The sequence below is a fragment of the Microcaecilia unicolor genome, chromosome 4 (assembly GCF_901765095.1).
Source record: "Microcaecilia unicolor chromosome 4, aMicUni1.1, whole genome shotgun sequence".
In the NCBI taxonomy this organism is placed as follows: Eukaryota; Metazoa; Chordata; class Amphibia; order Gymnophiona; family Siphonopidae; genus Microcaecilia; species Microcaecilia unicolor.
The window spans coordinates 322364223-322482734 of NC_044034.1; the positions used below are offsets into that span (position 1 = coordinate 322364223).

At 44.7% G+C, this 118512-nt stretch overlaps 1 protein-coding gene across 4 annotated transcripts; it reads right to left on the reverse strand.

The window, feature by feature from the left end:
• Window positions 1-2930: 2930 nt before the first annotated feature.
• DDHD2 (DDHD domain containing 2) lies at window positions 2931-82455 on the reverse strand. 4 transcript variants are annotated; one of them, XM_030201941.1, is made up of 18 exons: window positions 82404-82455; window positions 79971-80172; window positions 76713-76894; window positions 72860-72949; window positions 67194-67314; window positions 65232-65321; window positions 51866-52007; window positions 50511-50719; window positions 48607-48677; window positions 36772-36888; window positions 36215-36310; window positions 32137-32265; window positions 29818-29973; window positions 27603-27705; window positions 25310-25459; window positions 24394-24556; window positions 12792-12891; window positions 2931-4975 (listed from the first exon to the last, which is right to left on the reverse strand). In XM_030201941.1, exons 2-17 carry the CDS (start codon window positions 80161-80163, stop codon window positions 12810-12812), a joined length of 2094 nt encoding a protein of 697 aa, XP_030057801.1. In that variant the 5' UTR covers window positions 80164-80172; window positions 82404-82455; the 3' UTR covers window positions 2931-4975; window positions 12792-12809. The 4 variants fall into 4 exon arrangements, with proteins under 4 accessions (XP_030057801.1, XP_030057800.1, XP_030057799.1 ...); XM_030201940.1 differs by lacking the exon at window positions 82404-82455 and adding an exon at window positions 82163-82265; XM_030201939.1 differs by lacking the exon at window positions 82404-82455 and adding an exon at window positions 81997-82112.
• Window positions 82456-118512: the final 36057 nt, after the last annotated feature.

Sequence of the window (118512 nt, forward strand, 5' to 3'; positions counted from 1 at the left end):
CCTCTCCACTTACCAAGTCGGGGTTACAGCAGCGGTAAAAGGCGTGCAGGCTAGGCCCTTCTCTGCCTCTCAGCTCTGGTCCCGCCCTCATTTCCTGTTTCCGCAAGGGCAGAACCAGAGCTGAGAGGCAGAGAAGGGCCGAGCCTGCATGCCTTTTACCACTGCTGCCGGCCACCGTAAACCCGACTTCGTAAGTGAAAATGACTTTTAAAATTTGGAGGTAGGGGGCCTGGAACTGGGAGGGAGGGATGACGACACCCTCATGCGTATGACGTCGCGTTCCATTGCCTGGCAACTGCAGCGTTCCCTTCCAGTGATTGGTCTTTACGAACACGGAAGTTTGTGACGTCATTTCAGGAGATGGATACAGCAGGCGCACGAATGCTTCAAGGCTTCACTTTCATGGAGTCAGCTTCAGAACGTTGGAGGTGCTTTTTATTATATAGGATAGTTGTAAGTACCATTTTATTTATATATGTTATCCTATATAATAATTCTCACCTCCAACGTTCTAAAGTAGCTGCCTGTGTCCGTGGCTCCTGGAGTTGCTAAGCTAGCTCCGTAGTCAGGCAGACGTCACTCACAGCCGATTCCCAGGCAGGGGGAGGAGTAGGGAAACACGCGGAGCAACTTGCTCCGCATGTTTCCCTACTCCTCCCCCTGCCTGGGAATCAGCTGTGAGTGCGCCACTCAAACACCCCCTCGGCGCATCACCCAAGCCCCCCCTCTGGCACATCAAACCCCCCCCCCCCCCCCGAAGCACAAACTACCTCGCCAATATCTCCCTCCCTCCAAGTGTCACAGTATCCCTCACTCCCAGATCCCCGAGTCTCCCTTGCTCACAGTTCCAGGGTCGTCATGCCTCCCTTCCTCCCTCCCGTCCACTGCCAGCCCCCCTCATGAATTTTTGAAGTCTCAGTTACCCAGTCGGGGTTACGGCAGACGACGGTGACGGCAGCAGCATCGGTAAACGGCATACAGGCTCGGCCCATCTGTCTCAGCTCTGGTCCCACCCTTGCGGAAACAGGAAATGAGGGCGGGACCAGAGCTAAGAGACAGAGATGGCCCGAGCCTGTACGCCGTTTAACGCTGCTGCTGCTGCTGCTGCTGCCACCGTCGTCGTCCACCGTAACCCCGACTGGGTGAGACTTCAAAAATTCGTAAGCAGGGGGGCTGGCAGTGGACGGGAGGGAGGGAGGAACGACGACCCTGGAACTGTGAGCAAAACAATCCTCAAACTTCAGCATCCATTGCCTCAGAACCAAAGAGGGAAACAGGAAGCGAATGTAGTTTCTTCCAAGTAATGGATGTGCAATAACCTTTTTTTTCTTCTTTGATTTAATTCAACTAAATTTCTGCAGGATGGGGTATGGGGAGCAAGTTTTGCATTTTGTGCCCTGATCTATCAGTGTAATTTAATTCTGTTGTGGTATGAGATTCCAGCCCAAAGAAGGTCAAAACATCTGTTGTATCTAATTATTATGGCATGATATGGTACCAGTAACAGTACTATGAATGCTTAGGATTAAACAGCTGTTTCACCTCCAAAAAAAAAATATTTTGTTTTTAAACTGCTGCACACCAGATACAGGATGCTTGGAAATGTATTTGACTGAACATTGTGTATACCTTTTCTTAGAAAACTAAGGCATATTTTTAATCAAACAAATACACTCAACAGGGAGGCGGAAAAAGAATAGGTCATGAAATGTTTAATATTTCCCTGAATTTTTTCATGGGTTGGTATGTCACACACACAGCAAATCACTCTCTCTCACACACAGCCTCGCTGTGTCTCTCTGTGTGTGACACACACACACACAATCGACATTCTGTCTATCTCTCTCTCACTCACACACACACAGACTCGCACATTCACACACACTCTCTCTCTCACACACAGTTACTGTCAAATACACTCTGTCAAACATACACACTCAAAGGAAAACCTTGCTAGCACCCGTTTCATTTCTTACAGAAAAGGGCCTTTTTTACTAGTATATATAGTAACATAGTAGATGACGGCAGAAAAAGACCTGCACGGTCCATCCAGTCTGCCCAACAAGATAAACTCACATGTGCCATTTTATGTGTATACCTTACCTTGATTTGTACCTGTCTTTCAGGGCACAGACCGTATAAGTCTGCCCAGCACTATCCCCGCCCCCAACCACCCACCCCGCCTCCCACCACCGGCTCTGGCACAGACCGTATAAGTATATATTCCTGTGTTGTCCTTCAGGTATGAATCTAGGCCTTGCTGTCAATACTACAGTAAATTGCTCATTGAGCAGGGACTGTCTTTCTTCTATGTTTGTGCAGCACTGCGTACGCTTTGTAGTGCTATAGAAATGCTAAATAGTAGTAGTAAATTGCTCCTGGCTGATGCTGTTTTACGAAGATATACTAAACCTGAATGACTTAAAACATAACCCAAGACCTAGGGACCTTAATCTTACTTAGTGCACTAGTTCTTTGAACAGGGTAATATATCTTGTAATGGTAGGTAAAGTCTCTGTCCAGTTGTATGGATAATTTCTATTAGTACTTTGGTTTTATAAACACGGTCTTGCATTTGTGTTCTGCTCCTCTGAAATGTGCAATAAGGGTGCAAGGCTAAAAGGGTTTGGTACTGCTGGACAGAGAGAGTATGAGCTTGGCTGGCTGAATGCTAAGCATCTCCTGGGAGAAACTGCTTCTTGCTACTGTTCAAGGCAGGACACTGGCTGCTCTGAACTGGTGGACAGAGCTGAGTTTGACAGTTCTTGTAACACAACATGCATGCCTATTGTTCTACAGTGAGTTGGATAAATACCCAGCTCACTGTCCCCAACCCTTCCTTATACAGTCTTCTACACAGGCATCAATATACCTGGTCAACTCACATTCAAAACCAATAATCACACACATTTATTGATTAATAAGTTTATTTCTTTAACACAATACTGAAATACATGGGTTTGTCTCTGGCCAAAAATATAATTTTTTCTATAAAGTGCACAGCAGAAAGAGCTTGAGTTGGTCTGTCCTTTGCTGCTATTGTATGGAGTTATGCTAAAGTTGCACAGGAATAACAAATGTAAAGTGCTAAATCAAATAAGCTTGCAAGATTAATGGAAACGAGTGGGGGGGAAAAAAGACCAGAGAGCTAGCTCAAATTCAAAGAGCTCAAACTGCTAGAACCATTCACATCAATTTTCATGAATAGGGTAATTCTTCCTTTTCATTCTTTGAATAATTTGGCATCAAACATAATTAAGTATAACATTGTTATATGCAAGTTCATCCAATCTTAAACCCACTTCACTGAACTAGACCAATTTAATTTCTCTTGCAAACAATCCATACGTTTGTTCAATCACTACAAAAGCTGAGAAATTACTAAATCTATTAGCTTAGCAGTCAACCTCATTTTTCAGACTCTCTAGTTTTAGTAAAGTGGATTTCAAATTGGATGAACTTTACACAGATATTTGAATAATTTGGCAACAAGCACAATAAATTATAAGAATGAGAGGAAAGAATTACCCTATTCCTATGTGGAAATTTTTCGAAAGACCATTGATACACATAGTATTAACAGCTTGCATTCTGTAAATCTGAGCTGTTATCTTAATTTCAATGAGGTCTTTCTTCTCCATTCAATGTATTTCGCAAGCTTCTTTCAATGTTTATTTAACATTTAGGAGAGCTGCATAAGAGCCAGGTGTTATTGAAGTCACTGCTGTGCAAGGTATAATCTGCTTGCGTGTATCTACCTCTCTTCAATCAGCTCAACATGGGTCTAATTTCAGAGAGTCTCCTTTCAATACAAAATTTATTCCACTTGTAATATGCCACGTAGTAAAGGCTTTTATCAGCCATGGGACTATGCCCTGTTCATCTCCCCCACAAACAAGGAGTACAACTCAGCAAAGCATACAAACAAGGTAAAGTCATATGTGAAAAACCCTCAAGATAACATTTTAGTTTAAAAAAAAAAAATCAGACACACAGTTTCCTAGACCTGATGCAAGGACATGGCATTAGTCCACAAGCTCTATAACCCTGGCTGCCTCAGCCAGTAAAAGCACTGGAGTACCTTCCATAGTACTTTGGTTAAAACATGTGCAACCATTACTGGTTTCTGCCCAATGCCCCTGTGGAGACTAGAGCCTAAATGTCCTTTTCCTTGTTTTGAGAGCTTGTTTAGCTTAGCGCCTTATATATTGCTGGTATGCAGAGCCTTGCAAAAGTGCAGTAAAACCCTAGATGTACTTGTGCTAACTCTATAAAGATAGAGTAAATACATTCACAGCCAACCTCAGTATAACCCCATCTGAGAGGGGCAATGACAAACACTAGAGGGAGGTGGCAATGAGATGAGGCCTGTCTTCGTGATAATATACTGCTGTCCTTCCTTCAACCAAGCTGTTATAAAATGCCCTTTTGCATCAAGTCCCTTACCCAGTCATGAATTATTTTACATAAGCCCTTTCAGTATAAGAGAGAGTAATTTAAGGGAAAGGGCTACTCCTTGCTTTCCTGTTCCCCACCCTCCAACCAGAAACTTATTTTCACCTGTACTGGTTGCCACACCCACATCCATCCATCTCTGTACCCACTGCCCTTCTCTGCTTGAATTTTTCAACACTAAGCTCTGCTTCTTACAAACAGGATTCACACATTCCCTTTACAACAACTGTACAAAGCCCAACAACATACCAGCAACATAACACTTTTGATACTGGGCCCAGCTTAAACTTGACTCCCCCCCCCCCCCCCACCCCGGAAACAAAAATGGGAGAGACTCCCACTCTTCACCATTGTTAGACGCAGTAGGGCAAGATCTTGCTTATCAGTCCACAGAGCTCATGAAAAAAGTTACTGCCCCAAACTCCAGCTGGAATGGACACTCTGGGCTGGAAGGCGTTTGGAATGGTGACAAGAAATGAAGGCAGGACCTTTCTGGCAGAGGTTGCAGGAACTTATGCATCTACACAGAAGAAAATGAAAGAGAGGGCGGGGAGTTTGATATACAGACCACTGAATCAGGGCTTGAAGCCTGTGCAGTTATGAGTGGAATTTTCTGGAGATCCACAACAAATACAGCAGCTGTATTTACATACCCTTAATATATAAAATGTCTAGTTATCCTGAAAAGCAGACCTGATTGCATCCCTTAAGGCCAGAGTAGGAAACCCCGTGTGTACGTGCTTGGATTTAGTTCACATCTTTTACAGTAGTAGCTTAAGGTGAGCTATACACTAGGTTTTTTCCTGTCCCAGATGGCTTACAATGTAAGTCTGTACCAGAGGGAATGGAGTCAAGTGTCTTGCCAAAGATCACAAGGAACAACAGCAGGGTTTTCTTTCTCTCTCTACATATAGCTAGAGAGCTGAGAAAGTTTGTGAATGCCTTAGGATAATCTGTATTTTAGCACAATTTATTTACTTACCCTTTGATTAATCTTGATCTAAATCCTGATAAGAGAAAAAAAATAACCCCATTGAGCAAATAACTCATACAAAAAAAAGGATGTAGGTTGAATTTAAAATCTGTGACTGTTTTCCTTTAGTGCTGCTAGACCAATTCGTACAAATGAGTTGTGCACCCCTGATAGAAGGGACGGAAGGGAAAAAAAAAAGAGAAAATTATGTCTTACCTGATAATTTTCTTTCCATTAATCGCAACAGATGAGTCCCTGAAGAGTGGGTTATGCTCATTTACCAGCAGGCGGAGAAAGTCTGAGCTATGCCCATCTATAGGGCAGACCTTGCTTCAGCCAGCCAGTACTGAAATAACAAAGCAGCACAACAGCCCCAGAACGACATACTTCTTCCTCATAACACGGAAAACAGGTAATTCATCCCCCAACCAGAAAACTGTAGAACAAACCTACAAATGAGAAAACCACTCTTGGGTACTGGAACTGCTTCCAGGTCCACCAGGTTCTGCAATGTGGCTAGCACCGCATGGTGCTTGCATGAAGCCTTGCAAGGGGACTCCCAAGAAAGAATCTATACTTGAAGCAGAGAATTCCTACTTGTACCCGTCACTGATAAGATCTAAGACCCACTGATCTGATTGTAGTCCACTCCTTGAAATAATCATCAAGATGCCTGCCAATCATCCTCTGCAAAGAGTGGACCGGTGCCCCATCGTTGTAAAGGATGGGTGGCAGGAGAGGCTCTGGCTGACTTGGAGGAGTCCCTATTATCAGCTCAAAAGGCTGTCTCTGCTGCTACTTGGGCCTCTGAAAGGCTGGAGCCCTCTCAGGCCTGTTCCGTTGCACCTCCTTAAGGTGCTGCCGAAACTGCCCCACTCTAGCCAAAGAGGGAGGATTATCCTCTGGCAATTACTGGGGCTTCAGTCCCCCAAATCCTTAACCAACCTCTCCAGATCCTTGCCAAACAGAAGCCTGCCCTGAAACGGGAGCTTGATAAGGCACTGTCAAAACTATCTATTTGGCCAAGACCTGGAGAACATCGTAGAGTCAGCCAGGTATGCCAGGCCCATCTCCAAGGAGGGCACTGGAAGCGCCATGGCCACTCCAGAGTCCACCAGGGCATCTTCCGCCTGCTGAACCCAGCTCAGGCTTGCCCTAGCCGCATAGGAGCTGCGTACTGAAGTCTGCAGCGATAAGGCCACCACCTCAAGACTCCAGCTTCCTATCCTGTATGTCCTTAAGGGCAATGCCACCCTCCACTAGCAGTGTTGTCTTTTCAGTGACCTTTGGGAGCTGAAGCTTATTCAGTTCATCTTGTGATAAGGGATACAAGCAAAACATGGTCCAAGCGACCTTCAAACCTGCATCCAGAGTGGACCACTGTGCAGTAACGAGTTTCTGCGCAGCCCCATGGACAGGGAAGGACCTAGGAGGCCTCTTAGTACTGGCCATCATAGGGTTCGCAAAGGCTGCTGCCTGTGCCTGAAAAGAAGCCACGGCAGTTTCCCCTGCACGGGAAGCTGATGGTGCCGAATTCTCCAGAAAGCGGGGATGACCGGCGCACTGAACAGCACAAGCAGCTCTTCATTCTTTCTGTCACCATAAACAAACAGCTAGGGAAAGCCGCTGCATTGCAGGGGGGTCCAACAGCAATAAAAAAATTTAAAGCGGTACTCACCACAATGCCAGTCTTACCATCCCTGTGCTGTGATTTTCCCGGTGTGTGTGTGTGTGTGTGTCTCTGACTGTCTGTCTGCTGGTAGACAGACATAACCCACTCTTCAGGGACTCACCTGTTGCTAGATGTAATGGAAAAAAGGATCTGAGCTGATTTAATTCCTCTTATAAGGAGCTGTGCTGCCTTCAGCTCCTCCGTAGCCTATTTCAAAGCTAAGAAAATGAAATATTTTTTTTTCAGTTATCAATTCACCACCACAACCAAACCTGATACAGTTAGTCAAGAACATCAATCCAGTGATCCGGCTGATATTGTGTGTCTGGATTTTCAGAAGGCGTTTGACAAAGTACCTCATGAAAGACTACAGAGGAAATTGGAGAGTCATGGGATAGGAGGTAGTGTTCTATTGTGGATTAAAAACTGGTTAAAAGATAGAAAACAGAGAGTAGGGTTAAATGGTCAGTATTCTCAATGGCGAAGGGTAGTTAGTGGGGTTCCCCAAGGCTCTGTGCTGGGACCGCTGTTTTTTAACATATTTATAAATGACCTAGAGATGGGAGTAACTAGTGAGGTAATTAAATTTGCTTATGACAGAAAGTTATTCAAAGTCGTTAAATCGCAAGAGGATTGTGAAAAATTACAAGACAAATTTACGAGACGGGAAGACTGGGCGTCTAAATGGCTGATGATGTTTAATGTGAGCAACTGCAAAGTGATGCATGTGGGAAGGAGGAACCCGAATTATAGCTACGTCATGCAAGGTTCCACGTTAGGAGTCACACACCAAGAAAGGGATCTAGGTGTCGTCGTTGATGATACATTGAAACCTTCTTCTCAGTGTGCTGCTGCGGCTAAGAAAGCAAATAGAATGTTAGGTATTATTAGGAAAGGAATGGAAAACAAAAATGAGGATGTTATAATGCCTTTGTATCATACCACGGTGCGACTGCACAGCGAATACTGTGTTCAATTCTGGTCGCTGTATCTCAAAAAAGATATAGTGGAATTAGAAAAGGTGCAGAGAAGGGCAACGAAAATGATAAAGGGGATGGGAAGACTTCCCTATGAGGAAAGGCTAAAGCGGCTAGGGCTCTTCAGCTTGGAGAAAAGGCAGCTGAGGGGAGATATGATAGAGGTCTATAAAATAATGAGTGGAGTGGAACGGGTAGTGTGAAGCGTCTGTTTACACTTTCCACTAGGGGGCATGCAACGAAGCTACAAGGAAGTAAATTTAAAACGAATTGGAGAAACTTTTTCTTCACTCAACGTGTAATTAAACTCTGTAATTCGTTGCCAGAGAATGTGGAAAAGGCGGTTAGCTTAGCGGAGTTTTAAAAAGGTTTGGAAGGCTTCCTAAAGAAAAAATCCATAGACCATTATTAAATGGACTTGGGGAAATCCACTATTTCTTGGATAAGCCGTATAGAATGTTTTGTACTTTTTTGGGATCTTGCCGGGTATTTGTGACCTGGATTGGCCACTGTTGGAAACAGGATGCTGGGCATGATGGACCTTTGGTCTTTCCCAGTATGAAAATACTTATGTACTTATGCACAGACACTAACCATGAATGCGAATACCTTATACCAAGGTTATAACTAGTCCAAATACCTTTAGAATCAGGAGCCTTGTACTGCTGTTAGTTTTCAGAATGTTTCAGAGACCTGGGTGGTTTCTATATTGGTCTGACAGGATGAAAAGGAAAGGGAATTAACAGGTAAATTCTTTAAATGTAACTTATCATCCATGTCAGACCAGTATGGACAAAACAAGATGTACCCAAGCTGCAGCCAGACCATTCAAGTGAAAGCCATATTAGCTTTCAGAACTCCTGATTCCAATGCATAGTTCCTCCTGGCCTGCACACTTCCATTGCAAAGCTCAATGCAAGGAAGCAATAGAGGCAAGTGTGCTAGCATATCTTCTGGAAAGTGATTCTGACTTCTATATACTTATCAACTGTGCTTGTTGAGATGTACAAACTTTTGCTGTTGTGAATGAAAGTGATCTTGTCCTTGACTCCTGAAATTGATGATCAGGACACATCAGTAGACCAAAAACCTATGCAAAATTTAGAAGGAACTGAACACCTACAAACATATGAAAGGAGACCTACCAACAGGCTTCAGAATGGTCAGCCCTGCCCCACCTATGTCACCTTACGTTTTCCCCTCAGGAGTCAAAGGCTGATACCAACAGCAGTGAAACTGCCCTCAGGAGGAGAAGAGGACTAGGCATAGAAATACCTTTCCTTTAAAATTAATGAAGACCACTAATGAGAGAGACTTCAACAAGACTTTGAAATGCTATCCCTATGAGGCTAAAGAGGAAGGGAGGACAGAGCCTTTGGGACTAAACTCCAGTTCCAAGTAGTGTACATCTCCTGCAGCGGAGGTCTTACATGCGCTTGACTCCCCAGAGGGGGAAAAAAATCCCATTTAGAATAGCTTTGATGATTACAGTCCTTGTAGCAAGCCACAGCCAGTTGTGTTTGCCTTCACCTCAATCTCCTCTAGAAAAGGAACAAGATTGAAGGAATACATCCCTCAGAAAACCAGCATCTCCTATGTAAACTGAGCTTGAAGAGCATAGCTTTTAGGCTTCCAGGAAGTTTATAATAAACTAAATATATAAACACAAATCCCCTCAGTGGTTCCCCTTGTGCCACAAAAGCTTACTACATTCTCAAAAAAGGCGAGAAAGTTGCCTGAGCAACATTGCTTGTAGCTACTGGAAAGGTCCTTACTAGGACTAGTATATGGGGAGGAAGGGTAGGAGTCTTCCAGATGACCTTGGAATTTTGGTTCCTCAAGTTCCAGGACTTCTCCAAAAGTCAGTTAACTCTTAGAGAAGAGTAAACTGCACAACAAGGCTGAAAGCACAATGATCACTACTTGAGGGGAGCTCCCAAGTAGCTTAGATATAAACATTGTGACTCTGTTTTGAACCAGACCATATGGGGGATCTAATCAAAAGAGCTCCTGGGGTTGCCGAGGCATAGTCCCTAGTACTCTTGGCTCTTTTGAGAGCGGAGTCCACCACCATAGAATTGTGAGGTAGCTGAGACTTCATCAATCCAGGCTCCCCGTGGATCTGATAGTGGGATTCAGTCCTTTTCAGGATCACAGGATTAGACAGAGGGAACGACCAGTATCGCATAAGGACTTCCTTCAGTACATTATGCAAAGGAATCGTTGCAGCCTCTCTAGGCGGAGAAGGATAATCCAGGACCTCGAGCATCTCAGCCCTGGGCTCATCCTCAACCTTCATAGGGAAGGGAATAGCCGCAGCCATTTCCCAGACAAAGGAGGTAAAGGATAGACTCTCCGGTGGAGAAAGTCTCCTTTCTGGTGGAGGGGAAGGTTCAGAAGGAATCCCATAGGACTCATCAGAAGAAAAGTACCTGGGATCCTCCTCTTCCTCCAACAAGCGCTCATCTTCAGTATCGGACAAGACATCTCTCAGAGTAGTCCGAAATTGAGCCTGCCTCGACGCTGAGGACTCTGGTGAAGCTGCCTCCACCGACGTCGAAGGGGAGTCGACCTGGGTGGCACCAGACATCGATGCCTCAGGCGGCACTGAGGTTGGGGACCTCACCACAGGCGAAGGGCCAGATACCGCTGCAGCAGATGGTACGGAAGGCGCAAGCACCCCCGACACCGAAGCAGACTGGCGCAGCAACCCTTCCAGAAGCTCTAGAAGCAGGGCTCTGATGCGCTCGTCGAGAGCCGCCGTCGGACAAGGCTGCGGGGTCGGTAAAGGAGCCAGTGGCAGAATCTGTCGAGGCTCAGGAGCAGGTACTGGGGCTGCTAGACCGACGCATCAGCACCTCCTGAATAGAGGGAGAGCAATCCTCTCTGCGCCAACACTTCTCAGGTGCCGAATCCTTCAACGCCCTGGAGCTCCTAGCACAGTGTGTCGAAGGAGAACGATGACGGTGATTCTTCGCCTTCGCTCGACGCCCGTCATCGAGACTCCTCGGTACCGATGAGGAAGACGTGGAATCCTCACATCTCCTCGGAGCTGGGTCCGAAGGTCGGTCCCAGGGGGCCTGCATAACAGGAGGCCTCAAGTCAGGTGGAGACCCACTCGATGCCTCACTGCTCCCAGCACGAGTTGATAGTTCCGCAGCCATTACCTTTGCTCCCAACATCGATGCATCCCTCGATGTCGATGCTGCCGACCTCGGTACCAATGTCGAAGGACCGGACTGAGCCCCACAAAGCTTCTCTCGTTGGGCTTCTCGAGACGTTTGAGTCCATTTCTTCATGCAAAGACACAGACTACAAGCGGCTGGGCTATGGTCGGGCCCAAGGCACTGGATACACCAGGCGTGGGTATCGGTACCTAAGATGGTCCAGTTACACCGAGTACAACGTTTGAAGCCACTGGGTGTCTTCGATGACATGGAAGGAAAAACGGCTTCGGCAAAATTAAAAGACACGATCGTGCCTGTTAAAAGAAAAAAGGGCACGAAAAGAAGGGAAGAAGCTGGCCGCGTCGAAAAACAAAAGAAACTTTAAAAGGCAAAAATTAAAGAAAACTACTGGCAGTTTGTTGTTTTTTTAAAGTGTAAATTTCTATTAAAAAAAGAAAAGATATAAGGCAAAAGCCACAAAATGGATGAGACTCTTTCCTGGGCCTGAGAGGAGCGGAAAAAAAAACTCGACCGCACCTCAACGCGGAGAAAAAAATAACTGAGGAACGCGTTCACGCAATGGGTGGGGAATCGGTGCAGAAGACTCTGGCAAGACTTTTTAAAATATTTTGCTTGCAAAATGCCGGTTCCCAGGCCGACGCGGACGTCGACCCACATGTGAGAACAGGCAGCCTGCTTGTCCTCGGAGAATATAGATTATTTATTAAACAAAAAGATTCAATAATAAGTATCTGTGTGAAAAAGTAGGTGAACCCTTCATTTAGTAACTGGTGGCAGGAAGGACCTCTTTGAGCAATAACTTCAACTACCATAAGCACTGGTCTCCCACATCACCCTTGAGGAATTTTGGCCCATTCTTTCTTGCAAAACTATGCTCTGTGGCACTGGAAGTTTCCTTGCATAAATATCTCACTTTAAGATGGTGCAGGTCACACCTTAAAATGGCCAGTCCAAAATACAAAATCTCCTCCTTTGGCCACTCTATGTTAGTTATTTATTCACGGGGTTATTTCTCTCTCTTATCAGGTATTATGATCTTATTAGAGATGTGCACTCATCACTACACCTTAAATATAGTGTCAAAAAAATTAACAAGCGCACCACTGATTTGGGTGTATTAAAAAGTACTTAATGGATGTTAAAATTAAACTATGTGCAAAATGAAACAAAAAAAGAAAATTTGGGATGGGGGGGGGGGGGAACTATCAAAAGTATTTTGCCTGTACACATCCCTATTGCCTTGGGCAAGTCTTTAGAGATTACAGGGAAATACCCACTGTACCTGAATGTAACGTACCTTGAGCTACCAATGGAAAAGAGTGCGCTAAATACTACTACTGTCTATGTATGTGCAGTTTTGTTAGTTCTGTGCACTTAAAGGTTACATGGTAAAAGCTGCATTACTACAGGTCAATCAGTTTTAGTGTTTACTGATCCATCATTGTGGGATGCTGTCCAACCAATTACAATGTTTAGATTTTACTTTTTAACATCTGCTTAAGTGAATTGAGCAAGGTAACACTTACCAGATGAAGGGTAAAAATTCATGACAAGGATTGATGAAGGGCAGTTCTCAGGCTCTGATAGATCTCTTTAAGAACCAGCAGTGCTGTGTCCTCTGACTGCCTGCGTAAGAGAATACAGGAAAGCAATGAACACTATCCTACCAGAAGTAAAAGCAAAGACCCTCTGCAGCACTCAATATCATTTGCCATAAATTTTTGATTCCTTAGTGCAGCTCCGAATCATAAATTAACCCTGCTTAGCGGCTGCATACTCTAAACATGTTTGTGTATTTCTAATCATTCTGATTTCACAATCAAGAAAACTCCTCCTATATTTGGGTATGTGGCGCCTCATTTATAGTTTACTATGGCCCCGATGAACAGTGTGTCAAAGGAAGTCCCTAATGTTCAACACTAATGACATGGAAATTTAGGCGTACTCATAGCACTGAGTATTAGGGACTTCTGTGGGAGGGTTGTGACTGGTGCATGTGCTGAAGAGTTGTGTGTTAAGGAGAGCTCTTGAGCGCATGCTAAGAATGCCAGAGGGGGGAGGAGGGAAAGGAGGAGGAAGTTGTTCCTTTAACCCAAAGTTGTACTCTGCTGTGGCCCCAGAAGTGGGTGCAGGGACCAGAGCACAACTGGAAATGCGTAAGAAAGAAGTGAAAAGGAGTCAGGAGCGCCAGCACCTATCTGTGTGCTGGAATTGTCCAGCACCTCCATCTGGATCTCTCTGACTGTAGAAAAATGCTGTCACTTACGCTCAGTGAAATACAGGCCAAGGGCTCAGGCTTAGAGCTAAGAGCTAGGCCTCTAAAAATCATAAGACATTTCACTGTAATGAAAGCTGAATGAGGTAATTGAGAGCAGATAGAGGGAGGGGGAATCTGCTCTATAAACAACAGCTGGACTGGCACTAGCAAGAAGTAACAGGCAAGGATGTTTTGGCTAAAAGCAGATAGAAGTGGGTTTTGGACATGGTGCTGTGGATCATTTGATAGGGTAAAGAGAAATTTTGTTTTTTTTCAAGTCGGCCCAAAACAAAAAAGAATCTTGCTACACATCTCCCTATTCCTCTGAAAGGCTCAGCACAACCCTAACGCCAGTTTGACACACTGCCCACTGAGAATATGGGATGACATTGCGCTCAGAGCCAGTGAGTTTGTTCTTTTACGTGCTCATCGCCTCTGAGCATTCGGTGCTAATGGCCTCTATCGACCGCATTTGCTTCTGAGCATCGGGGCCTATTTAGTTTTGTAAGTCTACATGCTTTGAAAATGAGCACAATAGTAACACAAGATAAGAGGTGTTCAAGTTTTTTCAACAGTGGGCTGCATGATCAGACATTTACATGTATGCAGGCCACATGAATATTAGGCTCTTACAGAATGATTTATACTCAACGAAATCTGTGACTCTCTGACATTATGACTTCATATCCACCAATACTTCTGCAATGCTTCAAAATCATTTGTGCTAATTAGGTGAAAATTAATTTTGCTAGAAATCTCAAGTGGGCCATGTACAGCCCCTGGGCCACAGGTTGGATGCCCCATAGATGATGGTAGAAAAAGACCAAGTCACCCATCCAGCCTAGCCAATTATCATCTCTTCTGATACAAAGCTATACACACAAATGCTCTTAAAGTCTGTACCTCTTTCCTTGTCACTGTAACAAACAGCCAGTCCTACCTGGCTTTAATTCCCAAACAGGATAATTCTATAAAGTATGTGGTATTTCATTAGAATGGTATATATGTGCATATATGTGTGCACATAAGCATGTAAATAATAAATTCCACCTAAGCGCTATTCTATAAATACATGCTTATATTACATAACATTATATTACAGAAATGCACACAAGTGCATGCACTCTCTCAGGCAGTGTCGCATCTCCACACCATTACTGCATTTACTGCCAGTTCTTTTCCTCAGCCTGCAGAAGACCCTTCATACTTTCTTTTTCTTCTTAAATTCCTGCTTCCTTTCAACAATCTTGTTCCTCCGCAATACTCTCACGTTCCATAATGGTTCTACATGCGCAGCCTCCACCTACTCCAGACCTTGAAACTCAGTCCCTCCCTTCCTGTGACTAGAAGCCTCCCCATTGGCTGCATCCTACCACAGTCTCTGCACTGGAAGGGGTAAAGATTGGAGAGCCACAGAGGGCATATTTCACAGGTAGGCATTAAAGGGCCAGAGTCAGGATGCAGCATGGATAGGCCTCGCACATGCCTAACATAGTATTCTATAAAGTTGTTTGTGTATCTCTAGCATTTAGGCACAAACATTTACACCAGCTCTATAGCAGGAGCACCACATAAAAGACACATACTTTGATGGTTATAATCTTATTCTATCAAGGAAAGCAGGTGCTTGCATTCTTTTACAGAACAAGCCCCTAACCCTAATGGATAATTCTATAGGAAGCTGCCTAGTTTTAGGAAGCAGGAAGGCATGTAAATGAAGGTATTTTGGTTACGTATCATACTTCATAGTCATTATAAAATCTTAGTTCTTACCTACAAGATACACTATTCTGGTAGCCCTTCCTATCTTTCCTCTCCGCTTATCCATTACACTCCTATTTATTTATTTTAAAAACATATACATCGCCTACAACCTAGGTGATTTACAAATCAAACATTCACAATAAAATAAAGATTAAAAACAATAACATAAGTACATAAGTACATAAGTACATAAGTACATAAGTAGTGCCATACTGGGAAAGACCAAAGGTCCATCTAGCCCAGCATCCTGTCACCGACAGTGGCCAATCCAGGTCAAGGGCACCTGGCACGCTCCCCAAACGTAAAAACATTCCAGACAAGTTATACCTAAAAATGAGGAATTTTTCCAGTCCATTTAATAGCGGTCTATGGACTTGTCCTTTAGGAATCTATCTAACCCCTTTTTAAACTCCGTCAAGCTAACCGCCCGTACCACGTTCTCCGGCAATGAATTCCAGAGTCTAATTACACGTTGGGTGAAGAAAAATTTTCTCCGATTCGTTTTAAATTTACCACACTGTAGCTTCAACTCATGCCCTCTAGTCCTAGTATTTTTGGATAGCGTGAACAGTCGCTTCACATCCACCCGATCCATTCCACTCATTATTTTATACACTTCTATCATATCTCCCCTCAGCCGTCTCTTCTCCAAGCTGAAAAGCCCTAGCCTTCTCAGCCTCTCTTCATAGGAAAGTCGTCCCATCCCCACTATCATTTTCGTCGCCCTTCGCTGTACCTTTTCCAATTCTACTATATCTTTTTTGAGATACGGAGACCAGTACTGAACACAATACTCCAGGTGCGGTCGCACCATGGAGCGATACAACGGCATTATAACATCCGCACACCTGGACTCCATACCCTTCTTAATAACACCCAACATTCTATTCGCTTTCCTAGCCGCAGCAGCACACTGAGCAGAAGGTTTCAGCGTATCATCGACGACGACACCCAGATCCCTTTCTTGATCCGTAACTCCTAACGCGGAACCTTGCAAGACGTAGCTATAATTCGGGTTCCTCTTACCCACATGCATCACTTTGCACTTGTCAACATTGAACTTCATCTGCCACTTGCACGCCCATTCTCCCAGTCTCGCAAGGTCCTCCTGTAATCGTTCACATTCCTCCTGCGACTTGACGACCCTGAATAATTTTGTGTCATCGGCGAATTTAATTACCTCACTAGTTATTCCCATCTCTAGGTCATTTATAAATACATTAAAAAGCAACGGACCCAGCACAGACCCCTGCGGGACCCCACTAACTACCCTCCTCCACTGAGAATACTGGCCACGCAATCCTACTCTCTGCTTCCTATCTTTCAACCAGTTCTTAATCCATAATAATACCCTACCTCCGATTCCATGACTCTGCAATTTCTTCAGGAGTCTTTCGTGCGGCACTTTGTCAAACGCCTTCTGAAAATCCAGATATACAATATCAACCGGCTCCCCATTGTCCACATGTTTGCTTACCCCCTCAAAAAAATGCATTAGATTGGTGAGGCAAGACTTCCCTTCACTAAATCCGTGCTGGCTTTGTCTCATCAGTCCATGTTTTTGTATATGCTCTGCAATTTTATTCTTAATAATAGCCTCCACCATCTTGCCCGGCACCGACGTCAGACTCACCGGTCTATAATTTCCCGGATCTCCTCTGGAACCTTTCTTAAAAATCGGAGTAACATTGGCTACCCTCCAGTCTTCCGGTATTACACTCGATTTTAGGGACAGATTGCATATTTCTAACAGTAGCTCCGCAAGTTCATTTTTTAGTTCTATTAATACTCTGGGATGAATACCATCAGGTCCCGGTGATTTACTACTCTTCAGCTTGCTGAACTGACCCATTACATCCTCCAAGGTTACAGAGAATTTGTTTAGTTTCTCCGACTCCCCCGCTTCAAATATTCTTTCCGGCACCGGTGTCCCCCCCAAATCCTCCTCGGTGAAGACCGAAGCAAAGAATTCATTTAATTTCTCCGCTACGGCTTTGTCCTCCTTGATCGCCCCTTTAACACCATTTTCGTCCAGCGGCCCAACCGACTCTTTGGCCGGTTTCCTGCTTTTAATGTATCTAAAAAAGTTTTTACTATGTATTTTTGCTTCCAACGCTAATTTCTTCTCAAAGTCCTTTTTTGCCCTCCTTATCTCCGCTTTGCATTTGGCTTGGCATTCCTTATGATCTATCCTGTTACTTTCAGTTGGTTCTCTTCTCCACTTTCTGAAGGATTGTTTTTTGGCTCTAATGATTTCCTTTATCTTACTGTTTAGCCACGCCGGCTGACGTTTAGTCTTTTTTCCCTTTTTTCTAATACGTGGAATATATTTGTCCTGAACCTCCAGGATGGTGTTTTTAAACAGCATCCACGCCTGATGCAAGTTTTTTACTCTGCGAGCTGCTCCTTTCAGTCTTTTTTTCACCATTTTTCTCATTTTGTCGTAATCACCCTTTCTATAGTTAAACGCTAGCGTACTTGATTTCCTAGTTTCACTTCCTTCAATGCCAATATCAAAACCGATCATATTATGATCACTGTTATCAAGCGGCCCTCGTATCGTTACCCCCTGCACTAGATCATGAGCACCACTAAGGACTAAGTCTAGTATTTTTCCTTCTCTTGTCGGCTCCTGAACTAGCTGTTCCATGAAGCTGTCCTTGATTTCATCAAGAAATCTTATGTCCCTTGCGTGTACAGATGTTACATTACCCCAGTCTATATGCGGGTAATTGAAATCCCCCATTATTATTGTGTTGCCCAGTTTGTTTGCGTCCCTGATTTCCTTTAACATTTCCGCATCCGTCTGTTCGTCCTGGCCAGGCGGACGGTAGTACACTCCTATCACTATCCTTTTCCCCTTTGCACATGGAATTTCAATCCACAGTGATTCCAAGGAGTGTTTTGCTTCCTGCAGAATTTTCAATCTATTTGATTCAAGGCTCTCGTTAATATACAATGCTACCCCTCCACCAATCCGATTCACCCTATCACTACGATATAATTTGTACCCCGGTATGACAGTGTCCCACTGGTTATCCTCCTTCCACCAGGTCTCAGAGATGCCTATTATATCTAATTTTTCATTTAGTGCAATATATTCTAACTCCCCCATCTTATTTCTTAGGCTCCTGGCATTCGCATATAGACATTTCAAACTATGTTTGTTGTTCCTAAGTACATCATGCTTAGTACTTGACAGTATTAATTGGCAATCTTTTGTCTGATTTTTATTGTTATTTAAAGATACCCGATCTACTACAATCTCTTTTGCAACCTCACTATCAGGATACTCTATCTTCCCTGTTATGGTGATATCTTTGAAAGATACCTTATCCCGAACCATGCTCTTTTGAGCGACTGTCGGCAGTACAAACTAGCTACCAGCTACAAATACTGCTCTTCAATATTAAAAGTAAACACAGATCACACCTACATTAAAAGCCTCAACAAACAGCTGTATTTTTAGCAGGTTTTTTTTTACCACACTCCTGCATAAGCGAATTTAGCCAGGGAGGGTGTTCCACAGATGTACCCCAGCAATGGAAAAAGGAGAAAGGCTCATATCAGCAGCATAGTGAACTCTTGCTACTGTGAGTTTCTCTCAATGATAATCAACCTCAAATTCCCTCTTTGAAAGAAGCTCACTATGAATTCACTCAAACCCCTGCTTTTTTCTGGTTTCCCCATTGCTTTGGAACTCCCTTCTTTCCACTATTTGCTTATTTTTTTAATTTTATTTATTTATTGGGATTTATTAACCGCCTTTATGACGAGATTCTCAGAAGGCAGCGTAGAGCAGGTACAGTTTAACAAACTTACAATTTTGTAACAGCATAACAATAGTAAAATATCCAAGAATAATCATAAATACAATAAATGAGGTAAACTTGAAAACAGTAAATTGAAACGTAATAACTACCATGAAACAATATAAAAAAATGGAAGACACCTGGGAAATCAGTTCCTGCAGCTCCTCCCGATGGTATATGCAGACAACTCAGGCGTCTACCCCAGAGGCAGCTCCTCCTTCCAGGAGTCATCCCTCCCAGCTACTCCTGGTCCCTGAGGTCCTCCTCCTCAGACCAGCCAGGTAAAGCCTCCAACCCCTGAGAAGCACAGTCCAGGAGTACCTCCTCCTCCACCTATTCCAAACCAAACCAAAGGTATGCACAGCAGGGTCCAAGTGGGGGGAGAGGGAAGGGACCCAGGCACCCGGGTTTAACACCACTGGGGCAAAAGAGGCCCCCACGGGTCTCAACCCCTATTCAGCAGACAGACAAGAGGTAAGCAAAACCCAAAACCACCTCTGGTGTATTTATTTATTATTGGGATTTATTTTTATTTTTTAATAAAGAGAGAGTGTTTTCTCTTTTTTTTTGTTTTGTTACATTTGTACCCCGCGCTTTCCCACTCATGGCAGGCTCAATGCAGCTTACATATTGTATACAGGTACTTATTTGTACCTGGGGCAATGGAGGGTTAAGTGACTTGCCCAGAGTCACAAGGAGCTGCCTGTGCCTGAAGTGGGAATTGAACTCAGTTCCTCAGTTCCCCAGGACCAAAGTCCACCACCCTAACCACTCCTCCACTCTTACTTAGTAGCCCCAGGAAAAAAATTCAATACAAAAAAAGAAATCCCAGGGCCCACAAGTAACCGACTGCACAGGCTTACCACTCCTCCATCTGCTGAGTTTGAGAACAGACTGGTTTCCTGAGGGCTGCACAGCCCACTTATAGGTTCACTTGAAGCTCAGTTTGTTCTCAGTCTCTATCTGCTGGTCGGAGTGAATAACCCATCTGTGCCGGTCTAGAGAGACGCTATGGAAACAACAGGTTAGGAAAAATGTACAAGTAGAATCTGTGATATCTGAAAAATGTAAGCAAAATAAAATGTATCAACCAGGGAGAGATTCTGGACTAGTCTAATAGGACTAAAAGAAAGAAAGTTATCAGGTAAGACACAATTTTTCCTGCCACAGCATCCTATCAGACCAACCCAGACCAATGGAATGTAGCAAAGCTGTGTCCCCAACACAGGGCAGGACTAAAATATATAAACACTCTAAAGAGAGAAAGAATTTAGCAAATAAACGCATCATTTAATCTCCCCAGTCTAATAAACTGACAGAGATACAGATAAACTGGAACAGCATATAGATAAACTGGAATAGCTTTAGAGGTCCTTTAGAGCAGTACCTAGTAGACAGAACCAAGAACAATCAGAAGGGCTCTGGAAAGACAAAAGGTATGGAAGAGGAGAAGAATGTGATTCCCATGATAAGAAGGAGTAACAGAGAAAAGCATTGAAGAGATGTGCAGACCAAGAGACAAACCCAACTGATGTTTTCCTTGAAAAGGTTTTGAAGGCATCAGCCTAAGACCAAGATGCATCTATGAATGGAATACTGCATTACAATGGAAGTCCTGGAGAAGTTGAATATCTAGAGAAGGAAATATAGGAAGAAAGCTATCAGGGGCTAAACCCCTCCCCCCCCACCCCACACACACTGTGCTTCCCTACCTACATCTTTGACTACCAAGGAAAATTAAGAAGCACACTTCACTGAGAGTAAAAAAAGGGAGACCGATGAGAATAGTTATTGACTAACCTGGTGTCAAAGAATGCTCTGTTCAGACATGAAAACCCCAGTTGTCGTAAGAGCAAGAAGAAGGCATGAGGGCCTTGAGACATGAGACACTCAAACAGGACAACCCATGATGGAAGCCTATTAGTCTAAGAAAAAAACCCACAATATTAGAGACTTCTTGCAGTCGTATAACAGTGGTGGCTAATACCAGTGCTATCAAGTTAGCTGCACAAAACAGCTAGACTGTAGCATTACACAAATAATAGGAACACATGCCTAGTAAGGGGTACATTTTTTTTTACTCGAGGAGAGCTAATAAATATCTGGATTTGCTTACAAACAACCAGGGAAACTTGAAAAAACAAAACCAGATGATAGAAATGGAAAAAGAATTTTGGCGGGAAAAATTATAACAATCTGGAACAATGAGAACAATTTAATGTCACACAGAAACAGGAGTAGTTAATCTTCCACATAAGAGAGTCAAAGAAGTAGTCACTGCTTATAGATAAGTCACTGTGACAAAACAGTGGGTTTTAAGCCTGTAAACGATTATTTCTTGAAGTATATTTCTCTAGTTTGGCCTGCAGGTGGTGAATGTTTACGTTTAAAGTTGTTACAGAGAAACGACTGTTCCTTCTTTAGTTTAAGACAGAGAAGAAGTTAACCTGCAGTGATGTGGCCAGCTACTTTTAAAATCTGTTGTTCTGGGCTCTCGTTGGCCCAAGAGATCAAATTCAGATAGGATGTATTGGCTTTTTCTCCAGTCTTAGCCAGGGAGAAGAGAGAGAGAGAGAAAGATCTCTTTGCTGAGGCCCTTGAACAGTTATATTTAATAACCTGTGAGCAGCTATATGTTCTGAACTCCCAAGGTACTATTTAGAGATAAAACTATCTACATACTTGTTTACTAGGCAATCATACCTGTTACCTGTTATTTGTTAGCTGATTGCATCCTGGTGGTTTGTGTGTTGGGTCTGAGTGCTTTCTAGGAACTGTGGGACCACTGGAAGTGTGGCCCCAGAAACCTTGGAATCACTGGAACTAATTTGGGAGCAGGAGACTCGCCCAGAGGAAGTTGGGACCCAGTCGGTGGGAGGAGGGTGCTAGTGTAGAGCAGAAGCGGCAGGTGCAGGCGGACCGGACCTAAGCTGTGCTGGGGATAGACCCTCTAAAGTGGCCGTGGGGTAGACTCAGGCGAGTGGCTAGGCTTTTTGTGACAGTCACATAGAACATTTCACTGCTTATAGAAACCGGAAGAACAAAGTTTCCTGTCAGTGATCCCTACTGTGAGAAAAAGTCCAGTCACATACCAGTGAGAGTTAATAAGGAACAGAGGAACAAACACCAGAGCACTGAAATAAATCAGAACAGGCTCACCCAATGCAGGCTCACTTCTACAGGAGATATTAGTGATCCAATGGTCTAGGAGGGGGGCGGGGGGAAGAGAGGGGTAGTAGGGATCTCAGACTTCTGAGATATACCTCAGTTCCGTAGAACAGCTGCCTTTTTTTTTAACAGGAGCTTATGCCAAAGAAGGTACCCCAACTCAACTGAACCCCAAGCATTAAACTGGGTCAGGAGAACAAGCACAAGAGAGCATCCCCAACTCAACTAGAACACAGCTAAGAAGCTGATTCAGGGGAACAAGCTAAATAAACACCCCCAAACTCAGTCGAGTCACAGTATAAAACTGGCTCAGGAGCAGTAAACCCCAAAAGTGTAGTTATAGCTCAGAAGTTATAAACCAGGTCATAAGCGGGGCTGTTAGCCCGTCATCCACCTGCTTAGGAGACAGGAAATACTGAACATTCTATGCTGAGTCAGAAGAACTATGCCTCTGTCTCCATCCACTGGTCTGATACAACAATATGGAAGGTACTCTAGATGAGTGATCTAGCATTGGTAGACAATGAACCCTATACTCAGTTTAATCTTAAAGTTTTTCTCCGAACCAACCCTAAATTCTTACCGAAGGTGGAGTCAACTTTCCACATAAATGAGGAAATCACTAAAAACCAACCTATTCAACAAAGCATACCACAATGATCCAGAACTGGACATAACTGAACTCTCTATACCTGATTGCCTCATCAACTTGTCACGAATGAACTTTAACGCAACACCACTCTATTTCTTATCCCGATAATGAATTCTCTATACTTGACTGTTAATCTACTTGGTCACTTATGAACTTTTAATGCAATAACAATTGTATTTCCTCATGCAGGAAATGGCAATCGCCATTACGGAATAATGTAAGCCACGTTGATCCTGCAAATAGGTGGGAAAATGTGGGATACAAATGCAACAAATCAATAAATAAAATAAATAAAAATAGTTTTTCCAACCTTTTTTCCCCAAACCACATAAAACCCACACAAGGCAGCCCTCTCCTTTGATCCCAACAGGACCGGTGTACCAGACGCAAATGAGCTCGGCTCCTGTATCCAATTTTGTTGTGAACACGCACATGCCCCTTTCAATTCTGAAGTGAAGCCTAATCAGACTAGGACTATTGCATTGCTAGATACCATCTGAAAAAGCAGTGACACGGTCATCATGCCACACCTTTACTTCGCATGACTACCTGGACCAAGCTTTAGTAGTAGAGATAGCCCAGTGAAGATGCTCTGGCTAATCTGTCCCTTTGAGCAAGCAACTCTCACATTATGTCAATGTGAGCTGCTCTTGAAATTCTAAACGTATTAAGAGTTTGGGCAACCTGAAACTTGGGATTCACCTGCTTGTGTCCGACTCAATCCTACTTGTTGACAGAAAAAGCAATGTTGCTTTGTCTAAACAGGTGTTTTCTGTAGATAGCAGGGTTGATCAGGCACACAGTCCATTCCATTTCCTCAACAGTTGCCCAATTCCTCAAGCTTTGAAACTGACTGAGGAACCAAGGAGACCACTGCATGTGGGAAGAGCCATACATACTCTGAACTGAAGATCAGAGCTATGGGAGAACAGTTCTGTCCCTGCAAAATTGGATGATGTCAACCAAGTGTGTGCCTGATTAATCCTGCAGTCTATGGAAAACACCTGTTACAAGCGAGTAACATTGCTTCATCCTGTCATATCCCCCCACCCCCAAATAAAAACAAGCAATGTTCTCCCATAGAGCCTACAATTTGAAGGAAAGAGACCATTAGTCAGAAACACAGCTGCATAGTGTGTGTCTTGTATATATACTATGAAAAGAGGGTTGCTGCCATACTATGAAAAGAGGGTTCCTGCCTTACCAGTAAGAGATGACGAGACTGGGTTCTTACCAAAAGAGGTAGTCATGTTAGTCTACAAAGAGGCTGATGACACTTTACAGATGAAGCAATTTATGAAGGTATGAGCTTTTGAAGAGAAGAGTCCATCTTATTCTTGAAAGCTCATGATTCAATAAAATCAGTCTATAAAAAGGTGCCACTGACCTTTGTCATTTTTTTGGCACTGAACAGTGTTTGAACAATGACAGAGAGGGCACCACTATAGGAGAAGGGGGAGTGCTAAGGGTCTTACCAGTAACAGAGGTGGCTCTGTAGTGCAAATAGATACTCATTAAAGCTTTCGATGGGCTTCTCTTGCAGCACATAGTCGAACCTCTGACCTCCATTTAACATCCCAACATTAAGTGGAGATTCCTCCTTCTCTTCTGAATGTGAGACTTCCTCTAGCTTCACATCTGAACTTAAGCAAGACAAAACAGGGTTGCAACACAATGGTACTACATTGGCAAATGACAGCACTGCATTCCACACACCAGGGATGGGCATAAAGAGCACTGGACATGCATGGGATATATATGAGCAGTGGTAGCATTACATATTAAATTATATTAAAGAAAAAGATATAAAACTGCAAATTTTGAACACACCCATTTAACTGTATTTTAGGAAAAGTGAAAAAAACTTAAAGGTGTTTCATTTTTGAGGTCCGTGGGAAAAGGATATTAATTTGCATGAATACAAACCAAAAAAATCAAAATAAATTATCATCAATTAATATAAGGAACCTAAATTCTGTCATCTATCAACAAACCTAGAGACCCAGGGGACAGGAGACCTGCCATTGAGAGAAGGAAGGAGAGCGAAGGGGTACTACATGGAGAAAGAGGGGGATGGGATGAGAACACTGTACTAGAGAAACAGAATGAGCGATGGAGTGAAGGAGAAAATAAAAATAAAACATTATCAGTCTCATTCCTCAGACTTGATGAAAGTCACAATTGACCAAAAATGTGTTGGAGGTAGGGAAGGAAAAAAAGTGGAGAGAAACAGGTTTGATTCAGGTATTCCTTCCTGTACATCTGCATACTAGAGCAGGTCTGAGCATAGCTCTAAGCAGAGTGTATATTCAAAGACACTCGTACATCATTGTCAGCGAAGGGGGGAAACCCTTAATATGTGATACAGATTTGTAGGCCTGCCCAACTCACCACTTTCTTTGCCTGGGCTTGACTGGCACTCCGGTGCCGTCTCAATGGCTTGTAATGCCTCTGATACAGGAGGTCTGGTGAAGGACTCCCAAGCAGTCCTCAGGGATCCAAGCAAATTTTTCTTGATATCTGTTAGACCTTCTCTCAGCTCTTTAAGAACAAAACAAAATGAAGTTATTTAACAGCTAGAGATAAAGTGCCCTCTGAAGTTAGCAACTCCAGAGGGTCTGTATGTGGATTCACAGGAGGGTGAGCAGAGAATATACCAAATGAAGCAGCCCAGTAGCTAATCAGCTGTCAGTTTTAAAGGATAAAAAAGCAGTGAAATCTATCTAACACTAACTGATATAACCACCCAAAACAGCAGCAACCTGGATCTCAAAACTTATTTCAGGTTGAAGTGTCATGAAATGTAGCTTTGTGAAGATGCTGCTTAGCCACTGCAAGATGGAATTACACATCAGGAGAGCTATGGACTACCAGCCCAGAACCCCAATGTCACAAAACGCCTAGTCACCCACCTGGGGTTAACCTTGTTGCCACCTGGAGGGTCTTGTCCCCCCCAGCACAGTTCAGGTCCACCTGCACCTGCCGCTTGTGCTCTACACTAGCACCCTCCTCCCACCGACTGGGTCACAACTGTCTCTGGACGAGTCTTCTGCTTTCAAATTATCCCCAGTGATTTCTAGGTTACTGGAGGCCACACTCCCAGAGGTCTCACAGTTCCCAGAAAGCACTCACAGACCCAACACACAAACCACCGGGATTTTTAGTCAGTCCAGACAAGCAGAGCGAACAATTACATTTATTCTCATAAAATACTGAACAGTGAACTATAAAACAGATGCGAAAAAATAGCACACAATAACAGGTAACTGAAATAGAGATTAATTATAAACTACTTAAACATTTTATCACTACTTGAATGGTGCCTGGAAAGTACGGGAAATATAGCTGCTCACCAGTTACAGAATATAACTGATCACAGGATCTGAGCAGAGAGGTCTTTCCCCCTCTACTTCCAAACTGAGACTGATTAATTACCTCACAGTTAAGCAGGAAAAAGAAAAAAAAAAAACCTGTCACTTCTGGTACAGCTTTAAAGAAAACAATTGCCATCTGGTGGCCAACCAGGAGAAACACATTATCAGCAAAACAATATAGTTCATAGGCACAGAAACCCACTGTTTCGCCACACCCAACTTCACTGCTGATTGAGAAACTACCCCGTGTCACGCAGTCTCTCCAGTTTATCCATGTATAGATCACAATGGCAACCTGGTCCAAGAAGAGGTGCCATGCGAATCCAAAGTACTCCTTGGGAAATTGCTTAAGATATCTAGAACTGGCACAACATTATGCTGACGCAATTGTGTGTGGGGTGGGGGTGGGGATGGGGGGGGCAAGATTCCTTCTTTCATGTGTGGTGAACTTGTCCAGCAGTGCAAACATTTTGGAAACCATTTCTTTCTCACCTAAATACCCTTCTACCAGTAACCTATCCACTAAGGGATGATGGCTGTTTATTACATCATAAGCTGGTGGGCATTCCAAAAGTGCACAAGTTAGTAACATCTGTTTTTACAGCTGCTAAGACTGTTCTAGCCAAACTTTGGAAACAATCTGCTCTATCACCACTTGAAACTGTCTTCAAAAAGGTGGATTATTATTGCTTGATGTCCCAACTGACGGCCTAGAAATATGGCAGAATTGTATCATATCACAAGATATGAACCATCTACACTACATGGAGAAAAGTTACTCTGAATGGATGAGCTGGACTTATCTGGTAGAACTTGATAAACCTGACCTAACCAACTACTATATTGATTGCTGGGAGATGGGCGGGGGGAGAGGTAAATCCTGTAAAACATAGTAAGCTGTAAAGAATAATATGTTGCAATATTGTTATTGGTTTGCTATATGATTGCTTACTGTTCTATAAAGGATTTTTTAAAAAACCAGTATTCCTTGAGCATAGCTATGGGTGAGCTGGGTGGGCCATGACCACTCCAATGTGCTCTCAGGCCCATCTTATTAGCAGCAATGACTCAGACCAAAAACAGAACTGGAGGCAGTGTCAACATCCCTTCTTCCTACTGCTCACCCATGTTAACCTCAGGCCCTCATCAAAACATTACTTATGTTTATGCCACTGAATGAAAACTCCTCTGATGTTCATGCATTCCCTGATGGCCAATGCAGATGCTCTACCTCAGCGTACAGGACAAGAAACACGAGGCAGGTCCACTGAACTCTTCCATGAAAGGAAGAGTAACTGCCAGGAACTTACCTAGATGCAGTCGCTTCCTGCCCTTATGGTGAGGTATGAGCATGGGCTCAAATTCCATATCTGTAGCCACCATGGGCTCAATCCTATAAGCCACCGGATCAAACTGTAAGAGATACGTGCAGAAAAGCGGGTGAGTAGAACCCAACTACAGTCAATGCAATCACTAGCTAGCTCCTGAACCACAAAATAAGAAAAACACCCAGTCGAGTCAGCAGATGAAGGTCCATCAAGCCCCCAGTCCAGGTAACAAATATCCAGCTGATCACAAACAAATTTTTCACAGCTCATTTCCAAGGATGAGCAATGGCTTTCTCAACACTTCCCGGCTAATTATTTTTTTCCTCCAGGAACTTGTCTAAACCCTTAGTTGCCTTAATCACATCCTCTAGCAACAGATTCTCTAAGTTAATTATCCACTATGTGAAAAAATAAGCTTTAAGATTTGTTTCAGTCTGTTGGTTGTTAGTTTAAATGGCATGTTCCTTTGTATTAGTATTGTTTGAAAGATTAAACACTCATCCCCTATGTAAACCTTGCATCTCACTCACAATTGTGTAACTTCTATCATATCTACTCTTAGATACCTCTTTTATAAGCTGTAGAGCCATTACCTGTTTTAAGCCTTTCCTCGTAAGAGATGTTCAATCTCCTATATTGGTTTTTTTTTTTTGCCCTTTGAATCTTTTCTAGTCCTGCTACATCGTTTTTTGAGATGGGGAGATCAGAATTGTGCCATCACACTAGGGACCTATAACAGAGGCATAATGCTGTTCTTAGTTTCTTTCTCTATTCCTTTTCTGATAATCCCTAATATTCTATTTGCTTCTTAGGCAGCCACAGGGCTGAAAATGTCAACATATTGTCTATAATGACCAAGATATTTTTCTTGAAAGGAGACTAATCCCACATCCAGCACTTGTACCTGTAATTGGTATTACTTTTCCCCATGAGTTATAAGAGCATAAGCGTTGCCATACTGGGACAGACCAAAGGTCCATCAAGCCCAGTAACCTGGCAAGATCCCAGAACAGTAAAACAGATTTTATGCTGCTTATAAAGTTACATAGTCCTCTATGTAACTTTATAAGTCTATGTTCTTTGAAAATGAGCCTCCACATCAACCAATTCACTTTTATTCACATTTGTTTACACCTTTAAAAAATGTGCAAAAAGTCTAATGAATTAAGGCAAGACTTGCCTTTGCTAAACGCATGCTGACACATTTCTATTAAGCTCTGTTTATTTATATGGTCAGAATTTTTTTTTTTTTTTTAAGAATAGCTTCTACTATTTGCATCTCTCCCATCCCTTCTAATTCATTCTGCCATTGCATTTGTTTCGTTAAACCTTATTTACCTTTCTCCTGTATACGTCTTCTATTACTTTCATTAGTCATATCTCATCTAGATTACTGTAACTCTCTCTTTGCTAATCTCCCTCTCATCTAATACAATCAACTACAGTAAAACTCCGCCATGGCATGCAAAACTTTGAACATATCACACCTCTGCTCAAGAACATTGGTTGCCTGTCTCTACATGAATTCAGTTTAAACCTCTCTCTTGTTTATAAAGGATTATAACCAGGTGCACCAGTCTATATTGCAAATCTCCTAATCCCATATATCCCAACCTGTAACCTACACTCCTCTCAACACCACTTCCTACAACTCCCTCCTTTTATATGACTGGACATCACACGTGAAACTGCTTGTTCATATGCTGCTCCTAAACACTGGAACACTCTACTTGTCATTATTAAGTTACAAACCTTCCCTCTTTAAAAACAAAACCCCAAAACCTGGCTATTCGGACAAACCTTCTCTCCTTAGCTCTTTTTTCTTCTTCCTTCCTTTATTTTTTATCTTGTAAACTGCTTTGATGCAATATTGCGAATAGCAGTATATCAAGTGTTTGTAAATAAACAAACCTTAATCTAACCTGTAGATATCACTCCCGTGCAAAGCCAGGACTCCCTCATGATCCCACCCATCCCAAGGAGTTATTCACACCACTTTTGTGGGAACTCCAGCCCTAGTTGATCCCAGGAGCAGAAGTCCAGACCTTGGAATCAAATCTGTGTCTCATGCACAAGAGTACACCACTGTCACTGAGCCATCAAGCCAGATCCCTTCTGTAGTTGCCCATATGATAGGTGAGAATGGCTTGGTCTCTCACACTCCCAGCACTCCCCCTTTGGCACAGATCTCACATACAGGATGGTAAATATTGAGAAAGCGTCCACATGTGGGAAATTGGTAGCGTGGGTCAATCCTCTTCAGACCTCTGACAGTGAGGAACATTCCAATGGGAGATCCCCAGGCAAAGAAGATCAATGGTTTGAAGATCAGCTGTGGGTAGGTAATAGGAACCTGGAAGTACCAAAAATAAGAGAAAAGTTTTCTTCATAGCACTAGCAGCGTCTCTTAAATTTAAACTGGAAAGTTTAGGGTCATTGTATCATCCCGGTCGTATGGTTACCAATCAGTGAGGTTACTTACCTGTAATATGGGTTCTCTGTGGACAGCAGGATAAATCTGTCACACACTGATTACATCATCAGATAGAGCCATGGATAGATTAGCTCTCCTGCAACTCAGATATGCCTCATAGGCCTTCTTCAGTAGTGCTTGCACCCCCGACCACTGTGCTCACCCGTTTTTGCCTTAGTGCGTTCTCCAACTATCAGCATATTCACTGTAGTGGCAAGGTGGGTAGGTTTGTGTGGCTAACTTAACCTGCTGTCCAAGGAGAACTCCGTCATAGGTAAGTAACATAATTTTCTCCACAGACAAACAGGGACAATCACACACACTGGTGACTCCCAAGCCGACTCCCGACTTGGCGAGACGGGTGTCTGAGCTCCAGGCGCTGTCCTGTTGAGACCCATTTCTGCAATTCTCAGAGTCCGAAGTTACGGTACGTACTGTGCCTTCCTTCCTGCCTAAGGTGCGTTCAGCGTTTCACCTAAACCAGCCTATTTTTCTGCCCTCCTTTACTAGGGAGTAGTTTCCGGAATCTTTTGGGCAGTTGCACCTTCTGGATGTGTGCAGGGCTCTGTTGCAGTATCTGCAGATGTCAAATGCTTTCAGGACCTCTGATCACCTTTTTGTATTGTTGTCAGGTCCTCGCAGAGGGTCTCCAGCGTCTAAAGTCACTATAACCCGTTGTCTTAAGGAAGCCATTTTTTCTGCATATCTGCTATCTGGCCGGCCTCCGCCTGACGCCTTTAGGGCACATTCCACAAAAGCAATTTCCTCCTCTTGGGCTGAGACGGGAGCACTCTCTCTTCGAGATATGTAGTGCAGCTACTTGGGCTTCTAAGCTCTTTTTTGCCCGTCATTACAGGCTGGATGTGGCTGCCAGGAGGGACGCGCTTTTTGGAGCGCAAGTGCTTGCGCGTGGTGTGGCTTGTTCCCGCCCTATCTAGGGATTGCTTTGATACATCCCATTCGTAATGGATTCATCTGCTGCTGATGACAAGGAAGGGAAAATTAGGTTCTTACCTTGGTAATTTTCTTTCCTTTAGTCACAGCAAATGGATCCATGATCCCTCCCTGATTGACTCTGTTTTGTGTTCAGTTTTTCCTGCAGACATGTTCCCTCATTGGGAGAAGTTGGGAAACAGTCTTCAGGATTTCTGTTCTACTACAGGAGGTAGAGTTAGTCCCTCCTTTGTGTTATTGCTCCTGTTCTGGGGCGTTCGTTCGCTGTGAAGAAAGTTCATGTTATGCTACTTTGCAGTTTAACACTGCTTTGGAAGCTTCAAAATATTGAGAGGCAGATGGAACTAGCTGTCCTAGAGGCACTATGGTTTCAGTGTTCTCTATCTCCCCCTGCTGGTAGGTGGACACAACCCATTCGTAATGGATTCATCTGCTGTTGATGACAAGGAAAGGAGAGCTAATCTGTCCATGGCACTGTCAAATGATGTCACCAGTGAATGTGGTTGACTTATCCTGCTTGTCCACAGAGAATTCCCATGTCATGGCAAAGGAAGAGATTTTAAGAGATACCAAGTACAATCTTGCTTAATACTCTCCTTCCTTTATCCTTGTAGGTTTAATCTAATCTAAATTCTCTAAATAACTCAGACCTTTGTATTTCTCTCTTCTTCCACCTTTTATATTTTCTTGCCCTTTCACCAGTTCTGTACTGCCAGCCCTGGATGAGGAAGAAGTAGTTATCTGCTTACTACTACTACTACTACTACTTATCATTTCTACTAGTACTTAAAAAAAACCTTTATTCTTAGAAAGCTATGAAAATTAAGTCAGTTATTTAAAATATTTATTTTTCTACCTTTTTAAAACTAGATGTTGCTGCTGTGAGGTGCAGGGCATGCTTTTCAGTGACAGAGGACAAATGCAGGATCCTTGTCCTGAGTCACTGGCAGCTTCATTGTTCTCTCAAGGTTACTTAATTTGTAATAAAGACATTTATTAAACATAGTGTGTTGAAGTCACATTTGCTAGCTTCAAATACCTCTTTTCATGCAGAATATCTAGCTACGCAACAGATCTTATTCACATCACCTGTCCAATTCTTATGTCAAAGTACTCATAGTCCAGTCCATCATGCAAGCCGACTTCAGTGAGAGGCAGCTGGGAGGGTTTGCTTGAGCCATCTCCACTGGGGACTGAATGACCCAGTCTGCCACTATCCTGTGGGAGGACAACAGAAAAGTTACTACTACTACTTATCATTTCTATAGCGCTACTAGACGTACGCAGCGCTGTACACTTGAACATGAGGAGACAGTCCTTGCTCGACAGAGCTTACAATCTAATTAGAACAGACAAACAGGAAAAAGTTAGGCGAGAACTGCTGACAGAAGTTGTGCACTGCCTCAGGAATGGATGCAGGTCCTATAAGTTATTCCATTCACCTTTTAGGAGTCTGGAAGGTCTTTTATATGGGGTTCTATTTCCTCAAGACAATGTTGTATCCACAGCAGCTACTACTGTCCCCCCTCCCATGGCACATCAAGAGATGTGCCCACTCTGCTGGGCAGCTGATCAGCACAGAACAGAGGCTAGCTCACCAAACCGTTTAGCTTAAATAGTATCAACCTGCATGGATCACCACAAATACATAGTAGCCCCAATCTGGGAATGTTATAGATATTTCTATTTCTCTGCTACACCTTCTGTTGGCATGCACGCTGTGGGGCAAGACATTACCCAGACAGGTATATTTCTATGTATGTTGCCACCAACTACACAGTACTCTACACTTATCCATAAACAAATTTATTACTGCTGTTATTCTATTACCTATCAGTCTTGAATGATGTATCTGAAGCTGAACGGCATTCACTAGTGCCACCTTTCACTGAACTTTATTGATACTGATTTCAAGGAGTAAGAAAACATTGAATCAGCTAATGATTCATTTCTGGCATTACAATACAAAGTTATTTTACCCCTGACACAGGCGTATATGTATGCCGAAACACAGCCGTGTCGAGCCTGCCTTCATTTGCTGAATATAAGAATAACAACGAATCATCAAGTTCCATATATGTTGTCTGGCTCCACTATTTGACTTGACTTTGGACTACCAGTCTTGAGAATATCAGAGCACTTAAAATGAAAACCAGGGTCTGTTTTCTGTGGGTACTATACCAACAATTTTTCCCTGGCAGAACAAGGTGCAGCATTTATCAGAAGGAATTTTTTTCTTCTTTTTCTAACACATTTTGCTCCTGCCAGGTCCCAACTGTCACTGCTGCAACCTCAAACAGCCAACCAGAACAATACTGTTGCTTTCCTGTAGATAGGGAAACAGTTGACTTTTTAAAACCGCTAGGATGGCCACCAGTGCTATTAATCCTATTCTTTCATCACTATTCAGCGTGGAAAAGTCAATGAAAAGGCAAGTCTTTCCTCTCCTACCATCTCCTGTGCCAACTTGACATTTAAAAACAAGGAGCGAGAGAGAGAAAGAGAGAGAATGTATCTCTTCCCTGCACCTAATTCCTGCCCATATTAACCTTGGGCCCTGCCTGAGAACTGGTACTACTACTACTACTATTTAGCATTTCTATAGCGCTACAAGGCATACGCAGCGCTGCACAAACATAGAAGAAAGACAGTCCCTGCTCAAAGAGCTTACAATCTAATAGACAAAAAATAAAGTAAGCAAATCAAATCAATTAATGTGTACAGGAAGGAGGAGAGGAGGGTAGGTGGAGGTGAGTGGTTACAAGTGGTTACGAGTCAAAAGCAATGTTAAAGAGGTGGGCTTTCAGTCTAGATTTAAAGGTGGCCAAGGATGGGGCAAGACGTAGGGGCTCAGGAAGTTTATTCCAGGCGTAGGGTGCAGCGAGACAGAAGGCGCGAAGTCTGGAGTTGGCAGTAGTGGAGAAGGGAACAGATAAGAAGGATTTATCCATGGAGCGGAGTGCACGGGAAGGGGTGTAGGGAAGGACGAGTGTGGAGAGATACTGGGGAGCAGCAGAGTGAGTACATTTATAGGTTAGTAGAAGAAGTTTGAACAGGATGCGAAAACAGATAGGGAGCCAGTGAAGGGTCTTGAGGAGAGGGGTAGTATGAGTAAAGCGACCCTGGCAGAAGACGAGACGGGCAGCACAGTTTTGAACCGATTGGAGAGGGGAGAGGTGACTAAGTGGAGGCCAGCAAGAAGCAGATTGCAGTAGTCTAAACGAGAGGTGACAAGGGTGTGGATGAGGGTTTTGGAAGAGTGCTCGGAAAGAAAGGGGCGGATTTTACGGATGTTGTAAAGAAAGAAATGACAAGTCTTGGCGATCTGCTGGATATGAGCAGAGAAGGAGAGAGAAGAGTCAAAGATGACCCCAAGGTTTCAAGCTGAGGAGACAAGGAGAATGAGAGAGCCATCAACAGAAATAGAAAACGGGGGGAGTGGGGAGGTGGGTTTGGGGGGAAAAATAAGAAGCTCGGTTTTGGTCATGTTTAATTTCAGGTGGTGTTGAGACATCCAGACAGCAATGACAGACAAGCACGCTGAAACTTTGGTTTGGATGCAAGGTGAGATATCAGGGGTAGAAACGTAGATTTGGGAGTCATCAGCATAGAGATGGTAGGAAAAGCCATGGGATGAGATTAATGAATCAAGTGAAGAAGTGTAGATAGAAAAGAGGAGGGGACCAAGAACAGAACCCTGAGGTACGCCGACAGGCAGAGGGATAGAAGTAGAAGAGGATCCACCAGAGTGAACACTAAAGGTGCGGAGGGAGAGGTAGGAAGAGAACCAGGAAAGGACAGAGCCCTGGAATCCAAGTGAGGACAGGGTATCGAGAAGTATGCTGTGATCGACAGTGTCAAAAGCAGCGGAAAGATCAAGAAGAATGAGGATGGAATATTGACCTCTGGATTTAGCCAGTAATAGGTCATTGGAGACTTTAGTAAGCGCAGTTTCGGTTGAGTGGAGAGGGCGAAAACCAGATTGTAGTGGGTCAAGAATAGCATGTGAGGAGAGAAAAATCAAGGCAGCGGTGGTGAACAGCACGCTCAAGTAATTTGGAGAGAAAAGGAAGGAGGGACATGGGTCGGTAATTAGAGGGACAAGTAGGGTCGAGTGAAGGCTTCTTAAGGAGAGGTGTGACCACAGCATGTTTAAAGGCAGCAGGGACAGTCGCAGTGGAAAGTGAGAGGTTGAGAATGTGACAGATAAAAGGTATAAGAGCAGGTGAGATGGCATTAAGAAGGTGGGTGGGAATGGGATCAGAGGAACAGGTGGTACATTTTGAGGAAGAAAGCAGAAGTGTAGTTTCCTCTATAGTAACTTCAGGAAAAGAGGAAAAGGAATGAGGAGAAGGAGAAAGAGGGGAACGGACTAGTGGAGGGAGAGGTGGCGAGGCAGAGAATTCAAGGTTTATCTTTTGAACCTTGTCGTGAAAGAATTCAGCAAGGGTCTGAGGAGATAATGAAGGGGGAGTTGGGGGAGGGGCATAAGTATTGCCACACTGGGACAGATCAAAGGTTCCTCAAGCCCAGCATTCTGTTTCCAACAGTGGCCAATCCAGGTCACAAATACCTGGCAAGATCCCGAAAACATTCAATACATTTTATGCTGCTTATCCCAGAAATAGCAGTGGATTTTCCCCAAGTCAATTTAATAATGGTCTATGGACTTTTCCTTTAGGAAGAAGTCCAGACCTTTTTTAAACCCTACTAAGCTAACCACCTTTACCACATTCTCTGGCAACAAATGCCAGAGTTTAATTACACTAGAAAAGAAAGCACAGATGAAAAGAACTGTAAGGGTAAAGTCAAATGTTTAGGAACCCAGTACCTTCTGACAAGCAAAAGAGGAGTTACCCTTTAGTGTCCAATGTTCCCATCAATCTGTTCCCATATGGCTTATTACGGGAACATTGGGCACTAAAGGGTTAAACAAGGGGAAGAAATAAAGGATGATATGTGTATCTTTTGGAGTGTTCACTTGTTCTTTGAACACGAGGCACCACCAGTGGAGTGGGTAATCTACACTGCTTTTCCCACTCTCCTGACAAGCATCAATAACAGCAACATGAATGTTAGGAAATGGAACTGCAGAACAAAACTAATGTTTTGCTCCATGCATGCAATAGGAAATTAAGGGTCTCTTTCCCTTCCTGCCATGCATTACCTGCCTGATCTTCTGGGTCTTTAGGTAGCTCAATATTTTCTTTCTTGGTCCCATAGGAATTCCCAATTCTTTCAGGTCATTTTCTGAACAAAGAACCTGGATTTTGTTTTGTGGGGGGGGGGGGGGGGGGGGGGGAGAGAAGATAGTTTATATTATACATACATTGAGAAGTTAAACTCCTCTATAACAGGTGGTGCCAGCAGAAAAGAAGAAAATTACTTATGTTCTGCTCTTTGGTGTCACCTCCTATTTCATTAAAACTACTTTAATTTTCAGATTTTTTTTTCAGTTCATTTTTTTTAAACATTAGCAGTTCAACATTGCTTCCCTTTCCTATATGTACACCCTCTGTTTTTCTATGATTGGGGCACATGCTTTCCTTTATACAATAAAACATTTCAGACATCATTACTTTTTCCTTGCAGGGATTTCACTACACAGCTTGGAAGAACCTGGACCCTAATATAAAGAACAGCTCTTGTAAGTGATAAAGAAAGATATGAAGTAAATAGTACATTTAACAGCAGTGAAGTGACATGTCCACATGAGTGTCTTACCAGGGTTTCATGATCAATCTTCTCTTTCTCTAAAACAGCACAATATTCTGAGAGTTCCAGCTTCTGGAGGACACCCAGCAGAGTCTCAGCATCTCCCCCAGCACCTTCCTTCAGCTCCTGAAAACAAAATCACAGAAGGAAAAACAGTTTATGTTTATCTGTGTTCCCTCACTATCAACGGTTTTTATCAGGTTGTCTTATGCTAACCCTGCACTCATTGATCTATGGTTTAAGAAAGACCCACAGTAAGGACCCACAGCTGAGTAATAACTCAGTAGATATTTCAGCCATTCCAGTTCTCACTCTTGGTTCAGTTATGGTTCAAACACAGATGCAAACAGAGCCAGCTTAACAGGCAAGTCAGCAAGGCACTGGTTTAGGTCGCCAAAAGGGAGCCAAAAATTTGGCTCTGTTTTTCACAACAGTGGAAGCTCCTTCCATTGCTCACTGTGCAGCGCTCATCTTCAGCTTGTCCTTGAATTTGGCTGCCGGCAGGTTTTAAAACATGATTAGCAGTAAGGAGAAACTCAGAATAAACAACCTTCTTAAACAATTCACTAACCTAACACTAACCAGATGAGCAAGCATGTGTGGACCTCTCTCATCTCTGGACAACTTGTAAAGAACAAGACATTTGCAGGAAGCAACATGCAAAGTGACAGTTGTTATTTGACCCATTACTTCGCAATGACTAAACATCTCAGAATCCTCAAGCGGGCAGGCCTCTGGATTAATGGGAAGGACTAATGGAAAGAAAGTGATCAGGTAAGACCTAATTTCTTCTTCCATTATGTAGCTTCCCACTATTCCAGAACCTGTGGGATGCTATAAAGGAATACCTAGAGTGGGTGGGATCCTGGTGCCTCAAAAATCTGCCGGAGACAGTAAGGTAGTCTATGCCCGGTATATCACTGTATGCCCTGTAGTATAAGCCCACAGGTCCTGAGGAGCCTGCTTCCTCGCAAGCAAATAAGATGAAGCAATAGTCTCCTTCAGCCATCTAGCTTGGAAGCCATGAGGCCAAGCCTCTGTCTACGAAAAAGCACAAACAGTTTGTCCAATTTGCGAAACTCATTTGTGACTTCCAGATATCTAAGGACGACTCTATACACATCAAGAAGCTTAAAAGAAGAACTTCTTCATCCTCTCTGGAAAAGGATGGAAACTCCATAGATTGGTTGAGGTGAAATGCTGATACCATTTTCGGAAGAAAACTAATCATGCACAGGGAGACCATCGCCTCAGAAAAGCAAAGAAAGGGATCCCAACCAGAGAGAGTCAAACTCCTCGGAGAAAGCGAAGATACTTACCCGTAGCAGGTATTCTCCGAGGACAGCAGGCTGAATATTCTCACAATCCCACCCACCTCCCCTTGGAGTTGTTTGTTTTTACTTAATTTGTTTATGCTTTAGACTTAACTGAGGTACGCGCTCGCGCTGCGGGCATAAAGTCAATCCGCGCATGTAGTGTGCACTGCACACTCGCCAGAAGGCTCTAGCAAAGTTTTTCTTTTTTGCTATGGCAAAATGCCGGTTCCCGGGCCGACGCGGACGTCAACCCGCTTGTGAGAATATTCAGCCTGCTGTCCTTGGAGAATACCTGCTACAGCTAAGTATCTTCGCTTTACAATCTTATGGAGATGTAGCTGGCTTTACGATTAATGTGCAGAAGTCAGAAATCCTTAATACTGACAAAGAGAAAGCTCAACAATTACAACACTCTTCCTTTTAAATGGGTGACCCGCTCTAGTCGATATTTGGGTGTGGGTTCAATTAAATTCTACGCAAGATTTGTATAAGCTAAATTTCCTCCCTAAATTAAGAGAGCTGCTTTTAGAATTGGAACATTGGGAAAGACTGCAAATATTTTGGGTGGGTCACATTCGTGCCCTTAAACTGACAGTCTTGTCAAAATTATTGTACTTGTTTTTGATCACTCTGGTGGATATACCAAAGAATTTCTTTCAGACATTAACTAGAAAGGTATTTGCATAAATATATGGAAAGAAAGGCCCCAGAGAGTATGTAGAAAGATGCTATACCAACTTAAACAAGGGGGAATGTGTACCCCACTTTGAGTTGTATTATAACTGGTTGCGGAAGGAGACTAAACTTTGGCTACAAACTAAGCAACATTTAGCTGGGTGGGCACTCCAATGGCTTCCTGCTAACCAGTTGAGGCATATTAGCACTCAGCTTAATTGTATCATGTAGACCCCCCTAGAGGCATGGGTAAATATAGGACTAAGATGTTCCCAGAGCAGAACTACTTTCTACTAACTCCCATCATATATGCCCCTCAGTTCCCACCAGGAATGAACGATCAAATTTATGTTAGATGGGCAGCAGCCTCATTACGTACTCTGGGTCAAATCTGGGAAGACGGCGAGCTTACTTCCTTTAAAGACTTGCAGGAAGAGGTTGGGATAGAGAATTAAGACGCCTTTCAATATAGGCAATTGAGAGATTTTACCCTTTGCAAGGCTCAGAGTGAATTCAGCCTTCCTGAAACATCACCAGAATGAGCAGGGATGGGACGACTTTCCTATGAGGAAAGGCTGAAACGGCTTGGACTCTTCAGCATGGAGAAAAGACGGCTGAGGGGAGATATGATAGAGGTATATAAAATACTGAGTGGAGTGGAACAAGTAGACATTAATCGCTTGTTTACTCTTTCCAAAAATACTAGGACTAGGGGGCATGCAATGAAGCTACAAAGTAGTAAATTTAAAATGAATCGGAGAAAATATTTCTTTACTCTGGAATTTGTTGACAGAGAATGTGGTAAAAGCAGTTAGCTTAGCGGGGTTTAAAAAAGGTTTGGATGGCTTCCTAAAAGAAAAGTCCATAAGCCATTATTAAAATGGACTTGGGAAAATCCACTGCTTATTTCTAGGATAAGCAGCATAAAATGTATTGTGGATTGGCCACTGCTGGAAACAGGATACTGGGCTTGATGGACCTTTGGTCTGTCCCAGTATGGCAACACTTATGTTCTTATATGTACTTATAAGCATTATATGTTCAGGCACTGGCAAAAGGGTGTCTCCCAGATCTATAAAGCTTTGCTAGTGAGCGATACACCAGGGACACAACATACTGCTAAATGGGAGAGGTCCTAGCATCAATATATGAGACTAAGCAATGGGGTAAAATGTTTCAATTTTTGTTCAAGATCTCAGTGGCTACCCTAATGATAGAGAATGGATTATTATATTACAAAACAGTAGGTATCCCCAAAGAAATGCACAGGCTGGTGACACACATATTTGCAGCAGCAAAGATTACCCTAACCCAGCATTACCCAGAAGTAGGGTGGTCGCGACCACCCTGCCTCTGGAGACTGTTTTTAAGAAAGTGGACTACTATTGTTTAATGTTACATCTCACAGCTTGGAAATTTGTCAGGATCGTATCATACTACAAGTTTTGGGATGTCTATATGGCCTGTAAAGACCGATCGTTGGGTGTTAAGACTTCTTAATACCAACTTTAGAGGATCAGTTTGGACTGCATAACCAAGACATGGGCATCCTGCATAAAGAGGCGAACAACGGATAAAGTGTCTATTGTATTTCTGTTGAAGAAAGGTTATTTTGTTGGTATATACTGCTTTACATGACAAAAAGTGACACGGAAAAAAAAGATGGGTTATTTTACCATTAACTTGTGATAATTTAGCACTGGTCCAATTTTATGTAATGAGACTTAGTTACTAATAATTTGGATTATCAGTAGAAGAATATGTCTTAATGGTAGCCCATGTTGATAACTTCCCCACTTTAGTGTGGAAAGATAGGGAGGAGAGAGGATTTAAAGTGGGGCTGGCAAGCAGCAGAAAAGGCCAGAGGGGTTTGGAAGGATGAGAGACAAAGAAAGGGGAACAGGTCTTTGAAGGAGATGAAATAGGGAAGAATGGAAGCAGTAAAATGGGGAATGGAAGCCTGGATAGGGGTAAAGCATAAAAAAGGGATTGGAGGTGGCAAAGGTGATGAGTGATGGGGAAACAACTGGGACTGGAGTGAGAATTCAAACTAGAAGAGAGGTGATTACAGAGGGTAGAAATGGTTAACTGGGGGAATAGGAGGCTGAGGAAGGAATGAGACAGAGGTGGGGAAAGCGAATGCTACATACCTGTAGAAGGTATTCTCCGAGGACAGCAGGCTGATTGTTCTCACTGATGGGTTGACGTCCTCGGCAGCCCCCTCCATCGGAAAGTTTACTAGCAAAGGCCTTTGCTAGTCCTCGCGCGCCCATGCGCACTGCGCATGCGCAGCCGTCTTCCCCGCCCGAAACCGGCTCGAGCCGGCCAGTCCAGTATGTAGCAAGACAATACAGTTCAAGGGAAGACTCAACTCCAAAGGGGAGGCGGGCGGGTTTGTGAGAACAATCAGCCTGCTGTCCTCGGAGAATACCTTCTACAGGTATGTAGCATTCGCTTTCTCCGAGGACAAGCAGGCTGCTTGTTCTCACTGATGGGGTATCCCTAGCCCCCAGGCTCACTCAAAACAACAACCATGGTCAATTGGGCCTCGCAACGGCGAGGACATAACTGAGATTGACCTAAAAAATTTACCAACTAACTGAGAGTGCAGCCTGGAACAGAACAAACAGGGCCCTCGGGGGGTGGAGTTGGATCCTAAAGCCCAAACAGGTTCTGAAGAACTGACCTGCCCGAACCGACTGTCGCGTCGGGTATCCTGCTGCAGGCAGTAATGAGATGTGAATGTGTGGACAGATGACCACGTCGCAGCTTTGCAAATTTCTTCAATGGAGGCTGACTTCAAGTGGGCTACCGACGCAGCCATGGCTCTAACATTATGAGCCGTGACATGACCCTCAAGAGCCAGCCCCGCCTGGGCGTAAGTGAAGGAAATGCAATCTGCTAGCCAATTGGATATGGTGCGTTTCCCTACAGCCACTCCCCTCCTATTGGGATCAAAAGAAACAAACAATTGGGCGGACTGTCTGTGGGGCTGTGTCCGCTCCAGGTAGAAGGCCAATGCTCTCTTGCAGTCCAATGTGTGCAGCTGACGTTCAGCAGGGCAGGAATGAGGACGGGGAAAGAATGTTGGCAAGACAATTGACTGGTTCAGATGGAACTCCGACACGACCTTTGGCAGGAACTTAGGGTGAGTGCGGAGGACTACTCTGTTATGATGAAATTTGGTATAAGGAGCCTGGGCTACCAGGGCCTGAAGCTCACTGACTCTACGAGCTGAAGTAACTGCCACCAAGAAAATGACCTTCCAGGTCAAGTACTTCAGATGGCAGGAATTCAGTGGCTCAAAAGGAGGTTTCATCAGCTGGGTGAGAACGACATTGAGATCCCATGACACTGTAGGAGGCTTGACAGGGGGCTTTGACAAAAGCAAACCTCTCATGAAGCGAACAACTAAAGGCTGTCCTGAGATCGGCTTACCTTCCACACGGTAATGGTATGCACTGATTGCACTAAGATGAACCCTTACAGAGTTAGTCTTGAGACCAGACTCAGACAAGTGCAGAAGGTATTCAAGCAGGGTCTGTGTAGGACAAGAGCGAGGATCTAGGGCCTTGCTGTCACACCAGACGGCAAACCTCCTCCAATGAAAGAAGTAACTTCTCTTAGTGGAGTCTTTCCTGGAAGCAAGCAAGATGCGGGAGACACCCTCTGACAGACCCAAAGAGGCAAAGTCTACGCCCTCAACATCCAGGCCGTGAGAGCCAGAGACTGGAGGTTGGGATGCAGAAGAGCCCCTTCGTCCTGCGTGATGAGGGTCGGAAAACACTCCAATCTCCACGGTTCTGCGGAGGATAACTCCAGAAGAAGAGGGAACCAGATCTGACGCGGCCAAAAGGAGCAATCAGAATCATGGTGCCTCGGTCTTGCTTGAGTTTCAACAAAGTCTTCCCCACCAGAGGGATGGGAGGATAAGCATACAGCAGGCCCTCCCCCCAATCCAGGAGGAAGGCATCCGATGCCAGTCTGCCGTGGGCCTGAAGCCTGGAACAGAACTGAGGGACTTGTGGTTTGCTCGAGATGCAAAGAGATCCACCAAGGGGGTGCCCCACTCTTGGAAGATCTGACGCACCACTCGGGAATTGAGCGACCACTCGTGAGGTTGCATAATCCTGCTCAACCTGTCGGCCAGACTGTTGTTTACGCCTGCCAGATATGTGGCTTGGAGCACCATGCCGTTCCGGCGAGCCCAGAGCCACATGCTGACGGCTTCCTGACACAGGGGGCGAGATCCGGTGCCCCCCTGCTTGTTGACGTAGTACATGGCAACCTGGTTGTCTGTCTGAATTTGGATAATTTGGTGGGACAGCCGATCTCTGAAAGCCTTCAGAGCGTTCCAGATCGCTCGCAACTCCAGAAGATTGATCTGTAGATCGCGTTCCTGGAGGGACCAGCTTCCTTGGGTGTGAAGCCCATCGACATGAGCTCCCCATCCCAGGAGGGACGCATCCGTGGTCAGCACCTTTTGTGGCTGAGGAATTTGGAAGGGACGTCCCAGTGTCAAATTGGAGCAAATCGTCCACCAATATAGGGATTTGAGAAAACTTGTGGACAGGTGGATCACGTCCTCTAGACCCCCGGCGGCCTGATACCACTGGGAGGCTAGGGTCCATTGAGCAGATCTCATGTGAAGGTGGGCCATGGGAGTCACATGAACTGTGGAGGCCATGTGGCCCAGCAATCTCAACATCTGCCGAGCTGTGATCTGCTGGGACGCTCGCACCCGCGAGACGAGGGACAACAAGTTGTTGGCTCTCGCCTCTGGGAGATAGGCACGAGCCGTCCGAGAATCCAGCAGAGCTCCTATGAATTCGAGTTTCTGCACTGGTAGAAGATGGGACTTTGGGTAATTTATCACAAACCCCAGTAGCTCCAGGAGGCGAATAGTCATCTGCATGGACTGCAGGGCTCCTGCCTCGGATGTGTTCTTCACCAGCCAATCGTCGAGATATGGGAACACGTGCACCCCCAGCCTGCGAAGCGCCGCTGCTACCACAGCTAGGCACTTTGTGAACACCCTGGGCGCAGAGGCGAGCCCAAAGGGTAGCACACAGTACTGGAAGTGGCGTGCGCCCAACTGAAATCGCAGATACTGTCTGTGAGCTGGCAGTATCGGGATGTGAGTGTAGGCATCCTTCAAGTCCAGAGAGCATAGCCAATCGTTTTGCTGAATCATGGGGAGAAGGGTGCCCAGGGAAAGCATCCTGAACTTTTCTTTTACGAGATATTTGTTCAGGGCCCTTAGGTCTAGGATGGGACGCATCCCCCCTGTTTTCTTTTCCACAAGGAAGTACCTGGAATAGAATCCCAGCCCTTCTTGCCCGGATGGCACGGGCTCGACCGCATTGGCGCTGAGAAGGGCGGAGAGTTCCTCTGCAAGTACCTGCTTGTGCTGGAAGCTGTAGGACTGAGCTCCCGGAGGACAATTTGGAGGTTTTGAGGCCAAATTGAGGGTGTATCCTTGCCGGACTATTTGCAGAACCCACTGATCGGAGGTTATGAGAGGCCACCTTTGGTGAAAAGCTTTCAACCTCCCTCCGACTGGCAGGTCGCCGGCACTGACACTTGTATGTCGGCTATGCTCTGCTGGAGCCAGTCAAAAGCTCGCCCCTTGCTTTTGCTGGGGAGCCGCGGGGCCTTGCTGAGGCGCACGCTGCTGACGAGAGCGAGCGCGCTGGGGCTTAGCCTGGGCCGCAGGCTGTCGGGAAGGAGGATTGTACCTACGCTTACCAGAAGTATAGGGAACAGTCTTCCTTCCCCCGAAAAATCGTCTACCTGTAGAGGTAGAAGCTGAAGGCTGCCGGCGGGAGAACTTGTCGAATGCGGTGTCCCGCTGGTGGAGAGACTCTACCACCTGCTCGACTTTTTTCCCCAAAAATGTTGTCCGCACGGCAAGGCGAGTCCGCAATCCGCTGCTGGAGTCTATTCTCCAGGTCGGCGGCACGCAGCCATGAGAGCCTGCGCATCACCACACCCTGAGCAGCGGCCCTGGACGCAACATCAAAAGTGTCATAAACTCCTCTGGCCAGGAATTTTCTGCACGCCTTCAGCTGCCTGACCACCTCCTGAAAAGGCTTGGCTTGCTCAGGGGGAAGAGCATCAACCAAGCCCGCCAACTGCCGCACATTGTTCCGCATGTGTATGCTCGTGTAGAGCTGGTAAGACTGGATTTTGGCCACGAGCATAGAAGAATGGTAGGCCTTCCTCCCAAAGGAGTCTAAGGTTCTAGGGTCTTTGCCCGGGGGCGCCGAAGCATGCTCCCTAGAACTCTTAGCCTTCTTTAGGGCCAGATCCACAACTCCAGAGTCATGAGGCAACTGAGTGCGCATCAGCTCTGGGTCCCCATGGATCCGGTACTGGGACTCAATCTTCTTGGGAATGTGGGGATTAGTTAGTGGCTTGGTCCAGTTCGCAAGCAATGTCTTTTTCAGGACATGGTGCAAGGGAACAGTGGACGCTTCCTTAGGTGGAGAAGGATAGTCCAGGAGCTCAAACATTTCAGCCCTGGGCTCGTCCTCCACAACCACCGGGAAGGGGATGGCCGTAGACATCTCCCGGACAAAGGAAGCAAAAGACAGACTCTCGGGAGGAGAAAGCTGTCTTTCAGGAGAGGGAGTGGGATCAGACGGAAGACCCTCAGACTCCTCGTCAGAGAAATATCTGGGATCTTCCTCTTCCTCCCACGAGGCCTCACCCTCGGTGTCAGACACAAGTTCACGAACCTGTGTCTGCAACCTCGCCCTGCTCGACTCGGTGGAACCCCGTCCACGGTGGGGGCGTCGAGAGGTAGATTCCCTCGCCCGCATCGGCGAAGCTCCCTCCGCCCATGTAGTCGGGGAGCCTTCCTGGGAGGTGGCCGCGGTCGGCACCGCATGCGGTACCGACGTCGGGGACCTCAACCTGGGCGATGGGCCAGCCGGCGCCGCGCTCGGAGGGGTAGGGCGCAACAGCTCTCCCAGAATCTCTGGGAGAACGGCCCGGAGGCTCTCGTTCAGAGTGGCTGCAGAAAAAGGCTGAGAGGTCGATGCAGGCGTCGACGTCAGAACCTGTTCCGGGCGAGGGAGGCTGTTCCGGGCTGTCCAGAGTGGAGCGCATCGACACCTCCTGAACAGAGGGTGAGCGGTCCTCTCGGTGCCGATGCCTACTGGGTGCCGAATCCCTCGGCGACCCAGAGCTCTCGGTGCCGACACGGGGAGGAGACCGGTGTCGATGCTTCTTCGATTTCTTCCGAAGCATGTCACCGGAGCTCCCCGGCACCGACGAGGAGGACGTAGAATCCATCCGTCGCTTCCTCGGGGCCGAGACCGAAGAGGGTCGATCCCGGGGGGGCTGTACCGCAGGAGCCCTCAGGGTAGGAGGAGACCCACCCGAAGGCTCACCGCCACCAGCAGGGGAATGGACAGCCCTCACCTGCACTCCTGACGATGCACCTCCGTCCGACGACATCAGCAGACGAAGTCTCGGTACCACCGACGTCGATGCAGTCGCCCGATGCCTCGGCGCCGATGCAGAGGTCCGATGCCTCGATGCAGTCGATGGAGCGGCAGCCAAGGAAGATGGTCCGGACGCTGACGACGTCGATGCACTCGATGCCTCCGGTGCCGATGTCGACGAAGAGCCCGAGAACAAAACGTTCCACTGGCTAATCTCGCTACCTGAGTCCGCCTTTGTAACAGGGAACACAGACTGCAGTTCTGAGGGCGGTGCTGGGCCCCTAGACACTGAAGACACGCAGAGTGCCTATCAGTGAGCGAGATTACCCGGGCGCACTGGGTGCACTTCTTGAAGCCGCTGGAAGGCTTCGATGTCATGGGCGGAAAAATCACGCCGGCGAAATCAAAAGCCGAAATGGGCGAAAATTGAAGCACCAAATTTAGAGGGAGAAAAATCTCGACCGAGGCCAAACTAGGCCTACCCCGACAACGAAAGAAAACTTACGGGGCAAATCTGAAAAATACGGGAAGGGCAGAAAACCCGACAGGGTCTTCCGGAACACTTCCGGAGCGCTTCCAAACTTTTTTAGAAGAAAAAACAATGAAAAACACGTCGAAAAGGACGCGCGAGGTCGACTCTCTGGGGCACGAACGGCGTAACACGACCGTACCGAGCGCGGACGAAAGAAGACTGGCCGGCTCGAGCCGGTTTCGGGCGGGAAGACGGCTGCGCATGCGCAGTGCGCATGGGCGCGCGAGGACTAGCAAAGGCCTTTGCTAGTAAACTTTCCGATGGAGGGGGCTGCCGAGGACGTCAACCCATCAGTGAGAACAAGCAGCCTGCTTGTCCTCGGAGAAAGGGAGAAGTAAAGATATGAAATCAAAAAGCTGGTAAGTAGGGAAAAATTGAAAAGAGGGAGAATGAAGATTGGAAGGGGGAAGCAGGAATTAAATCATCTATAGGAAGATTAAAAATTGAGAAAAAAAGATGAAACAGGAATAAACATCAGAGGTAGATAAGGGAGAGTGAAAAATAGAAAATGGAAATGAGATCCAGGACTCAATGGATAGCCAATAAGAGGAAGTGATAAAAAAAAAAGACCAGAACCAATCCAACACGAAAAATAAAATGGAAAAGAGATCAAGTTTTAATAAATCAAATCAAATGTACAAAATTTCAGTATTTAGAGAATGAAACATAGCTTTGAAAATGTGCATTTCTTCTGTTGTTCAGTACATGAGGAAATGCATTTCTTTTTCTTTCTGCTCACAGAGCCTGGTTCCTTAGATTTTCCATTTAACTTTTTGGATGTACATTTGTTCTAATTTATAGTTTATTTTTGATAGTCTGTGTTTTTTCTACATATAACTGAGGTGAGGGATTCTGTAAACATGTAGGAATATTTAGGAGTCCATTTAAGGTACAATAAAATACTGGCTTCCCTCTGGTGTGGGGCCATTCTCATGATATGAGCACTGACATCAAGTTCATATTGCAAAACTGGTCCCCAAGAGACAGGTGATATAGCAAACGTTGGTTCAGGGTGCCACAACCTGTTGAGCTGGCCCTAGCTGCAAGTGCTACACATAGAAGTCTGGACACATTCCCCGAGCATGGAAATGTGAAAGGTTTTGTGCTGTGGTAGCCTCATACATTCTGTTTTGTTAATTCAATACCAATGACAATAATTAAATATCATATAGTTTCAGGCAACAAAATTGTCTCAAAGCTTACAGACAAGAAATGAATACTGTAACCAGGGGCGAATCTGCGTGGGGCCACAGGGGCCTGGGCTCCCACAGATTTTGGCCTGGACCCCCCTCCCGACGACCCTCTCCACCCCCCCTCCCGCCGCCAACCCGTCGCCGATCTTTACTGGTCGGGGACCCCAATCCCCGCCAGCCGAGGTCATCTCTTCCGTTGCAGGCTGCAAGTTGCAAAGCTTCCTGTTCTTCTGAGTCTGACGTCCTGCATGTACAACATGCAGGACGTCAGACTCAGAATTTGAAACGGAGTCTGACGTCCTGCGCGTTGTACGTGCAGGACGTCAGACTCAGAAGAACAGGAAGCTTTGCAACTTGCAGCCTGCAACGGAAGAGATGACCTCGGCTGGCAGGGATTGGGGTCCCCGCCAGCAAAAGTAAGCGACGGCAGTGGGGGAGGGTTGGCGGCGGGAGGGGGGTGGAGAGAGATGTTGGTGGCGGGGGGGTCTGGCAATAGCGGGGGGGGGGGGGGGGTAAAATGTGCCCCCTCCCTCTGGCCCTGTCTCCCCCTACCGCCCGAGTCCAGATACGCCTCTGACTGTAACAGGCATAAATATTTTCTCTTTGTTAATACAAAGCATGCAGACTTCTTACTAGTAAAACAGAAAATAGCTAGTATCTGAATAAAATGAAATTACCATCTTTGGGAGATGACTGTTCTCTACCAGTTCTTTTTGGTTAGTCAGGAGATCAAACAAAATGAGGGAGCCTGTTGGAAACAAAACCAGTAAAGGATAACCGGACTGGGCCACACAGCGACGGTGCACTTAAGTTATTGAACAACAGTTTTAGAGTGTCAATTTTAATTTCCAACCCTATACACATACAAAAAGTAGACAAAAATATTCCACTTTCTCAGAGATTCAAAAAAACACATTGGTTAGACCCCAGGTTCCAATCCCTCCTCCATCATACACTTATGACCTTCTGAATGGGAAATGAGATGCAATGATTAAAAATAAGAAACCTTTGATCATATAACCCTGATTCTATACAACTTGTATTGGTTACCTATTTCTAAACGGATGGAATTCAAAGTATTATGTTTTGTTTTCAAAACATTGCTTTTATCATCCTGTGTATCTATCCAGGAAATTAATGAAATATTGTGCTGTATGATCATTGCGTTCTTCACAAAAAGAATGTCTTGCATTATCAGAACTAGAGATGGTTAGCTTATCTTCAACTTACAAAGAGGCTCTTTCATATGTTGGGCCTTACTTATGGGTATACCAATATCCCAAATGCAAGCTCTACAGATCATCCAAAATGCAGCCACACGATTGATCACTGGAATATTAAAATTTGAGCACATCACACCAACACTAAAGAAACTGCACTGGCTTCCACTACAGTACAGAGTGCAATTCAAGACTCTTGTACTGACGCATCAACACATATTTGGGATAGTCCTGGCCTACTTCTGAAACATTATACCATCATATAAACCGAATGAGTGATAAGATCCGAGATGTCACATCAACTATATCTACCTGCCTCAAAATCATATAACTACGTAGAGACAAAACGACGAGCCTTCTCCATTGCTACCCCATCCTTGTGGAACGCCCTACTGGGATACCTGAGAGCAAGTGAAGACACTCAACAATTCAAGAGGTTACTAAAAACGCATCTGTTCGTGAAAGTCTTTCCAACCATATGAAGGCCTATCTAGTTAACTCCATTCCTAGTTCAGTGGTTCTGGTCAACCACAGCCAGCACCCATTCTACTGATCATGTTACCATAACGATTCTACTGATCATGCTTCCTCGCCACATAATCACAACTGCAACCCACTGAAGACTATATATGTGACCACATGTCCATACAAGTGAAGACTATGTATATGACACAGGCGACTAGGTGTCCTCTCCGTATAACTGTAACTACCACCCAGCTAAAACCATGTATATAACGATCATCAAAGTCTATGTATGTGACATCTATGTAAAATTATGTATGTGAATACTGTTACCACCTTGGATAAAAGCGAGATATAAATGTATTAAATAAATAAAAAAAATTGCTTCTCCGATTTTTCATCTTATTATGCCTTCCATAAGGACTTTATTATTTAGATAATGTTATGACACTGACTAATGTAAAAACTGTTCAGGATATTTCTTTTGGGAGCATGTATATGTAGTAATCTATATTCTTTCATACGTATGTATATAGTTATTGTTTTTATTGTAAACCGCTTAGACACAATTAGTATGTAGCGGTACATTAAGTTAATAAAATCCAATCCAATTTTACATTTACAAGCTACAGTCTGTTCAATCAGGGCATGACGTGATGCCAGTGTATTCATTACATTCAGAAATGACTTTTATGCAAGTAATATAATCACTAGGCTGTCTCTTCCAATAAAGTGCACTTTGTCTAATTCGGTTATTCATCCTGTAAATCAGCAGCTAAGGTTTTCCTTAGGTAACAGGCCATAAATACATTTTGAAGTGCTTAAGATTTAGAGGTCTCACTGTAGGAAGTCACAAAGATCTTTGTGCTCTGAAGTGATGCACAGGGTTAGTCCCTTACCTAAACTATGACCCATTACAGAAACAGTCCCTTGATAGTCTGGATTTCGATGCAGGAAGAGCCTGTACAGTCTGTTCATTTCTCCTGCCACAGTATCCATGATGGTCTGGCAGTAGGTAGGGCTACTATAGAAGAAGAGATCCAACAGTGTCTCATTGGTGAAATGGCGCAGGCGGCTGATACTTGGCAGCGTGATTCGCTGTATGTCACTGTTTCATAGAGATAAACAAAAAGTTAAGCTTCTATAGTCTCCTTTGCTTATATTCACACAAGTAGGCAGTCCATGCTGGACAAAATTTCCAAAGCTCAGTGACCTTCACAAGCAACTGCATTTCCTAAGAGTAAAGAGTAGGTGCTGAGTGCATTTGCACACAGCTCCTTAATGGGGACAAACGGAAGTCCTTAAATAGGCTTTTCTTTTTCTTCGTTTCTACATGGTGTCTGGAACAAAATTAGGCCCCTTACATAGTTTCAAAATACTTTGCAACTGTTCACACATTTAGTATAACCTTTGAAAATGCATTAATTCATAATTTGTGTTCAAAATGTCCTCCTTCACCCTTGACACATTTACAAAGTCTTTGAAGTCACTGAGCTGTTGGCTCAATGAAGCCTAGGGTTTTATTAATTAAAGCTCAATTGTTTTGTAAGTTCAATGTGTGGGAGCTCCTTCCTGTTGAAAAATAAAAGTACTCTGAAATGCCTCAAATTTCAGGCAAAGTCTCTGCTGCAGTAGACGTTATTGGGAAAATGCTGGGGGGGGGGGGGGGGATCCCTTTTTTCCCCCCAGACACCGTGTACAAAGAACTACACAAACTTGAGACCTATGCAAGCCTTTTTCACAACATGCCACCTTTAAGCTCTCCCTCCGTTGTAATGCTTATGTGTTTGGAATAGTTTCCATAGTATTGTAAAATCTTCTGTTTCCACAAAATCCCACTTCAGTGGTTCTAACTCTTACCCTATAAAAAATCTGGGTTTGATCTAGTCATCTGCTGCACAAAAATCTGAACATTTTTAGATTTCAGGCTCAACATTTTAGCTAAAATTATGCTGTCAAATGCCCCACCCCACTTCACCCAACTCTCTCTGCAGCCCACAAAAATAAAGCAGCTGAAAGATTGTCCCTTGTTTGAATGCATCTTTTCTATTACTTTTTGAGTTCCTTTCCTTTGTTCTGTTTTTATAGTATATTATAAACTGCTTTGACTTATATTGCAATTAAAGTGGTATAGCAAAACCAAATAAACAACAAACAATACAACATGTCTGACATGGAAGTATACTAACTTTTCAAAAGGGGGACATGACTGATGTCACAATTCAAAGAAAGCAAACAGATGACACCTACATACTTGTCTACACCTGTCGTGTCTGCATGCAAAGCGCTGTACCAGTTCACAGGGAGAAACTCCACTCTGCCAACCTTCTCCTGTTCCAGGGCTTTCTTGAAGTGACTGTGCAGCAGGTTCAGAGAAATTTCACGAAAATCATTCACTGGAAAGAGAATGTCAGCTCTGCATCAAGTTGTAGAACTCAGAATCTCACCTCAGGCTGCACGCAGTTCTTTCTCGCAGGTGAACAATCACATTCATTCATGTGTGATAACTGGGAAACTATATAATGTCTTCAGTCTCTTTATAGGTTACAAACCTATAAATTGGAGAACTCTGATTTGGAGTGGAGGAGTGGCCTAGTGGTTAGGGTGGTGGACTTTGGTCCTGGGGAACTGAGGAACTGAGTTCAATTCCCACTTCAGGCACAGGCAGCTCCTTGTGACTCTGGGCAAGTCACTTAACCCTCCTTTGCCCCATGTAAGCCGCAATGAGCCTGCCATGAGTGGGAAAGCGCAGGGTACAAATGTAACAAAAAAAAAACTGATGGATCTGTATGGAACTGGTTAAACAATTCAAAACAACTCCAAAACTTTAAAAGTTTGCTCTTCTCCCCTGATTACTTGCTCATCAGTAAGCATCTCAGGCTGAATGGTTCAGAATATCAGAAGAATGTCACATCACCCGAAAGGGGGTGGGGAGGGAAGATGCACATTGTCTCAAACTCAGTCACTACAACATCTCAAGTTGGTCCAAGAAAAGGAATTACAGGCACCAAAGAATCCAGTTGACTCCAGGACAAATCTAGCTATAAAAAAAAATCCATGTAACCAAGTTCAATTAAGGAAAAATTAGGTCTTACCTGATAATTTTCTTTCCATTAGTCCTTCCCACTATTCCAGTGTCCATCAACAGGTGGAAGTAGAGAACTGAGCTCTGAGCTCACACATATCTCTCTTGGAATCCAGTCCAGCTCCTCAGTATTTACATACGTTAACAGAAAGGAGAAACTCAGAATAAACACAACAACCTTAAACAACTCACTAACCTAATACTAACCAGATGAGCAAACATATGTGGACATGTCTCATCTCTGGTCAACTTGTAGAAAACACCAAAATACACAGGAAGCACAATGCAAGGTGCTATTTGACCCATTACTTCACACTAACTAAACTAGACATTAAATGTTCTATTACGTATCGTGTTGACATTTTAAACAGTATAAAGCGAATGCTACATACCTGTAGAAGGTATTCTCCGAGGACAGCAGGCTGATTGTTCTCACTGATGGGTGACGTCCACGGCAGCCCCTCCAATCGGAATCTTCCTAGCAAAGTCCTTTGCTAGCCCTCGCGCGCCCGCGCGCACCGCGCATGCGCGGCCGTCTTCCCGCCCGAAACCGGCTCGAGCCGGCCAGTCTCGTATTGTAGCAAAAGAGAAACAAGGGAAGACTCAACTCCAAAGGGGAGGCGGGCGGGTTTGTGAGAACAATCAGCCTGCTGTCCTCGGAGAATACCTTCTACAGGTATGTAGCATTCGCTTTCTCCGAGGACAAGCAGGCTGCTTGTTCTCACTGATGGGGTATCCCTAGCCCCCAGGCTCACTCAAAACAACAACCATGGTCAATTGGGCCTCGCAACGGCGAGGACATAACTGAGATTGACCTAAAAAATTTACCAACTAACTGAGAGTGCAGCCTGGAACAGAACAAACAGGGCCCTCGGGGGGTGGAGTTGGATCCTAAAGCCCAAACAGGTTCTGAAGAACTGACTGCCCGAACCGACTGTCGCGTCGGGTATCCTGCTGCAGGCAGTAATGAGATATGAATGTGTGGACAGATGACCACGTCGCAGCTTTGCAAATTTCTTCAATGGAGGCTGACTTCAAGTGGGCTACCAACGCAGCCATGGCTCTAACATTATGAGCCGTGACATGACCCTCAAGAGCCAGCCCCGCCTGTGCGTAAGTGAAGGAAATGCAATCTGCTAGCCAATTGGATATGGTGCGTTTCCCTACAGCCACTCCCCTCCTATTGGGATCAAAAGAAACAAACAATTGGGCGGACTGTCTGTGGGGCTGTGTCCGCTCCAGGTAGAAGGCCAATGCTCTCTTGCAGTCCAATGTGTGCAGCTGACGTTCAGCAGGGCAGGAATGAGGACGGGGAAAGAATGTTGGCAAGACAATTGACTGGTTCAGATGGAACTCCGACACGACCTTTGGCAAGAACTTAGGGTGAGTGCGGAGGACTACTCTGTTATGATGAAATTTGGTGTAAGGGGCCTGGGCTACCAGGGCCTGAAGCTCACTGACTCTACGAGCTGAAGTAACTGCCACCAAGAAAATGACCTTCCAGGTCAAGTACTTCAGATGGCAGGAATTCAGTGGCTCAAAAGGAGGTTTCATCAGCTGGGTGAGAACGACATTGAGATCCCATGACACTGTAGGAGGCTTGACAGGGGGCTTTGACAAAAGCAAACCTCTCATGAAGCGAACAACTAAAGGCTGTCCTGAGATCGGCTTACCTTCCACAAGGTAATGGTATGCACTGATTGCGCTAAGGTGAACTCTTACAGAGTTGGTCTTGAGACCAGACTCAGACAAGTGCAGAAGGTATTCAAGCAGGGTCTGTGTAGGACAAGAGCGAGGAGCTAGGGCCTTGCTGTCACACCAGACGGCAAACCTCCTCCACAGAAAGAAGTAACTCCTCTTAGTGGAATCTTTCCTGGAAGCAAGCAAGACGCGGGAGACACCCTCTGACAGACCCAAAGAGGCAAAGTCTACGCTCTCAACATCCAGGCCGTGAGAGCCAGGGACCGGAGGCTGGGATGCAGAAGAGCCCCTTCGTCCTGCGTGATGAGGGTTGGAAAACACTCCAATCTCCACGGTTCTTCGGAGGATAACTCCAGAAGAAGAGGGAACCAGATCTGACGCGGCCAAAAAGGAGCAATCAGAATCATGGTCTTGTTTGAGTTTCAACAAAGTCTTCCCCACCAGAGGAATGGGAGGATAAGCATACAGCAGGCCCTCCCCCCAATCCAGGAGGAAGGCATCCGATGCCAGTCTGCCGGGGGCCTGAAGCCTGGAACAGAACTGAGGGACTTTGTGGTTCACTCGAGATGCGAAGAGATCCACCAAGGGGGTGCCCCACGCTTGGAAGATCTGGCGCACCACTCTGGAGTTGAGCGACCACTCGTGAGGTTGCATAATCCGGCTCAGTCTGTCGGCCAGACTGTTGTTTACGCCTGCCAGATATGTGGCTTGGAGCACCATGCCGAGACGGCGAGCCCAGAGCCACATGCTGACGGCTTCCCGACACAGGGGGCGAGATCCGGTGCCCCCCTGCTTGTTGACATAGTACATGGCAACCTGGTTGTCTGTCTGAATTTGGATAATTTGATGGGACAGCCGATCTCTGAAAGCCTTCAGAGCGTTCCAGATCGCTCGCAACTCCAGGAGATTGATCTGTAGATCGCGTTCCTGGAGGGACCAGCTTCCTTGGGTGTGAAGCCCATCGACATGAGCTCCCCATCCCAGGAGAGACGCATCCGTGGCTGAGGAATTTGGAAAGGACGTCCCAGAGTCAAATTGGGCCAAATCGTCCACCAAGACAGGGATTCGAGAAAACTCATGGACAGGTGGATTACGTCCTCTAGATCCCCAGCAGCCTGGAACCACTGGGAAGCTAGGGTCCATTGAGCAGATCTCATGTGAAGGCGGGCCATGGGAGTCACATGAACTGTGGAGGCCATGTGGCCCAGCAATCCCAACATCTGCCGAGCTGTGATCTGCTGGGACGCTCGCACCCGCGAGACGAGGGACAACAAGTTGTTGGCTCTTGTCTCTGGGAGATAGGCGCGAGCCGTCCGAGAATCCAGCAGAGCTCCTATGAATTCGAGTCTCTGCACTGGGAGAAGATGGGACTTTGGGTAATTTATGACAAACCCCAGTAGCTCCAGGAGGTGAATAGTCATCTGCATGGACTGCAGGGCTCCTGCCTCGGATGTGTTCTTCACCAGCCAATCGTCGAGATATGGGAACACGTGTACCCCCAGCCTGCGAAGTGCTGCTGCTACTACAGCCAGGCACTTTGTGAACACCCTGGGCGCAGAGGCGAGCCCAAAGGGCAGCACACAGTACTGGAAGTGACGTGTGCCCAGTTGAAATCGCAGATACTGTCTGTGAGCTGGCAGTATCGGGATGTGTGTGTAGGCATCCTTCAAGTCCAGAGAGCATAGCCAATCGTTTTGCTGAATCATGGGGAGAAGGGTGCCCAGGGAAAGCATCCTGAACTTTTCTTTTACGAGATATTTGTTCAGGGCCCTTAGGTCTAGGATGGGACGCATCCCCCCTGTTTTCTTTTCCACAAGGAAGTACCTGGAATAGAATCCCAGCCCTTCTTGCCCGGATGGCACGGGCTCGACCGCATTGGCGCTGAGAAGGGCGGAGGGTTCCTCTGCAAGTACCTGCTTGTGCTGGAAGCTGTAAGACTGAGCTCCCGGTGGACAATTTGGAGGTTTTGAGGCCAAATTGAGGGTGTATCCTTGCCGGACTATTTGCAGAACCCACTGATCGGAGGTTATGAGAGGCCACCTTTGGTGAAAAGCTTTCAACCTCCCCCCGACCGGCAGGTCGCCCGGCACTGACACTTGGATGTCGGCTATGCTCTGCTGGAGCCAGTCAAAAGCTCGCCCCTTGCTTTTGCTGGGGAGCCGAGGGGCCTTGCTGAGGCGCACGCTGCTGACGAGAGCGAGCGCGCTGGGGCTTAGCCTGGGCCGCAGGCTGTCGAGAAGGAGGATTGTACCTACGCTTACCAGAAGAGTAGGGAACAGTCCTCCTTCCCCCAAAAAATCTTCTACCTGTAGAGGTAGAGGCTGAAGGCTGCCGGCGGGAGAACTTGTCGAATGCGGTGTCCCGCTGGTGGAGATGCTCTACCACCTGCTCGACCTTCTCTCCAAAATATTGTCCGCACGGCAAGGCGAGTCCGCAATCCGCTGCTGGAGTCTATTCTCCAGGTCGGAGGCACGCAGCCATGAGAGCCTGCGCATCACCACACCTTGAGCAGCGGCCCTGGACGCAACATCAAAGGTGTCATACACCCCTCTGGCCAGGAATTTTCTGCACGCCTTCAGCTGCCTGACCACCTCCTGAAAAGGCTTGGCTTGCTCAGGGGGAAGAGCATCAACCAAGCCCGCCAACTGCCGCACATTGTTCCGCATGTGTATGCTCGTGTAGAGCTGGTAAGACTGGATTTTGGCCACGAGCATAGAAGAATGGTAGGCCTTCCTCCCAAAGGAGTCTAAGGTTCTAGAGTCTTTGCCCGGGGGCGCCGAAGCATGCTCCCTAGAACTCTTAGCCTTCTTTAGGGCCAAATCCACAACTCCAGAGTCATGAGGCAACTGGGTGCGCATCAGCTCTGGGTCCCCATGGATCCGGTACTGGGACTCGATCTTCTTGGGAATGTGGGGATTACTTAGTGGCTTGGTCCAGTTCGCAAGCAATGTCTTTTTTAGGACATGGTGCAAGGGAACAGTGGACGCTTCCTTAGGTGGAGAAGGATAGTCCAGGAGCTCAAACATTTCAGCCCTGGGCTCGTCCTCCACAACCACCGGGAAGGGGATGGCTGTAGACATCTCCCGGACAAAGGAAGCGAAAGACAGACTCTCGGGAGGAGAAAGCTGTCTTTCAGGAGAGGGAGTGGGATCGGAAGGAAGACCCTCAGACTCCTCGTCAGAGAAATATCTGGGGTCTTCTTCTTCTTCCCACGAGGCCTCACCCTCGGTGTCAGACACAAGTTCACGGACCTGTGTCTGCAACCTCGCCCGGCTCGACTCCGTGGAGCCACGTCCACGATGGGGGCATCGAGAGGTAGACTCCCTTGCCCGCATCGGCAAAGCTCCCTCCGCCGACGTAGTCGGGGAGCCCTCCTGGGAGGTGGCCGCAGTCGGCACCGCACGCGGTACCGAGGTCGGGGACCTCACCCCGGGCGATGGGCCAGCCGGCGCCACGCTCGACGGTACCGGAGGCGCAAGCACCGCCGGTACCGGAGGGGTAGGGCGCAACAGCTCTCCCAGAATCTCTGGGAGAACGGCCCGGAGGCTCTCGTTCAGAGCGGCTGCAGAGAAAGGCATGGAGGTCGATGCAGGCGTCGACGTCAGAACCTGTTCCGGGCGTGGAGGCTGTTCCGGGCTGTCCAGAGTGGAGCGCATCGACACCTCCTGAACAGAGGGTGAGCGGTCCTCTCGGTGCCGATGCCTGCTGGGTGCCGACTCCCTCGGCGACCCAGAGCTCTCGGTGCCGACGCGGGGAGGAGACCGGTGTCGATGCTTCTTCGACTTCTTCCGAAGCATGTCACCGGAGCTCCCCGGCACCGACGAGGACGTAGAATCCATCCGTCGCTTCCTCAGGGCCGAGGTCGAAGCAGGTCGATCCCGGGGGGGCTGTACCGCAGGAGCCCTCAGGGTAGGGGGAGACCCACCCGAAGGCTCACCGCCACCAGCAGGGGAATGGACAGCCCTCACCTGCACTCCACCCGATGCACCACCGTCCGACGACATCAGGAGACGAGGTCCCGGTACCACCGACGTCGATGCAGCTATCCGATGTCTCGGCGCCGATGCAGAGGGCCGATGCCTCGATGCACTGGCGGCCAAGGATGAAGGTCTGGACGCTGATGACGTCGATGCACACGATGACCCCGGTGCCGATGCCGACGAAGAGCCCGAGAACAAAACGTTCCACTGGGCCAATCTCGCTACCTGAGTCTGATTTGTAACAGGGAACACAGACTACAGTTCTGAGGACGGTGCTCGGCCCCCAGACACTGAAGACACGAAGAGTGCCTATCAGTGAGCGAGATTACCCGGGCGCACTGGGTGCACTTCTTGAAGCCGCTGGAAGGCTTCGATGTCATGGGCGGAAAAATCACGCCGGCGAAATCAAAATCCGAAATGACGAATTTGGAGCACCAAAACTTTAAGGGAGAAAAATCTCGACCGAGGCCGAAAAGAGGCCTACCCCGACGACGAAAGAAAACTTACCGGGGCAAAAACTGGAAACATGGGAAGGGGCAAACGAAACCCAAGGGGGTTTCCGGAGCACTTCCCGAACAAATTAGAAGTTTTCCGAAGAAAAAAACACGTCTATTTTAAACGGACGCGCGAGGTCGACTCTCCGGGGCTCGACACGACAAAAACACAGCCGTACCGAGTGCGGACGAAAGAAGACTGGCCGGCTCGAGCCGGTTTCGGGCGGGAAGACGGCCGCGCATGCGCGGTGCGCGCGGGCTAGCAAAGGACTTTGCTAGGAAGATTCCGATTGGAGGGGCTGCCGTGGACGTCACCCATCAGTGAGAACAAGCAGCCTGCTTGTCCTCGGAGAATATGCCGTACTTCATAATGTTATTTGAATACTTTTACTTCTGTAATTGTCTATCACTTATGTTTGATTTATTCTTACTGTATACCGCCTTGAGTGAATTCTTTCAAAAAAGGCGGTAAATAAATCCTATTAAACGAACAAACATCTCAGAAACCTCGGGTGGGCCTCTGGAATAGTGGGAAGGATTAATGGAAAGAAAATTATCAGGTAAGACCTAATTTCTCCTTCCATTACATAGCTTCCCATTATTCCAGAACCTGTGGGATGTTCAAAAACAATCCCTTGAGTGGGTGGTATCCTGGCACCACTGCCCTAAGGATTGAAGCCCCATAACTGGCTTCTGAGCGCTCTGCAAGATTCATCCTGTAGTGCTTGGCAAAGGTATACAGTATTGACCATGTTGCTGCCTTGCAAATATCCACCAGAGATAGTAAGGTAGTCTCCGCCCAGGATGTCGCTGTATGCCTCGTAGAACAAGTCCGCAAGGCCTGTTTCTCCACAAGCAAATAAGCTGACGTGGTAGTCTCCTTCACCCATCTAGCAATTGTGGGCTTGGAAACTATGAGACCAAGCCTCTGTTTACCAAAAAGCATAAGCAGTCTGTCTGATTTGTGAAACTCATTCGTGACTTTCAGAGATCTAAGGAGGACTCTACACACATCAAGAAACTTCAAGAAAGAATACTGGGCCTCTTTGCCCTCTCTGTGAAAGGACGGAAGATCCACAGATTAGTTGAGATGAAATGTTGGAACCATTTTTGGAAGAAAGGAAGGAACCATGCTCAGGGAGACCCTCGCCTCCAAACAGCAAAGAAAGGGATCCGAAACCCTATGTACCAATGCAACAGCCACCAAGAATGCTGTCTTTAGTAAAAGATCTTTCAAGGAGGCCTTCTGGAGTGGCTGAAAAGGGGGTGTCTGAAGAGCCCGAAGGACTAAATTAAGGTTCCACTCTGGACATGGCATACAAAAGGGAGGCCGCAAGCAGCCCACTCCACTTTTGTAGTCTGCCCCGGAAACAGGCCAAAGTTGCAACCTGAAGTTTTAGAGAACCCAACACCAATACTTTCAGCAGAGAAAGGAGAAAATATGAGCTCAGAACACTAGCCCTTGAACAACCTCCACAGCCTTGCATACGCCATGGATCTAGAGCATTTCCGAGCATGAAGCAAGGTAGCAATGACCAAATCAGGATAACTATTTCATCTTAACCGAGCCTTTCAATGGCCAAGTTGTAAGACCAAAGGGGCATAGATCCTCCATGAGCACTAAGCCTTACTTCAGTAGGCTGTGTACCTGCAAAAGATGGAGAGGACCCCAATCCGGCAGTCAAATCAGGTCCGTGGCCAATACAGGGCTATGAGATTTATTCGACCCCGGTGCAATGCGATCCTTTTCAACACGTGGCCTACCATGGGTCAAGGAGGGAAGACATACAGTAGATTGTTTCCAGTCAGAGCTGCAGTAGGATATCGATCCCCATCAAGCCCAGTTCTTTCCAACAGCTAAAGAACTTGGGGGCCTTTTTGAATTCCTTTTCGTCACCATCAAGTCTAGACATGGAGAACCCACTATCAGCTGAAAACCCTGGCTGGATAGTTTCCATTCTCCCAGGACCAAGGAGTGCTGCTGAGAAAGTCCATCTCCACATTCAAGGATCCAGCGATATGAGCTGCCGACAAGCAGAGAAGATTTTTCTCCACCCAACTCATGAGGAAGGCCGCCTCCACCGCTATCAGATGGCTGCAGGTTCCATCTTGCTTGTTGATATAAGCCACCAGCGTAACACTGGTCAGAGAGAACTCTGATTGGGAACCCTGCTGGATAGGGAGCAGTCGCATAAAGCATTCCACACTGCCAAGCAATTTACAAACAACTGAGACTCCTGTTCTGTCCAGGTGACCTGTGCCAGATGGAACTTGTAATGAGCTCCCCAACCTGACTTGCTGGTGTCCATTGTCACCACCTCCCATCAAGTTATCAGAAAGGGAGCTCTGACGGACAAATTCCTGGGCGACAACCACCACTACATAGTCCATCTGGCAACCTGCGTCCAAGGAAGATGAAGGTCGTACTTTTGTGACACCTGAGACCAGCGGCTGAGAAGAGATTCCTGAAATGGCCACATATGAACCCTTGCCCATGGCACCATTTCTATTGCCACCGTCACTGACCACAGAACCTGGACGCAGTCTCAGACCCTGCCTTTACCGAGAAGATGACGGATCTGTTGAACCAGCTTCGACCTCCTCCACTCTGTGAAGATCCTCTCCTGTGCTGTGTCGAACAGAAAGCCTGGATACTTCAGCGTCTTGCAATACAGTTGGTCTGGTCGTCTCAAAATTGATCACTAAGCCAATGGCTGCAGAAGACAAACAACTTTGTCCGTTGCTGCCACGCTGTCCGAATAAGATGCACAAATGAGCCAGTCAACAAGATATAGGGGAAGTTTGTTTCACTAGTGCCAGAGGAAGGCTGCCACCATCACCATAACTTTAGTAAACATTCTTAGGGACCTGGCGAGACCGAAGGGCAAAGGCCCAAACTGAAAGTGACGGCCCTGAACCACAAAACGTAGAAATCTCTGATGCAGCAGCCATTTAGGTATGCAAGAATGCATACCTAAATGTAGTGGAGGAGTAGCCTAGTGGTTAGTGCAGTGGACTTTGATCCTGGGGAACTGAGTTCGATTCCCACTGCAGCTCCTTGTGACTCTGGGCAAGTCACTTAACCCTCCATTGCCCTTGGTACAAAATAAGTACCTGAATATATGTAAACCGCTTTGAATGTAGTTGCAAAAACCTCAGAAAGGCGGTATATCAAGTCCCATTTCCCTTTCCCCTTCCTTGAGATCACAGGCAGTGAGAAATTCTCCCACTTGAACCAAGGCTATGGCTTCTCTTAGTGCCTCCATGTGAAAGTAGGACACTTAGAGGCAGCTGTTTTGACCTTTGAGATCTAAGATCGGACAAAGCTGCCTTCCTTCTTTGGGACAATGAACTAGATGGGAGTAACTATCTTATCCCTGATCTTATCCCTGTTCAGCCCGGGGAATTGCAACAATGGCCCAGAGTGTCAGCAAGGAATCTACGATGGCATGAATCTTGACCGCCTTGGCTCCCTTTCAACAAAGGGGACTACAAGAAGAGAGAAGTGATCGGGCAGGAGAACTCCAACTTGTAACCTTCAGTAAAAATATCCAAAACCCACTGGTCTGAGGTGATTTTGGCCCACTCCTCCCAAAACTCCTGAAGACAACCTCCCACCAAAGGATGGGAGGCAAAGAAGAGTGACCAGCTTCACATCACTGTGAAGCTCTGGAGGAACTGGGTGCTCTAGCTGACAGAGAAGGACTTCCATGCATGAAAGGAAGATTGGTGTGCCTGAAAGTGGGACTTCTGACCACATTGCTAATGACCAGGCCAGTTCTGTGTGCTGTCTCGAAATTGAGATCCCCTTGAAGACCGACAACCAGAGGCTTTCAGCTTATCTTCCAGAAACCACTGTGGCTTAGTTTCCTCCAGCTCTTTCAATACGTTCGTGATATCTTCTCCAAATAGCCACTTGCTCCAAAAGGGCAGTGTAATTAGATGCGACTGACACTGCATCAGTCACCCAATGCTGACACTGCATCAGTCACCCAATGCCGCAACCAGTCGCCGGAGTTCCGTGACAGCCAAAGTCATACTGTGGGCCGTAACATGTCATAAATAGCACCCTGGTAGGCCAACCCAAGCTGGGTGTTATGGCGCCCATCTTGTGTTGCCAACTGCTGATGCCACTTCAGGCATGCTCTTGCCACAAACGAGCTGCACACTGTCACTTGAAAACCCAAAAAGGCCACTTAAAAGGCTGGTTTCAGAAAGTCTTCTAGCTTCCTATCCTGTAGGTATTTTAGGGCAATGCCCCTTTTCACCGGCAAAGTGGTCTTCTTAGTCACCACTGTAACCAGGGAGATCACCCTGGGAAGCTGCAATTTATCTTTTTCCTCTGGAACTAAAGGGCAGAGGCGAGCCATGGCTATGCCCACTCTCAGCCCCGAGTCCGGTGAGATCCATTCTGCTATAAACAGGTCCTGAATGTCTGGATGCATCGGGAAAGCCTTAGAAGGCCCTCTAAGCCCCCTTATGATCGACCAATATGGAGCTCCTGATGCCGAAGCAGAAGGCTCCTCAATGGAAAGCACTGCCAGTACCTGAAACTTATGACTAATAAGCACCTCTATGAAACAACCTCAGTATTCTCAGATCATCTCCCTCCTCTAATGGTTCCTTCAATGATGGCTTCTCTGAATAGACTGAGGCCACATCAGATAAGAAGGGAGAAGCAGCTTCATTTGCCCACTCATGGAGGTCTAAACAAGATATCTTAGGAGCCGGAGGGACAGTGGGGCGAGAAACTGAAGCATCTAGAAGCAACTCTAACTGTCCTTGCTTCAGTAAATAGGTCTGGTGTAACAGCAACATAAACTCCAGAGAAAACAAATATCCCAATGCAGCTGAATGCTCTGTTGGGCCCCAAAGGCTGTGAAATGGAGGCTGTGCTCCGCACATCATCAGTCACAGGCTGCACCTCACTGCCAGTTGGCCCTGATTACATGGCACCTGTTCCCACACTCTCCTGCATCAAACAGCACACCGACTCTGCCAGAGAGCCCGAAGACCCAGGCATATTTGGATGCTGCACTGAATCCTCAGATGTGCTGCTACTGACTGTTTCCTCCATGTCCCGCAGGATTCCCAGCTTGCATGCACTGCAACGCCAGCCAGCAAGACCACCACTTAACTGCCTCCGCGAGAGTCGCCATTCACCCCGACTGTCACCAGCTCAGCACAATGTGTCCTCTAGTGGTGAGTCAGGATCCCTCCCCTTCACCAAGTACAACTTGCAGCCCTCTACGCAGTTCCAAGTCAAACTTTAGTCGGGCTTACCATGGCCAACTGCTCCCCCTAAGCGCACATTCTCTGCACCTCACTGCCAATTGGCCCTCACTAAAAATGGCATTTGTTCCCATGCTCTCCTGCATCAAATGGCGAACTGACTCTGCCAGAGAGCCCGAAGACCCAGGCATATTTGGATGCTGTGCCAAATCCGAAGATGTGCTATCACTGACCGTTTCTTCAGTGTCCCGCAGGATTCCCGGCTTGCACACACTGCAATGCTCCAATGCTAGCTGGCAGGACCCACAGCGGGAACACTGGTTAACTGCCTCTGCAGGAGTCACAATTTACTTCGACCGTCAAGAGTGCAGCATGTGTCCCAAGTGGTGAGTAAAGATCCCTCCCCTGCACCAAGTAGAGCTTGCAGCCCTCCAAGAGGTTCCAAGTCAAATGTTAGTCAGACTTACCACTGCTGGCTGCTCCCCCCAAAGCTCACAGTCTCCACAAGTCTTACCACAGATGAAAAAGGCTCAGGACTGATACTCTGTCCCATGCTCTCCAGCAAACCTCTTTCCTTCTCCTTTTTTTTTCTCCCCATAGGGAACAGGGGAGAGGTGAAGGGAGTAAATTTGTGAGGCACTATAGACAGGGATCGGAAGACTTCCAGATATGACTGTGCAGACTCAAGCCACTCACAAAGCTCAACTGGGGACCAGCTGACCAACTGAACCAGGAGCAAATCACTCAGAACCAGAGGCTGAAAAGTGTGTCTATCCACCTGCTGGAGATAAAAAATACTGAGGAACTGGACTGGATGCCAAGAGAGATATTTCTCAGCTCTCTATCTCCACCTGCTGGTTGGTGGACACAACTATCCCACAGGTTCTGGAATAGTGGGAAGCTACATAATGGAAGACAACATGTTTAACTCCACTACCCTTTCAGGAACTAAAGGGACTCTGTCAGAATTGGTAGTAAAAAGGAATCTTGCATCCAGAAAGCCTCCCAACTCGTATATACTCCAACTCTGACCATCCAAATCTGTACTCCTTCATAAGAACTTCCCTAAAAGTACTGACAAAACACTTAACTGTATAGTTCTGATCAGTCTCATTCCAACAGACTTACCACATTGAATGATGCTTCTGAGCCAAAGGTCACAGACTGGCCCAATTCCATGGATCATAAACACCAAGTGATTAATTTTCAATGGCTCCTCTACAAAACAAGAGACAAAAACTGTTAAAGTACTATCCAAATACTGCTGTACTCCACAGCAGAGCAGAGGTGTGACATAAGAAACTTTAGGACAGAGGCCCTTTTCAGTGATTGCATCAGCATATTAAAATCTTAGGAAGCAGGTTAAGGCTTGGCTATTTAATTGAGCTTTTAGTGGGAGAAGGAAACGAGGTTCAGAGTATACTAAGGTGCTCATTTTCAAAGCATCCATGTGCTTGAAACATCCAAATCCCATTTTGGGCAAAAGCAGAATAAGGAGATCCAACACTGAAGTATGTCCAAATAGCAAGGGGGCATGTTCTGGATGGTGCTAGAAGGAGGCCTCAAATCAGGACACCCAACAACTATCACACCAAAGTGGAAGAAAACATCCATGTCAAAAAAAGAAGGGCGTCCTTATTTAGACCTGGTATTTGGCACATCCAGGTTACAGAAAGTTACTCCAATTGTGCAGCTGTCCACTGGAGGGATTAAGGCATGACACCTCCTTAATCCCCCAGTGGTTGTTGTACCCCTCCCTCTCCCCTGAAACTGAAAATGGAAAGGGATACCAGGCAATGACATGTTCAGGTATTACAGGCATTCCTAAGAGAGCCGGAAGTAGGTCCAAGTAGTAGCCTAGTGGTTAGTGCAGTAGTCTGTAAACCAAAGCACCCAGGTTAAAATCTTTGTTTTTTAAATTGTGAACTCTCCAGAAATAGAAAAATATCTACTGTACCTAAATATATGAGACACCTGCAAGCTGAAGGCTACTGAAGTGGTGTACATTCAGATACAGTAGGTATTTTTCTGTTCCTGGAGGACTCACAATTTAAAAAACAAATAGTTAAAATGGGATTTGAACCTGGGTCCCTTGGTCTATAGTCCACTGCATTAACCACTAGGCTGCCCCTCTGCTATGTATGGATGCATGTGTGGCCATTTTCAAACAATGCTACCAGACAGATGTCCATGTCCCTTTTTTACCACTGTTCACAATTTGGACATTCCAGTTTGTAAAATGGGTGTTCATGCTGGACATTTCCAGCATATGGACGTCCATCTCACATATTTTCAATCAAGAAATCTTGCTATATTTTCTGTTCAAACACACATAACAGAGGGACATAATGTTAAGGACATTCTAACTTGGACATCGTTTCAAAAATGCCCTTCCACATGGCCTTGGTATTATGTAGGTAGTCACCAAGATTGTGCATGGGGAAATTAAGTACCAGTGGGAGCTGGAGAAAGGGGAGGATGAATTATTAGGCCCAAAGCGAATTATACCATATTGTGATATAGCAATAAAGAAGATTCATAAAATCAATTCAGTATAAATTAAATTAACCTGTGAAGAGTGAAAGAAAAATTTGACAAGGTTGCCTCCAAATGTAAATGTTAGAGGAGCCCAGGCTGTCATTTAAGCACATCAGATTTGGATCTGAAACCCTGCTTGGGCACTTCTTTTTTAAATGTATGATATTGAGGATCAGTCAATGAGTTTGTATCTTCAAGACTGCAAAGAGGCTATAGGGGACATGTCTAAGTGCGTCATCAGCACAGAACAAAGACACAGGAAGTTCCAGTACTTTTAATAATTAATCAGGGATGTATTCCCATTCCTCAGGATCCCTGGAGTTTTTCCTGGCATAAGAACAGCAACACTGGCAGTCTTATTCTTCACTAGTTTGCTCTCTAGACACTTACCTTCTCAGGGGAGCTACTGAAGGTATAATGTTTTTAGCAGAGGATGTGTGACATAAGACACACGGAAATAAACCAACTTGGGGAAATCTCCCAACCACATAAAACCCAGATTTCTGGGTAACACACACCCCAACAGTTAGGATACGTGAACAGATCACTTACCAGGGGGAATAGTGACAGTGATGTTCTCTACCCCTCGTTTCACAGTTCGTGGACGGCCTTGCTCTGTAGGTGCAGTGCCCCATTCATCAGAGTTGGCAGCTGCTTGGTAGTGCACTATTAGCTGAAATAAGACAGACATTTTACAGTGAACTTTGGCTCATTTTAGGACTTCATGTTCAGATTATCCATTAAAATGGCTAAAACAGTGTTCAGTCAGTAAAACAAATAGTCTTCATAAGAACATAAGAGTAGCAATACTGTGTTAGACCAATAGTCCATCTAGCCCAGTATCCTGTTTCCAAACCGTAGCCAAGCCAGGTCACAAGTACCTGGCAGAAACCCAGTTAGCAGCAACAGGGCCGTGCCTAGGGTCTCTGGCGCCCCCCTGCAGACCATCAGTTGGCGCGCACGCGCCCCCGTGCTTTAAATTTACCTCTCTCCGCCTCCGACGTCTGCGCAGCATCAGTGAAAGCGCTGCCTGTCTGACATCTCTCCACCAGCCTTCCCTTCGCTCGTTCGTTCCCTCTGTGTCCCGCCTTCTTCTGACGTCATTTCCTTGAGGGCAGGACACAGAGGGAACGAACGAGCGAAGGGAAGGCTGGTGGAGAGATGTCAGACAGGCAGCACTTTCACTGACGCTGCGCAGACGTCGGAGGCGGAGCGAGGTAAATTTAAAGGCCGGGGAATCAGGGATGGAGCGGAGGAGTAAGGTTTTTTTAAAATACAACTTGACGGCGCGGCGCCCTTGAAGGCAGGCGCCCCCCTGCGGCGCTTGCGGCGCTTACCGCGCTTACTGTGTTGGCACGGCCCTGAGCAGCAACATTCCATGCTACCAATCCCAGGGCAAGCAATTACTTTCCCATGTCTGTCTCAATAGCAAACTATGGACTTTTCCTCCAGAAACTTGTCCAAACCTTTTTTAAAACCCAGATACACTAAGTGCTGTTACCACATCCTCCGGAAAAGAGTTTCAGAATTTAACCATTCGTTCAGTGAAAAAATATTTCCTCCTATTTGTTTTAAAAATATTTCCATGTAACTTCCTTGAGCGTCCCCTAGTCTTTGTACTCTTGGAATGAGTAAAAAATCGATTTACTTCTACTCGTTCTACACCACTCAGGATTTTATAAACCTCAATCATATCTCCCTTCATCCGTCTCTTTTCCAAGCTGAAGAGCTCTAACCTCTTTAGCCTTTCCTCACACGAGAGGAGTTCCATCCCTTTTATCATTTTGGTCGCTCTTCTTTGAACCTTTCCTAATTCCGCTATATATCTTTTTTGAGATACAGCGACAAGAACTGAATGCAATACTCAAGGTGAGATCGCACCATGGAGAGATACAGAAACATTATAGTATTTTTGGTCTTATTCACCTTCCCTTTCCTAATAATTCCTAGCATGCCGTTTGCTTTTTTGGCCGCCGCCATACACTGAGCAGAAGATTTCAGCATATTACCTATAACGACTTTTTCTTGAGTGATAACCTCCAAGGTGGACCCTAGCATCAGGTAACTATGATTCGGATTATTCTTTCCAACGTGCATCACCTTGCATTTGTCCACATTAAATTTCATCTGCCATTTGGATGCCGTGTCTTCCAATTTCCTAAGGTCTTCCTGAAATATTTCACAACCGCACATGTTTTAACAACCTACATAAGTACATAAGTAATGCCATACTGGGAAAAGACCAAGGGTCCATCGAGCCCAGCATCCTGTCCACGACAGCGGCCAATCCAGGCCAAGGGCACCTGGCAAGCTTCCCAACGTACAAACATTCTATACATGTTATTCCCGGAATTGTGGATTTTTCCCAAGTCCATTTAGTAGCAGTTTATGGACTTGTCCTTTAGGAAACCGTCCAACCCCTTTTTTAAACTCTGCCAAGCTAACCGCCTTCACCACTTTCTCCGGCAATGAATTCCAGAGTTTAATTATACGTTGGGTGAAGAAAACTTTTCTCCGATTTGTTTTAAATTTACTACACTGTAGTTTCATCGCATGCCCCCTAGTCCTAGTATTTTTGGAAAGCGTGAACAGAAGCTTCACATCCACCTGTTCCACTCCACTCATTATTTTATATACCTCTATCATGTCTCCCCTCAGCCGTCTCTTCTCCAAGCTGAATAGCCCTAACCTCCTTAATCTTTCTTCATAGGGAAGTTGTCCCATCCCCGCTATCATTTTAGTCGCCCTTCGCTGCACCTTTTCCAATTCTACTATATCTTTCTTGAGATACGGCGACCAGAATTGAACACAATACTCAAGGTGCGGTTGCACCATGGAGCGATACAACGGCATTATAACATCCTCACACCTGTTTTCCATACCTTTCCTAATAATGCCCAACATTCTATTCGCTTTCCTAGCCGCAGCAGCACACTGAGCAGAAGGTTTCAGCGTATTATCGACAACGACACCCAGATCCCTTTCTTGGTCCGTAACTCCTAACGTGGAACCTTGAATGACGTAGCTATAATTCGGGTTCTTTTTTCCCACATGCATCACTTTGCACTTGCTCACATTAAACGTCATCTGCCATTTAGCCGCCCAGTCTCCCAGTCTCATAAGGTCCTCTTGTAATTTTTCACAATCCTGTTGCGATTTAACGACTTTGAATAACTTTGTGTCATCAGCAAATTTAATTACCTCGCTAGTTACTCCCATCTCTAAATCATTTATAAATATATTAAAAAGCAGTGATCCTAGCACAGACCCCTGAGGAACCCCACTAACTACCCTTCTCCATTGTGAATACTGCCCATTTAACCCCACTTTCTGTTTCCTATCCTTCAACCAGTTTTTAATCCACAATAGGACATTTCCTCCTATCGCATGACCCTCCAATTTCCTCTGTAGCCTTTCATGAGGTACCTTGTCAAACACCTTTTGAAAATCCAGATACACAATATCAACCAGTTACCCTTTGTCCACATGTTTGTTTACTCCTTCAAAGAATTGAAGTAAATTGGTCAGGCAAGATTTCCCCACACAAAAGCCGTGCTGACTTCGTCTCAGTAATTCTTGTCCTCGGATGTGCTCTGTAATTTTGTTTTTAATAATAGCCTCTACCATTTTCCCGGCACCGACGTCAGACTCACCGGTCTATAATTTCCCGGATCTCCCCTGGAGCTTTTTTTAAAAATCGGTGTTACATCGGCCACCCTCCAATCTTCCGGTACCATGCTCAATTTTAAGGATAAGTTGCGTATCACTAGCAGTAGCTCCACAACCTTGAATAGTTTTATATCATCTGCAAATTTACTACTACTACTATTTAATATTTCTAAAGCGCTACCAGGGTTACGCAGCGCTGTAAATTCATAATCACCTCTCTCGTCGTTCCGAATTCCATATCATTTATAAATAGGTTAAGTAGCACCGGTTCCAGTACTGATCACTGCGGCACTCCACTGTTCACCCACTTCCATTGAGAGAAATGACCATTTAACCCTATCCTCTGTTTTTTGCAAAATAACCAATTCCTAAGCCTTGCCTCCTATCCCATGAGCCTTTAATTTTCTCAGGAGTCTTTCATGAGGAACTTCATCAAAAGCTTTCTGAAAATCTAGATACACTGCATCAACCGGCTCACCTTTATCCACATGTATATTCACGCCTTCAAAAAAAATGAAGCAAATTGGTAAGGCAAGACTTCTCTCAACTGAACCCATGCTGACTCTGTCCCATTAAACATTATTTGTCTATGTATTCTGTAATTTTGTTCTTTATAATAGTTTCCACTATTTAGCCCAGCACTGACATCAGGCTTAATGGTCTGTAATTTCCAGAACCACTCCTAGAACCCTTTTTAAAAATCGGCGACACATTGGCCACCCTCCAATCTTCAGGTACTATGAACAATTTTAACGACAGGTTACATATTACTAATAGCAGATCAGCAATTTCATGCTTGAGTTCTTTGGATACCCTTGGATGTATACCATCCAGTCCAGGAGATTTACTACTCTTCAATTTGTCAATTTGGCTCAGGCCATCTTCCTGGTTCACTGAAATTTCTTTCGGTTCCTCCGCATCATCACCCTTGAAAACCATTTCCATTTGTTTACTGTCAAAGCTTACAGCTATCCGTAGGGGACATTTGATACAGCATTATAAAACGTGGGAATTTTATGAGAAAAAAAAAGAAAACCATTTCCGGTACAGGGAGATTTCTTACATCTTCTTTTATAAAGACAGAAGCAAAGAATTCATTCAGTTTTTCCGCTATGGCCTTGTCCTCCCTGACTGCCCTTTTTGCTCCTTCGTGATCTAACGGGTCCCACGGATTCTCTCCCAGGCTTTCTGCTTCTGATGTACCTGAAAAAGTTGTTATTGTGAGTTTTAGCCTCTGCGGCAAGTTTCTCTTCATATTCTCTTTTAGCCTTCTTTATTAATGTTTTGCATCTGACTTGCCAGTGCTTATGTTGCTTCTTATTTTTTTCATTTGGGTCCTTTTTCTATTCTTTGAATGACAATCTTTTGGCTGTAATCGCCTCTTTTACTTCACCTTTTAACCATGCTGGTTGTTGTTTTCTGTTCTTTCCACCTTTGCAAATACGTTGAATGCATCTGGTCTGGGCTTCCAAGATAATATTTCTGAATAATGTCCACGACTGATTTAGTGTCCTAACATTAGCAGCCGATCCTTTTCTTTTTAACCATTTTCCACATTTTATTATAGTCGCCTGTGACGAAACAGTGGGTTTCTAAGCCAGAAAACTGTATTAATTATGTCATGAAGTGTTTTTCTCCTAATTGGCCAACAGATGGCGCTTATTTTGAGTTATAAAGCTGATGCTGAAAAAGACTTTCTCTCTTCGTTTCAGCTTATGGAAAGGCAATCTGCAGTACTATTGGGCAGCAACTTTCAAAATTGATGCCCTAGGCTTTGATTGGGCCTGGATTTCAAATCTAGCCTGAAGGTACTGGATTTTCCCCAGTCTCAGCCATGGAGTAGAGAGAGAAAGATCTCTTTACTGAGACCCTGTGAGCAGTTATATGATATAACCTGTGAGCAGCTACATTTCCTGACCTCCCCAGGCAGTAAACAAATCAATATTGGGGTAATTGAAATCACACATTGTTATAGCGTTGTCCAATTTGCCAGCTTTCCTAATCTCTGTAAACATTTCTTCATCTGTCCGTTCTGTCCCGGTGGACGATAGTACAACCCTACAAGAATTCTCCTTCCCTTCACACATTCGATTTCTATCCATAATGATTCCACGCTGCTGTTTCATAGGGAATGTTTATTTGACTCGATTCTCTCTTTAACATATAGCACAACCCCCCCTCCAATTTGATCCTATCGTTGTGATACAATTTGTACCCTGTTAACACAGTGTCCCATTGATTGTCCTCTTTCTACCAGGTCTCTGAGATGCCTATTATATCTACCTCATTATTTAGTGCTATATATTCTAACTCTCCCATCTTATTTTTCAGGCTTCTAGCATCTGTATACAGGCACTTCAAATAGTTTTTTTTCCTTTGATCTACAAGCTGTTTAGAAGTTGAAGGGGATAATGTGCATCCTTTATCCTGCTCTCTCATTAAGCAACCTGGCTTACTTTCATCATTTTTGAAACCTCTCTACTGGGATTTCCTAAATGTCCTGTTTCAATAGTATCCTTTCAGAAAGGAATCCATGTACATGTTTGTACCTTTGGGTTGTGTAATATAATCACATCCCTGGAGGGAGATTCCAGCTTCTTCTTCCATTCATCTTGTGACACAGCCAGCATGTAAGCCTCCTGCAAGAAGCAACAACAGGCTGAACCATAGAGAATCCAGAAGCAGAAAAGGGCTAAGCCGATCATAGCAATGAATTTCATGAAGCAGGTGACCCTCCCCAAAATTTAAAGCACAAATAATGACCTAGGGCTTCTGCTTTCTGAGCAAGTAAATTAAAAAAAGAATGTAAAAACACACCACTCAACACAAAATAAATAGCATTCAATAATAATTTTTTGCCATGTTAGTGATGACAACAGCATCAGTTTGTTATATTAAAGGTATGCCATCTCGGACTTCCCGTGGAGCTGCTGGCCAAAATGTTCATTGTTCAATTTTTAACACAATAAATGTTTATTGCCTCTGCCTGTCTGGATTGAAAGAATCCTGGAGGTTTGTGTGTTGAGTCTGCGAGTGCTTTCTGGGAACTGTGGGACCACTGGGAGTGTGGCCCCAGTAACTTAGAAATCACTGGGGATAATTTGAGAGTGGGAGACTCACCCAGAGGCGGTTGTGACCCAGTTAGTGGGAGGAGGGTGATAGTATAGAGCACGAGCGGCAGGTGTAGGCGGACCTGAACTGTGCTAGGGATAGACCCTCTAAGTGGCCGTGAGATAACCCCAGGCAGGTGGCTAGGTGTTTCGTGACACCATCCTACACATCTGTCTATCGTTTGGGGAGGGGGGGAGGGATAGACAGAGTATAGAGACTACATATGTCAAAATTGGGATCACAGATATGATTTTTCTCTCCTTATTTGTTTTCAATTTGAGAATTGTTGACTCTTAATTATGAGGCTGTATACTCTGTAAAGCTGATTTTAATTAAGTCTATGATCCTGAATAAAAAAATGTTTAAAATATAAAAGGTATGCCATCTCATATTCCAGGCTAAGTGAGCACAAAAACTGGGGCTTTTTCACAAGACCCACTTGCATCTCTCCTGAGTCTCACTGGGGCTAGTGGGTTATGAGTCACAGTTTCACCACTGCTTTTGGCTCCTAACCACTACTCAATTCCCCTATCCTTGTTCCTTCTCACCCAGTGCTTTCCTCGCCCTTGGTTGTCTTGTCTGTCTGTGTTTTTTAGATTGTAAGCTCTATCGAGCAGGGACTGTCTCTCTGTGTCAGGTGTTCAGCGCTGCGTGCGCCTGGTAGCGCTATACAAATGTTATAAATAATAATAGTTTGAGAATCTTTCCCCGCTACACCTAGCAACAGACCGACAGAGCACATCAGCCAAAGAGTACTTCAAGCTGGGACCTCAGGAAGGCAGAACAGCTCAGTCTGAGCAGGACAAAAAAAAAAACCAATACTGTGCAACATCTAGGTAAGGCAAAGTATATATGGTGCAGCTGTCAGTGGGAAACCTAATAAATTCATACCTACTTTACTGTTTTTTATAGCCTTTGTTTGAGAACTTTTTTTTTAAATAGTTTTCTTTATTAAGCAGCCATTATCAATAATAACAGTATACAACCACAAAGTATCAAAATGCTCCCCAACACAGGAAAAGACACAAAATGGTAACTTCTCAAAAGGAATCGCCAAAAATTGATGTTACATTTTTATACCACAAAAAAAACCTCAACTTCCCCCTTTCCCCAAATGATGTAAATGAAAATCATATGGTCAACTGCAAGTTATCACTTCTCTTCAGCCAATCATTTTGAGGACATTTTACACAGCTATAACTACCATGAAGATTGAAGAGTAGCTTTAAAAAGTATTTATCATCACTGAACTAAACAGAGCTGTGTCATTTAAATTCCCTGCTCCCAACTGCACCACAGCCTGCTGCCAGTTTTTTTTAATCTTTAAAACTACTAAAAGATGTATTACTATCTTTCTATATGATTATGTATTTATTTGCAGACAATTCTATAAAGTACGCACATATGTCATTATATATACATGTATGTATGAACCTATATGTCAAATGTTGCCTTAGTGCTATTCTGTAAAAGATAAGTGTAAAAACAGGTGGTCTGTGTGAAGCATGTGTGGGACTTGTACTTATATGCGTAACCTATAGATACTATAGTGATTATTTTAGAAGCTCTATTCTTGTTTTGGATGTCTGAAAACTGAAATTTAGATGTCCATACTGCAAGCATGGACGTCCAAATCCCAATTTTACAAAGGCAAACACAGGATATGGACATCCAACACTGAAATATGTCCATATGCCAAGGGGGCGTGTTTTGGGTAGGACTAGGGAAGGCTCAAAATATTGATGTTCTACACTAATTACAGAAAGGAAGAGATGTCCATGTCTAAAAAGATGGATGTCCATATTTAGACTTGGTACTTGCAACATCCAGGATATAGAAAGGTGCTCTGATTGAGAAGTTCTGGAGGGTGCAAAGGAAGTCACAGTAGGTATTTTTCTGTCCCTGGAGTACTCACAATTAAAAAAAAAGAAACAACATTTACAAAAAGCTGCAGTGCGACTTGGAACTGGCAAGTTCTGGCTCTCTGCTGGCTGCTTTAACCATTAGACTAATCCTCCACACGGACGTCTGTGTGGCCATTTGATAAGGCAGATGTTCCTCTGTTGCCACACAGACATCCATGTCCCTTGTTTTGCCCTGTTAATAATGTGGATGTTTCAATTTGTAAAATGGCTTTTCATGCTGGGACGTTTTCAGCACAGACGGCCTGTATCCTGTTCTAAAATACATGCGAGATGGACCACATGTTCTGCAAGTATTTTCATCATTTAGGCACACACACACTTATGCCAAATGCATGGCTGGCGTAAGTGCTCGTTTAACTTATAGGCATGTGGTTTTGCTGTTATACTAGTATCCTATAGAGGAAAGTAGGCCCCTGCATTTTTTATAGAATAGGCTTCTACCAGGTGCCCAGTTACAGAACTGCCTCCTTACTATATTTGATATATCTTTGCCTTGGACCTCTATTGGAAAAAAAGTGTTTGCTAGATAACATTGTTTTATATCTGAGCACTCCTTGTGACCTTGGGCAAGTCACTTCCTCCTCCACTGCCTCAGGTACAAGCATTTTTTCCCCAGAGATGCAAAATGGAAGAAAATCTCAATACGATAGAGCTTGACCTACTACTGAAAAGGTGGGAGCTTAATACAAACCAGTGAAGCTAGGAGACTTGTTCCCACCTCCACTACTCAGGATGAGGTTCAGATTAGAATCCACAATGTATTTACAGATACCACTGCGAGCAAATCCATGCCCTCACAACTTAGGTTTATTCTTGTCATAGAACACAGAACAGGGTCTGCTTTACATTTATATAGTGAAGTTATTGCTCAGAGATGTTCGCATCTAAGTGTAGCAAGTCACCATCTGACTGGGATATAGCGTCCTCTGCTGTCGGCTTAGCAGATATGTTCAATTAGCCTCCAGAGCAGGGCTTCCCAAACTGTGTGTGTTGTGACTCTAAATTGGGTTACAAAATCTGCATTTGGGGTCACGACCTGCGTAAGCCAAACAAACAACTAAAAAACCCCAAACACAACCACCAAAAAACACTCATACACCTGCACCTCTCAATGAGCCCACAATATAATTAGGCCTGCACAGGCTCCACGAAAGGTGGGAGGATAACAGCAGGACTGGCTGCAATGCTGTAGGAGAGCTGAAAGCAGCAGCAGCCTGATGGATGCAGATGCAGGCCTCCAGGGATTGCATACTTTTTGTGGCTGTGATAATGGGGTTGTGGCCACAGAAAGTTTGATAAGCACTGATCTAGAGCACCTCTACACTTTTACACAAAACTGAGTTATTTGGAGAGAGTATTGCTTTACCTCTAACACCTCACTAAAATCCTCACTGTATGGAATGTATTTATTATCCTTCTCCCCCTTGTAGAACCAGGTGCAGCGTCTCACTTCTGAAACTTGTTCATCCCAGTATACAGCATAACGCATTCTCTGTCGGAGCAGCACATCATAGCGTCCCCCATCAGTAGCAATAATAGGATCATCTTCTGTGAAAGAATAACAGTAATACATAATTTTTATAACCCTCAAATACAATAGCTCTAGAAGGTTTACAATATAAAGTATCAACAGTACTCAGATTTTTAAGAAAATCCAGTAATCCTGAAAAAAATTAAATTACATTCTTAGGAAATAACCAGAGTTTTAACAGCTTAGGGAACCTTAGATAATCCTGTTCAAGCCTCAGTTCTATAAGGAGAGAGCTCCACAAACCAGGGGCCACAACCTCAAATACTACCATTAAAACAAAAAAAAAAAAAGAGAGAGAAAAGTGCTGTAGCAGCTACAAGAAGTGAAGTCTGAGCGCTCATCACTTACCTGCATTTCATCACAAACTAAGGAGCCCTTTCACTAACGCTTAGTGAACTAACAGACATTAGCATGTGCTAAATGTTGCATGCCCTATTTTATAGGCCACGTGGCACTTAGCACATGCGAATGTCCATTAGCACTAAGCTTTAATAAACAGGCCTCTAAATATATAACATGACATCATCAATTTTACAATATTCCAACCTTACATAAAGAGTAAACCCTTAATTACTTCCCACAGTATGCACAATCTTCTTTTCTCCTGTCTTTTTTTGATCACCATTTTATTTGTAATGTGAATACATTACACTAATCAACAAACTGCTATGACAAATATCAATCCACCTAAGGTTCCAAGACACAGTGATTATTTTTTATGCTTTGAAAAGGAAAATAGCTTTTATTCAAAAGAGACTGCACGAGATCCAAAGAGGAGGAAAAAAAACTGATTTCCTGTATGCCAGAGATCAGGTAAGTGAATGATCACCCACTTCATTAATCCCATTAAGGGTTAATGTTTCTTTTTTCACTCAGACTTACTGCTGCACAGTCAACTCATAGCATCTGCAAGGATATTACTAGGTTTAAATATGAGGGATCCGAGTGGTCATAAGTAAGGATGAAGATTTACAGCAGAAATAAGAAGTATTAGTTTCAAGAGCAACAGTTGACAAACTTTGATGCATATGGCAATGGTTCCCAATTCTGGTCCTGGAGGCAACCCAGCCAATCACATTTTCAGGATACCCACAATGAATATTCATGAGAGTCATTTGTATGCAGTGGAGGTAGTACATACAAATCTTTCTCATGAATATTCATTGTGGATAGTCTGAAAACCTGACTGGCTGGGGTGCCTCCAGAGTAACATTTTCAGGCAATGAGCAAAGACTGAACATAATGTTCTCAAAATGCAGCTTTGAATGCAGCCACTTTTTGCTGTTCCCCTTGAAATTGCTGTACCAAAGTAGGGACAGAGCAGTTTCTTCCCTTCCCTAATCCAGACTTCAGTCAGCCTCTCTCACTTCTGACTGAATATAATATTTTAAAAATATTCTCTCTCAATTTACTGCTATGGTTAATAGTTTCCCTTCTTCAGCACAGCAAAAAAAACAAAAAAAAAAAGCATAATGGACCCTAAGAATTGGTGTTGGGATGGTTTTTATTAGAGGACCTGACATGGGCTGTGTTTTGGCCTGTGTCAGGGGTCTATAATGGAAACATATAAATATTTACATATAAAGAAATTATATTCATTTCAATAAAAAAAATCATACAAGTCTAATACACAGACATGGGCTAAAACCTTTATGAATGAATACAATATAAAACAAAACAAACCATAACCAATTTAAAAAACCATGATATAAACAAATCATGCATTATTGAACTAAAAAGGTAAAGAGGCTCATTTTCAAAGCATTTAACCTATGGAAATTTGTAAATCTAAGTGCTCTGAAAATTAGCCCTATATAGACTTACAAAGTTCCATAGGTTACTATGCAAATTTAAGTCTAACTGCTTTGAAAATACGCCTCTATGTAACTTTGTAAGTCTACTTACTTTGACAACAAGCACTAAAATGTGACAAAAATAAACTGAAAGAAATTACATTGTGCATCTAATTGTTCTATATGACTAACTACTGTTAATACTATTATTTGAATTGTCGAGCCATTCGTCCAGTCTGACGTTATCTAACTGGATAAGCTACCTACATGCTATTTTTACAGTTGTATAAATACTGGACTAGGTTACTTCTACCCGAGTTGAACAATTTCCTAGCTGGTAAAGTCTCTTGTTTCCAGTAAATTACATTATACATGATGTTAGAACTGTAATCTCACTAAAAATCTTTTTTTAAGGCATTTGAGTTACTTTCTGCTTCGAATAGTATACACTGCTCTTTATAGAACAACTGGAAGAATTAGGTCATCTCTCAATTCTACACCAATTTTTGGGGTCTACTGTGCTTCATTCACTGCACTTTTGATTCCCTCTCTCCTGTTGCTTCGTTTTTTTTCTTCAGCAACACCTCTAACAAAAATCCTTCACAATCTGGGGCCCAGAGGAAAACATCATACAGGGAATAGTCAGGGATTATTTTAGGGACATGAGCAGTGCTTCCCCTGAATACCAAGAGAGACCTCCTCCACTCTTCAGATCTCCTGAGGCCACCAAGGATTCTGCCACAGTAAAAGTTGGATCTGGGCACAGAGGACCAAGCACCCAGAGAGGGTGGTTAAAAAGCAAAGGAAACTTAGCACCCTGGTTCTGATGTCTTGTAAAATAGAGACTGCATAAGCAAGTTAACATAAGCACCTTTGTTTATAAATGCTGATCCGGCCCCTAGGAATGCCTACATATATATCATATAAACCAGGCAACATTAGGCTAAGCCAAATGTTTCTGTGCATCTAAACATGCATATAACCCCACACAATTTTAATAAAAGACCATATGAGCATGTAACATTTTTTATTGTGCCCAAATCCCTTGTAAAAATTACTCCACAACAGTTGTAGCAGCTAGGACAGGCTAGGACATCTACACCCAACCCCGATTCTCTATAACTCCATCCCCACTACACTTACCCCCATGCTTTCTTCCAGATGGTAGGAGGACAATTTCATCTGCTGTCAGACCATACTCACATTGTGGTCATTTTTCTGACCCCTGCCTGGGTGGTTTTCTCCCCCCTATTAAAGATTCTCAGAGAGAGGACAGATGGCACACAGCTGCTTCATTTACCTGAAATGAGTGCAGCCTCCAGTCTATGTGAATCCTCTTTACTGAATGGAGCCCAGGAATCCTTGCAATAAAACCAATGCGGCGTCACTGGCTGATACAAACGTTCTGCATCCTGCGCTTCCAATGAATTGGCTGGAGCAGCTGCAGCCACTGCCGCCACCAGGGATGGATCCTGCAGCACTGCTGCACACATCACAGCTACCTAAAGGAACAAATAATCAAATCAGTATGGAGCACAACATGAGCTGTCCATTTTATTAATCTCTCTCCAGTCACAGTCCAGTCTTCAGTCTCCCACAGTCTCTGAAGCAGTTGACTCTGGCACTGCATGACTGTACAAGCTGGAGCCTTGCAAGTGATGCAACATATATTCTCACACTGATCTTGTGAGACCAGCAACAACATACAAGCACCTGTGTGGCTCACTATTTGTACAGAGCCATGTGGTACCAGCATCAGCAGCGTTAGAGAGTGCCTGAGAGACTGAACAGCATCAAGGTTTGCAGACACTAGCTGGGGGGGGGGGGGGGGGGGGGGGAGAGGAAGGAAAAGGCTGAAAGCAGGCTGGAGGAGAGTTAAACCAGGCAGGCTTGTTGAGGGCTGGGAGATGGAAGCAAGCTGGCAGGCATAGGATGTGGAGGATGGAAGTGGGCAGGCAAATAGGTTGGCTAAGGGAGTTGAAACAGGCTGACTGAATGGCAAGTAAGGCTGGAGAACTGGCTAACTAGCGTTACAAAATTATAAGCAGTAGAAATTAGAATGTTTGTTGGGGTAGGCTGGCTAGAGGGTGAGGGCAATGCTAGTTGGTTAGGGACATAGTATGGCATTGGGGCAAGGCCAATCAGCTGAGAGGGGATAGGGAAAGGAGGAAGGGGCAGGCTGTGTGTGTATGACAGAAAGGGCAAGTTACCTAGGGGTCCTTTTACTAAGCCGCGGTAAAACATGGCTTGCGATCGTATAGGCACGGGTTTTGGGCGCACGTACCAAAAATGCTTTCTTTTTTTGCCAAAAATGGCTATGTGGCAAAATCAAAGTTGCCGCACGGCCATTTTTGGCAAAAAAAAAAAAAAAAGCATTTTTGGTATGTGTGCATCCATTTTGGGTGTCTGACCTTACCACCTGCCATAGACCTTGTGGTAAGGAATAACCGCAGTAAGGACCCATGCGCATCTGCTACACGAGTCCAAAAATAAAAATTATTTTGCGAACAAGCGCCAAAAATGAAATTACCGCAAAAGGCACGCAGAAGTTGGGTGGTGTCAGTTTTGGTGCACGTTGGGCGCGCGTAGAGCCTACTGCGGCTTAGGACCCCTAGGCAGTCTACTATTACTACTCTCTTATTTTCCCCATTCAAATCAGTGCTGCAGATCCTCCCATGCATCAGGATGAGGCTGTCAAAACTCCCTCCAGTAACTATGGCAGCTCTATGACAGAGTATGAGAGAAAGTAAGGCTACAGTGGGTGTAGTGATATGGAAAGGGAGCGATATCAAAGTAGGGGCAGCTCCCAATCCAGATTTTAGCCAGCCTACAAGTTAGTAGTTTTAGTTTGTCAGTTCCTCAGCCTTTGTTACCACTCATCCCGTTGACCTACCCGCTCTCACCCTCAACAAACCTGTCTCAACCATCCCTTTTCACCCCTACCCGAGCAGATAGAATATTAAAAGCTCTAAGCTTATTTTCAGCTTTATACCCCTCAATTAACTTTCTGCTGTAAGTGCCTTGAGTGAATTCCTTCAAACAGGCTGTAAATAAATCCTAATAATAAAGACTCTCAGGAACTCACCCCACACACGAGATTTTGATAAACTCAACAAGCCTAATAACTTCACCACCATCCCTCCCAAAGCAATTCTGTGAAAATATGTAACTGACCATCATATATTTAAATATTCTGTACATACATAATGAGGGCAATTAGCAAAAGTCATTTACTCAGTAAATGGAGCTGTTTGGAAATTCCCACTCTCACTGTGGATAAAAGTACAGGCTGACTCTTTCTGCAATTCCGTTTTTTTCCCGCCTACCGCGAAATTGATGCAAAGGCGACTCTTGCCTAATGGTCTGGTCGGCCCTGTTCTCCTCCTCAGTCATCCGCTATATTTCCACCTCTACCTCCAGCAACCTAATCAGCCCTATTTCTATCTAGTACCCGAAGCCTCCTTCAGCTTCCCCCGCCCTCCCTGCGCCCACCTCAGCCAACACCGTCAAAGCTTTTTCAGATTCCCGCGAGACCTGTAAAGCGCCACCTGGCAAGTTTGAGCCGCGCAGGCACTCGTATTCTTCGCCCCGGATTTGTGAGATCAGGGGCAAAAGTACAGGTACCGGGGCGGCTCAAACTGGTCGAATGGTGTGTGGCCGCCGGCTTCGCGGGAAACTGACTGCCGAGCCCCAGAGCAGTGACTCATCCCGTCCCGTTGTTCGCCTCGCCCACCTTTCTTTAAACACACTCAGCTGCTGCTAAACGCCCGAAAGCAGCTTGTCAGTCCCGCGAGAAAAAGCAAACTATTCTTCACCCAAACAAATATACCACCGATTCTCTCCTAACGGCTTCAGCAGGGAAAGGAGGGCGGGGCTTCTCTCTCTTTATATTCTACACTAAGGGAAATGGGACTTGCTATACATACCGCCTTTCTGCGTTTTTTGCAACTACATTCAAAGTGGTTTACATATATTCAGGTACTTATTTTGTACCAGGGGCAATGGAGGGTTTAAGTGACTTGCCCAGAGTCACAAGGAGCTGCAGTGGGAATTGAACTCAGTTACGAAGGATCAAAGTCCACTGCACTAACCGTTAGGATACTCCTCCACTCCACTAACTCTGTTTTTCTTGGTGTTTGTGTAAATAGTGACAAGTACCAGGCTTTAACCTTGAATGTCGCCTTGGCTGTTCGATTTTGAAACAAAGACATCTTTGTTTTCGCAGCAAAATAACCAGTTTGGGAGCTGGGACTTGCCTACATTTTTGGCTGCATAAAAGCAAAACAGTTTAGGAAGAGCTTGGAGGAGTAGTCTAGTGGTTAATGCATCAGCTCTTGATCCTGGGAAACTGGATTCGGTTCCCACTGCAGCTCCTTGTGATTCTAGGCATGCCACCTAACTAACCCTTCATTGTCCCAGATACAAATAATAAATACCTGTACATACTATGTCAACCACTTTGAATGTAGTTGCAGAAAACACAGAAAGGCAGTCGTCCCTTTTCCTATACAATAATGTTGATTTTTAAAAGAAATATTTTATTGTAGTTTCAAATATTAACAATATGAATAACACATTCATGAAATGTATGATTACATAAAGTGTCACATTTATGAGAACAATATAACCAAATACAGCACAAAAAACAAGCACCAGTAATAAGAATTATAACTAAAGGACAGAGGTTTAGTAGACTCAAAAGCAGATTGTTGCTGACCTTTGCAAATTATAAGTTAGAAATATATGTATCAAGCGTTTTCCATTTTAACAATTTCCTAGAGTTTGGGTAAGTATGACATCAAAGGTTGGATTCATAGTTCTTATATAAAGTAACCCAGTTCCACCACATTTGGTAACCATCAAACCCAGCTGGTGACTCATGCTCTTGGTTTCAGGGCCAGTGTGGAAAGATTAGGTAACCTAGGCTAGCTTTCAGCCTTATCCCCAGAGATGCCAAGGGTTGCCCATCCCAAAGCTGGAGACTGGGCCCCAAACATGTCTAAAATCAGTTCTTGCAGAAGCACATTCCAAAAACTGGCATATTCCAATCAATAAATAGAAAATTTACAAAAAAAAATTCTACTTTTGCTGTCTGGTCATTTTTTTTTAAATTGTGTTGGTCCTAGGCTCTGTTTTCCTCTTTCTTTGCTTAACTGTCTTGCCAGTCTCCTTGTCTATTTGCCACTTCTTTTCTCTCCATGTCCATCATCCATCTTCTCTGCATCCCTGTTTTTCTGACCCAGCATCACCCCTGCCTTCCCACCATGTTCAGCATCTATCTCTGTGTCCCTATTCTTGCCCTGTCCAACATAACTCTTCTCTGTCCTAGGCCCCCTGCCACGTGCCAGCAACTTCTCTCCCCCCCCCCCCCCCCCCCCCCCCCCCAGGATCCAGCAAATGTTTCTCTTCCCTTCCTCCTGTTCTGTCTCCCATTTGCTGGACCAGCACCTCTCCCTCTTCCTTCTTTCCCCACATGTCCTGGCACCTCTCTCCTTGTTGCCCTTCCCCCCCTCAAGTCCAGCACTTCTTCCCCTCTACGCACCCTCTCTCATCCTCACTCCCCTCATTGGATATCTCTCTTCCCTACTTGACCTCCCTGCCCAGCACCTTTTCCTCCTTGCCCCCACCCCAATGCAGCACCTTTCCCACCCTGTGCAGCAACTGTCTCCCTCCTTGCCCCCCTGATGTAGCACCTCTCTCCATCTTTGTCCCCAACCCGATGCAGCACCTGTCTCCCTCCTTGCCCGTGGATTCAACACCTCTTTCCCTCCATGCTCCCCTGATACAGCACCTCTTTCCCTCCATGCTGCCCCCACGATGCAGCACCTGTTTCCCTCTTTGTCCTCTCCCTCCCCCAGCAATCCTGTACCTCTCTTTCCTTCTTTCCTTGCCTCGATTAATCTTTCTGTGCACTAACGGAACCCTCAGCAATAGCAGGCACTTCAACCAATCTAGGGACCTTCAGGTGCATCCCACCCTCAAGGAAACAGGAAGTTGCTTCAGAAGAGGCAGGACACGGCTGAAGTAAGGCCCCCAGATTGGTTGAAGCAGCCAGCTGTTGCTGAGGGTGCTGGCAGTAAACAGCAAGATTAAGGCAAGGAAAGAAGAAAGGAGAGGTACCAGATTGCAGGGGAAGGTAGGAGGACAAAGAGGGAGAGAGGTGCTGCACTTGAGGGGGGTAGGTGGGGAGAGATGCCCAACCCACAGAAGGGAAGGGAAACACAGGACGGGGGGTGCCAGTGTGTGAGATCGGGCCCCTTAAGCATGTGAGCTGGAGAAGAGGCCCGAATGCATTTGACTTTGGCATGTCTGCATCCCCCTTCAGTTGATCTCCTTGTTGCCCCCAGGGGCTGGGGTCAAGGGCAGAAATTAAGGAGGGGCCCCCCAATCCCCTCTCCTCCCTGCTCCCTCCTCCATTCTCCCCACCCGCCATTACTAACACACATAAAATAACTTTATTTCTTTACACAAAAAACACAGACAGTCCTTCACTACTACTACTATTTAACATTTCTAAAGCGCTACTAGGGTTACGCAGCGCTGTACAATTTAACATAGAAGGACAGTCCCTGCTCAAAGAGCTTACAATCTAATGGACGAATGTACAGTCAGTCAAGTGGGGGCAGTCAGATTGGGGCAGTCTAGATTTCCTGAAAGGTATAAAGGTTAGGTGCCGAAAGCAACATTGAAGAGGTGGGCTTTGAGCAAGGATTTGAAGATGGGTAGGGAGGGGGCTTGGCGTAAGGGCTCAGGAAGTTTATTCCAGGCATAGGGTGAGGTGAGGCAGAATGGGCGGAGCCTGGAGTTGGCGGTGGTGGAGAAGGGTACTGAGAGGAGGGATTTGTCCTGTGAGCGGAGGTTTCGGGCGGCAACGTAAGGGGAGATGAGGGTAGAGAGGTAATGAGGGGCTGCAGACTGAGTGCATTTGTAGGTGAGAAGGAGAAGCTTGAACTGTATGCGGTATCTGATCGGAAGCCAGTGAAGTGACCTGAGGAGAGGGGTGATATGAGTATATCGGTTCAGGCGGAATATAAGACATGCAGCAGAGTTCTGAACGGATTGAAGGGGGGATAGATGGTTAAGTGGGAGGCCAGTGAGGAGTAGGTTGCAGTAGTCAAGGCGAGAGGTAATGAGAGCATGGATGAGAGTTCGGGTGGTGTGCTTAGAGAGGAGAGGGCGAATTTTGCTGTTGTTAAAGAGGAAGAAGCGACAGGTCTTGGCTGTCTGCTGGATATGCGCAGAGAAGGAGAGGGAGGAGTCAAAGATGACTCCGAGGTTGCGGGCGGATGAGACGGGAAGGATGAGGGTGTTATCAACAGAGATCGAGAGCAGAGGAAGAGGAGAAGAGGGTTTTGGTGGAAAGACGATAAGCTCGGTCTTGGCCATGTTCAGTTTCAAGTGGCGGTTGGACATCCATGCAGCAATGTCAGATAAGCAGGCCGATACCTTGGCCTGGGTCTCCGCTGTGATGTCTGGTGTGGAGAGATACAGCTGGGTGTCATCAGCATAAAGATGATACTGGAAACCATGAGATGAGATCAGTGAGCCCAGGGAAGAGGTGTAGATTGAAAAGAGAAGGGGTCCAAGGACAGATCCCTAGGGAACTCCAACAGAGAGCGGGATGGGGGTGGAGAAAGATCCATGAGAGTGTACTCTGAAGGTGCGGTGGGAGAGATAGGAGGAGAACCAGGTGAGGACAGAGCCCTGGAACCCAAATGAGGACAGTATGGCAAGAAGTAAATCATGATTGACAGTGTCAAAAGCGACGGATAGATCGAGGAGGATGAGGATGGAGTAGTGGCCTCTGGATTTGGCAAGGAACAGGTCATTACAGACTTTAGAGAGTGCTGTTTCTGTCGAGTGTAGAGGGCGAAAACCGGATTGAAGTGGATCAAGGATGGCCTGAGAGGAGAGAAAATCAAGGCAGCGGCTGTGAATGGCGCGCTCAAGTATTTTGGAGAGGAAGGGTAGGAGGGAGATGGGGCGGTAGTTGGAGGGACAGGTAGGGTCAAGTGATGGTTTTTTTAGGAGAGGTGTGACTACGGCGTGCTTGAAGGTGGCAGGGACAGTTGCAGTGGAGAGAGAAAGGTTGAGGATATGACAGATGGAGGGTGTGACAGTATGAGAGATGGTGTTAAGTAAGTTGGTGGGGATGGGATCAGAGGAACAAGTGGTGCATTTCGAGGAGGAAAGAAGGCGAGCGGTTTCCTCCTCGGTGATATCAGGAAAGGAGGAGAAAGAGGCCAGGGTTGGTTGGTTGAGGGAGGGGGTTGAAGGGTGAAGGGGAGGAAATGGCTTCACCAAATACAGAACAAGGGATCACAAATTAGAACTATGAACACCAAAAACGAACTAGGAACCTCAAAAAGTTAAACTGCAACATTGAAAATTAAAAATAGAAGTGTACTTCATTTTGTACTGAATAAAATCAATGGCATAACCATGAAGGGGAGGGGACTTAGGTCCCCCAAAATTAACATCTCCCACCAACATACCAGTATGCATATTTGCAGTTGACACATCTACTGTCCTCAAAGCAATTCAAGTCTTACATGATGGGACCATATACCTTTTTAGAAGATGTTTGTCAGGACTTTTGATTTACCAAATGTTTGGTGGGTACACTTTTCCCCAGATTCTATATATGGCGACTAAAGTTGTACACGTAATTTGGAATTGCGAGCACAACTTAATCGTTTAACAAACCAATCAGCGCCGATAATTGGCCACTAACAAGCAATTAGCACTAATTGGCACAAATTACAATTTACATGCGCAGCTTTCTAAGCATATTCTGTAAAGTGGTACACATAAATTCTAATACATGGATATCAAAATGGGGCATTTCCATGGGAGGAGCACGGGTGGGTCTTGGGCATTCCTAAAAATTACATTAACTGTTATAGAATATGCCCGATCCATGCCTAAGTTAGGCACGGGCATTTATACCAGGTTTTAATTGGCATAAATGGTCGCGGCTAAATTTTAGTTGTGGAAATAGGCGCTATGTATATTTTATAAACTGACCCTAACTTAAGGCGAGGTTTATAGAATAGTGCTAAGCACGTTTTTTTGGCACAGATTTTTTAGGTGCCATATATAGAATCTGGTCCTTTATGGCTACCTTAGAGATCTTAGGGTACCTGATTTGAACCACAGGCAAAAATGGGAGCAAGAGCTAGGGGTAATCTATTCTCCAGCAGAGTGGGATTCTATGGAGCAATCCTTGGCAAAAATAGCAATTACTTCTAATGTTAAAGAAAACAATGTTAAGCTTCTTTACCATTGGTATTTAACTCCTGATCATCTTAGTCAGTGGTATCTTTATGTGTCTCCCTTGTGCTGAAAGAATTGTGGATCCACAGGCCAATCCAGGTCACAAATACCTGGCAAGATCCCCAAAATGTACAAAACATTTTATACTGCTTATCCCAGAAATAGTGGATATTCCCCAAGTCCATTTAATAACAGTCTATGGACTTTTCCTTTAGGAAGCCATCTAAACCTTTTTTAAACTCCCCTAAGCTAACCGCCTTTACCACATTCTCTGGCAACGAATTCCATTTTTACTAAAGGGTTGGCGCGGTAACAGGCTTGCAGCGCACCAATCCGAAACTACCACCGGGCTACCGCAGGAGCCCAGCAGTAGTTCCCACCTCCAGTGTGCACCATTTCTATTTCTACAAAAATATTTCTATTTTTATAGCGTCAGTGCTTAACCGGCAGCAATCGCTGCCCAGTTACTGCTGGATTAGTGCAGGAGCCCTTACCGCCACCTCAGTGGGTGGCAGTAAGTGCTCTCCCCAAAATGGCTGTGCGGCAAGTGGTTCACGTAATACACGGTCATTTTTGTTCTAACAAAAAAGACAGCATTTTAACCCACTGCAGTAAAGGAGGGCCTCAGCATGCATCAAAAGCACACATTGATACTAGCACAGGCCCCCTTTTACCACAGCTTGGTAAAAGAACTCCTAAGTTTTGTACTCCTCTGAGAACTTTATTCCTGGATTGTGTAAGAAATATAAAGTGGAAAGAGTTGAAAAGTTCACAGCAGCAGGAAGTGCTGACAGTGATTAATGCAACCTCCCCCATGTTTTGAGAGAGAAAGAATGTGCTGAAGTATGGGCAAGGTGCCTGACTGTCTGTAAGAAAAGAAAAAAGAGCAATAATGGGAAACAGATGTAGCATATGTTCTGCTTTAAATTAAGGATTTATGGTATGGTATAGCTTGCATACAGCCTGCACGTAATGTAAAGAGAAGATTATTCATAAAACAGTATATAAGGAGGGTGGAACAAAGAAGTAGTAAGCATTCTGACTGCTTTGTCTGAACATGCTTCCTGAATACCTCATTGAAGGTATCCAGTACAATTGTAAATAAACTTTTTATATGGAATATGAAATTCGTCTAGCCTTTTCTTCAAAGTGGCGAGCCAGCCAGGAGAGAAGATTTATGCCGCACACGGAAAAGAGAAGGCGAGACGAATGACAAATTAAGTGTTTGTTGTTAACGAAGTTTTTTACAGGATTGGATTTTGAGAGCAAGCGTTGTTTAAGCCTGATTTCTGTGCACCACGGAGGTAGGAGTGATCAACCTACTGAAGTGGACATACGGGTGACGACTCCTGAGCTTGCTAAAGAGAAATAAGAAGACGCGTGAGTAAGCTTACATTGTGGACTTATTAGTGGTATATTTGTTTAGTTTTGTAGTTTTCTTTTTTGTATATTTTCTTTGTTTAAGTGCATTAGTATATTTTTGTAGGTTGTGGCTCTATAGGAGAAATTGTAATAGAATAAAATGGAAGGGAAAGGGGCAGATAAGAAAGAAAAGCCTCCTGTATATGCTTTGTATTTAGATTTAGATAGTTCAAAAAAATGCACCCCTTTGCAGCATGTCATAGAATTATTCCCGTTAGAAAAAAAACAGATTGAAAAAATACATGAGAAATGGGTCAAATATGATGCAAACTGGTCTCAGTATGGATCGTTTGATCGTCCAAAATTATTATCTCTCCTGACATACATACAAGAAAATAAGAAAAAGAAGAAAAGCTTAGAGAAGCATCTTACTATTTGGAATTTATTTTCAGTTGCGTCTGATTTATTCCATGCAGATGTAGAAAAAATACAGCAAGAACAGGAAAATTATAAAAAACGGCCACCTCCTTATGAGTCAGGTGGAATTACACGAGAAACCCTTTGCCCAATAAGGGACAAAGGATTGAAAGGAGAGCAGAAGCGCCCTAAACCGTGTGAGGGATTTTCTGCTTTAGACGACCCCTCCAGTGATGAAGATGGTTCAAAGGGAGGGGATAATGAGGACAGTGATGTGGGGACTAGGGAACAAAAAAAGGAGGAAAAACGGGTGAGACAGAAAGAAAAAGGAAAATCTAGTGCAGAATCAGGCACTTACCCTGATTTGAAAACCCTAATTACATCAGAACAATATGACCTGGCAACTCAATTTGAAATTGAGGGACGGCTTCGGCTATGTACTGAGCCACCCCCTGAACCTTCCCTTAAAAGGGATCCTCAGACACCCACGTCTAAAATCAGGGAAACACCACCAAAATTGACACCCAGACCGTCAAAGGCAATTTTTAAGGAAACCCATGTAGCTGCAGAACTTGTGAGATTGGATAAAACTAAATATGGGGAAGAATGGTGGGGAGTTACTAAGAACCTGTTGGAAGTTAAAAACCTCCTTTTCCCCTGTGATAAGGGAGGACCTACCTCACATGAGGACGTACAGAATTTGACAAAAGTAATAAATAAATATTGCCCCAAGGCGGGAAGCCTGGACTTTATTAAAGCAGGGCTGGAGTACTAGGACAATTGGTTTTACAAAATAAAACAGGCTGAAGAAGAGGTGGAAGAGGAATATAAACAGGAGATTTGCGGCGCTTTAGATAGTAGTGCTTTACACATGCCAGTTATGACGCGCTTAGACGCAGCTGGCAATCGAGTACGCCATTACAAACCATACACCCCCGTAGATGTTACAACTTTAGTTGCAAAAATTCCCAGTATAGTGAAAGGAGCTCGTATGTGGTTAGATGGGATAGAACAGGCAACTGCAGGGACTCAATTGACTATTGGAGATTTTAAAGCCCTGTGTGCAGCGTCAGGTATTAGTATATCTCAACTGGCAGTGCAGTGTGGATATCAGCGCCTGCCATCACACACTGTGGATGGGGATGTATACGCAGGGAATAGTAAGGCTGCTCTTTCTGCAGCTCTGCATGTGATGTATCCAACCCCGATTGATTTTTCAGCCATAACAGCAAATAAATGGGACCCTAAAACTGATTTTTCGGCACATTTGACAAAATGTATAAATTTGTATAAGGCTCAAACAGGGCAAGATGCAGATGTGGACCATAATGTAGCAGTATTTTTACACCTATTCATGTCCACACTGCCTGATAATATGCGTAAGAATTTAGACGCTGTCATTGCCCTGTCCTCAAAGCCATGGCCAGAAATAAGAGAGACATTGATGCATTTTAGTAATGTGCATCGTAAACTGATAGAGACCCCACAGAAAGAACAGGCCAAATTAACTTCTAAGTTAATGACTATGCAGTTAAAAGATTTGGAAAATAAGGCACAGGATAGAAACAAAAAACAGGAAACAATTGTACCTCCACAGGTCATTTACTATGTACAACCGGGATATAGCCGGCCATACCAACCAAGGGGACGAGGCATGGTTAGAGGAAGGGGTAGAGGTCGAGGGATGCAAGGATCAGGACCATCACCTAATAGAAGGACGCATGTACAATGTTGGGGCTGTAATCAATTTGGTCACTATGCTTCAGAATGTTATCAGAATGCAGGAATGCCCCAAGTACAAATGCAGACGCAGCAAGGATTAATGCCACAAGTAGTAGGGATACCTGCGAGTGCACCGCAGACTGCAATACAGCAGCCGGCGACGCAATCACAGGGACCAGGAGCGGCAGTACAGACTGGGCACTGTAAATGCCTTTCCAACTTGGCAGAATATTCTAGACCAATGCTATTGACTGGAAGCAGACCCGTGTCAGGAAGAGGGAATGATTTTCAGGTTAGACACAAAGGAGCCCTTTATTACATTGACAATTGGAAAATATGGAACTCCTGTGAGATTTTTGATAGATACAGGGGCGAGTACTTCTGTGTTATGTGCAAAACCACAGGGAGTTAAGCTTTCAAATCAGTATAGAACAACAGTGGGATTTACGGGGATAGAACAAAGAAAAAGGCTAACGGAACCGACTCTGGTGCGCTTGGAATGCCAACCGCACGGTTCAAGGGAGGCTGTGGTACCCTTCTTAGTGGCACCTGATTGCCCAGTAAATTTGTGTGGTAGAGACTTGTTGTCTCAATTAGGACTGTGTTTAGATTTTGGAAATAAAGAAATACCAAGTTTGCTCACTATGGTCCAACAGTTGAATAATGAAAATAAAGTAAGGGTTATGGAAGAATTACCACAACATATTTGGAGTACAAGTGAGTCACCATATGGACTAGCCGTAAATGCAAAACCCCATAAGATAGAATTAATAGAAGGGGCACAGGGGCCGAAGCAAGACCCTTACCCCATACGACCTAAATTAGTATCCAAAACCCTGGAACACATTGGTAAATTATTGAAATGTGGTATTATTGAACCTTCAGTATCCCCGTACAATACCCCATTGTTTCCGGTCCCGAAAGGGGAAAACAATGTAAGGATAGTACATGATTAAAGAGAGCTAAATGAGGTTACAATAAATCAATTTCCGATTTGTGCGAATCCTGCTACACTTTTGCATACCCAGAATATATATGCGTACAATACTGTCATTGACTTGTCTAATGCATTCTTTTCAATACCTCTTCATCCAGAGTCTAGGGATTTGACGTCATTTATAGTACAGAATGAGGCATATCGGTGGACTAGGATGCCGCAAGGCTTTACTGATAGTCCATCGGTATTCTCAAAACAACTAATGATGGATTTAAAGGATTTCAGGAGTCACTTGCCTGACACGGTGTCATTGTTTGTCTATGTAGATGATATTCTATTGTCTGCTGAGACTGAAGCAGAATGCCTAGAATGGACTAGAAAATTATTTTTGTTATTAGGAGAGTTAGGATATAAATGTAACAAGGAGAAATGTGTTGTAGCTCAGTCTACTGTCACCTTTTTAGGACAAAATGTGTCAGCAGAACATAAGGTCATTATACCGGAAGTTATATCTATTTTAAATGAGACTCCGGTACCGCAAACAGTTACCCAGTTACGTGCTGTTTTGGGAATGTTAAATTATTGCAGACAATGGATACCAAATTATACACAAAAAGTAATGAGACTTTATAAACATTTGAAACTGCCCGCAGCCACACCAAAGAATACACTAATTGTGTTGGAAGAGCAGGATAAGATGGTACTGGCTAAGATTGTGAGGGATCTGTTATCCCCAGGACCCTTAGCAGTAATAGATATACAATCACCTGTGCATTTGTGGGTAAAAGACATGGGAAACAGTTGGGCAGCTATGATTAATCAAAATAATGAAGTAAATACATCAGTAGCTTTTTTATCAGGCTCTTTTAATCATGTGGAAAAGGGAATGAAAGAAATACCAAAGTTATTGACAGCTATTGTGGCAGCAGTAGGCAAATGGAGAGCACAAATGCCTTTTGTGCCTATTGTAATACATACCAACCACACGATTAAAACGCTGTTGAGCCCTAGCCAGACGGCATTGACAGCCACTAGATTTGGAAAATATCAAGCAGTACTTTTAGGACAAGATATAAGAATAATACCATTAACAAAAGAACAGAGAAATAAGATAGATCTGCTTTTTCCTGTCGATCAAGAGGGTGAGATCGATACTATAGAAATCCCTACATTTCACTGTCTTACTTTTGAACCCTTATCTGATGGGTTGATATGGTTTACAGATGGAGCTTGTGAAAGGACTGTTGCAGGCTTTGCCTGCGTGCAGGTGGATGAGAATCTAAGAAAGATAATGCAAGTACAATATAAAACCCCTCCTGACCATACTGCACAGCATGCTGAACTTTTGGCCGTTATTACGGCCTTACAACACACTGATATGACTCAAAATGTCACTATATATACTGATAGTGGTTACGTTGCAAGTTCACTACAGTATCATATATTAAAATGGCAGCGTAGGGGGATGATAACCAGTGCAGGTAAAAATCTACAACATTACACATATTGGAAATTGCTGTTTGAAATTTTGGCAAGAAGGGAACGTAAAGGTAGAAAAACTGCAGTTGTGTGGACCCCGGCCCACACTGAAAGGCCAACCTTTGAGGCACAAGGTAATGCAATGGCTGATGCAGCAGCAACGGAGGTGGTTAAGCAAAGTGAAAAGATTTTGTATAATACTAGACAGACACAGGAAGGGCCACTTACGAATGTAGATAAGATTGAAATGTGGCAGCCAGAGGGACAGGAAAGTGAAAAATGGTTGAAGAGAGGATGTATGAAATTGGGAAGTGAATGGTTTAATGCAGAAGAAGGATTACCTTGTATGCCAATGAGTCAGGTGATTAAGGTATTAACTGAGTGGCATGCAACCATGCATTGGAATAAGGAAACAATGAAACAACAATTTGAGCAAAGATTTTGGACTTTAAAAATTGATAACCTGATTCAACAGGTTGTGCAGAATTGCATGGTATGTAATATTAACATACCTAAAAGAGGTCCTAAAATATCGCCTGGGACACTTCCAATACCAGAAGGCCCAGCAAAAGAATGGTATATTGATTTTACTGATATGATTGTTCCAGTGCAGGGAAAAAGATATTTGTTAGTTTGGGTGGATGCTTTCTCAAGGTGGATAGAAGCATTTCCATGTAAAAGGGAGACAGCACATGAGGTGATACAATGCCTGGTAACTCACATTATGCCAAGACATGGGTGTCCGTCTAGAATAATTTCTGATAACGGGACACATTTCAATAACAGTGTTTTGAAAGAAATGGAAACGATTATAGGTTTAACACACAGAAAAGTATCAGTGTATCGCCCCACCTCCAATGGTTTGGTGGAGCGCTACAATGGCATTTTAAAAACAAAATTGAGAGTCTTACTAAAATCTCTCAATAAAGAAATGGTGGGAAAATTATATACATGGCTTGATGTATTGCCATTAGCATTAATGACAATAAGGGCCCAACCTAATGGGCGTACTAAATTGTCCCCATTCCAAATTCAGACAGGACGTCATTTCTTCCCAATGCAGACAGCAAGTACTGATAATACAACTCAGTACTGGCAAAAGCTACAACCAATGTTGAACCTGACGAGTGATATGATCCGAACAAATGTAGCATCACAGGCAGGGACTACTAATGATGTTTGTGCTTTTAAAGTAGGTGATCTAGTACTACGAAAGAACTTTACACATAAAACATGGAAGGATCCTGTGTATGTAGGACCTTTTGCTATCACGGCCCTTACTCAGACCGCTGCCCGTCTGGAAGGTCATACTTCTTGGATACATTTATCAGATATTCGACGAATCAATAATACTGAAGTGGACAAGGAATAGATAGACAACATGTCCCTGAATATATTGATATTGCGTTGTTGTTGCTGTTTAGTTTTCCAATAGGATGGACAATGAATACGTATGAGAACAGGCTTGTAACGGCAGCAAAAATGTTGAATTTAATTGACTGTATTATATGCGCACACAGACTGACATCATCCTTGTCCTTGCCAGCTATGATGTTTGGGACTACAATGATAAACCTCAACATCATGTCTGTTATCCCAATAATACCTGTGTAAGGGATGATGGAAACTTCATTGGACAAATGAGACTATTTATAAGCAAGCCTTGCTTATGGACAAGTACCCACAGACATCATTTTGGTGTCTGATTAATAGTATGACAACTGGAAACATTCCCCCGATAAAGTGCAATTACACGCACAATGTTGTAACAGGTAATTGGTCTATAGAAGGAAGTACAGTGATTGTAAATATCACAGCCACCAGAGAAAAATGTGGCAATAAAACAAGCTGCAATAAGACTTTAACTCAATGGTATGTAACAACTGATTCAATGAATGTTAATAACCTTGGAATATGCTTTTAATTTGTGTAATTTTTAATGCCACATCAGCTAATGAAAAGTAAGAATGAATGACAGTGTATTCCCCTTTGATGAAGCTCACTGTCCTATAAATTATATACCTCAAGAGATATAAATTTTGTACCCTAGTACAATTGAATCTGTTTAATGCTGTGTAACATGTATTAGCATGTTTGCAAAGATGTGCCAGGATGCTTTTAAAATGACAATGGTAATTGAAATCAAGAATGAACAAAACTTTAATATGTCAGAAGAAAATATTGAAAGAAGTATGATAAAGATGATGGAAAGACAGAGCTTGCAGGCATAGCATACCATAAATAATGAGGGGGTGGATTAGAAGAGGTGTGTATATGAATGTCCTATTTTCTAATCTCGCAGACAAAAGGAAGCCAGTACCAGACCCAAAAGAATACTTGCACGCACATAAGAAAGTGTGAGACCTGACAGGTCAGATCTCAAGGGAGGATTGTAAGAAATATAAAGTGGAAAGAGTTGAAAAGTTCACAGCAGCAGGAAGTGCTGACAGTGATTAATGCAACCTCCCCCATGTTTTGAGAGAGAAAGAATGTGCTGAAGTATGGGCAAGGTGCCTGACTGTCTGTAAGAAAAGAAAAAAGAGCAATAATGGGAAACAGATGTAGCATATGTTCTGCTTTAAATTAAGGATTTATGGTATGGTATAGCTTGCATACAGCCTGCACGTAATGTAAAGAGAAGATTATTCATAAAACAGTATATAAGGAGGGTGGAACAAAGAAGTAGTAAGCATTCTGACTGCTTTGTCTGAACATGCTTCCTGAATACCTCATTGAAGGTATCCAGTACAATTGTAAATAAACTTTTTATATGGAATATGAAATTCATCTAGCCTTTTCTTCAATTGGTAAAATATAAAAGAGTTTAAATAAATAAATCAAGCAAGCCCATGGCACCCAATACAACTGGGACAATGTTCTTATTTTCCTGCCAGATTTTCTTGAACTTTGCATCAGTTGGTACTTCTTAAAGTATCATCTCTTAGTACTCCAGTGAGCGTATGAAGTTACTGGTGATTCTCTCGCTTTTTTTTTTTATTTGCATGAAGTCTTTATTGACAAGGTAAACATACAACAAGAGGAAAAAGAAGATAACACCAAGCCACATTAAATCAATCCACAGACAACGCAATTATTAAAGACCTAACAGCAACAGTCTTGTCATTGTTGTTCAACCTTTCATTTGTAGGCAAAAACACACACTCCAAAATTTGTAGAACATTTTTTATATACTTAACCAAGTCCCCCCCCCTTCCCTACGCCATTCCCCCCTTCCCTCCCGGTTAGGTCCTCGCCTCCTCTAACAATGCTTGGTCTCCCATATGCCTCACTGACTCATGGTCGTGCTGGTGAAAGGGTCCCATATTGAGTGCCACCTTTGCTGCTGATTACGCCTTTCCGCCAGGAGCCTTTCCATTTCGCAAACATACCTCAGTTTACTAAGCCATCTCGCTATTGGAGGAGTCAAGGGCTTCTTCCAAAAAGTTGCCACAATCACTCTAGCCGCACTTATAGCATGCCTCAGCAAAGTCTGGCGAGCCTGCGGGAGACCCGCCACCTTCGCAGAGAAAAGAAAAGTAGTTGGATTCCACGGGACCACGCATCCCAGCCAGTACTGCAGCCTGCTGATTTCCAATAGGCCTGTACTTTCCTACAGGTCCACCAGATGTGACCCATCGTGCCCTTAACCCCACAACCCCTCCAACACAAACCCGTTGATGCGGGGTAAATGCGCTGGATGCGCTCCGGCGTCAAGTACCACCGGAACATCACCTTCACCGCATTCTCCCTAAATGGAACATATGAAGACACCCTCGCCGTAGCTCTCTCCAACCTCTCCCATTCCCCCTCCTCCAAAGATATGCCCAACTCCTTCTGCCAACTCTTCCTATGAAGAGTGTAGTTAGACTCCTTCAGATTAATGGTGCTATATAAGCGTGATATTAGTCCACTAGTCATGGTGGATCCCTCACAAATTTCCTCCAAGGTGGTTTTGTTCCTGCTTACCACCTCTCTAACAGCTCGTGTTTTGAGGAAGTGTGACAATTGGCGATAAGCAAAATCGTCACCCTTCAGATTTGGAAAAGTCCCCACCACAGCACTGAACGGTAGTAACTGATCACCTTCAAACAATTGACCCCACATTTTTAATCCTTCTTGGTGCCACCGCGTAAATACCCCCTTCTCTGTCCCAGGGTAAAATAGTGGGTTGAAAGCTATAGGAGATAAGCGGGACAATGCACACTTCCTTTTGGGAAACAGGCTATCCCAGTAATGCAAGGTAACCTGGATAGAGGGACATAACTCTTCCCCAAGCGCCCGAAACTGATTGGGGAGCCACATCACTGCCCCCAAAGGTCTCTGACCTATAGAGTATTGCTCCAAGTGTACCCATTGTCTATCTGGATAGTCCTGAAACCATTCAATGGCTGCGCGTGCTTGAGCTGCTCTATAGTACCAACTCAAGTTAGGGACCCCCAAACCTCCCCTTCTCCTAGCCTGGTACAAGTACGCCCGCGACAAGCGCGGTCTTTTCCCCGCCCAAATAAATCTTACGATACGATCCTGTAAAGCTGAGAGATATTTTTTAGGCATCTTAATTGGGAGGGCCTGGAATAAGTAGAGCAGCCGGGGCAATACGTTCATTTTGACAACAGCTATTCTGCCGAACCATGATAGTCCCAGGTCACCCCACCCTTCAAGGTCAGCCGTAATAACCTGTGCTAAACCCTTGTAATTTGCCGTAAAGAGGCCACCCAACTTTGCTGTCAAGTTTACACCCAGGTACCTAATCTGCTTAGGTGCCCATCTGAAGGCAAATGAGGATTTTAATGACTGCATTAACTTATCAGGGAGAGATATATTCAGGGCCTCTGACTTTGTCATATTCACTTTGAAGCCAGACACTGCCGAGTACTTATCAATCGCCTCTAACAAATTAGGGAATGTAACCTGGGGTCGAGTAACGAACAGAAGCACATCATCTGCAAAAAGCGCCATTTTGTGCTCTCTGCCCGCCACGGTAACCCCAGTAATATTTGGATCCGCACGTATTGTGGAAGCGAAAGGCTCCATCGCCATGGCGAATAGCAAGGGAGACAATGGGCAACCCTGACGAGTTCCTCTGTACAAGGTAAACATAGCTGAATTTGCCCCATTAACTCGCACGCATGCTTTGGGTGAGTCATAAAAAGAGTGGATCCAGTTGCGAAACTGGGGGCCTATCCCAAATGCCTCCAACACTTTATACATATATGGCCATTGGACCCTATCGAAGGCCTTTTCAGCGTCTAAACTAAGGAAACACATTGGCCTCTTCACCCTCCCAGCCAGATGCATTAGATCAACTACCCTTCGGGTATTATCCATAGCCTTCCTATATGGCACAAAGCCTACTTGATCAGGATGGATAATCGCCGGAAGCAACGGAGCCAATCGGTTAGACAACACTTTAGCTAATATTTTTACGTCCGCATTCAGAACTGATATTGGGCGATAAGAGCCACACTCCGTGTGATCCTTATCCGGCTTGGGTAAGATGGCAATCCACGCTTCCAGCATGGTAGGGGGCAAAACCTCACCCCCTCCAATCTGGTTAAACAGGTCTGCCAACAGGGGCGCCAATTCCAAAGCAAATTTCTTATAAAATTCATTAGGGAAGCCATCCAACCCCGGAGATTTGCTGGACGGCAAATGCTGAATAGCTTTTTGTATCTCCAATGGCGTGACTGGCTTTTCCAGCTCTGTTCTTTGTTGTAATGTCAGAGGTGAGAGATCACTCTCTGCCAAGTACTCATCAATGGCCTCCGGGGACGGATCTCCCCCTTGTGCGTACAAGGCTTGGTAGTATTCCCCAAACCTCTTACGTATGTTCTCAGATGTAGTGATTATATTACCCTTACTGTCCCTCACCCTGGTTACTGTACGGTCTATTTTTTGTCTGCGTAATTTCGTGGCAAGTCTGCGCCCTGCTTTATTGGTAAACTCATAAGTGCTACTTTTAATTCTAGATTGTAACAGACTTAGTTGCTCTGAGTAAATAGAGTCCAACTTAAGTCTCTCACCCCTCAGTTCTTCTAATACTGCTGGTGATCTCCCAACCTTATGCTGTGCTTCTAAGCGCTGTATGTTTCCCAGACAACTCGCCACTTGTGCTCTACGGATTTTCGCTCTCTTACTTGCTAATTGTAAAAAATAACCTCTCGTGACTGCTTTCATTGCGTCCCATACCGTGCTAAGGGGAGGCCCCGATTCCATGTTAAGCTCTAGATAATCCTTCAAAACTCTCCTGCAACCCTCCACCACCTCTACCTCTTGGAGCATAGTCGTGTTGAGCGTCCACCTTTTTTCCTTAACCTCTGCCCGAATAGATGACAAGGTCACCCAAACTGGGGCATGATCGGATAAGGTCATATTGCCTATCCCTGTTATGGGGCCCCTCTCTACCAGCCCAATGTCCAGAAAGATGCAGTCAATTCGGGAATAAGAGTCGTGGACAGATGAATAGCATGTATAATCCCGCTCCCCCCCATGATTCACCCTCCACACATCCAACACACCCAAAGAGTATGCCATTGCTCCTAGTGCAATTGACTCCTTACTGTCCCCAGAGCGGCTGACTCCCGACCTATCCAGTGCTGGGTCCATTACAGCATTAAAATCTCCACCCAGGATTAGGGGGCCCTGTACAAAAGTGGCAAGTATGTTTTTCACCTTAGTGAAAAAGGCCCCTTGTTGTTCGTTTGGGGCGTACACAGAGGCCAGAGTTAGGTCTACTTGGTCAAGCATTATGTGCACAAACAAGAACCGTCCCCCAGGATCCCGTTTAATCTGCCTTATCTGCGCCACCACCGATGCATGTAGCATCACCGCCACCCCTCTCTTTGACCCTTCAGCAGAGGATGCAAATAGAATAAGTGGATAGCTGGGATGAGAGAGGAGCTTTTCGTGCTTACGGCGAAGGTGCGTTTCCTGCAATAAAACTATTTGCGGCTTTAGGTGCATCAGCTCCTTAAAAAATTTTTGCCGTTTCTGAGGCATATTCAGGCCCCTGACATTGTAAGACATAATCTTTAAATCAGCACTCATGTGTATTTAATATCAAGGTCCACCGCATTTCCTGCCGGTGAATCCATCATAGAGGCAAACCATCTTTTTCAAACAATAGGCTGGACCTAACCTTCCCTCCCATCTCCCCCCCAGTATCCCACCCTCCCACCCCTTATCTCCCTTCCCCCACACTGAAACACCAACCAGAGGACACATTTCCCCTGAATGGGAATGAAGAAAGCAACCCATCAATCCCTGACAGCCCAGCCCTCATCCCTCCCCCACTCCCCCGACCCCACCTTCTTCCATCCTGTAACTTCCCAATCTATAACATAACACTTCACAGCTCACCACATTCGGCCCCAAGTCACTCTTGCATATATTCCCAAAGCATTCCCCAGAACCTTCTTACAGCCCCACTAGCCATACCCCAAAGCCCAGGCTTCTGGCAAGGCCTTGCTCCGCACATTAAAACATTCAAGACTCCCCAGTAGAATTCAGGTTCCCTTATTACTGTCCAAAAACTCGAAAAGTCTCAACTCAAGCTTGTCCCCAGAATTAACAGTTCCATCAAACCTTCCTTGAGGTAGATCAGGTCTCCTCTGCTCCACCACGTCTTTTCGAGTTGCGCCGGTTACCAGAATCAGGAACCCGCTTCCATCCTTGCAGCTTTGCCTTTGTGGCTGGCGCCATTGTCCCCTGCGGCACGCTCGACGAGACCAGGCCCGCTTCAAGAAGGGTCCCCCATACTTCTTTCAGTGATTGAGCTCTATGCTTAACTCCTTGCAGTGTGTATAAGAGCGAGAAGGGAAACCCCCATCTATAGGGGATATGTTCTTTGGCTAGTATTTCCAGGGCCGGCTTCATCAGCCGTCTTTGTTGCAACGTGAATTGTGAAAGATCCTGGTATACTGATATTTTAGCTTCAGCATATTCAAGGTCCTGCGCCTTCTGCGCTAAGTTAAAGATCTTCTCTTTCACCTCGTATTTATGAAATCTTGTGATGATATCCCGCACTTTATTGTCCTGCCTTTTGCCAAGTGCTCTGTGTGCCCTGTCCAGCACAATCTCCACTGCTCCATCCTCTGGGCCCAATAATGCCGCACACAGGGTTCTCACAATCTGTGGGACATCCTCGATCTCGCTTTCGGGCACCCCTCTAAACCTTAGGTTGTTCCTCCTGCTTCTGTTTTCTAAGTCGTCAATTTTGTACTCCAGCTCAGCATTTTTCTTTGCCAAATCTTGAAACTGTATCTCGTGGGCATTCAGGGTTTCGGCATGCTCATCCATTCTTGTTTCAACATCTTCTACCCTGCCCCCTAACTCTCGCAAGTCTGTGCTTAGCGCTTCCATGCGGTCGAGTATCTCGTCCTTCGAGCCCTTAATATCCTCTTGTATTTTTGACAAGAGCTGGCGAAGCTCAACTGAAACGCCTTTTTTTTTATTAGGAGGCTGCCGCGATTCGGCCAGGGATAGCGCTGAATCCGAGTCCGACGGAGACACGTGCGCCGCGGATTCATGGCGCTTAGACGCCCGGCTAGGCCCACCTCCCGTTAGCCGCTCCGCTTCTTTATTTCGCACCGCAGCTGATTTACTCATTGTTGCTGGCGCTTTGCTGATCTCGTCACTCGTTTTTCGGTCAAGTACAGACCCTGGGGCCGCCTGTAAATGCTTTTGTAAGTCGGAGGAGCGGGGAGCTCAAGAACTAGGCTGCCATTCTATAAGATGACGTCACTTCCTCCCCGATTCTCTCGCTTTGAGGTCAGTCTAATAAGCTGTGCACTGAAGCTCGGCACAGTTTCCTAACAAATGTAAAAAATAAAAATTTGTTAAAAAAAAACACCCACTGCTATAAACAAATCAGATACAAATAAAGTGCACAAACTGAGGAGATTAATCTGGTTGCCATGGAAACATGCGCACACAGGGGGAAGACTGAGTATCCAAATGGCAGATGACGTTTAATGTGAGCAAGTGCAAAGTGATGCATGTGGGAAAGAGGAACCCGAACTATTCTGGTCACTGCATCTCAAAAAAAAGATATATAGTGGAATTAGGAAAGGTACAGAGAAGGGCGACGAAAATAATAAAGGGGATGGGACAACTTCCCTATGAGGAAAGGCTAAAGGGGCTGGGGCTGGGGCTCTTCAGCTTGGAGAAAAGACGGCTGGGGGGAGATATGATAGAGGTAAAATAATGAATGGAATGGAAAGAGTAGATGTGAATTGCTTGTTTACTGTTTCAAAGAATATTAAGACTAGGGGGCATGCAATGAAGCTACAAAGTAGTAAATTTAAAACAAATCAGAGAAAATATTTCTTAACTCAACAGGTAATTAAACGCTGGAATTTGTTGCCAGAGAATGTAGTAAAAGCAGTTAGCTTAGCGGGGTTTGAAAAAGGTTTGGATAACATCCTAAAAGAAAAATCTTAAGCCATTATTAAGATGGACTTGGGGAACTGTTTATTTCTAGGATAAGCACCATAAAATGTATTATACTGTTTTGGGATCTTGCAACGTAGCCTTTCAACGAGCTAATGAATACTTGTTGTAATGCAGTTTTTAACCACCTCTCGAGTTAATGTTTGGTGAGAACATTCGTTCTTTTGCTTTACAGAGTGCATGCTCGGTGGCAACACTGTTAGTCAGTATACTCTGTGAATACTGTGACCCTTGAAGCAGGCATTCCATAACGCTGAAACACGGACCGTGTCGGGTCCTTTGTGCAAGCAATCAATAAAATGTTTTTTTTAAGCACCATCTCCCGAGTTGGCTTTGTCTGTTGGTCAGCCTCTACTTCTGTTGGTTTATTTTGCATATCGTGGAGGTCTTCCCTTTTCTTGGCTCCTCTCTCTGACATATTCAATGCTTCCTTAGAATCTGGAGTGATCCTGGAGAACTGGAGAAGGGTGGATGTGATCCCTCTGCACAAGAGCAGAAGTAAGGAGGAAGTTGGAAATTATAGACCTGTCAGTCTGACCTCAGTGGTGAGCAAACTAAAGGAAACGCTTCTAAAGCGGAGGATTGTGAGGTTTCTCAGGTTGAATGGACTGCAGGACCCGAGGCAGCATGGCATCACTAGAGGTAGGTTGCGTAAGACAAACCTGATTGATTTCTTTGACTAGGTGACCAAACAGTTGGACTTGGGAGGTGTGCTAGATGTGGTGTACTTGGATTTTAGCAAAGCCTTTGACAAGGTTCCACACAGGCAAGTGATAAATAAACTGAGTGCCCTTGGTATGGGACCTAGAATGACTGACTGGGTTAAAAATTGGTTAAATGGAGACAGAGAGTAGTGGTAAATGGAGCTTGCTCTGAGGAAAAGGATGTTATCAGTGGTGTACCACAGGGATCAGTCCTCAGGCTGGCTCTTTTTAACATCTTTGTGAATGATATTGTGGAAGGGCTGTCTGGTAAGGTTTGTCTTTTGCGGATTATACCAAACTCTGTAATAGGTTGGACACCCCGGAGGGTGTGGATGGCATGAGGCAGGATCTGGTGAAGCTTGAAGAATGGTCCGATGATTGGCAACTAAGATCTAATGCTCAGAAATGCAGGATCATGCACTTGGGTTACAAGAATCCAAGGGAGTGGTACAATATTTTATTTTATTTTATTTATTTATGACATCGATCCCACATTATCCCTAACAAGTTTAAGTTCAATGTGGCTTACAATAAACAGTATAGAATACATAACAAAGAATAATGCATAAGAAAGTAATTTGTTGTAAGAATCCAATTTTACAACATAGTATCATAAACGTACTGGGATAGCTATGGATGTTTAACATTTAGAAAATCTATTATGCATGAGAAATTGTACATGAAGCAAAGAGAAGGTTAATGGCAAATAGAGTAATAACCAATTTAGGTAATAATTAGTTGTTTGAGATATGGTTGTTCTTTGTGAGGGTTTGTTTGAATAGGAACAATTTGAGGATATATAGGGGTGAAATGTGTCTGTGTATGAAGGAAGAGCGGGATTCGGGGGTGATTGTGTCTGTTGACCCTAAGTTCTCCAAACAGGTAGAAAAAGCAACGGTCAGAGCCAGAAGGATGCTTGGCTGCATAAGTATAGGGATGACCAACAGGAAAAAAAGAGGTGATAGTGCCCTTGTATAAGTCTCTGGTGAGGCCCCACTTAGAGTACTGTGTGCTGTTCTGGAGACCGTACCTACAGAAGGATATAAACAGGATGGAGTCTGTCTAGAAGGCGCCTACAAAATTGGTAAGCAGTCTCAGTCATAAAACATATAGGGACAGGCTTAGGAACATGTATATGCTGGAAGAGAAGCGGGAGATAGGGGAAATAATAGAGACATTTAAATACTTCAGTGGCATTAATGCCCAGGAGGTGAGCTTTTTTCAAATGAAGGAAAACTCAGGTATGAGGGGGCATATAATGAGGTTAAGAGGAAATAGGCTTAAGAGGAATCTAAGAAAAAACTCTTTCATAGAAAGGGTAGTGTATACATGGAATTGCCTCCCAGTGGGGGTCATGGAGATGAGGACTGTCAGAATTTAAGAAAGCATGGGACAGGCATGTGGGATCCCTTAGGAAAGGAAGAGTTCTGAGTGGTTACTGAGGATGGGCAGACTGGATGGGCCATGTGGCCTTTATCTGCTTTCATATTTCTGTGTTTCTATGTTTCTTATCCACCTGGGTTCCCCAAAACAACTGTTAAAGCGGTTACAGACCATCCAGAATTCCACACTCCACTAGATATATTCCTTGAAAACATTTGATAGTGTGTCTCAGTACTTTATAAAGAGTCATTGGTTACCAGTCTATGCTAGAGTCCAATTTAAATTCTACTGTCTCATTTATAAAGTAATTTATGGGTTAGCCCCATTTTGTTCTTTCTCAAAAATCTAGGCTACCAGATCAGCAGCCCTATTTACTTTCCATTCTCTAAAAATTATGAAAAGACTTATCCCCCTGTTTACTAAGCTGAGCTAGTGGCTGCTGTGCGCTAATGCCGACACAGCCCATTCACTATGAATCAGCCACTAACGTAGCTTAGTAAACAGGGGGTTCAGACTTTTTCCTTTTCAAGCAACTCGTTTTAGTAAAGATGTTCAGACTTTTTAAATTACTACCTCAACTAATTTTCAATGTAGGAAATATATAGAAACTCATTTATTCCAGCATTTTTTTTGCAATCTAATTAGTAGTATGGATTAGTTTATATAAGCCTTTTTTTTTTTTAATAAGTATGTAAATCTTGCTGATTATTGCTTTGAACCATGAGGTATTAGCGGAATACAAGTTACATTATTAATGTTAATGTTAATAACCTGCACAGAGTAGTGTATGCAGCTCTGGCCGCCTTGTTGGCCAGACTGGATGGACCATGCAGGTCTTTATCTGCCATCATTTACTGTGTGTCCCAAAAATGGCAAAGACAGATCAGGTATCTCAGTGGGGGAAGGGAAGGCATCTTAAAGTTGAATTTAAGGGCCCTTTTATCACCTGGCAGTAGGGCTACTACAGTGTTTGCATGCAGCAAATCTGCCCTACTGCAGGGCTCACCCGGGAGCCTGGTAGTAGTTCCAGAAAATATAATGTTATTTTCAAGCAGGGAGTGAGCATGCCCAGTGGCAATTGGGCAGTGCCGCGTGCTGCCTGATTACTGCCGGTTTACTTCCGGAGACCTCACTGCCTCCTAAATAGGAGAGGTGGTAAGAGCTCCAGCAGTAAATGGCTGCGTGACAATTTTTAAAATACCAAACAGCCATTTACTTCCTTCACAGAAAGGGGGAAATTCAGTAAAGGTCACATAAAGGCGTTCTTTTACAAAGGCGTGGTAGTGTTTTTAGCACGTGCTAATGATCAGTGCATGCTAAATGCTAGAGAAGCCCATAGGAATATATGGGCATCTCTAACGTTTAGTGCGTGCTAAAAATGTTAGCACGCCTTTGTAAAAGGCCCACAAAGCTAGGTGCCACGATGATGTGCATTAGGAGCAGATTCCATAAAGGCAGTTGTGTGTGGAACTGCCTTTGTAGAATACTAGTGTAATGCGCAGTTTCACGCCTAACTTTGGGTACAAACATAGGCTGGTGAAAATATTCACGCCCAACTAGATAGTAGCATAGTAGACGATGACAGATAAATACCTGTACGCTCCATCCAGTCTGCCCAACAAGATAAACTCATAGTATAAGGTATGATGTGATACTACATATGTTTGCTTGATCTTGATTTGTCCTTGCCATTTTCAGGGTACAGGCCGTAGAAGTCTGCCCATGCCTACTATCAGTTAGGTACAGAAATACAAGTATTCTATAACCATTGTAAATGATCCTCCCCTCCACTTGAGGGTCCTCGGGATCTCCCCTTCACCCTTGCTACTCAACCTCCTGGTTCACTGCAGTCCACAGGGCAGGGCTCCAAGAAATCAACTTCAAAGCAAAACTAACAAGTTCTTTATTTTGCTTGGGATCCAACAGTCCAGCAGTTCAAAAAGACAAAATACTTGAAGTGAAAAAAAAAAAAAACCTCCCAATTCCCCCTGTTGCTCCTCTCAGGGGTACAACCACAGCAAGAAAAAAAAAACAACTTTTAACTCCCAGGCTTCCAGCACCCAGCTGGTTCCTTACAGACAGTTTTATAGCCCTGGGTCTTCTTTCTCCCCTCCCCCTCTCCCTTTCTCTCCCTTTGGAGGGGGCAAAACACTGCAAGCAGTTCCAGCACAAAAAAAAAAAAAAAAAAAACACATTTCTTGAGGCTTCAGCACACAGCTCAAAACCCCTTCAGCTTTTTTTAGGCTTTTTAGCCACAGTTCACACTCCACCTTCCTCCTGCTGGGGCTCAGCCCACTCCGAGAAAAGCTCTCATCCCTCTTCAACCCGAACTCTTTAAACTCACAGTTCAATCACAGCCTGAGCTCTGGAAAATGAAAAGGCCCCACTCATCTGGGTCACTCTCTCTAAGCACTGACCCATTCTCCCACATGACCTTTCCTCTTCCCTCTCTTAGCCCAGCTACCATACCATGAGGTTACCTGCTCTCTTATTTTGTTACCTTAGGAGTGAGCCCAGGCTGAGAGGTCCATAGGCTCTTCCTCGACCCCCCTCTCTTTCTCTCTGCCCAGCTTCTTGATACTCCATGGGCTCCCCATCCCACCCACTTTGCAGCTGTTCCTCTTTCCCTTGATTACCCTGCAGGGGCACCACCCTTTCCTTGTTAGAGTTCTCCCCCTGTTCCTGCTGGGGAAGGTAATCTCTGTACCAGGCTTTTCCCTGAGGTTGCTGGGAAATGTAGTCTCTTCCTCTCCTCCATTTTGTAGGGGTCATGAACCTTTCTCTGCTCTCTCTCGGGGGATGCTGGGTAATGTAGTCTTTTTCTCTCCACCCTTTTCTAGGGGGCATTACTACTTCTCTCGCGCTCTGGGGATGGAATGGAGGCAAGGCTCTGTTCTGCCTATGTCTGCTCGTGAGCTGCCTCCCTTCTTCCTCTTCCACTTCCATCTTATCTACCCCCAGGTCCTCTCCTTCACACCATGCACCTAAATCCTGGGGATGCCCCTCCCCTGAGCACAGTCCTTTGGAGTTACACATGAGACAAGTTAGGCACACAGGTTATAGAAAAGGGGCAAAAGGCAGTTCCGCGCATAACTACTGACTGTCAGTTATTGCTTGTTAATGCCAATAATTGTCATCATCTACTTAGCTAATTGCACGCCCAACTTTGGGTAACTTTGACAGAATGCAGGGGTAAGTGCACTATGCAATGTTCTATAAGATAAGGCGTAAGCACTAGAGTGTGTAAGTGCAAGAGGGTGTACATATGGGTGGTGTATGGGGGCACGGGCATGTATCCAAATTATGGACCAGATTCTGTATATGGTGCCTAAATAATCTGCATGGTAAACATTTCTGCCTAAGCATATTCTATAAGCCGTGCTAGACTTAGGCACAGTGTATAGAATATGCCTAGTTGATATTCCAGCACCTAAAACTATGTGTGTCCATTTACACCAATGAAAACATGGTGTAAATTTACACGCACTAGGCCATATTCTATAACTATGCATGTAAATTTTGGAATGGCATGAAATGCTCATTTCCCCACCTATAGCCATTCCCCTTTTCAGCAGCATGTAGTAGAATTTAGGTGTAGTACATTACAGAATACACTTAGGGATTTGTGTGTGTGTAAATTCTAATTATTTAGATTTGCTCACACCTTTTCCAGTAGTAGCTCAAGGTGAGTTACATTCAGGTACTCTAGATATTTCTCTGTCTCTGGAGGGCTCACAATCTAAGTTTGTACCTGAGGTAATGGAGGGTTAAGTGACTTGCCCAAGATCACAAGGAGCAGCAGTGGGATTTGAACCAGCCACCTCTGGATTGCAAGACCAGTGCTCTAACCACTAGGCCACTCCTCTGCCAATTAGTGCTCATTATTGCTTGTTAAGTGCTGTTATCAATGCTGATTACTTTGTTAAGTCGATTAAGTTATGCAAGTAGTTATAGAATAAGCTTGGATTTCAGCGTGGATCTCTATGTGCATTATATAGAATCCGGTAGTATGTGTGTAATTTAAAGAATACCATAAGTTATGGCCCATTGCATAGAGCTCTTAAGTGCGCCCATTTATTTATTTGTTTATTAGGATTTATTTACCACCTTTTTAAAGGAATTCACTCAAGGCGGTGTACAGCAAGAATAAGTCAAACTTAAGCAATAGACAATTAGAGCAGTAAAAATATTCAAAGAGCAATACAAAGTGTGGCATAATATACTACTTACAATGTCAACACAATTCGTAATAAAACATTTTCATAGACAGCCTGGAGTATAAGCAAAGACTGAACATATAGGGGGTCTTTTACTAAGCGGCGGTAAGCCCAACATGCACTTACCGCTTGCTAAACCGGAAGTACTGCTGAGTTACAGCAGCAGCCTGGTGGTAGTTCCCACCCCCAGCATGCGTCATTTCTGGCGCTACAAAAGTCTTTTTATTTTTGTAGCACCGATGTTTACCCTGTGGTAATCGGGCAGTGCCGCAAGCTGCCCACTTACTGCCGGGTTAGTGCAGGAACCCTTACTGCCACCTCTTTAAAAAAAAAACAGCCTTTTACCCGCTCCGGTAAAAGGGGACCTCAGCGTGCGTCAAAGACACCCGCTGATACCAGAACAGGCCCCCTTTTGCCACAGCTTAGTAAAAGGACCCCATAGATAGATAAGATAGAGTAACAGGAGTAAGAAAATGAGGGGATTGATTTATGTCAGCCAGAGACCTGGAGTGAATGGACACATCTAAATTTAGGCATGCTAGCGCAGCTTTATGCTAGTTTTCTATAATGGAATCATTGGACCCAGATGCTGTTACAGAATAGACACTCTCCGCACTGCATTGAGATGCCTAAATGGAGGCACTCTGTTATATAATTGTCCCCAAAGGGGCAAATTCTATAAGTGGCGCCTGAAAATTTTACATGCTGAGTGCTTTTTTATAAAGGGAAATAGAATGAGACTTGATATACCACCTTTCTGTAGTTGCAATCAAAGCAGTTTACAAACTATGTACATGTACTTATTTTGTATCTGGGGCAATGGAGGGTTAAGTGACTTGTCCAGAGTCACAAGAAGCTGCAGTGGGGATTGAATCCAGCTCCCTAGGATCAAAGTCTGCTGCACTAATCACCAGGCTAATCCTCCACTCCACTAAAACGTACATGTCCTTAATAGAATAGTGCTTAAGGCATATACCGCACCTTACTTTAGATGCTGGCAATTACACTTGCTAAAAGCAGTAAATACCGGCACCTAAATACGGTACGGATCAGCTGAATTCTATATTTACACATGTACAATTTTGAAATGCCCTGGAACGCCCCTGAAATGCCCCTAGCCACGCCCCCAACATTAGGATGTACACGTGGATCGTTACAGAATACAATCTGCACATAAATCCTAATTAAGGCCACCACCACCAGTAATTGGTTGTTAGCAGCCAATTATTGGCGCTGATCGGCTGGTTAAGCAATTAATTTACACGTGCAAATCGGCTACGCATGCTGATCTGCATACACAACTTTAGTCACCATTTATAGAATCCTGGGAGAAATTCTTAGTAAGGGGCCCTTCTACTAAGATGTGCTACAAAACAGACTTAGTGCATCATAATGCCAGACTTTCCCATGTGCAAAGCCTATTTTTGCTTGTCCATAAAATAGGACATTTTTCATTTTTTCATTTATGGGTCATGCGCTAATGTCATTAGTGTGCGGCAATAACAAAAAAACTAATGCAGGAGCATTTACCACCTCCTCTCTGGGAGGCACTAAAGGCTCCCACATTAACCCTACATAATTCAGTGGAGTGGAGGAATGGCCTAGTGGTTAGGGTGGTGGACTTTGATCCTGAGGAACTGAGTTCAATTCCCACTTTAGGCACAGGCAGCTCCTTGTGACTCTGGGCAAGTCACTTAATCCTCCATTGCCACATTGAGCCTGCCATGAGTGGGAAAGCACGGGGTACAAATGTAACAAAAAAATAAAATTAAAGTTTGCTGAATAGTGTTTCCACACACATTCTCCACCCCTGCCATGCTCCCTCCAAAAATATATTTAAAAAAATAAATAATGTATGGTTAGTGTCCACAAAAGGGAAAATTACCACAAGATACTTTAGCCGCATTCCCCAGGATTCTATATAGCGCGCCTAGAGATGCGCACCAAAATCCAAGCATATTCTATAACAACGCATGTAACTTAATTGGCTTAACCAGCTAATCAGTGTTGACAAGAGCTCTTAACAAGTAATAAAGAGCACTAATTGGCAATAATTAGAATTTACACACACAACTCGCTAAGCGCATTCTGTAACGCAGTGCTCCTAACTTCTAACGTGTGCAGGCAAAAAGGGGCATGGTTATGGGTGGGAAAATGGGCATTTCATAGGTGTTCCAAAATTTACACACGTTGTTATTTATTTATTTTATTTCTTTATTTATTGCATTTGTATCCCACATGTTCCCACCTCTTTGCAGGCTCAATGTGGCTTACATCATGGATGGTGGAGAAGTATAAGAAATAAACATTTAGTATTACAGAAGGATCTTGGGTAAACATGATAGTTTAAAAGCATGATATTAGTATAACAAGCAAATGTTATAGAATATGGCCCAGTTTGCCAAAATCTACATGCTGGGATTTACACCATTTTTTCTTTGGTGTAAATGGAGGTGGATAGTTTAGGTGCTGAGATATAAACTAAGTGTATTCTATATACCACACCTAAATCTAGGTGCTGTTTATAGAATATGCTTAGTTGGAGCTGATTTCCACACCAATTTTTTAGATGCCATATATAGAATCTCCCCCATTAGGGCTTAGCACATCATAGTAAAAGAGTCCCTAAATTGGGCACCTCTACCCAGTGGTGTACCTAGTTTGGTTGGCACTCAGGGTGAAGCACTCCTCCAGGCATGTAATCCTGCCCTCCCTCCCTTTTCCAAGCTAGGGGACATACCAACAAGTCGTGCAGCTGTCGGTTTTGCCGGTCCCCTGCCCCAAACAGGAAGTTGACATCACAGGGGGCAGGGGACCGGCAGAGCTGACAGTCGCACGACTGCTCAGCGCACCCCCTTGCAGCCTGCACCCGGGATGGACCACCTCCACCACCCCACCCTTGGTACACCACTGCCTCTACCCAACACTACAGAAAGAGCACATAATGGTACCATTTTTGGAGTGCCTGCACTGCCAGATGAAAAGTCTGCAGCAAACAGCTCCACTTTCTGAAGCTCATTGCATGCTATCATAGCCCTAAAGCTAGGGATGTTTTTCTGTCAGACTCAGTTTAAGCTGGATAATATTTACGCTACCATTTCATGACCAGCCCACAACAAAAGTCTTTTGAGGTGGTGAATGAATGCAGAAATAAAGGATTTCAAAATGAAACTGAGCTAGGAAACACGTTCAATGAGGAAATTCAAATCATGTTGATTTTTGCACAGAAAGGGGTCAGTGGAGAAGATTTTAAAAAGATTCTTACCTTGATCAGGAATCTTCTTTTTCAAGTTCTTGACTAATGTCTACATGCAGTTAGAGTGGTTCAGAAAGTGGAACCAAGTTGAAGTGGTGAATGTGCAGTAATCAGCAAATGTGTATGGCAAATAAAAGTGACTCCATGCCCACACATCAGCTGACAAGACAGAGGACCCTGTGACACTATGCAATAAACCAAGATAGCATTGTGAAACACCCTTTGCAATGCTACTTTTGACCCTAGACATTGTTCATTCATGGTTAAGCATATTATTTTGAAAAATATTTTTCTTTTGTTAAGGATTTTGTTTTGCTGTGGAAAATAAAAATGACAAGGCTGCTTTGACAAAGCTTGATGAACATCACAGCACCTGAACAGTTAGTAAAATACACATTTCTCAGCTTTTTTAGTTTCTTTTTATAAATATCTTGGTGGTTTAAGTATTTCCACATCCACATCCCCATAATACAGGGGTTCTGTGCCCCATCCTCGGGACACATCCAGCAGCCATTTTAAAAGAGCAGAGAGGAGAGAATCAGTGCTGCGGCAGAGGGCAGGAAACAGTGGGGATCTTTCCTGCCCCGAAGAAGCCACTAGACTACCAGGGTACCTCAAGATACTTGCCAGGAGGGCATCCTGTGCTTGTGGGAGGGAGGCACTTCCGTGGGGATCCCGCAGGACCTGGGTCCATCCCCATGGGATTCCTGTGGACCTGGGTCCATCCCTGTGGGATCCCTGCAGACATGGAGGGGATTCCCATTGGATTCCTGCAGTACCTGTGGGAACCCCGCTATCCCCCCTCCCGTGCAGCTTTCTAGTTGAGAACCCTTGCCTTAATACTATGAGTAAATGAGAATGTCTAATGTAGTGGTTCCCTCCCTAGCCAGTCAGGTATTCAGGATATCCACAATAAATATTAATGAGAGAGATTTGCATGCAACAGAGGCAGTTCATGCAAATCTCTCTTATGAATAGTAATTGTGGATATCCTGAATACCTGAGTGGCTGTGGAGCCCAACCAGGACAGGTTTGGGAACCACTGGTCTAATGTATTCTTAAATACCCCTGTATGCAATGGTTGGATTAAATCCAGAGATATTCCAGAGATTCACCATTCACTGTGGCCGGGACCAAGGTAAGATGAGTTTTAAGTTTTGGGCGGCAGGAAGGTGAGGACGGAGGACTACTGTGGGAGAAGAGGTCGGGCTGGGGTTGGGACTGGCACTCAGATGAGAGGGGGGGACTGGCATTCGGAGGAGAGGGGGGCCTGGAACTCGGAGGATAGGTGAGGGGGGCCTGGAACTCAGAGGAGAGGGGGCCTATAACTCGGAGGAGAGGGGGCCTGGAACTCAGAGGAGAGGGGGCCTATAACTCAGAGGAGAGGGGGGCCTGGAACTCAGAGAAGAGGGGGGCCTGGAACTCAGAGGAGGGGGGGGGGCTGAAAAGGGGCAGGTAGTGTTTGGAACGAGTTACTGGACATGGAGGGGAGGGGAGAGAGGAGAAATCGCTGGACATGGAGGGGAGGGAAGAGAGGAGAAATTGCTGGACATGGAAGAGAGGACAGGGGAGAGATGAGATTTGTTGGACATGGATGGAGGGAGGGGAGGGCAGGGCAGGGGAGAGAGGAGAATTCGCTGGACATGGATGGAGGAGAGGGCAGGGGAGAGAGAATTGCTGGATATGAATGGAGGGGTAGGGGAGAGGGGGGAGAGGGAGGGGAGGGAATGCACCACCTGTAAAAAAAAATAATTTTTAGCACCCCCAATCATTTTGAAAAGTTGGCTCCTATGGACGGACAGACGCCAGAGGGTGGTGGTTAATGAAATTCACTCGGATGAGGGAAAGGTGAGAAGTGGAGTGCCTCAGGGATCGGTGCTGGTGCTGATTCTGTTCAATATATTTGTGAGTGACATTGCTGAAGGGTTAGAAGGTAAAGTTTGCCTTTTTGCGGATGATACCAAGATTTGTAACAGAGTGGATACCCCAGAGGGAGTGTAAAATATGAAAAAGGATCTGCAGAAGCTAAGAATGGTCTAATGTTTGGCAATTAAAATTCAGTGCAAAGAAATGCAAAGTGATGCAGTTAGGGAGTAGAAATCCATGGGAGAGGTATGTGTTAGGCGGTGAGAGTCTGATATGTACAGACAGGGAGAGGGATCCTAGGGTGATAGTATCTGAGGATCTGAAGGCATATAAACAGTGTGACAAGGTGGTGGCTGTAGCCAGAAGGTTGCTAGGCTGTATTGAGAGAGGTGTGACCAGCAGAAGAAAGAAGGTGTTGATGCCCCTGTACAAGTCGTTGGTGAGGCCCCACTTGGAGTATTGTGTTCAGTTTTGGAGGTCGTATCTTGCTAAGGATGTAAAAAGAATTGAAGCGGTGCAAAGAAAAGCTACAAAAGTGGTATGGGATTTGCGTTACAAGACGTATGAGGAGAGACTTGCTGACCTGAACATGTATACTCTGGAGGAAAGGAGAAACAGGGATGATATGATACAGACGTTCAAATATTTGAAAGGTATTAATCTTTTCCGGAGATGGAAAGGCGGTAGAACTAGAGGACATGAAATGAGATTGACGGGGGGCAGACTAAAAAAAAATGTCAGGAAGTATTTTTTCACGGAGAGAGTGGTGGATACTTGGAATGCCCTCCCACGGGAGGTGGTGGAGAAGAAAACGGTAACAGAATTCAAAAGTGCGTGGGATAAACATAAAGGAATCCTGTTCAGAAGGAATGGATCCTCAGAAGCTTAGCAGAGATTGGGTGGCAGCACTGGTGGTTGGGAGGCGGGGCTAGTGGTTGGGAGGCGGGGCTAGTGCTGGGCTGACTTCTATGGTCTGTGCCCTGAAAATGGCAGATACAAATCAAGGTCAGGTATACATAAAAAGTAGCACATATGAGTTTATTTTGTTGGGCAGACTGGATGGACCATACAGGTCTTTCTTTGCCGTCATCTACTATGTTACTATGTTACTATAACATGTTAAATCAGAAAATAAGTACAAATAGGAAAAGACAATTTAAAAAACCTATCCCACAAATATAAAAGTGCAAAACCCCTAAGAGAGAAACTACACTGGCTCCCATTTAAAGAACGTATTGCGTTCAAAATCTGCACGATTGTACATAAAATCATTTACAGAGATGCCCCGACCTACATGCTAAACCTTATGGACCTGCCTCCCAGAAATGCTAAAAGTTCGACCTGCACATATCTTAATCTACACTTCCCCAGCTGTAAAGGACTAATATACAAACTAACACATGCAACCAGCTTTTCCTACATGAGCACACAATTGTGGAATGTACTACCAACAAACTTGAAAACAATTAACGAAATAACGAACCTTCGCAAATCTCTGAAAACCTATCTTTTCCACAAGGCCTACCAAGAGAATCTATAGCTTATTAGAACACTTCACCACTCTACCCTGACTCTGAATGCCTTCTTTCTATAATTGTTTGCTTAGTTCTTCTTTATTATCCTTAACCTCTATGTAACACCAATTGTATCTTTTACCCTGGAATGGTGATGCCATAACAGGTCTTTGTAAGCCACATTGAGCCTGCAAATAGGTGGGAAAATGTGGGATACAAATGCAATAAATAAATAAATACATTCACAGCTAACTAAAAATCTCCATAATATATGTGGGGGGGGGGGGGGGGGCAGAAAATAAAATGAAGGAAACATCAATAGTAAGCAAGTTCTTTTCCTTTTAATATGAAATTTTCACCAGCTTCTCTCTCTCTTTCATCTATTATGATTAATCCCATCAACAAACGTTCTGTTCTTTCAGGGCATTTTTTACTAAGGCAAGCTCATGATTGTGGGCACGCTAAACGTTAGAGACACCCATAGGAATGCACTGGCGTCTCTAACATTTAGTGTGCCTACAATTTTAGCGCATGCCTAAAATGTGAGCACGCCTTAGTAAAAGACCTCCTAATGGGCCCTTTTACTAAAGGGTCTAATGTGAGACCTTCCTGAGCACTAGGCCCATTTCTAGCACAGCCATAAATTTCAGCAAAACTAATGCAAAATGCTTTATGACATCCTGTGTTAGTCTATTTTTCCTACATTAAGGGCGTCTTTTACTAAAGCTTAGCTCGAGTTATCTGCAGCAAGGCCCATAGGAATAAAATGGGCCCTGCTGAAGATAACTCGAGCTAAAGTTTAGTAAAACACCCCCCTAAGCACACACTAGTATTTAAAACAATGTAGTAAAAGGGCCCGTTAAGTGTATAAGTAAGCCATACTAGGAAAAGACCAAAGGTCCATCGAGCCCAGCATCCTGTCCATGACAGCGGGCAATCCAGGTCAAGGGCACCTGGCAAGCTACCCAAACGTACAAACATTTTATACAAGTTATTCCCGAAATTGTGGATTTTTCCCAAGTCCATTTAGTAGCGGTCTATGGACTTGTCCTTTAGGAAACCGTCCAACCCCTTTTTAAACTCTGCCAAGCTAACCGCCTTCACTACGTTCTCCAGCAACGAATTCCAGAGTTTAATTACACGTTGGGTGAAGAAATATTTTCTCCTATTTGTTTTAACTGTATTACACTGTAGTTTCATCGCGTGCCCCCTAGTCCTAGTATTTTTGGAAAGCGTGAACAGACGCTTCACATCCACCTGTTCCACTCCACTCATTATTTTATATACCTCTATCATGTCTCCCCTCAGCCGTCTCTTCTCCAAGCTGAAAAGCCCTAGCCTCCTTAGTCTTTCTTCACAGGAAAGTCGTCCCATCCCCGCTATCATTTTTGTCACCCTTCGCTGCACCCTTTCCAGTTCTACTATATCTTTCTTGAGATGCGGCGACCAGAATTGAACACAATACTCAAGGTGCGGTCGCACCATGGAGCGATACAACGGCATTATTTTTGTTACATTTGTACCCTGCGCTTTCCCACTCATGGCAGGCTCAATGCGGCTTACATGGGGCAATGGAGGGTTAAGTGACTTGCCCAGAGTCACAAGGAGCTGCCTGTGCCTGAAGTGGGAATTGAACTCAGTTCCTCAGTTCCCCAGGACCAAAGTCCACCACCCTAACCACTAGGCCACTCCTCCACTCCTCACACCTGTTTTCCATACCTTTCCTAATAATACCCAACATTCTATTCGCTTTCCTAGCCGCAGCAGCACACTGAGCAGAAGGTTTCAGTGTATTATCAACAACGACACCCAGATCCCTTTCTTGGTCCGTAACTCCTAACATGGAACCTTGCATGACGTAGCTATAATTTGGGTTCTTTTTTCCCACCCTTAGGGCTCCTTTTACAAAGTTGTGCCACAGATTAGCGGCGCGCTAAATGCGAAGAAGCCCATGGGAATGGAATCGGTAGTGCAGCTTTGTAAAAGGAGCCCTTAAACTGTAAAACCCATTTTATATGACTAGCTCATGTCTGTTTAGCAATCCCTTAAACTTTAAACTTTCAGTGTCTGGCAACTGACAGCAAAAGCCATTTGCTCTGGATTTCCAGAATACTCTATTGTGTAATTGGATTGGAAGGGATGGGGGTTTATTATGCACAGCCGCTTGCTTTGTGAATTGGCATGGAGCACCTAACAGGAAAGAGGGAGGTCCTAAGCTAGTGTCTCAGGGTACAGCTTACTACTGCCTTTGAAACATCA

Bases quoted from the DNA above. Each gene is read 5' to 3' on its own strand.
- DDHD2 (XM_030201941.1), bottom strand. From the start codon at position 80,163: ATGTGTGCAGCAGTGCTGCAGGATCCATCCCTGGTGGCGGCAGTGGCT. The intron at 72,950-76,712 runs GTAAAGCAATAC...TGCTTCTTGCAG, and splicing joins ATTTTAGTGAGGTGTTAGAG to GAGGCTTACATGCTGGCTGT. The intron at 32,266-36,214 runs GTAATGCATGGC...GTCCTCCCACAG, and splicing joins AGACCCAGAAGATCAGGCAG to GATAGTGGCAGACTGGGTCA.